Source organism: Chlorocebus sabaeus, chromosome 11, assembly GCF_047675955.1.
Source record: "Chlorocebus sabaeus isolate Y175 chromosome 11, mChlSab1.0.hap1, whole genome shotgun sequence".
Classification (NCBI taxonomy): Eukaryota; Metazoa; Chordata; class Mammalia; order Primates; family Cercopithecidae; genus Chlorocebus; species Chlorocebus sabaeus.
In genome coordinates, this window is record NC_132914.1 from 17910716 (window position 1) to 18054894 (window position 144179).

Consider the following 144179-nt stretch of genomic DNA (forward strand, 5'->3'; position numbering starts at 1 on the left):
ATTCTTTGTTACGTTATTTTTCTTTGTTGTTACATTGTATTTCCTTTATTTTATTTTGTTTCTGTGATAATTTATGCAGCATATATTGTTTCAGTAAATACATGTATACATATAGCTGATTTTATATGCTTAATGTTCTATTTTTAAAATAGTATCTTACTAGTAAAGAGTAATGAAGTTAATATATTTTTACATAATTTATTTTAGAACTCAATTTTTACGGATCACAAGTTTAAGTGTTTACATTTATATAATGGAATACATTTACACTACTATTATTTTATTATTCCTATATGTGATTAATTTTGATTTTAACTATAGGATAAATTTCTTCTCAATTATTGTTTATCATATAATTTCTTTATAGTCAACTCTTTTTTACCACATAATTTTTCTCAGGGTTTTAGTCTTTATTTTTAATTTATTTTCAAATTGACAAGTAAAAATTATATATATTTATAATATAAAACATAATGTTTTGATATATGTATACATTATGGAATGGCTAAATAGAGCTATTTAACATATGCATTACTTCCCAAACATATTCATATGTGTGTATGGTGAGAAAACTTAAAATCTACTGTCCTAGCAATTTTCAAGTATACAATGTATTAGCTGTAGGCACCATGTTGTACAATAGATTTCTTGAACTTATTTCTCCTAATTCAAATTTTGTGTTCTCTAACATCTGATCATCTGACCTCACCCCAAGACTCCGGTAATCACCATTTTATTCTCTGTTTCCATGAGTTGCACTTTTTAAGATTCCGTATATAAGAGAGATCATGTGGTACAGTCATGCGTTGCTTAACGAAGGGCATATGTTCTGAGAAATGTGTTGTTAGGATATTTCATCATTGTGCAAACACTATGGAGTGTACTTCCACAAGCTTAAATTGTAGAGCCTACTGCAGAGTAAGCTGTATGCTGTAGCCTATTGTTCTTAGGCTACAAGTCTGTACACACGTTACTCCACTGAATACTGTAGGCAACTGTAACACAATGGTGAGTTTTCAGGTATCTAAACAGATCTACACATAACAAAGCTACAGGAAAAATAATGTATTATAATCTTATGGGACCCCCACGGTATATTCGGTTGTCATTGACTGAAACACCATCAAGTGGTGCATGACTGTTTGTCTTCCTGTGCCTAGCTTACTCATTTCACTTAACATGATGTCCTCCAGGTTTATCTATGTTGTCACAAATGACAGTATTTCCTTCTTTATTTTTCTCTTACACTGAACAGTGTTCCATTGTATATATATGCCATATTTGCTTCCAAATGTGGGAAGTTTTCTGCTATTATTTCTTTAAATAAACTTCCTGCCCTTTGTCTTTCTCTTCTCTTACCTGAACTATCATTTGAATATTTATGCTTTTGATGCTGTCCTCATTAATCTCATCACTTTTCTTCATACATTTTCATTTCATTCTTTTTTTCTTCTACTAACTGTGTAGTTTCAAATGACCTTTTACTCCATAGATTCTTCCGCTTGATTAATTTTGTTTTTTATATTTTCTATTTGATTTTGTATTTTATGTATTATATGTTTAGTCCTAGAATTTCTTTTTTTTTTTTTTTTTCATTTCTTTATTACATTTTTTCATTTTGGTCTGTTACTGTTTTCCAAATTTCATTGAAAATTCTTTCCATATTTGCTTGAAGGAGACTGAGCTTCCTTGAAAGCATTACTTCAAATTCCTTGTCAGGCAATTTGTTTATGTCAACTGCTTTAACATTAGCTACTTGGAAATTATTGTGTTTTAGTAGTGTTTTTTTTTTTTTATTTTTGAGACAGGCTTTTGCTCTGTTGCCCAGGTTGGAGTGCAGTGAAATGATCGTGGCTCACTGCAGCCTTTACCTTCTGGGCCCAAGCTATCCTCCCACCTCAGCCTCCCAAGTAGCTGGGACCACAGGCACTTGCTACCATACCTGGCTAGTTTTAATTTTTTTTGTGGAGACAGTGTCTCCCTATTTTATCCAGGCTATGTTTACTCGTTTTTTCATGTTTTGTATTGCCTTATGTTGATGCCTGTGCATTTGATGGAGGAGTCTTCTCCTCTAGGCTTTACAAGCTAGTTTTGCTGTAGAAATATGTTTTCCTGCAGGAAAATAGGAGAGCCCTTGCTCTGTGGTACGCAGCAGTTCTGGACCGGGGATGGTGCAGCTGTGTTGTCTCTGTGCAGCTCTGTCAGATGAGGTCAGTGTTGCTGAGAGTTGCAGGTATTCTCAGAAGACAATACTGTGGATGTCTGCAATGGTGAGGAGGGTTGTTAGGATCTTTGGTGACTGTGACTGCTGAGGTCCTCCCAACCGTGTTTCTCCCATCAAGAAAGTTATAGCCCCGGGGATCAATCTTGGCATTGGATTTGACCTGTCTGCCTGTTCACAGTGGCAGTAGCTTGAGTGTCTGATAAGTGACACTGTGACTACCCAACAGGTTTACCTTACCCACTGCCTAGACAGAGCTGATTTATTGAGACAGGGAAATTGCAATAGGGAAAGAGTAATTCATGCAGAGCTGGCTGTGTGGTTGACAGGAGTTTTATTATTACTAATATCAGCCTTCCCAAAGCTTGTAGGTTTGGGGTTTTTCAAAGGCAGTTTTGGGGAAGGGTGACCATCGTCAGGTAACAGGTGCTTGCTGCTGATTGGTTGGGGCAGAGATGAAATCATAGGGGGTCAAAGTTGTCCTCCTTTGGGCTGAATCACTTCTGGCTGGGGTCACAGGAACAGAGTTGGCAGGTCCAGGTGGAGTCATCAGGCCCAAGTAGAGTCATGGGTGTCAAACATGCAAAAACATGCAAAAAAAAAAAAAAAAAAAAAAAGAAGAAGAAGAAAATATATCTCAAAAGTCCAATCTTAGGTTCTACAATAGTGATGTTATTTGCAGGAGCAATTAGGGAAGTTGCATATGGCTGATAATGGTTTATGTCTGCACCTTAACAGGGTTAGGGCTCTCTGCTTGTTCTAGCCCAGCAACCACTCATTAGCTCTACAAAGGTCGTTGAGTTTTGGGGAAAGGCTATTATCATTTAAACTATAAACTAAATGTCTACCAAAGCTAGCCCATTAATAATCAAAAACAGCTAAAGCCATGAGGGCAGCTGGGCTAGATGAGATCTTCCCCATTGTCATTACCTTCTTGCTGATTATAATTTTGCGAAGGTTGTTTCAGCACCTATGTAGCAGCAACTAATGGCATGGTACTGTTGGCACAGGCATCCCCACTATTGCATTTGTCACAGTATGTGAAGTGTGGATGCTTGTGAAGCAGCCAGGAACTGAGAGTAGGAGAACAGATATGTGCAGAGACACAATGACTCGGGTTTGGGCGAAACAACTCTATACGGTGGCTGAGCTGGTTCACAGAGTCTAGGAACATAGAGTGAGAGTTTGGCTATGAGACTTGGAGTGCAAAGGAACTTGCTATGCTGATGGCTCTGGTATTTGAGATGTGAGTATGCCCAGTGCAGTCGCGGATCCGGCATCTTTTCTGAAGTAGTTCAACAAGGGCTGCTTCTTGTAGCTGAGATGTGCAGTCACATATTTCCCTCTGGAGTTTCGCAGTGGGCATGGATGTGGATTACGTAAGTGGCAAAATACGCCAGCGTTTTCTGTGGAGCAAGACACTGGGGACCACTGTGGTTTCTGCCTTGTGGCCAATACCTAGGGGCCTCTGTTTTTCTTCTTTGTTCTTAACCATCTCCTGGCATCTCAGGTATGCTGATTTCACCAGTGATCCTTTTCATTGTGGATATTTAGTTCGTTTGGTTTTTTTTTTTTACTTTTCTGTATTGCTGTAGCTTCTTAAATGGGCCTGGTGGAAACTGTCAGTGCAGCAAAGAAGAATCAGCACTCCGGCAAAAGGCTTTCTCAGTAACGCAAATTTATTTTATTTTTATTTTTATTTTTTTTTTTTTTGAGATGGAGTTTCACTCTTGTCTCCCAGGCTGGAGTGCAATGGCGCGATCTCAGCTCACCACAACCTCCGCCTCCCGGGTTCCAGTGATTCTCCCGCCCCAGCCTCTCGAGTAGCTGGGATTACAGGCATACACCACCACGCCAGGCTATTTTTGTATTTTTAGTAGAGACGGGGTTTCTCCATGTTAGTCAGTCTGGTCTCAACTCCTGACCTCATGTGATCCGCCCACCTAGGCCCCTCAAAGTGCTGGGATTACAGGCGTCAGCCACCGTGCCCGGCGGCAAATTTACTTCTATAGTGGGGTGCGTCTCGCAGATGGAGCAATGGCGAGAGCACACTGGACAAGGGAGAGGAAGGGGTTCTTATCCCTAATGCTGCTAATCCCTACTGCTGTGCCTTTCCCCTATTTGCTAGGGTTGGACCGCACAGTCTAAACTAATTGCGATGGACTGTTTCAAAGAGCGCAGGGGTGCGAGCCAGAGTGATGGGATGAGTCATTTCAGCGGGAAGGATACAGAGGATGCGGTTACAGAGCAGGTGACTAAGGATGACGAAGGACAGAGCAGGTGATAGAGGCTAGCAGGGTGTTGTTTACTGAAACTAGGGACAAGGAGGCGTAAAGAACGTGGAAGTTAAACTTTAAAATGGAGAGCAAAGAACAGGGAAGCTAAACATACTGACACATTTTTTTCTTTGAAGAGGAATTCAGAACTCATTGTATTGAACGATTTTCTCCCTCTTGAGTGTTAGCGGAAGTTAACAGGCTCAAACCTTTGAAGAGGAATTTACTGTATCCTACAGGCCCTTGAGCTTTCTGGAGGATATTTTGGTTTTTGAACAGCTGTCTCTCTTTTTCTGTGGTGAAGACAAAGCCTGGTATCACCTACTCTGCTATCTTGATGATGCCGCCATTTAATCTTTTCTTATGTAAATTTAACCACAGGTTTAAGTATAATCAATAACTTCTGCCAAGCTTTTATTTGTCTTTCCTCATTTTCAGCAACAAGAACTGTAACAAGACAAAAACAACAAAAGTTTTCTTGAGATTTTAATTAAGCTTACCTTGAATCTACAGATTGAAAATGAACAACTTAATGATATTATGTCTTTCAATCTGTAAACACCGTAAATCTCTGCATTTATTTATATCACCCTTACTTTCTTTCAGTATTATTTCATCATTTTTAGTGTGCTAGTCTTACACATATATTTTTAAATTTATCCGTAAATACTTTGTGCTTTTTAATTCAAATTTAGTTATATATACAATTTTGGATTTCAATTTCTATTTGTTTTTTGCTACAATGTAGAAATGTAATGTATGTATGTATGTATGTATGTATGTATTTGAGACAGGGTCTCACTCTGTTACTAGGGGAGAGCGCAGTGGCACAATAACGGCTCACCGCACTCTCGACCTCCTAGACTCATTGATTCTCCCACCTCAGCCTCTCAAGTAGATGGGACTACAGGCATATGCCACCACACTCAGATAATTTTTTGTATTTTTTGTAGAGATGAGGTTTTGTCGTGTTGCCCAGGCTAGTCTTGAACTCCTGGAATCAAGCAATCTGCCTGCCTTGGCCTCCCAAAGTGCTAGGATTACAGGCATGAGCCACCATGCCTGGCTAGATTTTAAAATTGACTTATTTCCTGTGATCTTGCTAAACACAGTTATTTGTACTCATATATTTCTTTTAATCTTTTGTAACTGCCTATTTAGATAATTGTGGTGTGTGCAAATATAGACAGTCGTATTTATTTTACTTTAATCTGTATGCTTTTAGCTTTTTTTTCTTGCCTTATTTGGTAATTGGATATGGTAGAAAAATTCCTTGAAAAACACACCCTATTAAACTCACTCAGAAAGAACTGGAAAACCTAAATAGTTCCCTATCTATTTCAAAAATAAACATATAGTTAAATATTTTGGCTAGGACCTCCAGTACAATGTTGACTAGAAGAAGTGAGAGCCAACATCTTACCTTTCTTTCTGATATTCAAATAATGCATTCAGTCTTTCACTATTAAATATATTAGTGGTAGGTTTATTCCTGATGTCTTTTATCAGAATAAGGGAGTTTCCTCTTTTTCTTGTGCACTGAGAGATTTTCTTATCATGAACAAATATTGAATTTTTTCAAATATCATTTCTGCATCTACCAAGGTAAATTAAAAAAATATGTTCATATGGTGAATTGTATTGATGCATGTTTTAGTTAGTATTCTCCAGAGTAACAGAACTGATAGAAGGTGTACTTAGAGAGACACATGAGAATGGATTTATTAGGGGAAATGTCTCACTCAATTATGAAGTCTGAGTAGTCCCATGATAGCCCATCTGCAAGGTGGAGGATCAGGGAACATACTAGCTTGGCTCAGTCCAAGTCTAATGCCTTAGAACCAAAGAAGCTGTTGGTGCAACTCACAGGCTGAGGTTGAAGGCCTGAGAGTCCGGGGGCCACTGGTGCAAGTCCTAGAGTTCACAGTTCAGAGAACCTAGAATTCTTTCATACAAGGACAAAAGAAGGAGGGTATCGTGGTTCCAGAAAAAAGAAAAAGAACAAGAATTCACCTTTCTCTTTTTCTTCCATTCAGGCTCCCAACTGGGCATCTTATACTCGGTCTACTGACTCACGTTCATCTTCTCCAAGAACACCCTCACAGACACACCTGGAGAAGCTCAATCATTCTAATCAAAATGGAAACCACCTGGAATTCCCTGTCAGCAGAAGAGGAATGGGTTCAGTTCCTACTGAAGCACTGAGAATAAATAACCCTTTACCAGTTACCTGAGTATTCCTTAATTCAGTCAAGTTTCATCCAAAATCAACCATCACAACTTATTTTCAAATGTTGAGCTAGCTTTACATTCTTTAGATTAGGTCCTGCTTGTTCATGATATATTGTACTTTTGTATCAAGCTAGATTTTATTTAAAATACTGTGAAGGTTGTTTGAGCCCATGTTCATTAGGGATATAGTTCTAATTTTTCATTCAATATCTTTGTTTGGTTATGGTACCAAGTTAACATTGACCTCGTAAAATGAGTTGAGTAGCGTTTTCTTCTCTATATTTTGGAAAAGTTTTTGAAGGATTTATACTAGTTCTTTCTTACAGATTTGTTTGAGCTTCCCAGTTAAGCCATCTAGTTTTGTGTGTGTATGTTTGTTTAACACATTTTGACTATTAATTAAATGTTTTAAATACAGAACTATTTGGGTGATGGAGTTATTTTTAAGTGAATTTGGTAGATTGTGTTTCCAAGATTTTGTCTCTTTTATTTAACATAAAACTTATTGGCATAAAATCTTCCATAATATGTTGTTTTTATGTGTTAATGTAATAAATCTGTTGTGATGTTCTATCTTTAATTATTGACATTGGTAGTTTGTGTCTTTTCTCTTCTTCCTGACTATTCTGAAGAGAGATTTATCAAGTTTATGATGTTTTCATAAAGCTAATATTTGTTTTATTAATTTTTCTCCATTAGTTTTTTAAGTTTTCACTAATTTCTGCCCTTTTTTGTTCTTTCCTTTTGCTCATTTAAAACTTAGTTTATTCTTTTTCTAATTTTCTTAAGTTAGAAGCTTTATTGCTTTGAGACCATGCTTATTTTATTTTACTGATATAAATTCTTTTCTAAATGTTAGTTTTACTGCATATTACTTTAAATTATTAAATTTCTTTAAACATTAGTTTCACTGCATATTACAGCTTTGAATTTTAATTTCACTAATGTTATCTAATTTATTTATTATATTTTCCTTGATCCATGGGTTATTTAGAAGAGTATAGTTTAATTTACACATTGGGACTTCACAGTAAAATTAAAAAAAAAAATTTCCAAGTTTCATTTATTTAGGTTCAGGTAATAAAATTGTCATTTAATTCTTTTAAATTCTGTGTGATTTGCTTCTCATCACAGAGTCTATCCTGCTGAATGTTCATGAGCACTTGGGAAGAATGTATATTCGTCTGTTGTTGGTAGAATATGAATATCAACTACAAGTGGATTAAAAATACCAAATTTGTTATGCAATTTCTGATTTTATTTCTGTTTTTATATGAACGATTGAGAGAAGAGTGTTGAAATCTAACTTTCTTCAGTTCAAATAGTTTTGCCATTTTGTATTTTGAAGCTATGATTAGATTCATACATTCATATGTTTCTGTTGTTTGATGAAATAGCTCTTTTATCAGTATGTTATGTCTTCTTTTATTCCTGTGAATATGCCTCATCTACTTTGCCTTATAAGAAATATAGCCACTAGCATTTTTGTAATATAACTAATTTCATTATTTTCTTTTATTCCGATGCATGTGTTTCCACATAAGTATTTTTTTTGTAGGTTTTTCTTTTTTTTGGTAAGCAGTAAATAGTTTGATACTGCTTTTATATTCAATCTGATTATCTCTATTGTATAATTTATATGTTTCATTCATTTGCATTTAATGTAGTTGTTAATATGTTGAAATATCTTGCTTTTGTTATATATTTCTCTCATCTTTTCTTCGCTGACTTTCATTTTTTTCTATTCTTCTGCCTATATTTGGGAAAAATATTTTTTATGATTCTATTGCATCTCTACTATTGGTTCATTTGTCATACCTCATTTATATTTTTATGTGGTTGCTTTAGGATTTACAGTACACATCTTTAAATTATTATAGTCTTTTAAAAATATTATTATGCCACTTCCATATAGTATAAGAACCTTACAACCATTTTATTTAATATTTACCATATTCACTGTTTTTGTTGTTATATATTCTACTGCTTGCTATATTTGTTATAAAACCAATAATCATTGTTAGAATTTTTGCTCTGTACAATTGTCTTTTAAACAGGGAAGAAAGACTTAAATGTGTATTTTATTCATACACTTAGATTTTTAATAGTTCTGATGTTCTTCACTTTGTGTAACCATTTGTTATTATATGCCTTCTTTCTGAAAATCTTTACTGTTTCTTGTGGTGTAGATGTTCTGGTAATTAATTCTTTGAGGTCTTGCTCTTGTCTTAGAACAAAGTTTTTTTGGAATGTATCTTTGCTGGATACAGAATTGTAGGTTGATAGTTTTTTTTTTGCCAATATTTCAAAGATTTTACTGTTGTCTTTTGGGCTACATAGTTTCTGATGAAAAGTTTACTGTAATTCTTATATTTTCCTTTCTGTATGTATTATTATTTTTTAATTTGGACATCTTCAATGTCTTTCCTTGCCTGTAGTTTCTATCAGTTTGACTAAAATGTCCCTTGATGTGTTTTTCTTTATATATATATATATTTATATATATGTGTATATATATTTATATATGTGTGTATATTTATCTAGATATGTGTGTATATATATTTATATATGTGTATATATATTTATATATATTTAAGAAGCTCAGAGAAAATTATGTAAATTTAAGAAGCTCAGAGAAAATTATAATTATATTTATAATTATATATATTTATAAAAATTATAATTATGGTTTGCTATATTTCAGTAATTATGGAAAATTCTCAACTAATGTAGCTTTACCTTTATTTTTGCTTGTTCTTTCTCTACTACTAAGCCTCCAGTTATATGAATGTTAGACCATTTGATATTTCTTTAGCTTTTGAATTTTCTTAATTTTGTTTCTTGCTATTATCTTGTATCTTTAAATTTTTGTTTGTGTAGTTTTAGGGGGTCTTCAAGTTCACCATTACTTTCTTACTGGGTTCATTCTGATGATTAGCCTAAATAAGACATTTGCATCTCTGATATTCTATTTTTATATTTAAAATTTTTAGTATTTTCATTTTATACTATATTATAGTTTTCATATTTTCTGCTGAAATTCTTTATATGTTTGCATGTTGTCCACTTATTCCATTAGATAGTTTCAGTTATTTAAATTAAGTTTCTATGTGGTAGTCTCAGCTTCTGAGCCTTCTCTGAGTTTAATTCCATTGACTGCTTTATCTCTTCACAACTGATTTGGTTTCTTTCACCTGACTTTTTGTGGGTCTTGTAACTTTTTACTAATGCTAAATGTTGCATCAAAAGAGGAAGTAAATATAATTTATACCCAAATGATTTCATAATTTACAACCCAAATTTTTGTCAGCTTGTTATTATGGGGAGTTGAGTCAATGCAGCCATTAGCTAAATTAGATTTTTGTGTTTTTTAACTTTTAGTGCACTAGAGACAAAAAACTGCTCATATGGTGGGCTAATGTTATCTTCTGTATAGTATGAGACTTGAAATACCCACATTTTTTCTTAGGGTTCCTCTTCCACCATCAGATTTTACCAGGTGATTCAAATGTATACCCTAGAATAGAACATTCTTCAACCTTACCTCCTCCCTCACAGAGAGCCTGTTCTTGCCTGCTATTTGGTTTGAGATTTGTCATTGAGAAAACTGAAGGAATTTTCTTGATTTTTGCTTCATTCTCTTAGGCAGATCTTGTTTATCTGTTTTGTGGGTGCAGCCTTTTCAGTTTTTCTGCCCCGTCTCCATAAAAACCTGATTTTTTTTAAAATCATGCTCTTAGGGTAAAGATCTTTTAAAATAGTAAATCTCTTGTCTAACCCCCCAAATGGAAGTCATCTACAATGTATCAGTGCAGGATTCTTGGCTTGAGTGGTTTTCTGTCTTTCGTCTAATGTCAAATGGATTTTGGTTTTATCCCTCCCTAGTGCAGTAGATTTTTGCCTACTACCAGGACTGGCATGATTTTCTGCTTCTCTTCTAGTTGCTTAAGCCTTTTTTTTTTTTTCTTTTTCTTGAGGGTGATCTGGGAAGTTAATAGGGTCTTATTCCTTTGTAAGCCAAAAAGCGGCTCTCTCAGGCCTTCTGCTCTGCCTACATTCTTTCTTGTGACTACCAGTGGAGGCTCCAAAGAGCTGGTAAGCACATTCAGAATTTTCTTGTGCTGGGGTCTCCCGGAGATTCACAATTGCCACTTTAGCATCCATTAGGATTTTTAAAACTTATTAATATTTTGCAGTTCTTAAACTTGTTTTATGACAATATGACTTCCTCCTGAGCTCTGAAAAATGTGAAACTTTTCATTCTGAGGTTCTGCCTCTTCTTAGATGAACATGTTACTACTCTAAATCAGTTTAGCTCTATTCATCTCTTGCCTCAACTCTAATGGAATCAAGAAAAATTATAACTTTGTCGATTATCTGGATTTTTATTATTATTAGGCCAGAATCAATGTTATTTTAGCTTTGTATATCTTTAAAAAAAGAAGAAACTATAATTTACTTAATATTTATTTTCTAAAGTGTTTCCTGAGCACTGCTAATTAAGGTTTTATCTCTTAATGCTGTTTTACTACTAGTGTCTCTGAAATATACTATGTGTTCTTGTTATATACAAACATTTGAATGCTTTAGGTATTTGCATAGCCTTCATGATAAATAGTAGATAAAGTCTTCCCTACTGACACATTTGTTTTCTTTCATGTCCAATTTTTTGCTTTTAAATTGCATTTTTGTATAAAGACTATGTTAGTTCCTTTTTAGTAAGTATTTCTCTTATAAGGTGAAATATTCCTTGGTCATTCATGTTCATGGGAAGAATTAGGGCCAATCTAGGTAGAATTCTGTCCATTCCTAACAAAGTTTCTCATGATGGAAGATCGTACTTGTGTGAGTTACTTTATCCTTTATTTCATCCGAATCTAGCAGAGATCAGGAACTGCTAGGTTGTTCGTGACTTTCAAATTGTTTCCTTTATCTGTAATACCAAATTTAAGAAGTCAATGTGATGTATTACTTAAACCTGCTTTTCCTAATTCTCCATGGAGAACAAAACAGGTACAGTGGAATTTTAAACATCAGCCTGTGCAGCCAGTTCTTACTGTTCAAAACATGGGTTGCTGATTTTTTCCCCTCTTGGTATGTATCATGTAATTCTGAGAAGAATGACTGCAAGCCTTCTCTCCTACCCTATCCCTACACTTTTTATTTCACTTCCATTGAATTTGAAAGTTCTTTATAATGTGTGTTATATACAGAATATATTAGTTTTCTATTACTGTGTAACAAGGTACCACGATCTCAGTAACTTAAAAAAAAAAAAACCAACATAAATTTATTATCTTACAGTTCTGTAGGTCAGAATCCTAGGCACACCTACAGTGAGCTCTTAGCTCAGGCTGTCATCAGGATGAAATCAAGGTACTAGCAGAGACTGTTATCTTGTCTAAGATTCAGGGTCCTCCCAAGCTTACTGGTTATTGGCAGAATTGAGTTCCCTGCAGTTGTAAGACAGGTCCTCCTTTTGTAGGATCTATATATTATCCCTGTCATGTTTCCTTTTCCAAAACATGGTAGTTTTTTTTTCATTTGGGATTCTAGCAGAAGAATGTCTCTGATGTTTTACCTTTTTATAAAAACTCAGCAAGTTGGGTCAAGTCCATTCGGGAAAATTTCTCTTTGGTTAAAGTCAATTGATTAGTAACTAATCATGGACGTGATGGTCTATCATATTCTCATAAGAGAATTAAACAGGGTATATATATCAGGAGGCAAGAATTTTGGTGAATGTCGCAAAAGTCGGCCCGAACCATAGATATTCCCATCTACTATAGAAGATAAAACTTAAGTTTTATTTTCTCATTGATGAATTTATTTGGTATAATTTCTGAGTAAAGAAGAAGATAGCCTTTATTTTAAAACCAGAAATAAGAAGTACCTTTCAAACATGAAGTATATGAAGAATGTTTCCATAAAGTTTACATATAATTGGAGAAAGAATAATAAACAGCCAGAGTTTTGAAAAGAAATAGGTAGAAAATTTAAGGAAGATTTAGAAGAATATGCTAAAAGCCTCAGATGTGAAAGAACTTGGCATTTTTAAGCAACGTCCAGAATTAAATTAGGGAGTGAGTCACTTGCCTTTATTAGGGGAGAGTTCTCCCAAGACACTAAGTAAGTCTATGATAGGAATAAGCTTGGAATGTTCAATGAATGCACATAAGACTGATATTATTGGATCAGAGCTCGCTAGGGGGAAGGGGAGTGATAGGGCAAAAAATTACAGTGGACTATACGGAAATAACCTCTGTATTACGGTTTTCTAGGGAACAGAACCAGTAGAAGATTAGATAGATGACAGCACATTTATTAAGGGAATTGGTTCATATGATTATGGAGGCTGAGAAGTCCAATGCTATCCCATCTGCAAGCTGAAAAGTGAGATAATCTGGTGGCATGGCTCAGTCCAAGTCTGAAGGCTTGAGAAACGGGGCAGCCAGTGGTGTAGCTCTCAGTCTGAGGCCAAAGGCTTGAGAACCTGGGCTGCTGGTGCAAGTCCTAAAGTCCAAAGGCAGGAAAACCTGGAATTCTGGTGTCCAAGGGCAGGAGAAGATGGAGGTCCAAGTTCCAGAAGAGATAGACAAAGAAAGCAAGTCAGGAAGAAAGAATTTGCCTCCTCTGTTTTTTCATTTTATATGTGCCCTCAGCTGATTGGATGGAGCCCATCCATACTGATGGGGGCAGATATTTCTTATTCATTCTATTAAGTCAAATACCAATATCCTTCATAAACAACCTCATAGACAATTCCAGAAATAATGCTTTACAAACTATCTAGGTATCTCTTAATCCAGTCAAGTTGACACGTAAAATTAACCATCACAACCTCATGAAGGATAATGTAACTATCGATTGGAATTTTGAATTTGATCTAAAGGTAATGGTACACAATAAAAAAATTTTAACTGGTTAAAAAAAGCATGATCAAATTAATGTGTTCAGATTATTTGGCTGATCCATGGATAATGGATTGATTAGAAAAAAGGCAAAGGTGAAGATTATTAGAAGATGACTACAGGAGGCTATTTCACAGTCTGAGAGAAAGAAAAGTTATGATAATTAGAACTACGGTAGAAATTGAGTGATGTAGATAAATTTGATGTATGATTAAACTCTTCAGTTTTCTCTATTTTAAAATTGAGTGTTTATTTTTTAATTCTTATGATTTGTTGATCAGCTGCTTTTGTATATTTATATATAATGTTATTGTTGCTATTTTTGTCTGCTTGCTATTTGGCTTCATATTTTGTTCATGGTATTTTTTAATAATGTCAAATCAAGGATTCTTTTATTGGTGTTAATTTTTTATTGTTTAGAAACTGTACCACCACCTGTGCAATCTGTGATATAAATTAAGATATGTCAGAGTACTTAAAGATACTATGACTATATAATATATGACATAATTTACTGTGTATCTAAGTGAAATATAAACAAATAAAAATTATGCTATAGTATTCTGCTCTCATGTGGGTATTTCAGTATAAAAAAAAAAATAAACTTTTGTTTTTCATCCTGGGCTTTTGACTAATACAAAATCTCGCTCGATTGTTTTGGGTTTTCTTTCCTTTCCTTTTGTTCATAAGAATAAAAGTTAAAATAGGGAGGATTAATTTTACTGAATTATGTACAACATACACACATAGTCTCTTTGATTTTAAAATACACGTGTTTGAAAACGTGAACTTTATTGATTAACACTAGATAACAAAATAAAGAAAAATCTCAGTTTATATTACATGGGTGTTTCTGGTACCTTGGGACTCACAAATTAAAGGTTACTATGATCTTCAGCATGGTGACCTTTAGAAAGAACTGAAAAGACTCATCTTTTCATTTAGGGCTTCACTTTGCAAATCCGTAAAGAATGTCCTAAGGTCAGGCTGAGAATCCTCAGCCCAGGAAGGAGGCAAATATATTTCCAATATTAACTGCAGTATTCTTTAAAAATGACAAAATAAGTCTAGGTATTATGAAAGTGACAAATGTGCCTGGATATTTTTCTCTTTTGAAAATTATTAACTTCAGATACTAACATCTGTGGCCATGATAACTAAAAAGATGCTCCTGTCTTCGAGTTCTTTCTTTGAGTTCATTGATAAGAAGACCTCAGTTCTCCTTTAATTGGAGATTATTGAAAGTAACATTTCCAATATCTCTTTCCCACCTCCACTTCACTCTTCTTCCCAACGAAATAGCAACTAATCTACTGATAGAAAGTTTTCCATCCTTCAGAACATTGCATGTACTAGGCATCGTTAGGAGCCTGTCTCTCTCATAGTATCTGTATCAATAACAGGATAAAAGGAATAGTTATCTCTCACATGTATGGAGATGCTGCTTGTTGAAATGACCTCAGGAAAGATTCTGCTGTAGAGTAGAGAGAAAAGTGCTCAATAGTTTGTGTTTGTCCCTCCAGGTTAATTTCTGACCCTTCCCTGTCCTGCTCACTGTCCTAGATCCCATCATGATTCTCATATTCTCTACTTATCTCACTTGGGTTTGGTGATAGGATATTAAAAGAGTGAGGAGAATGAAGTCAGTAATTTATTGTGCTAGTCCCTTCTCTACTTGCTTGTATCCCTATCCTTACACTGAAGTGTACTGTTTCTCTCAAAGTTGCTTAACTTCTGTGACTCTGTTCCTCTGGGTTTTAACAAGTTTCCCTCCTTTTGTCCCTTTGGACATGGGCTGGTAACAGAAGATGCTACTGAGCCTAGGGATACTCTCTTCCTTTATATAATGCCCTTAAACCTACATCTTACACAGCTCTGCTGATAAGTAGTCTTTAAAAAATAAAACCTCCTTTAGTTATGTTTTAAGAATGCCACCTCACACAGGATGGCTGTTATTCCATACAGCTTCCTAGAAGGAAAAATAGGTGTTTGAATCTACCTTCTGTCAGCATTGAGATTCTCTTTAGCTTACCAACATGAGGAGTTTGGATCGTATTTGATGACAAGAGTGTGCCTATTGCTACGTTTCATTTAAGAACAATATTTGCAATGAGGCCTTACCCTCCGGAGGCTGTCATAAAGTTGTAAAGAAAGAGGGAAATGCCTTACAACTTGAGATTCTATTTCCCAACTTTCTCCTCTGCTAACAAGTTCTGCTTATCAAAGCAGGACCAAATAGATAATCTAGGACTAAAAGCCAGAAATGTAAGATTGGATACAAGGCTATACGTGGTAAGAAAACTACTACCTCTTTAATAAAATACAATTCAGATCCTCTCTTTTGGTAAACTAAGAAAACTCTCCACATTAATGAGAAAGCCTGGACCTTTAATCTCCTCATTCTGTTTCCCTAATGACTGGTTTCACCTTCTCACTGCCCTGGACTTGGGGCAAAGGATGGCTCTTCTGCTTAGATCCAAGTTCATACTCTTTCTCCATATTGCTAATGTGCATCTGAGACTAGGCTAGTCTAATTAAGTTCTAGATAGTTTACATTTCTAGGAATACAAAAAATAGCATGTAACTATGTAAATATGACACAAAACATTTATTTCATCTTTAGTTTGGGGTAACTTACAGGCATATTTCTTGACTAATTATGAATATGTCTACACTTAGAAGAGACTTTATTTTAGGATCACTCTCAAGGTTATCTAGAAATTTTAAAATTGATACACTGGAAATTTACTCTAGGACATATTAAGGCATTTCTTATCCCTAGTTTAAGGTCTGTCTTTTGTCCAAATTAGAATCTCACAAACAGAAACCTCTTTCCAGCTTAATTCTGAGGCCATTCCATTCTGAAACACACCAAGCATTCTATCCCCATGAGAGCTTTATCCTTACTGCTTCCTCAGCCCAGACTTTTTGTTAGAAAAGTTGTCTTTGTGACTAACTCCACTTCAAAATATCATTGATCAACTTTTCAATCATCTAATCAAGAAAACTTCCCCTGAGAAAACCTCTCCTTCTGTAAATGAACATTCCCTTCTAGTTGTTCTTGCGTCCCTTCCTCTGCTATTCTTTGCTTTGTATCACTTTCTCTATATCGTTGATTGATTGATTAATTGATTATTTGTTTTCTCCACTAAAATGTATTTCTTCACAAGACAGAGACTCATTTGTATTCTAAAACTAGAGTCTGGTACACAATATATCTTTAATACATATTTGTAGAAGGTAGGGGTAATCCAAAGTTGAGAAACAGGCTGTCATTAGAAAAATGGTAATTTTATAATGGTATCAAAGACTGAGAAGTAGCAGGGTAGGTGTATTAATCAGAATTCTCCAGAGAAACAGAATCAATGTTATGCATGTGTGTGTGGATGTAGATGTGTATTGGCTTACATGATTGCAGAGGCTTGCAAAGTCTAAAATCTCATGGCGTTGGGTGGCAGACTGAAGATTCAGGGAACAATTGCAGTTCCAGTTCAAAGGCAGTCTACTGGAAGAATTCCTTCTCACTTGGGGAAGGTCAGTCTTTGTTCTATTAAGGGCTTCAGGTGACCCGATGGGGCCTCCCCCACATCATGGAGGGTAATCTGTTTTACTCAAAGTCCACTGACTGAAATGTTAATCTAAGCCAAAATACACTTTAACAGGAACATTAAGAATAATGTTTGACCAATTATCTGGGCATGGTGGCCCAGACAAGTTGTCATGTTAGATTTACCACCACAGTAGGCTTGGAGCAATAGCCATGATTATAGCTGAGGTAGATCCAAGAATATGAAATCAAATTAGCTTTTGACACAGGCTTGGCAAAACAAAAGTAGTAGGCAAATGTAATCTTCATAAGCTAAGCTGTAATAACAAAGATACTCTTAAAATATAGTGACTGAGGCTGGGCGCGGTGGCTCACGCCTGTAATCCCAGCACTTTGGGAGGCCGAGACGGGCGGATCGAGATCATCTTGGCTAACACGGTGAAACCCCGTCTCTACTAAAAAATACAAAAACAAAAAACAACAACAACAAAGAAAACTAGCCAGCCGTGGTGGCGGGCGCCTGTAGTCCCAGCTACTCCGGAGGCTGAGGCAAGAGAATGGCGTGAACAGGGAGGCGGAGCTTGCAGGCAGCTGAGATCCGGCCACTGCAATCCAGCCTGGAAGACAGAGCGAGACTCCATCTCAAAAAAAAAAAAAAAAAAAAAAAAAAAAATATATATATATATATATATATATATATGTATATATAGACTGAAATAAAACGAGAGTGTGTCACTCTTTCCCACAACATTTCAGAAAGGTTAAGCAGATTCTGCTCTAAAAGTTCATTCAGGAACCTCAGCTGGCAGGTTGAAGTTGGCACTACTCAAGCTGTTGTCAACATGCAGTTTCTATTTCTGTACTTAAGGTTGCTTATCTGATTCTACTCATCACAATGGGATACAGTTTGGCTCTGTGTCCCCACCTAAAAATCATCGTGAATTATAATCCTCACAGAGGGAGGTGATTGGGTCATGGGGGCAGTTTTCCTCATGCTGTTCTCATGATGTGGGTGAGTTCTCATGAGGTCTGAGGGCTTTATAACTGTTTGACAGTTCCTCCTTCACATGTTCTCTCTCCTGCCACCTTGGGATAAAGGTACTTGCCTCGCCTTCACCTTCTGCCATGACTGTAAGTTTCCTGAGACCTCCCCAGCCATGAGGAACTGTGAGTTAATTAAACTTCTTTTGTTTTTAAATTACCCAGTCTCACGTGGTATCTTTATAGCAGTGTCAAAGCAGATTAATATGCAATAATAAAAGGAAGTTCACCAATGCCATGTTAATTTTTCCAGCCCATGGGAAGGTAGTAGAAGAAAATGTAGGACAGTAAGTTTCATCTTTAAAATAAATGACCTGGAAATTGAACGCATCACTTCCATTCATATCCTTTTTTCCTGAACTTAGTCACTTGACACCTAGCTTGATGGAAGGCTGGGAAACATAGTCTCTAGTTGAGTAGATACGTGCTCAGCTAACACTAAGTGGGGACAAATAATTACTAAGAGGATGAGTGGGAGGAAAATGCATCCTGAAGGATGGTTGGCACTTTCTGCTTTCTGTTCCTTTTGGCCATAAAGGTGCCTATGCTCACTCTTTTCCCATGAAATCACACTCACCAAGGGAGAGTGGTACACGATCAATGCAAGAACAACTTTCCATTTGAGACAGGGAAAAATGGAAGACATGACAGTTACAAAGTGTTATCAATGATGAAATCCTGCTGAACAAAAATTATCCACTTTTACAATGAAATAAATTTATTTATCAGACACTAGTTTTGGTTTTTGGAAAGAGATAATTTTGACCATGACTTTCTGTGACTTCTGATTCAGTCCTTTAGGAAGTTCTTCCTTTTTCTGTGGCCAAACTGAGCATTACAGAACTCTCCAGCTTTTGCAGCCCACTTCTTGCTGGTACAGGCCTAAAAGTTCAAGAATAATTTTAAAGCTCAATCACACGGTTTGGAAATATTAAATGGATGTTTCTTTTATATACCTTTCTTTCTTTCTTTCTTTCTTTCTTTCTTTCTTTCTTTCTTTCTTTCTTTCTTTCTTTCTTTCTTTCTTTCTCTCTCTCTCTCTCTCTCTCTTTCTTTCTTTCTTTCTTTCTTTCTTTCTTTCTTTCTTTCTTTCTTTCTTTCTTTCTCTCTCTGTCTCTCTCTCTCCCTCTCTCCTTCCCTCCCTCCCTCCCTCCCTCCCTCCCTCCCTCCCTCCCTTCCTTCCTTCCTTCCTTCCTTCCTTCCTTCCTTCCTTCCTCTCTCTCTCTCTCTCTCTCTCTTTCTTTTTTTGATAGAGTCTTGCTCTGTTGCCTGGGCTGGAGTGCAATGGTACAATTTCGGCTCACTGCAACCTCTGCTTCCTGGGTTCAAACAATTTTCCTGCCTCAGCCTCCTGAGTAGCTGGGACTACAGGTGCACCCCACCATGCCCAGCTAATTTGTGTATTTTTACTAGAGATGGAGTTTCACCATGTTTTCCAGGCTGGTCCCAAACTCCTGACCTGAAGTGATCCTCCCACCTCGGCCTCCCAAAGTGCTGGAATTACAGATGTGAGCCACCGCGCCCAATTGACAGTAAATTTTTTAAAAAAAACATACTTGCCTTCATATGAATTTAGTTCCAATAATTTTCATGTGCCGCTAACTTTACTGCAGTTATTATTTGGACAGAATTATTTAAGCCTGTATTAAAGACTGAATTCTGTTCTAGCATCCTTGTCTTTCTTCCTTGCTGTAATGGTTACTGTATGAAAAGACAGTAATGGTTACTATCTTTTCATACAGTAACCATTAACCTGATCTTTACCAGTAGGCTAGTTCCCATTTCTCTGCTTGAGAAGTCATCAAGAGAAATGTTAACAAATGTCTGGAGCATTATTTTCTACTGTGTAAGTTATGTAAGCAGATGACTTTCCTAAACCTGCCTACTTTTACTGGACAATCCAATTGAGGCTAAAGACAGATAAAAATCTTCCTTATAGAATTCTAATCTGTTCAATTTCTGGTATGCAAATTTGTCAGTTTTTGGCTGGGCCGTTTCTTATAACACCTTGTCAAATGCATTGAGGAAAAGTCAAAACACTGCAACTTTCTGTTTTTATCTTTAAGCCCAAAAGTTACATGTGATCTACTTTCTTAGTTATTGCAGGTGACAGTTTAAAATATTTGGACATGACATCACAAGGCTCATAGCTTTCAAGTCTGCAATATCTGTTTTCTTACTGTCCCCTGAGCCAATGCTTTATATTTTAGCTTGTTTATAATGGAAGTATATTTTCATTTCCTACTTTGGTATTAGTTATTGGGTAGTCTTACTATTGTAGCAACATGACTCCAAAATACTATGCTTAAATAAATCAGATATTTTATCTCTCTAAAAATAGTCTACAATAGGTAGATGGGATCTGGTTTAGAAGGTCATCTAGGAACCTGGTTTTTCAGGGTGACTATCCTCAATATTTGATTTTCATCTCTCATTTTAAGCTCTAGTGTTTCTTGTTTGCTTGGATGAGGTAATTCCCTAGAAGCTCTTCTGAATTCAACCATCCTTTAATCATTCAACAGTCCTTTAATATGCGCTGAGACTGCACAAATTGATCAGAGCATAAAAAGCACCCTTCTTTCAAGAGCTGACATTTCACTGAAGAAACACATCAGATTAAAACCTCATATCTTGAAACCTTAAAAATAATTTTTTCCCAAAAATAATATTTTTCTTTCCCTTCAACATGACCAGGCACCTATTTCCTTTTCTTTGTGCAATTGCCTCTTTATGTATCCTACAACTTACAAAAAATTTTCAAGTGAGTTAATGTGAACCTGTAAGTTATACTTCTTTCTTTACTTTCACTTACTAATTTCCTTGTTTCATATGAGCTATTCTGATGCCCTTCTCCAAAGAAAATGCTCCAAGTTGTTGTGGGATTCAGTGTGAAGACAGGAGCTCTGTCAGTGATGACATATGACAAAGGAAGCAAGCAATTTCTACTGAAAACCAAACCATGATTGAGTTTGTTTTCTGTGGCTCTCTCTAGCTAGGAAAACTAGCTAGCCATATGCAGAAAACTGAAACTGGACCCCTTCCTTTACACTTTATACAAAAATTAATTCAAGATGGATTAAAGACTTAAATCTGAGAACTAAAACCATATAAGCCCTAGAAGAAAACATAGGTGATGCCATTCAGGGCGTAGGCATGGGCAAAACTTCATGACTAAAACATCAAAAGCAATGGTTAAAAAAAAAAAAAGCCAAAATAGACAAATTAGGATCTAATTTAACTAAAGAGCTTCTGCACCCCAAAAGAAACTATCATCAGAATGAACAGGCAACCAACAGAATGGGAGAAAATGTCTGCGATCTACCCATCTGACAAAGGGCTAATATCCAGAATCTACAAATAACTTAAACAAATTTACAAGTGAAAAAACCAGACAATCTGATCAAAAAGTGGGCAAAGGATATCAGCAGACACATCTCAAAAGAAGACATTTATGTACCCAAGAAACATATGAAAAAAACTCATCATCACTGGTCATTAGAGAAATGCAAATCAAAACTACAATGAGATACTATCTCATGCTACTTACAATGGCCATCAGTAAAAAGTCACAGAACAACAGATGCTGGAGAGGATGTGGAGAAATAGGAACACTTTTACACTGTTGGGGGTGGTATAAATTAGTTCAACCATTGTGACAGATAGTGTGGTGATTCCTCAAGGATCTAGAATTAAAAATATCATTTGACCCCGCAATCCCATTACTGGGTATATACCCAAAGGATTATAAATAATTCTACTATGAGGACACAGGCACATGTAAGTTTATTGCAGCACTGTTCACAATAGCAAAGACTTGGAACCAACCCAAATCAATGATAGACTAAATAGAGAAAATGTGGCACATATACACCATGGAATACTATGCAGCCCTGAAAAAGAATGAGTTCACGTCCTTTGTAGGGTCATGGATAAAGCTGGAAACCATCATTCTCAGCAAACTAACACAGGAACAGAAAACCAAACACCTTGTGTTCTCACAATGAGAACACATGGGCACAGAGAGGGGAAATCTCTGTGTGGGGGCTTGTCAGAGGGTTGGGGGTTTGGGGGGAGGGATAGCATTAGGAGAAATACTTAATGTAGATGACGGGTTGATGAGTGCAGCAAACGACCATGGCACATGTATACCTATGTAACAAACCTGCACATTCTGCACATGTATCCTAGAACTTAAAGTATAATTTTAAAAAAGAGAAGAAAAACACTATAAATATTAGCATTTGAATACCCCTTTGTTCTATTTAAAATTTTAATTAGGTACCTGCATTATAATTGTCTAAAATAAATTTAAAAATAAAAAAAATAAAAATAAGGTTACAATAAAATTTGTAAACAAAACTATGGGTATTTTGTTTAACAAATGAGTCTCTGGATATAAATTTAGAATAAGTAAACAACTACAATATGGTAAACTACTTTAGTTCACACTATAGCATCAGATTTCCATGTTGATGCTACAACACAGCAGTTTACATGACTTACAAATTTTGATAAAATAGAGCTCTTCCATGTTATTTTCATGGGAAATAGCAAATAACTAGATATTTGGCTTATCTACTTGTCATTGTATAGAAAATAAATAGTATAGGGTTTCAAGATTTGAGAAGTATGTCAGCTTTTATGAAGTAATGGTGGAGTCCATAAATTGATGTGGAATAACGAATATGTTCTAAGCATGGTAGTAGCTGCAGGGTATATACAAATAAGTTGGCATTGGAAAAAGAGAAGCATATTTGAAAAGGAAGACATTTAGCTTTGTGTTCCTAATGGACCTCCTTTGGGGAGATGTTCAGCAGACAGTTAGGAATTTAGCATACGGACCGCTGGAGACTGGAGTTATGCATGTATGTAGAGGAAATAAAGTCATGGAATTAGGTGAGTTCTCCCATGGCTAGAATGTAGAGATGCAATTATTCAACACGTTTTTAACACTCTATTATGTGACAGCAAGTGAAGTAAGTGGTAAGGATACGGAGGTAACCAAAGCAGATATGTGCTTGCCCAAGGGGAACTTATACTAGGCTAACAGCAGTAGTCAAAGAATTATACCAATATTTAGATATATCAACTGTGATAAGTTTCATCTAATACATTTGGAGGCTGTGCAGTAGTGCTAAACATAATTGGAGGTTAATGGGAAGTTAAAGGGAACTTCCTTAAGGAAACAACCTTTGCACAAAGACTTGTAGGATGGGAAGGATTAACCGAGCAAAGTGTAGTTCCTCATTAAACATATGAAAATATGAAGTTTTTTCTGTATTTATACATTTGTTAAATGTTTATTTGCTTAGTTTTTTTAAATTTTATTTTTATCAGAGTTATACAGTAGAAAAAGTAAAATACCACTGAAAGACATGCATTGATTCGGTTTGTAACACTGTGGGTGCTTGAGTAAAAGTTTGGGCAACGAAGAGGCAAATCAAAAAGCTTAATAGGAAAATCTAGGGAAATAAGATGTCTATAGGGACTTTGAAAACCTCAAACATGTTCCTAGGATTCTAGAGGGTGATGCACATGTGAACAGTTTTGTGCATGCTGGGAGTTATGTGTATGGTCAGCAAAGAACTGGGACTCTGTGATTTAACTTCTGGGGAATCTTGCACCTTAAGAAGGAAATGAAGGCTAAGGCAGAGTTATAAACCAATGGGCTTGAGAGTCAAAAATGTGCCTCAAAATGCACACAGATTACTTTGCCAAGGACTGGGAGGCTTACTGTTTCCAGGCATTTAAGGAAAACTCTGACTAATTATTATCTGACCACTAAGCTATAAAAGCAGAGACTTCAGTAACTGCATATGACAAAGGATACAAACTTACAAGAAATCACTAAACCAAGAAAGAAGTTTTTTTGTTGTTGCTTTGCTTTTTTTCCTATGTAGTGCATTTTGTCAAATTTATCTAATTTCCTTTATGTTTTCTGTGCTATTTCACATTGAAGGCTTTCTTCAAATGTCTTATGACCTTAGCTAGGCATTCATATTTAAGATTAAGACACTGAAAAGCTGATTTTAAGTTGTGTGTGTGTGTGAGTAAGGCTTGCTGACTGGTAGGAAGGAGAATGTCCAACATTCAGAGAGGATAGAAAACTACAGAGTTGCGAGACTTTTCTGCTGAGACCAGGAGAGAAAGGATCCTGGGAGAAAATGGTACGGAATGGAAAATGTCGCAGAGGGTAAAATGAGAGAATCGAGAAAAGGTCGTTGGATTTGACAAAGAACAGCCTATAGATGGCCGTTAAGAAAGAAATTTCAGGCCGGGCGCGGTGGCTCACGCCTGTAATCCCAGCACTTTGGGAGGCCGAGGCGGGCGGATCACAAGGTCAGGAGATAGAGACCATGGTGAAACCCCGTCTCTACTAAAAATAGAAAAAATTAGCCGGGCGCAGTGGCGGGCGCCTGTAGTCCCAGCTACTCGGGAGACTGAGGCAGGAGAATGGCGTGAACCCGGGAGGCGGAGCTTGCAGTGAACCGAGATTGCGCCACTGCACTCCAGCCTGGGCGACAGAGCGAGACTCCGTCTCAAAAAAAAAAAATAAATAAATAAATAAAAAAAAATAAATAAAAAAAAATAAAGAAATTTCAATAGAATGATAGGGGTGTGAACAGAATGCCAGAGACTCAGTGAGGGAAATTGTGGGTAAAGGCAGTTTTTCAGCAGATCTGATTTTGAAAGGAGAGAATGGGGATGGATCTTAGTTTGAAGGAGAGCCAGTTTTGGTGTGTTTGTTTTAGGCTGTCTCTGTTAAAATTAAGCAAACAAACCCAAATGAAATGAGGCAGTAGTCATTTTTAATTTTTCACTAACCAAAGCTCCTGCCCAGAGATATGCACAAAATGAATTTAAAGATTTTAATTTCATCTCTAACATTTTTTTCTAGTTTTTTGATTGATGTACTGATCTGTGAAGTTATCCAGAGACAGACGGCAGGAAAAAAAGAGGAACATCCAAAGGCCTAAGTAATTCAGTTTGGAACATTAGTCCCTGAAAAATGGTATCCATGGTTTAAGAACTTTAAAAAGGAACATGGCTGTCTTTTCTTAGGAATGAAATTACCTAAAATAAAGTTATACAATGTTGGGTCTACACATTTGAACGTGGTAAAGATATCTTTACTCTCTCCCTCCCTCCTCTCTCCTTTCTTCCTTTTCCTTTTTTCTGTTCTTCCTTTCTTATTCTCTCCCTTTTTATATCTATCTATCTAAATATGCACCTAAATGGTGTGCATCAGTAAATAAATGCATATATACATACATCTATATACCTATACTTATTTTATATATATACACACATACATGTGTATGCATGTGCATGTATCTATATATGCCCATACACACACACACACATATATATATACACACACACACAGATATGTGAGAGGAGGGGACAGACTTTTGTGACAATCATATTTTTAAATTTGTATCCAACTGAAGACTGACAGAATAATAGTAGAAAAGTAAAAGAAGACATACAGAAAAGTATTTTACTGAATATGTCTGCTGAAGATACCATAAAAGTGTCAATCATCCTAATGTTGCAGTTTTGCTTTTTTTGTCATTACTTTAGATTGGAATGCCTATTTGAAATCTAGGATCAGAGCAAAAATGGCAAATCATGAACATTTATCTGAGAGAATGCAAACTTGGTGTCACCCCTTTTTGGTGAATAGAGAAATGATTAGGCTATTTCAGGCTAATTTGTGGTTTCGTAAGAGCACTTAGGACAGTGTGGAACACAATAAATTTGACATTTATTTTACTCTCTCTAGATGGCATTTCTAGATTTATATTAAGATATAATAGTGACCTAGTATAATACCTCAGCAATAATTTATTTGCTGTCAAATCAACATCTTTGTGGAATGTTTTATTATTTATTTTGTCAAAGAAGACCTGAAAGTTGTAAACTCTTAGAGAGTAGGTCTTTTAAGGTCTTTTGTCTTATATGTCTTTGTTTTCTCCTAAATTGTCTAGTACAGGGCAAACTGTTTTGCCCATAAATTTGGATAACAGAAACCTTTTTAGTGGTAGATGAATGAATCAATGGATCAGTGAGTAAATGGAAACATTTTATAATAAAATCCCCAAGATAATATATACAATACACTTTAAAATCTTAAAAAATAAAATTAATAATCAAACTTTCAGAACTTCTTACACAGACATTATTTTTATCTCTTTAATTCACCGATTGATAGAAGATGTTATAAATTTACTAAAAATTATTGTACTAAGGGGCTAACTCACAAAACCAGTTAGAAAAAACATTCATCTTCATTTCTGCCCACCTGTTTGCTTTGAAACAGTCATACAAGGGACAATGCTTTACCTGTCACCTTATCACCTGGACGATTCTCAGAATTCTCAAGAAAAACCTGCAATAGGTTTGGTTTCTGTATTCTAAAGGTACTTATTCCATTCAAATTTTCGAAATAGTTACTAGTTTCTCCTCAATTTACTACAAAACTACACAAGAACAAGAAAACACTTGGTTAATTGACATTCTTTACAGCACTTTGCATTGTTCAAAATAGTTACCCACTCATCTAGTCCATTCATTTGATCTTGCAAAGCTATAGAAGATTTGCAATATCCTACCTTTTTTTTTTTTTTTTTGAGATGGAGTCTCGCTCTGTCACCCAGGCTGAAGTGCAGTGGCGAGATCTCCGCTCACTGCAAGCTCTGCCTCCCAGGTTCACGCCATTCTCCTGCCTCAGCCTCCCAAGTAGCTGGCAGTACTGGTGCCGGCCACCATGCCCGGCTAATTTTGTGTGTGTGTTTTTAGTAGAGATGGGGTTTCATCTGACCCCGTGATCCGCCCGCCTCAGCCTCCCAAAGTGCTGGGATTACAGGTGTGAGCCAGGGCGCCTGCCCCTACAATAGCCTACTTTTTGCAGGAAGCTGTAAAGTAATAAGTTCCCTAACACAGGCTCTTGAACTAGAAGTTTTGGTACCTTTCCTAGCTTGATCTCAAGACCTTCTCACCATAAAATGCAGCACAGAATTTTCATTTTAAATAGGTCCTAAATCTTCACTTTGAGGAGTTTTTGCAAAATGTCATTAATCCACTTGAGATAACCGGGGATACCCTGGGGTGCCCACAAAACTAGGGTTGACATTTGCTCATGTAGGACATTTCTTTTCTAGGTTTTAGGGTTATTTTATTGTATTTTTATGGAGAAAGAGCTAGATTTGGGCAGTTATTTTTCGTAGGGGTGCCACTGGAAATTTTGTTGGAACAACCCATCATTTTGCTAGACAGCTTAAAATGCCCCCACTCACTTTCAAATGCTCCTAATGGATTGAATTTCTTGAGGCTGGAAACTACTTAGCTAGTTTTTCTGATTATAGGGTAATTTTGACAATGAAACCGGGATTGATGGTTTGGATATGTTTGACTGAACTACATTTTAAACAGTTGGTGAGGATTCTGGTGTTGCTTCAAATTCTCTGTTCAACTTTTGTGGTTTAAAAACGCCTTAAGGGTAAAGAACTGTAAAAGTCATAACAAAATTTTAACATATTAAAGTTATTGCTATTACAACTTTATTTCTTTCTCACAATATTAGTGTACAGTAGGGGGTTGCAAACCTGAGTCTAGGTACTGGTTTCATAGGAGATATATTCATTTAATTGATAGAAATAAATACTTTAATAATATTCAAATCCAGAGAGTATGTCAGGAGAAATTCACATAATAGTTTAGAGTACTTGAATGATTCTTAGAAAATGTTGAGGAACACTAGAGGTGGCCCCAAGATGTCTGATATTAAATAAAATAGATACACATTTTTAAAATTATGATTTTTTTCTTTATAAGCCTATTTTGGCTTACAATTTTTTTTATTATTATTAATTCAATGTACCTGTTTGAGTACTTGCATATTATGGGCTTTCTTTTCATCGGAAGTTTTCCATTTTATTTTTCCCTCAGTGAAAGTGAGTCACTCATTGTGTTTTCCTTGTCTTCTACCTCCTTCATCTGTGCCTGTAGACTGTGAGAGCCTGAGTTGACTTTTCTTTCTCTCCTATGAGGACATCACAGTCAATAAATTTAATGTGAACATTTGATGCGTTAATAATTCAAATATGGAATCTAAGGAATGAGATGGTGGAAAGAGAAATAACTAGTGTAACTGAAGCATATGGGATGTTAATGGTGCTGCAGGAGCTACTGTCTAGTTAAGGAAGACAGCAGCCCATGCTGAAAGTTTTGTTTTCCTGATCGGAATGGAAGCTTTGCAAGGACAGAGACTATGTCCTGTAGAATATAAAAAGAGGAAAGTGAAGCTACGGTTTTATAAATACTCTTTTATTATTATTATTATTATTATCATTATTATTATTTTTGAGACTGAGTCTTGCTCTGTCGCCCAGGTTGGAGTGCAGTGGGGCGATCTCGGCTCAGTGCAACCTCCGCCTGCTTGGTTCAAGCAATTCTTCTGCCTCAGCCTCCTGAGTAGCTGGGATTACAGGCATGTGCCACCATGCCCAGCTAATTTTTTTGTATTTTTAGTAGTGACGGGATTTCATCATATAGGCCAGGCTGGTCTCAAACTCCTGACCTCATGATTCTTCTGCTTTGCCCTCCCAAAGTGCTGGGATTACACGTGTGAGCCACTGCACACCTGGCCGATAAATACTCTTTGATTTGATAATTAGTATATTTGCTACAAAGATAAAAGTAGCTTGAAAAAGTAATTAAAAAGTAAAGAACCATCAAAAATTTAAAAATAATTATAAAATAGAAACTAGTATAAGTGTTTTACATTTATCTTGACTGGCTTTTTAAACAATATATAGACCAAAAAAGAAAGTAGAGCTTCCAACTGTGTTGGAACAAATTTGATTTACATTTCTCCTTTAGCGAAGTACAAAATATATAAACTAATATGGGTAGGTTTTCTTGGATGTAAGCCCTCTTTTACTACATTATATGTAATGTTTTTGCACCTGTTTTCAACCGCAATTTTAGCAACAAGGGGTCTAGGGAAGCACTGCTTCATACTTGGCTTACAGCCAAGCCAATAAACAAAAATGTCATTAATCACTGTCACTTGTCAATTCTTCATTTAAGAAATTGTCTTTTTTTTTTTCATTGTTGCTACTGAAAACACAAAGGAGATTGACAAATTTTGTTCTGGAGAACTGAGGCTAAGTTTTCAAAAGAAAAAAAATTTTTTCGGAGGAAAAATGTGGTATTTAGAGGTAGATTACAGCTGCAACTGAGAGTATATCTATGAGTGTAAAACCATGCAATAATGCATGGCCAGTCATCCAAGTGATTGTGCTGAATGGAATTCACATTTAAACAGTGTTATTCTGCAGGTGATTTTTTCTAGATGGTGGTTGAAAGGTCAGATGTGGTGTAGGACAGCCCTGTGTGTGTCCTCCTGCCCATTCCACACACACACTCAATGCAAATGGAACACAGGCCAAGAGCAGAATGTTCATAAGATCTTCACAGTCCCTGCAACAGAGGTTAGAGCAACAGGCCCTGCTTTTCCCTAAACAGACTAGATAAATTAGCATATGCAAATCTCTTAATTTTATGTAGAAAACAAAGCAAAGATCAAGCAAGGAACATTTTCTCCACATTGTCATCTTGTTAATCTGATAGAAGTTGGGTGACTTTAGAAGATAATTAAAAATATTTGTCTATCCCACATATCCTTGTGTAGGATTCAAATAACCTCAAAATTGTTCTGAGCTGTGGTCCAGTAGTGATGAAAGTTAATGAAAATTGAAATGGAAATAAGTATACTGTGTGCAGGCGGTATAATGAAGTGGCTGAGACTGTGGACACTAAAATCAAACCTGTTAGAGTTTGAATTTTGCTCTACCACATAAGAGCTCTGTCACCTTGGACAAGTTACTAAATCTCTGTGTCTTATCTATTACATAATTTCTACCTTGCAACACACACACACATACACACACACACACATCTCATATAGTACAATGTCTGGTCAATAGCTAATATTCTAATAATGGTACATACATAAATACTATACACACACATACACACACACAAACACATACACACACAGAATCTCTTTAAGTATAGGGACCAGAAGATTGGGGTTCAAAATTTTATTCTTCTCTTTCTTAGCTTCTAGTCGTATCAGTTTTTGCAACTGTAAAATGATGATGCTGACACAACACAATTTAGGAACTTTTGTAATAATTAAGTTAAATAATTTATGTGACAGAACTCAGCATAGTATCTGGCACACAGATTTTGCTTGGTCAGTGTTGGTTGAATTTGAATTTGACTGAGAACATAAAAGCAGCTATACCACACGCACAGAAAGCTGCTGAGCACGGTGGGGTACAAAGCTAATATGTTGAAAATAGCTTGACCAGGGATAACTTTGTCCCAGTAATTCCTAATAGAATTTCAGTGGTTGAATACTGTCAAACACTCAGTGCATCATACTTGACATTCTTACTTATCAGTTTGGAATCTGAAAATACTGGTGAGGGCATGACAATGTAGGAGCCAAAGGCTGAAAAGTCTCTAAAAGATCAAGTTCAACTATTTCATTTAGTCTGAGCAAAATATAGTCTTAACATAACTTTTCCAGGATGATACAGTTTTTGTACTTCCTAGGGTACTGGGAACCACACTCATCATGGATCTGGAACCTTTTTTATGGCAATGAGTGACAGTCATGTAGACAGCATTTTGATAGCCAGATGAGCTAATTAAGCACAGATGGAAGAGAAGACCCATGAGGCGTTGGCAGGGATTGATTCACTGAAACTAGATTTTTTATTTTTTAGTAACTACTGATTAACGGAACTATAAAATTCTGTATTTTAAACTGAGATCACAGTATAAATCCATAGAAAGAGAAGACAATTGTACAAAATGCAATTGTAACATTCAAAAGTATTTTGAAAATACAGTTTTACAAACTAAATTTTGTATTTTACACCCATGCTTCCTAAGACAATGCTATGTGTTCATAGTCCTCTGTAAAGCACCTTTATACAATGAGGTATTTGGAATCTAGTTCATTTATCTTTCAAGACAAGAAGGTAGAATTGCTAGTGGGATTTGGATTTGGATTTCTTTCTAGGAAAATTATGTACTTTAATTGTGATCATTAAGCCACCCCTAATAGCTCTTGGCTCTACCATTGCAGAATCTTTTTTTCTTCTATTTTAGCATTTAACTTATCAGCTAAGCTGTGCTGCTACTAGAGGTGGGGAGAATGAACACATTACTGGAGTAACAAGAATAGTTTCTTTAAATATTAAACTCCTTTTTAATGAGGTGTGTACACATGACAATTTATGCCCAAGAAACTGCAATCTACTATATTTTTATAGTATTTATGTTAGAGTGAGATGTTTTCTTTGAGCTCATTTTAATCTCTTTCCAGTATTTCTATTTTGGTGTCAGGATATTGATGTCCATTAACTAGTGAGGTGCATCAGCCATATAAATATGATAGAGATATTCCCAAAGGCAGAACCCTGATTTTTTTTTCAGATGTAAAGATGACAATCAGTTCTTGGGAATAACCAGCTATTAACTACCTGCTGAGTTTATTTGCACATGTCCTTCTCTGTTATATTCAGGCATCTAAAAATTAATTTGGTGCTAGATTACTTTTGTACATATGATTATATTGAATAATGTGAAATTTTGACAAAAAAGAGGGCTCTTCTAAAGCATTATTTTAGATCACTCAGTCTCTAATCTTTTCTAGGGTTCTTTTGCATGTAAAGTGTCTTTTTATTAAGTTATGGAAATTGGAACCCATCTCTCGGTTTCCAAAAACAATTATTATTTTTGTCTGTGTACCAGAGGTGTTTATGCTTTCTCCTTTTTCTATTATAATGCCTTTTCTTATTATATTATTGAATGTTCTGCTCTCTGCCTGAAAATATCTGTTTTTCAGATCTTGCTTTTATTTTTGTATTCTTTCATTTTCTCAGGTGCTTATACTTTAATGAGGTTCCTCTTATTTGTGCTGCCTCAGTCAAAAGACTTTTGCTGCTTACCTCTTTGAGAATGACTCCTTTACTAAAGGTAATATATGGTACATTAACATATGTATTTTGACCTCATCATGAATATCTTTATCTTTCAACTTTTCAAACGTATACATCATTTACAATTTCATATTATAAAACATCTTTTAGAAAGTGCTAAATGTTGGCAAATGCATTGAATGGCAATTGAGAATTTTTTCCATCTGCCCAATCTTGTATTTGGCTAGACTAAGAGGCAAGATCTTTTGTGTTTGACATTTCAGACTATGAAAGCCATTTTTTCTTTTCTTTTTGGTGTGATAATAATAGTGCCTTTGGTAGAAGTAAAGGATGAATATGACTGAAATAATACTTAACTATTGAAACACATTTCTCAATAATTATTCTGCTTTTTGTCTATTTCAGACTCAGATCATTCCATATACTGCTATTACATTAATTATCTTAAAACACTCTTTTGTACACGCTATTCTTCTGGTCGAGTTTTCATTGACTCCATATTGCTTGGGGGAAAAGTATTCAGAATACTTAGCTTGGCATTCAGAAGCCAGCAAAACTAAGCTTTAACTTACTTTTCCAACATTACTCTTTTCCCCTCCCCAAATGATATATGTGTCCACCTTCTGGATTTAGCATTGTGAAAAGCACTGGATCTAGAGAATATCTTGCTTCAAAACCTGCATTAACTTGGGCAAGTTATTGCTCTTTCTATGTCTTAGTCTCCTGAGAGTGAAACTGGAGATAAGAAGAGTATCTATTTCATAGGATTGTTGAGTATTAAATGTATTAATGTATGCAAAGTTTCTAGAACAGAAAAGGCACAAGATAGATGGTCAATCTAAGTTAGCTTAACAAAAATTTTACTATTTGATTTCTTCCCTGAACTATATGCCTCTCATATCCAATTATTATATTTCTACCCACATCTACCCACATCCTACCCAAATGAAAACAATGCAGTTGCATAAGATAGTAATGCTTTTCTCCTATAACTTACAGCAGTTATATATTTGTGTTAGTGTTTTGATTTTTAATACCATACTCTCTTTAATTTCTAGTGCAATATTCAGATATGTATGTTTTGCTTCTGCAATCCTCCCTTATTATCCCAGCATCTACTGGTGTGCTTTGAACAAAATAGATGCTCAACAAATGCCTGCTTTGGATAATAACCATTACAAAACTAGCCAAGAGCACCTATAGTAGAGTTATTATGTAACAAAATGTAATTTGGTCCTATTACTTTCATTATTTCCACTATTTTTCTTTATGGAGTTAAGTATCTTCGGGTTACAGAACAATTGGTAAAACATGATTCTACCTTTGTTTTAAAAGTATATGTATGTATCTGTATACTTTTAGGTAAAGTCAGGAAAGATATATAATAATAATCAGAAAATAATAATTAGCCCCGAGTGGAGTGAAGTGGAAAAGCCAAGGAGTTCAATAGGTAAAAATGTTCACTTCTTATTTTGTAAAATTTAGGTAAAAGAGAGGTAGAATTATGTTTTAATTAAACTTTAATATTCTATATATTTTTAAAAGAAGTAAAAAAGCATGTTGATAAATGTATATTTAGGTGTTTATAAAAATAATAGCTCTATTATAAAACCACAGTATTAAAAGCAACACTTAGGAATTCTTGTTTCAGTTCCAAAATCTAAAGAGCATGAAGCTTGGAAGCCATCATTCTTACATTCACAATAAAAAAAAAAGGGTTGAATAAGCTGATAACTGTTGCAGGAAGTCAGGGAACCTGAACGGAGGGACTGGCTGAAACCTTGGCAGAAGAACATAAATTGTGAAGATTTCATGGACATTTGTTAGTTCCCCAAATTAATACTTTTGCAATTTCTTACACCTGTCTTTACTGTAATCTCTGAACATAAATTGTGAAGACTTCATGGACCCTTATCATTTCCCCTATCAATACTCTTATAATTTTGTATGCCTGTCTTTAATCTCTTAATCCCATCATCTTGGTAGGCTGAGGATATATGTTACCTCAGGACACTGTGATGATTGCGTTAACTGTACAAATTGTTTGTAAAGCATGTGTGTTTGAGCAATATGAAATCTGGGCACCTTGAAAAGAACAGGTTAACAGTGATTTTCAGGGAACAAGGGAGATAACCATAAAGTCTGACTGCCTGTGGGGCTTGGCAGAACAGAGTCATATTTCTCTTCTTTCAGAAAGCGAATAGGAGAAATATCGCTGAATTATTTTCTCAGCTAGGAATAACCCTGGGAAACGAATGCATTCCGGAGGGGATCTCTATAATGGCCGCTCTGGGAGTGTCTGTCTTATGCAGTTGTAGATAAGGGATGAAATACGCCCTGGTCTCCTGCAGTGCCCCCAGACTTGCTAGGATTAGGAAATTCCAGCCTGGCGAATTCTAGTCAGACTGGTTGTCTGCCCTCAAACTCTGTTTCCTGTTAAGATGTTTATCAGCAACAATATGTGCCCAGCAGGACATGGTACCTCGTTAGTAATTCTAATTTCACTCTGGCCTTGTGATCTTGCTGTGCCCCCATTTGCCTTGTGATATTTTATTGCCTTTGAAGCATGTGATCTCTGTGACCCACACCCTATTCGTACACTCCCTCCCCTTTGAAAATCGCTAATAAAAACTTGCTGGTTTTGTGTCTTGGGGGCATCACGGAACCTGCCAACATGTGATGTCACCCCTGCAGACCCGGCTGTAAAATTTCTTTATTTTATACTCTTTCTCTTTATTTCTCAGACCAGCTGACAATTAGGGAAAATAGAAAAGAACCTACATTGAAATATTGGGGACTGGCTCCCCTGTTAGATAATCATTGACTTTTCTTAGATCCTTCAGAGAACTGAGGTCACAGGAGAAGTCACCATCCTAAAAACTAGAGAGATAGACAAATGTTTAGAATCACAGCCAAAATTAGCTTACTAGGAGCAGAAGTCATTGGATTAAGTAACTAGTGAGAAAATACCTACATGTCCCTATTACCAGATGCATCAGTCATCAACAGCTTTCAATAAAAAGTTATAAGGCACACTATGAGTCCAAAAAGACAAAGCAGATTCATATATGATACTGGTTTTGGAATTATTCAATAGAAAATTTAAAATAACTATGATGAATATGTTTAGACTCTAATGTAAAAAGTAGATAGCATGTAAGAAAAATTGATAATGTATGCGGAAAGATAAAATATCTAAAAACAAATCAAAAGTAAATGCTAGAAAAAAATGTAAGAGCATGGAGAGTGTCTTCAATGGGCTCTTTAGTAGACTGGACATGGCCAAAGAAAGAATCACTGAACTTAAAGATACATCAACAGAAACTTTCCAAATTGAATGCAAAGAGAAAAAATAATGAATAAAATGGAATAAAATATTCAAGAATGGTGACACAATTACAAAAGATGTAACATATATGTAGTGGGAATACTAGAAAAAACATAAAGGAGTAGAAGAAATATTTAAAGTCATAATTGGTGAGAATTTTCTAAAATTAATGAGAGACACGAAATCATAGATCCCAGAAGCAAACATTAAACAGGATACATACTAAAAAAAATCTGTACCTATTGATATTGTGTTTAAACTGCAGAAAACCAAAGAAAACAAATAACTTGAATAAAAAGCAACCAGAAACAAAAACTTACCAATAGAGGATCAAGAATAAGACTGTCATGAATCTTCTCTTCAGGAACCATATAGGAAAAAAGACAATGCATTAAATATTTAAATGTTAAAAGAAAAAAAATTGCCAAGCTAGAATTTTGTACACAGTGAAATGATCTTTCAAAAGTAAAGACACACCTATTAGGATAGCTGCTATCAAAAATAAAACAAGCAAAAACCACAAGATAACAAGTGTTGGTAAAAATATGGAGAAACTAAAACCCTTGAACACTGTTTGTGGAGTTGTAAAGTTATACAACTCATATAGAAAACAATATTGAGCTTCCTCAAAAAATTAAAAACAGAAATACTATACGATCTAGTAATCTCAATCCTATGTATATATCCAAAAGAATTAAAAGAAGGAGCTTGGAGAGATATTTGCACATCCATGTTAATAAAAGCACTATTCACAATAAAGATGGAAGCAACTTCAATGTCCATCAAGGAGTAAATGAATAAAAAATGTTTACATTGATTTTGTGTCTAGAAACTTTACTGAAGTTGTTTATCAGTACTGGGAGCTTCTGAGTAGATTATGGGGTTTTTGAGGTATAGAATCATGTCATCTGTAAAGAGAGACAGTTTGACTTCCTCTTTTCCTGTTTGGATGCTTGTTACTTCCTTCTCTTGCCTGATTGATCACACTAGGACTTCCAGTACTATGTTGAATAGGAGTAGTGAGAGTGGGCATACTTGTCTTAGTCTGGTTCTCAAGGTGAATGATTCTAGTTTTTGCCCATTCAGTATGATGTTGGCTGTAGGTTTGTTATAAATGGCTCTTATTATTTTGAGGTATGTTCCTTCAATGCCTAGTTTGTTGAGGGTTTTTAATATGAAGAATGTTGGATTTTATTGAAGGCCTTTGCTGAATTCATTGAGATGATCATGTGGTTTTTGTCTTTAGTTCTGTTAATGAGATGAATCATATTTATTGACATGCATATCTTAAGCAAATCTTGCATCCCAAGGGTAAAGTCTACTTGATTATGGTGTATTAGCTCTTTGATGTGCTTTTGAGTTAGGCTTGCTAGTATTTTGTTGAGTATTTTTGCATCTAGGTTCATCAGGGATATGAAATTTTCTTTTTTGGTATTGTGTTTACTAGATTTTGGTATCAGAAAGATACTGACCTCATAAAATTAATTCGGGAGGAGTCCTTCCTCCTTGATGTTTTGGAAAAATTTCAATAGGATTGTTACCAGCTCTTTTTTTTGTATGAAATCACGTCCTTTGCAGCAACATGGAAGCAGCTGGAGGCCATTTTCCTGAGTGAATTAAAGCAGGATCAGAGAACCAAACACTGAATATTCTGACTTACAAGTGAGAGCTAGACATTGAGTACACATGAACACAAACATAGGAGCAATAGACACTGGGGCCTACTTGAGGCAAGAGGTTAGGAGGAGGGTAAAGTGTTGAAAAACAGTTTATCAGATATTATGCTTACTACCTTGCTGATGAAATCATTTGTACACTAAACACCAAAAACACACAACTTACCATATAACGAACCTGCACACATACTCCCATGAACCTAAAAGTTGAGATTAGAAAAATAAAGTATGTGTACACACTTTGTTTTTTAAATTTCATATATAACACAGACACACACACAATGGAATATTATTCAGCCTTAAAAGTAAAGGCGGAGGTTCCAAGATGGCCAAATAGGAACAGCTCCAGTCTACAGCTACCAGTGTGAGCGACGCAGAAGACAGGTGATTTCTGCATTTCCAACTGAGGTACCAGGTTCATCTCACTGGGGCTTGTTAGACAGTGGGTGCAGCCCATGGAGCCTGAGTCAAAGCAGGGAGGGGCATCGCCTCACCAGGGAAGCACAAAGGGTCGGGGAATTCCCTTTCCTAGCCAAGGGAAGCCATGACAGATGGTACTTGGAAAATTGGGACACTCCCACCCTAATACTGCACTTTTCCAATGGTCTTAGCAAATGGTACACCAGGAGATTATATACCATACCTGGCTTGGAGGGTCGCATGCCCACAGAGCCTCGCTCACTGCTAGCACAGCAGTCTGAGATCGAACTGCAAGGTGGCAGCGAGGCTGTGGGAGGGGTGTCTGCAGTTGCTGAGGCTTGAGTAGGTAAACAAAGCAGCCAGGAAGCTCGAATTAGGTGGACCCCACTGCAGCTCAAGGAGGCCTGCCTGCCTCTGTAGACTCCACCTCTGGGGGCAGGGCATAACTGGACAAAAGGCAGCAGAAACTTCTGCAGACTTAAACGTCCATTTCTGACAGCTTTGAAGAGAGTAGTGGTGCTCCCAGCATGGAGTTTGAGATCTGAGAACGGACAGACTGCCTCCTCAAGTGGGTCCCTGACCCCCAAGTAGTCTAACTGGGAGACACCTCCCACCAGGGGCCGACTGACACTTCATATGGCTGTGTGCTCCTCTGAGATGAAGCTTCCAGAGGAAGGATCAGGCAGCAACATTTTCCGTTCTGCAATATTTGCTGTCCTGCAGCCTCCACTGGTGATACCCAGGTAAATAGGGTCTGGAGTGGACTTCCAGCAAGCTCCAACAGACCTGCAGCTGAGGGTCCTGACTGTTAGAAGGAAAATAAACAAACAGAAAGAACATTCACACCAAAATCCCATCTGTACGTCACCATCATCAAAGACCAAAGGTAAATAAAACCACAAAGATGGGGAGAAACCAGAGCAGAAAAGCTGAAAATTCTAAAAATCAAAGCACCTCTTCTCCTCCAAAGGAACACAGCTCCTCACCAGCAACAGAACAAAGCTGGATGGAGAATGACTTTGACAAGCAAACTAAAGGAGGATGTTTGACCCATCACAAAGAAGCTAAAAATCTTGAAAAAAGATTGGACGAATGGCTAACTAGAATAAACAGCACAGAGAAGAACTTAAATGACCTGATGGAGTGGAAAACCATGGCACAAGAACTGTGTAACACATATACAAGCTTCAGTAGCCGATTTGACAAATGGAAGAAAGGGTATTAGTGATTGAAGATCAAATTAATGAAATGAAGTGAGAAGAGAAGTTTAGAGAAAAAAGAATGAACAGAAATGAACAAAGCCTCCAAGATATATGGTACTATGTGAAAAGACCAAATCTACGGCTGATTGGTGTACCTGAAAGTGATGGGGAGAATGGAACCAAGCTGGAAAACACTCTTCAAGATATTATCCAGGAGAACTTCCCCAACCTAGCAAGGTAAGCCAACATTCAAATTCAGGAAATACAGAGAACACCACAAAGATACTCCTGGAGGAGAGCAACCCCAAGACACATAATTGTCAGATTCACCAAAGTAGAAATGAAGGAAAAATGTTAAGGGTAGCCAGAGAGAAAGATCAGGTTACCCACAAAGGGAAGTCCATCAGACTAACAGCAGATCTCTCAGCAGAAACTCTACAAGCCAGAAGAGAATATTGAACATTCTTAAAGAAAAGAATTTTCAACCCAGAATTTCATATCCAGCCAAACTAAGCTTCATAAATGAAGGAGAAATAAAATTCTTTACAGACAAGCAAATTCTGAGAGATTTTGTCACCACCAAGCCTCCCTTATGAGAGCTCCTGAAGGAAGCACTAAACATGGAAAGGAACAACTGGTACCAGTCACTGCAAAAACATGCCAAATTTTAAGGTCCATCAATGGTAGCAAGAAACCGCATCAACTAACAAACAAAATAACCAGCTAACATCATAATGACACTATAAAATTCACACGTAACAATATTAACCTTAAATGCAAATGGGCTAAATGCTCCAATTAAAAGACACACACTGGAAAATTGGACAAAGAGTCAAGACCCATCAGTGTGCTCTATTCAGGAGACCCATCTCATGTGCAGAGACACACATAGGCTCAAAATAAAGGGATGGAGGAAGACCTACCAGCACATGAAGGAAAAAAAAAAAAAAAGCAAGGATTGCAATCCTAGTATCTGATAAAACAGACTTTAAACCAACAAAGATCAAAAGAGACAAAAAAGGTCATTATGTAATGGCAAAGGGATCAATTCAACAAGAAGAGCCAACTATCTTGAATATATATGCACCCAATACAGAAGCATCCAGATTCATAAAGCAAGCCCTTAGAGACCTACAAAGAGAATTAGACTCCCACATAATAATAATGGGAGAGTTTAAAACCCCACTGTCAACATTAGACAGATCAGTGAGACAGAAAATTAACAAGGATATCCAGGAATTGAACTCAGCTCTGCACTAAGTAGATCTAATAGACATCTACAGAACTCTCCACCCCATATCAACAGAATATACATTCTTCTCAGCACCACATCACACTTATTCCAAAATTGACCACATAGTTGGAAGCACTCCTCAGCAAATGTAAAAGAAGAGAAAATATAACAAACTCTCTCTCAGACCACAGTACAATCAAACTAGGACTCAGGATTAAGAAACTCACTCAAAACTGCTCAATTACAAAGAAACTGAACAACCTGCTCCTGAATGACTACTGGGTACATAATGAAATGAAGGCAGAAATAAAGATGTTCTTTGAAACCAATGAGAACAAAGATACAACATACCAGAATCTCTGGGACACATTTAAAGCAGTGTGTAGAGGGAAATTTATAGCACTAAATGCCCACAAGAGACAGCAGGAAAGATCTAAAATTGATAACCTAAAATCACAATTAAAAGACCTAGAGAAGCAAGAGCAAACACATTCAAAAGCTAGCAGAAGGCAAGAAATAAGTAAGATCAGAGCAGAACTGGAGGAGATAGAGACACAAAAATCCCTTCCAAAAATCAATGAACCCAGAGTTGGTTTTTTGAAAAGATCAACAAAACTGATAGACTGCTAGCAAGACTAATAAAGAAGAAAAGAGAGAAGAATCCAACAGACACAATAAAAAATGATAAAAGGGATATCACCACCGATCCCACAGAAATACAAACTACCATCAGAGAAGGCTATAAACACCTCTACACAAATAAACTAGAAAATCCAGAAGAAACGGGTAAATTCCTGGATATATACACCTCCCTAAGACTAAACCAGGAAGAAGTTGAATCCCTGAATAGACAAATAACAGGCTCTGAAGTTGAGGCAATAATTAATAGCCTATCAACCAAAAAAAAAAAAAAAGTTCAGGACCAGATGGATTCACAGCCAAATGCTACCAGAGGTACAAAAAGGAGCTGGTACCATTCCTTCTGAAACTATTCCCATCAATAGAAAAAGAGGGAATCCTTCCTAACTCATTTTATGAGGCCAACACGATCCTGATAACAAAGTCTGGCAGAGACACACACAAAAAAGAGAATATTAGACCACTATTCCTGATGAACATTGATGTAAAAATCCTCAGTAAAATACTGGCAAACTGAATCCAGTAGCAGATAAAAAAGCTTTTCCACCATGATCAAGTTGGCTTCATCCCTGGGATGCAAGGTTGGTGGTTCAACATACACAAGTCAATACATGTAATTCATCATGTCAGTAGAACCAGAGACAAAAACCGCATGATTATCTCAATAGATGCAGAAAAGGCCTTCGACAAAATTCAACAGCCCTTCATGCTAAAAACTCTCAATAAACTAGGTATTGATGGGACATATCTCAAAATAATAAGAGCTATTTATGACAAACCCACAGCTAATATCATACTGAATGGGCAAAAAGTGGAAGCATTCCCTTTGAAAACTGGCACAGGACAGGGATGCCCTCTCTCACCACTCCTATTCAACATAGTGTTGGAAGTTCTGGTCAGGACAATCAGGCAAGAGAAAGAAATAGATGGTATTCAATTAGGAAAAGAGGAAGTCAAATTGTCCCTGTTTGCAGATGACACGAATGTATATTTAGAAAATGCCACTGTCTCAGTCCAAAATCTCCTTAAGCTGATAAGCAACTTCAGCAAAGTCTCAGGATACAAAATCAATGTGCAAAAATCACAAGCATTCCTATACACCAATAACAGACAGAGAGCCAAATCATGAGTGAACTCCCATTCACAATTGCTTCAAAGATATAAAGTACCTAGGAATCCAACTTACAAGGGATGTGAAGGACCTCTTCAAGGAAAACTACAAATCACTGCTCAATGAAATAAAAGAGGACACAAAAAAATGGAAGAACATTCCATGCTCATGGATAGGGAGAATCAATATCGTGAAAATGGCCATACTGCCCAAAGTACTTTGCCGAAAGTAATTTATAGATTCAATGCCATCTCCATGAAGCTACCAATGATGTTCTTCACAGAATTGGAAAAAAACTACTTTAAAGTTCAAATGGAACCAAAAGAGAGCCTGCATTGCCAAGACAATCCTAACTCAAAAGAACAAAGCTGGAGGTATCATGCTACCTGACTTCAAACTATACTACAAGGCTACAGTAACCAAAACAGCATGGTACTGGTACCAAAACAGATATATAGACCAATGGAACAGAACAGAGTCCTCAGAAATAATACCACACATCTACAGCCATCTGATCTTTGACAAACCTGACAAAAACAATGGATGGGGAAAGGATTCCCTATTTAATAAATGGTGCTTTGAAAACCGGCTAGCCATATATAGAAAGCTGAAACTGGATCCCTTCCTTACACCTTATGCAAAAATTAATTCAAGATGGATTAAAGACTTAAATATTAAACCTAAAACCAAAAAAACCCTAGTAGAAATCCTAGGCAGTACCATTCAGGATCATAGGCATGGGCAAGTACTTCATGACTAAAACACCAAAAACAATGGCAACAAAAGCCAAAATTGACAAATGGGATCTAATTAAACTAAAGAGCTTCTGCACAGCAAAAGAAACTACCATCGGAGTGAACAGGCAACCTACAGAATGGGAGAAAATTTTTACAATCTACCCATCTGACAAAGGGCTAATATTGAGAATCTACAAAGAACTTAAATAAATTTACAAGAAAAAATCAAACGACCCCATCAAAAAGTGGGTGAAGGATATGAACAGACACTTCTTAAAAGAAGACATGTATGCAGCCAACAGACATATTAAAAAATGCTCACCATCACTGGCCATCAGAGAAATGCAAATCAAAACCACAATGAGATACCATCTCACACCAGTTAGAATGGTGATCATTAAAAAGTCAGGAAACAACAGGTGCTGGAGAGAATGTGGAGAAACAGGAGCACTTTTACACTGTTGGTGGGACTGTAAACTAATTCAACCATTGTGGAAGACAGTGTGGCAATTCCTCCAGGATCTAGAACTAGCAATACCATTTGACCCAGCCATCTCATTACTGGGTATATACCCAAAGGATTATAAATCATTCTGCTATAAAGGCACATGTACACATATGTTTATTGTGGCACTATTGACAATAGCAAAGACTTGGATCCAACCCAAATGACCACCAGTGATAGACTGGATTAAGGAAATGTGGCACCTATACACCACGGAATACTATGCAGCCATAAAAAAGGATGAATCCATGTCCTTCATAGGGACATGGATGAAGCTAGAAACCATCATTCTGAGCAAACTGTCACAAGGACAGAAAACCAAATACCACATGTTCTCACTCATAGGTGGGAATTGAACAATGTGAACACCGGGGCACAAGATGGGGAACATCACATACTGGGGCCTGTCGTGGGTAAGGGGAGTGGGGAGGGATATCACTTGGAGATATACCTAATGTAAATGACTAGTTAATGGGTGCAGCACACCAACTTGGCACATGTATCCATATGTAACAAACCTGCACGTTGTGCACATGTAACCTAGAACTTAAAGTATTGTAATACTAAAAAAAAAAAAAAAAAGATCATGTAATAAACCTAATTTTTAAAAATAAAAAATAGCTAGTTCATTTTCACTATTTTATAATATTCCCTTTATATTTCCCTTTGTGTATTTATAAAATAAATACACAAAAATTATAAAACAAAAAATAAAGGCATACTGGCATGTGCTATCATGTGAATGAATGTGACGGATATTGTGTTAACTGAAATTAGTCAGTCACAAAAAGACAAATACTGTATTATTTCACTTTTATAAGGAATCTAAAGTAGTTAAACTCATAGAAACAGAAAGCAGAGTAGTGAATACCAAGGGCTAGGATGGAGGGCAGTGTTTCATGAATAAAGCCTTTGGTTTGCAAAATGAAAAACCTGTGGAAATCTGGCTCACAACAATGTGAATATACTTCATATCACCAAACTGTACACTTAAAAATAGTTAAAATGGATCTTTTCCAGCTGGAACCATGGAGGATAATGAAGAGAAGACAAAGTACGTTTCTGTTGTGGCAGAAATCTTTAAGAAAAAGTGAAGAAATTTTGTAGAGCTGAAGATCAAGTACCTGAGAAAGAAGTTTACCCATAAATGCTTTGAAAGGGATGAAGAAGACATATCTATGAAGAAACTAAACACTACCTTGAGGAATATGAGCAGATGTACACAACTGAGATTTGGATGACTAGGCTGACAAGAAAAGTTGGCAACTTTTACATACCTGCAGAACCCAAATTGCCATTTGTCATCAGGACCAGAAGTATCAATGTTGTGAGACCAAAGGTCCAAAAGGTATTGCAGCTTCTTCCCCTTTGTCAGATCATCAATGCAATCTTTGTTAAGCTCAACAATGCTTCAGTTAACATGCTGAGGATTGTAGAACCTTATAGTGCATTGGGGTACCTGAACAGGAAGTTAGTAAATGAACTAATCAACCGGTGCGGTGATGTCAAAATCAGTAAGAGGCAAATTGCCTTGATAGATATCACTTAGGTTGCTTGAAGTCTTGGTGACTATTGGTATCATTTGCATGGGGCATCTGATTCATGAGATCTATACTCTTGGAAAATGCTTCAAATAAGCCTTCAAATCATCTTCTCCAAGAAGTGGAATAAAAAAAAAAGAATACCCATTTTGTTGAAGGGGGAGATTCTGGCAACAGGGAAGACCAGATCAACAGGTTTATTAGAGGGACAAATTAAAGGGTCTACTATGATAATTCTTATAATCTCTATCTCTTTCTCTTTCTGTCTCTCTCTATATATTTTCTTCTCTTTCTTTCTTTTTTTTTCTTTATGTTTGTATGCATTTTTCCTGCTTTGTTTTCTGAGAACTGAAGTATGTTGGTTGATACCTTTCAGCAGTTTTGGAAAATTCCTTACCATATTTTTTTCAAAACTACTACTATCTCATCTTTCTATCTTCTGTTTATTGTGCTTCAGTTACATAAAGGCTAACTTTTGGCTTTATTCAGATATTCCTTGAGTTATCTTCTGTTTTCCCCATTATTTTTATTTTTACTCTATTTTATTTTATTATAGTAATGGAAACTATTATTTTAATAAGAGAATTAAAATGCTACACTAGATAACATGTACACAAAAGAAGGCAATAATGGAGGAACAGAAGACAAAGAAGGATATTAGGCATACGGAAATTAATTACATGGTAATACAACAGATGTAAATTCTACCTTATCAGTATGACAATAATTTATTTTTGCTATTGTTTTTTAAATTTCAACTTTAGTTTTAGATACAGAGGGTACATGTACAGTTTTTTAAGTGGGAATATTGTGTGACACTGAGGTTTTGGGTACATATCCCATCACTCAGGTAGTGAGCATAGTATCTGATAGGTAGTTTTTCCACCCATATCCCTGCCTCCCTCTCCACTCTAGTAGCATGCAGTGTCTATTGTTGCCATGTCTATATCCATGTCAGCTCATGTTTAGTTTCCACTTATAAGTGAGAACATATGGCATTTGGTTTTCTGTTCCTGCATTCATTTGCTTAGGATTATGGTCTCCAATTGTATCTATGTTGCTGCAAAGGACAAGATTCTTTTTTTATTGCTGCATAATATTCCTTGGTGTCTATGTACCACATTTAAAATCCAATCTAACATTGATGGGCTCCTCAGTTGATTCCATGTCTTTGCTATTGTGAACAGTGCAGTGATGAACATACAGGTGCATGCGTCTTTTTGGTTGAATGATTTATTTTCCTTTGAATAGATACCCAGTAATGGTACTGCTGGGTCAAATTGTAGTTCTGCTCTAAGTTCTTTGAGAAATCTCCAAACTGCTTTCTACAGTGGCTGAACTAAATTACCCTCCCATCAACAATGTCTAAGCATTCCCTTTTCTCCAGAGCCTTAATATCATCTGTTGTTTTTTGACTTTTTGATAATAGTCATTCTGACTGGTGTGAGATGGTATCTCATTGTGATTTTGATTTGCATTTCTCTAATAATTACAAATGATGAACATTTTTTCATTTTTTTTTTTTTTGGCTGCTTATATCTCTTCTTTTGAAAAGTGGCTGCTCATGCCCTTTGCCCATTTTTTTTTAATGGAGTTGTTTTTGTATGTAAATTTGTTTAAGTTATCTATGAATTTTGGATATTAGGCCTTAGATGCATAGTTTGTGAATCTCTTATCCCATTCCACAGGTTTCTATTTACTGCTTCGATAGTTTCTTTGGCTGTGTGGAAGCTCTTTAGTTTAATCTTAGGCTCCACTTGTCAATTTTTGTTGTTGCAATTGCTTTTGGGGAACTTAGCCAAAAATTCTTCACAAAGGTCAGTGATAAGAAAAGTATTTCCTAGGTTGTCTTCCATGATTTTTATAGTTTGAAGTCTTCCATTTAAACATTTGATCCATTTTGAGTTAATTTCTGTATGTGGTGAATGGTAGGAGTCCAGCTTCACTCATCTGCATATGGCTAGCCAATTATCCCAGCACCATTTATCAGATAAGGAGTCTTTTCCCCGTTGCTTGTTTTGTTGGTCTTTTTGAAAATCAGATGAGAATCAGGCTGTATTTCTGAGTTTTACATCCTGTTCCATTGGCCTCTCTCTATCTATATAATATATAATATATATTATTATATATTAATACATATTAATATATTAATTATATTTATATATAATTATATATAATCAATATATAATTATTTATATATTATTACTATATATAATACAATATATATTATATATTAATATATAATATATATTATATATATATTTTAAGAGTTCCATGCTCTTAGGGTTACTGTAACTTTAGTGTTTAGTTTGAAGTTGGGTAGTGTGATGCCTCTGGCTTTATTGTTTTAGCTTAGGAATGCTTTGGCTATAGTGACATCAATAGCATAGAATGTGGTGGCAGGGGAAAGTAAAAATGTAGAGTTTTGTATGCAATTAACATTGTTATCACCTTAAAATAAAATCTATAACAATAAGATATTTAATGTAAGCCCCATAGTAACCACAAAGAAAAAAAAACATAAGTAGAAACCCAAAGGATAAAGAGAAAGGAATCAAAACATGCCACTACAAAAAAGTCAACGAATTATGAAGAAAAACAACAAGAGAGGAAGAAAAAAATGAAGGAACTATAAAACATTCAAAAAACAGTGGGCAAAATGTCAATAGTAAATTTTAACTAATCAGTAATTATTTTAAATGTATATTTGAGTTTAATAACACTGTTCTATATTATCCAAACTGTAATTTAACTAACTTTGAATTTTTTGACATCAGAGTTTGCATTTTTAAATTCTAGAATGTTCATTTGATTCTGTTTTACACATTCCAGTTCTTTGGTGATATTAATCTTTTCATGTATTTGATCCATCAATTCTTTTTTGTTTTCTGTGACATAATAATGATAAATATTTTCTGTTAAGTCCAAAATAGTAAACAACTGTGAATATCCATCTATTTTCTGTTTTTTTACGTTAATTATAAGCTATATTTTCTTGCCATGTTGACTAGTAATTGTTGGCTGTGTGATGGACAGTGTTGAGATAATATTAGTTTTCACCAAAAATATTTTTATTTCTATTCTTTTTGAAAACTAGTAAGAGAATTATCATATGAATTCAAACAAATGGTAGGAGCTTAGGTGTATTAAGATTCACACTTCTTTTTTCAGTCCCTGTCTAGTACATGATTCTTCACATTGTCAGTTTGAATGTATGTTAGTTCTCCATTTTCTCAGCCCCAAAACATTAGGATATCTCAACTTGGATATTCAGATGTTTCAGCCCATTTCCTCAACTATATGGACTTAAAAATATATTAATGTTTGAAAAAAGTAATGAATTTTAACAATTTTTTGATTGCTATAATTTATAAAACTTTAGGAAATTTTACATAGCCACTTAGAAGCTATTACTCTGACACCCTAGCCTCTGGTGGAGAACAGAGTTTAGAAAATATCTAACAGAAAAACAAGTCACGTCTTTGAATTCTCATAAGTTTCCAATGTGTCTCACCAACAACTCATGATGGGTAAAGTTCTGTTGGCTACTCTTTCATCCCACAGATATTTTCTGCCTGAGAAAGTTTGATTTTTAATTCATAACAAGAATTTGCAAATAAGCAAATAAACTGCCTCAGATTATCAACTTACTTCAGAAAGTCCTTTTTTTCTATAAAATTCTTGTTAATCACTGGGCACGGTGGCTCACGCCTGTAACCCCAGCACTTTGGGAGGCCAAAGTGGGCGGATCACAAGGTCAGGAGATCGAGACCATCCTGGCTAAGACAGTGAAACCCCGTCTCTACTAAAAAATACAAAAAAAGAAAAAAAAAAAAAAAAAAAATTAGCCAGGTGTGGTGAAGGGTGCCTGTAGTCCCAGCTACTTGGGAGGCTGAGGCAGGAGAATGGTGTGAACCCAGGAGGTGGAGCTTGCAGTGAGCTGAGATCGCGCCACTGCACTCCAGCCTGGACAACAGAGTGAGACTCCGTCTCAAAAAAAAAAAAAAAAAAAATTCTTGTTAATCTATTTTTTTGTTGCTTCAAGAGCACATGGGTATCTTAAAAATACAATTAATATTTGTAATCCAAGTTTTCCTAGTTGTTGAACTCTAAGCTTTGGCCCATCATGACTTATTGAACACTTTCTCAAAAGCAAGATCCTTTTCTTAAATTTGATGTTAGGCAAAATTCTGGGTATGTTTTTACAGTGAAAGTAGTTGAAAGCCTAATGATTTGTTAGTAGTGTCATTTTGCATCTCATGTTTTGTAAAATGCAATTTTTCAAAATGTCTTTTGTCAAAGAGACATGTTATATAGATGGACAGATAAATAAATAAATGATATTTTGAAAAATATCTAAATATTTTATATGTTTGTGCTCCTTATCATCGATTAAAACTTCCAGAGCCAGTGTTTGAATTTCAGTTTGGTGTGAAAATTTCCTTTAATGTCATGTTAAATTTGCTCCTATAGCCAGTGACAGTATCTTTTTTTTTTTTTTTTTTTTTTTTGGAGAAATCAATGAAGAATTAATTAATACATTTTAAAAATATATTTTAGTAGATAGAATCAGCTTATTGTCTCATTTAATTTATTTATAACAAATATATACATATTTCTATTACTCTGCTGTGTTTTATACTAAAATGATGGATTGAGCATAAAAACTCTCAACCTTCTATAATTTTTGTAATAATTAAAATGCATATTTTGAAACAAGTTTTTATTTGCATGTCTTGGTTTGTTCGGGCTGCTATAGCAAACTCACACAGACAGGGCAGCTTATAAATAACAGAAATTTGTTTCTTACAGTTTTGTAGGCTGGAAGCCCTATTCCAGGATATCAGCACTATTGTGCTCTGGTGAAGTCCTGTTTTCTGGTCAAAGGTGGTCAGCTACTTCCTTTACCCTCAAGTGACAGAAGGAATGAGGGAACTCTCCAGGGTCCATTCATGGGGGCTCCATCATCATGATCTTATCACCTGCCAAAGGCCTCACCTCCTGATACTATCACACTGAGGATGAGGATCTCAGCATATGAATTTTGGGGATACACACAGCGTTCAGTCTATAACAATGTATGAATGAAATTGTAAAACAATAGTTGAGGGAGTAGGTTAGAATACACAGAGGACTTACTGGAGTATGAATTCTGTTATTATGATGTTAAATTAGTATAATGGTAAATAAAAATAGATAACTTGTGTATAGCACTTAAAACATGCCGGAAATGATACAGTGTTTTCCATGTAAATGATGACATTTAATCCTTACAACACTCAAATATGGTAGAGATAATCATTGTGATGTTTTAAATCTGAAGAAAATTTCACCTAACGAGGTTAAATAATTATTGAAAGACTATTAGCAAATGCAGGTAAGATAGTTGAAGTCTCTTATAATTCTTATAAAATTGTTTGTGAAATATATATTTAATTTTTTTCCCTTTTACTTTAGCATGGTTCAGTAATCTGAAGTCTCTGACTATAAGATTATGTTATTTTGATAACCAAGGCTGCATATCTCAGAATACTTTTCAACAGCATGAATTGGTCTGATTTCCCTTTTCTTTGTATATGCAGATGCAATAAAGAATTTAATGAATTTTTTAAAAATAGTATCAATGATTAATATATTAGGTGTCTGGAAATATTGGGCTGGATCAGCAACCAGAGACCATGTACCATGCAGTGCGATTTGTTTTAGAAAAATGATCAAAAACTACTGGACACCTTATAAGTCTAGTTTGGTAGTTGAAACACAATTCTATCTTTGACAAACTATAAAAATAATATTATATGCTATTTTCCATATTTGTTATATAAACATTAGCATATATGAACATATTAGCATATCTAAATACATTAACACATTAACACATTTAAATTCTAGCCATACATATACATTATTTATTTATACTCTTTCAAAACCAAAAGGAAGATAGGTGTTATTATCTCTATTTTACAGAGTCACAATTGACACTTGAAAAAGCTATAAATTAACTACTTTGAGAGAAATTCTTAGGAACATTTCTCCATATAAGTCCAAACCTTACCTCAAGTTGGTTTCAAGAAACAAATCATTGAAGGGATCAAAGAAATCTTGATTAAATGGAACAGAGAAAGAAGTATGTTGGCCACATCTGCTTGTTAGAACTTCAGATCCTAGTCCTTTTATCAGTGTAGCAGAAGAGAGAGTTTATCCAGTGAATCTTATGTTTTAATGGCAGGCCTGAAACCTCATTCAATGTGACTAGTATTTCTTCTAATTTTGAAGGAAAAGCTAAAGAGGCAGAGAAATAAGACAGAGACATCTTCCTACCACAAAATTAGTCTGAGGTTCCCAAACCTCTTTGGAAATCAAGATCACCTCCTGAACCTAATACATACATATAGGATGCATTTGTATAATGCATTTGTATATAAATAAACAGCCAAGATACTTTAAAAGTAAATAAATATATACATAAAAGACCAGCTGCCATCCTGAGCCATAAAGTGGGGTGGAGGTTCAGAGACAGAGGAATAGATCTGGAGAATCATGTTTTAAAAGTTCTCAGGCGATCCTTCTATCCATACAAGTTTAAGAACATTAGCTGATATTTCACAGTGTAATAAATAACTAGCAATAATGTGTTGAGTACGTAAATCATTTATATCAAAATATTATGTCATCTTAGCTTTCATTTCAGAACTGGATGTTGCTTTAACTCCTCTCTATACACCTGTTTCTCTTTCAGTCTCTGTCTTCAAGTACTTCCCTTCCTAATGTTCATCTATTCCTTTTAGGTCTGCTACTGTCAGACTAGTCACTTATGTTATGCTCACTCTTTCTATATAAGATGGTAGTTTTCCAGCAGACTTAAGATGTTGAGAAATCATTAAAAACATTCTCTAGTCAGACACACAGATGCAATAACCAGGCAAAACCTATACGTACAAATCAAGTGTGAGTCTCATGTTAATTAATTCATAGTTTTTGTAGCATTGAATATGTTTTCCTTTTCTCTTCCCTCAGATTTATCTTGCTCAGATGTTGTCCCTCCTAACTTTTGTTATATCAGGATAACTTATTTGCAGGCTTATGAACTCCGTAAAATTCCAAGATAGTTATTTATTTTGAGAGAAGAGAGAGACAGTGAGAGGAAAAAAAGAGACAGAGTAAGTGTATGGCTAGAAAGGGATCTCTTCTATATTTTAAAGTTTTAGTGAATGATATTATTGCAGGGGCAGTAGGAATACATTCTCCTGGTGCCGCATATATATTATTTGATCTGGTAGTAAATGTAAAATAGAGTCTTACATAAACATACATGCAAGCTAACAGTTGAAGGTGGCAAATGAATTATAGAATACAAAACTAGTCCCTAGTAGCTTGACTGTGCTGTGTGTATGAAATTGCACACTATGTGAACAGAGCTTCTTTAAAAGACTTTTCCTGAATAATATTTCTAACAGCGTAAAGAACTGGGACCTTGAAGCGAACCTTTTCATTTTTGAAAGTGCATTTACTACTTTAAGATTCTGTCTGGAATCCTCTGTGCATTTATACGCTGCCTCCTACTTCTTGCCCTGTGTACCTGAGTTCTGACACAGTGAAACATGAGAAACCAGCTTATCCTCCAAAGCTCATTTCTGGCTGCTGATAGGGTACAGGTCAGTGCTAATGTAGACTGCTGAATATTATAACTTTGTTACCTGTGTGCTGTGTACTGAAAATTTCACTCAAGTGAAATGCAATATTTTGGATGAATCCACCAACAAATGTTGATTAAACACTCATGATGAGTTAGCCATAGTAGGATACTAAAGTTGTAGCAGGCAACGACCAATGTCCTCAGGGAATTTAAAGTTTAGTTAGCTGGTAAAATGTGTGAAAAATTATACACTAATAATACTATAAATCATGGTAAAAAGTAAGCTAAAGATTAGAAGGTGACAGCTGCAAAATATACAGCAGACAAATGAGTAGTATTTAGGATATATGACTATTGGCTACATATCAATAAGTAAAAGACAAATAATCCACATCAAAATGCACAAAAGATATGAACAAATATGTTAGTCCTCAGGCAATAATCTGTAGACCTCTGAGTTAGAACACTATTGCAATAATCCTGGTAACACCAGTTATGGTGATAATAGCAAAAGTTACGAGATAAGATTGGATATTTTACATATTTTGAAATCCAAGTCAAAGGAATTTGCTGACAAGTTAGATGTGGAATGAAGAGAAAGAGGTGTCAAAATGACTTACAATTTTTAACCTAAGCAACTGAAGGTAAAGATTGCCACTCACTGAGCTGCAGAACACAAGGGAGGATCGCATTTGAAGAAGTAAATTAGAAATTCACGTTTGAAGAAGTAAATTAAAAATTCAAATTGGGACACGGTAAGCTATCTAAAATCCAAGTGAGAATGCTGAGGGAATAGTTGGGTAAACAAATCTGGAGCTCATGATCTTGGTCTGGGATGGAGATACACTTTTGAGAGTCATCAGTATATAGACAGTATCAAAGCCATGAGACTTGATGAGATTGCAACAGAATGAGCATGAAAAATAAAAGAGAAGAGATCCAAGGACACATCCCTAAGGGACTCCAAGAAGATGAGGATGCAGCAGATGGGGCAGATGAAGAACAGCCTGTAAGTAGGAGTAGAACCGGGAAAGAGTATATTCTGGAAGCCAAGTGAACAAATTGCTTCATGTGGTAGATGATGAACAATTGTGTTAAATGCTTTAGGTAGAGCAAGATGAGGGCTCCTAATAAACCACTGCCTGAACAATTCATGATTTATGACCTTGAAACAGCAGTTTTCTAGGAAGGGATGGAAGAAGGAACGATTGGTATTGGCTGAAGAGCAAAAGAGGAACTTAAATAATATAGATGTGCATTTCTGGGAGTTTTATTTTTAAGAGGGACTTTGAAAAGGAGAATAGATGAGACAATGTGGTTGGGATTAAATTACCTTTTCATTATGGAAGATGCTATCACATGTTTATATGCTGTTGAAATGATCTAGTAGGAAGGAAATAATTAATGGTAAAGAGGGCGAAATTTTTGAAGAGATAATTTTTAGCAAATAGGAGGAATGAGTTAAAAAATATACACATATGCAAAAGTTGATATTAAATAGTAGTGTGATGGTTCACCTGTGGTTACAGGAAATAAGCTGGAGTACAGATGCAGGTAGGTTGATAGGGGTATAGAAGAAATTATAGATGATATATCTTCTGATCGTGCTTATACTATTAGTGAAATAGGAATTAAGGTTATTTTCCAAGAGTGGATTTGTTGGGACAGTTATTGGAGAAAGTATAAAATAGTTTTTAATAAGAGAAATTGAATAATGATAATAGGGACAACACAATATAACAGAAATGTCAAGTAACACCTATAGTTAACGGTCTGAGACCAATTAATAGGTTTTTGTCTTTGGGGTTATGTGCTTCCAAACCACATTTATTTGCTTTCATTCAAAGAACAGTAAAAGAGTTGTAGTAATCCAGGGTTGGGGTTTATCCAGGAGATACGAACAAAGGAGAAAGTGCAAGAAACGTGGGGATATGTGGATATGTTTTAGCAATAGTTGTAATAATAGACCATGAACTACAAAGCACAATTAATGAGATATAAAAGTGGAAGGCTATGGCAGAAAAATGATTAGACAAAATGTTCATAGTTTTTAGATATAAAGAAAGTTGTTGAATTAAGGTTCTAGAGAGGACGTGCTGGACAAATCAGAGATTGTCAGAGAGAAGTGATTACCATTGATGTTATGCGAAGGGGTTTAGTTGCTGGTAATAGAAGAGGTTAGCATCTAATTATGGGAGTGTATGTTTAAAATAGAGGTAGATCAGATCAGATGATCAAAGCAGATAATGTTAAAAAACTAAGAGGCTGTATTTGAAGGACTGTTTTCGAAATTATTAAAGTGACCGAGAATATTGACAGGTGAAATATAAGAGAGAATGTGGAGATAAAACAACGAATAAAAAAGATACATTTTATAGATAATTACGCAAAAGAAGAGTAGAGTTTGACAAAACTACTAACACGGTTTTAAAATTGTTTTCTCCCATTTCGATTTGTAAATAGAGCAGAGATGAGAAATGGTCTGGAGGTAACAATGATAAATACTTGCTGCACTTCCAAGCTTGGTAACTTGAAATGTATGGACAGAGAAGTAGCACGTGAGAGAATTTCCAGGAAACCAGTGTGCTTAGAAAATGGTCAAGTTTCTATTAAAACTGGAGGGTGAAGACAATGCTCAGAAAAGATCAGAATAAAGCGATTGGTACCCCCGTTTTAGGCAGAATAATGGAAGAGTTTTGGGAATTGGTGAAGAGCAAAAGAAAAGATGACACTAGGGATGCATGAAACTTTATAAGGGTGGGATTCTAGGTGATGAGAGATAACAAGAGGTTATCTTCCTTTGGGGACTGAAGTAAACAGAAACAAAAGGCGTAATAGAGTTAATTTAGACAGATTCCACGGCATCTCATGGTGATGAGGCTGTGGGCCATGAAGGAAGAGGGAGGAATGCAAGCCTTGTCTGATGCAGAGCTTTGGCATTGCCTATATCTCCTGTGCACTGGAAGTCTTGGCTGGTGCAATCAGGCAAGATTAAGAAATAAAGAGCATTAAAATAGGAAGAGAGAAAGTCAACCTATCCCTGTTTGCAGATGACACAATCCTATATCTAGAAAACCCCATAGTCTCAACCCAAAAGCTTCTTAAGCAAATAAACAAATTCAGCAAAGTTTCAGGATACAAAATCAGTGTGGAAAATATCACTAGCATTCTTCTACACCAACAACAGTCAAGCCAAGAGCCAAATCAGGAATTAACTTTCATTCAAAATTGCCATAAAGAGAATAAAATACCTATGAATACAACTAACTAGGGAGGTGAAAGATCTCTACAAGGAGAACCGAAAAAACACTGCTCAAACAAATCAGAGATGACACAAACAAATGGAAAACATTCCATGCTCATGGATAGGAAGAATCAACATCATTGAAATGGTTAAACTGCCCAAAGAAATTTATAAATTCAATGTTCTTTCTATTAAACTGTATTTTTCTAAAATTTAAAGTAAAAAAAATTATATACCTGATAAACAACAAATATATCAACAGATTTCACAGGGCAAGAGATTATTTTTCAAACAAATGGTAGAGAATACATTCTACTTTTCTTCATAGAATAGATAGCGATCTGTCTATAGGTGTGGTGTTCTGAGACCATTCCAATATGATAATGTGTTGTTGCTAGAATAATTGACAGTCATTGAAGAGAGGCCATCCCAGGCATAATCTTAAGAGAAAAAGCTAGGTTATATTCTGGGTGCAATCAATGGACTAATGAGAAAAACAAATGACCATAATTGTATCAAGTGGAAGGATGGATCAAGACAGCAGATCAAAATAAGAAAATATCATGGATGCCCAGAAAAGGGCACACTCTGCTTTGAGGAGCAAAGGACAGATGGTCAGTGGAGTAAGAGATGGTGGGACAGCATTCGTGGATAAATTAGTGTTCTTCATAGGGAATCAAGGTAAGGACGAAAATGCAAGATAAAAACAACACACCAAAAATAAAACCTGATTGTGGAACACCAATTTAATTCAAAGAGAATGAGAGAAGTGGCTGATTAATATTAAATTTTGAATTCAGGCACTACCCTTAACTGGCTCACACACGCTCTTGTTGGCCTACACGACATCCAAGTCTAAATACTTTCTTCTTTCCCTCTCTCCTGCAGTTGAGTGTGTCCGCATGGCACTTGTACATAAGAACTAAGGAGAATTTGTTGGGAACTTCTGTAGAAAAATTTACTTTACTTTCCTAATAAGAAGGACTTCTTCTTTTTTTTTTTGAATGATGTTGCCCCTTTCCCCTTCCTGCCTCAAATGCAAATACAATTCATGTCACTGTAGCAGCTCTCTTGCAACTTAAGAAGCTGAACGTATCATAGAGAACCTAGTGCTGATGTCATTGTACAACCTAGACCAGAGCCATTGCTGTGAGAGAAGAATAACCCCCAACTCGTTTAGCACATTACGATGAAGTTTTTGATATTTGCAGCTGAAAGCATGTCTGACATGCTTTTTTTTACAGCCTTGGGAAAGTTATGCAAATACCTGGAATCTCAATTTCTTCCAATTTTCTTGTTGTATACATTGAATGAGATAATAATTTTTTGTGTGTTTTATATTAAGTCCGGTGCTTAATGTAAAAGGTTCTTACTACGTGGTATTCCTTGTCATAGTCATTATTAAAAACAAAGCTGTTAGGCCAGGCGCAGTGGCTCACGCCTGTAATCCCAACACGTTAGGAGGCTGAGACAGGCAGACCATGAGGTCAGGAGAATGAGACCATCCTGGCTAACACGGTGAAACCACGTCTCTACTAAAAATACAAAAATTAGCTGGACGTGGTGGCGGGCGCCTGTAGTCCCAGCTGCTCGGGAGGCTGAGGCAGGAGAATGGAGTGAACCCGGGAGGCGGAGCTTGCAGTGAGCCGAGATCGCGTCACTGCACTCCAGCCTGGGCGACTGAGCGAGACTCTGTCTCAAAAAAAAAAAAAATTTAAAAAAAAAAAAAATCAAAAAAACAAAAACCAAAGCTGTTAAAAAAGACCACTGAGAAGGCACATTTGAGGCTGGCTGAAGAAAATACTCCCTATATTGCTTCTACTTAGGAACAGAGGATTTCCAAAAATCAGCAGCTGGACTAAGCCTAGAGGTAGGGGTTAAGCGGCTTAGCCATCAAGATTAGATGGCTATGGAAACACATAGGCCAGTTAATAATCACTCATATTTTTGACATGTAGTCAATACTACCATATCAGTGGTGCACATGTGTCATGATATATACTGCACAGCATGCGTTACTCTCACCTGCTCTGGATGGACCCCATACTTATACCCAGAAGTGCTGACCCTTGGCCAGTACTATGAAATCTATTAATTATGAAAAATGGTGCTGTATGACCACAGGTTTCTTAGTTGCTCAATTTGCATTAGTCCATCACCATTACTTAGTAATTTTAAATGGATTTCTGGTTTGCAACTTGTGTGGTAGAGCCTCTCCTGGGAAGTGGGTTGCAGGGTACAGGCGTGTGTGGGTATGTGCTTGAGCCACCATAAGCAGGTAGATGTTGTTTTAATGGTTAAGAAATGTCACACAGTTAGAAAAGTAGAATGTGCCTACACCTATGTGAACAGACCAGTTCCCTATAAGAGAACCCCCTGGAAGAAGACAGATGTTGAACTTTCTGATAGTGACGTAGCTACAAGGTAGCAGTTTGAGACCTTGACACAATGTGTTCTGTGCAATTTGACCAGTCGAGGTAGGAAAAAGAAGACTATGCTGTAGCCATGTAGACTGCATTAAAAGTGAGGACCCCCGGAAGGAATGCAGACTTCTCCTGCTCTTGCTATATCGTACCTTTGCCTGTGATAAAGCTGTTCTATGAGCATAAACTATTTGGGATCTGTGAACTCTTTTAACAATTACTTAGGATGATTAATAGGCAATTCACATATATACTCTTTCTTAAAATCTGTTATTTGAAGAATTTGGTCATACTTGCAGTTTAAGTTACTAAAATACAAATAAAATCATCACTTATTTAATCATACCACCAATACATTTTAAAGGTTCACCACATTCTTGCCTTTTTCAGGAGCAAAAGCTACCATGAATTTTGTAGTTTTTAAAAGCTCACTTTTCTCTACAGTTTGCTACATTTATATGCAACCCTAAGAATATCATTTAGATTTGTCTGGTTTTGAACTATGATGAATGAAATCATAAAGTATGACTTTGTTTTCTGATTTGCTGCTTTTTTTCTACTTAATACTATGTATTTGAGATCCATCCATTTTGTGTGCAGCTATCATTTATTCTTTCTAATGTATTATAATGCATTGTAAAAATATACCACAACTTTTCCATTCTCCTGTTGATTGACATTGATTTATTTCTAATTTTGTCATCATAAGCAGTGACATAATTAATATTCTTGTATGCTCCTCATGGTTAGACAGATACAGTTGTTCCTCTAAGTACATGCATAGAAGGGGGATTTCTGAGTTACAGAGTTTGCACATGTTCAACTTGAGTTTGTATCATTAACTAAAGTTGTTGTACCAATTTGAAATCTTAGCATACAATATGATTTTTCCATAAGTGAGGCATTTGTTGACCATTACAATTAATATGTTTAAGTTCTCAAAGAAATAAGTAACATATTGGTAGTGTAATGCATCTTGAATGAGATGTTGAGAACTTCTAGGAAATGATATATTTGAGTACTTCTGGATTTTTATTTAAAGTCACAAATTTATATTCTATAGGAATCAGTAAATTTTTAACTTGAGATATTTTATAATAAATATGAAATTTTTACATTATAATATTCCTCTGCTTCTTGCAAATTAGAAAATCATATATTTTTGTTTTATAATGCATGATAGGAGATTGGAAACTGATGGAATCTTGTCAAAATGTCTACTTTATGCAAACTTTAACGGTATAATAGCCATAATAAGTGTGCTATTTGAGGGTGGCTGGTTACTCTACATAAATTAAATTGTCTTGTATGCAACATCTTATGACTTAAATATGCATTGTTGTTCTTTATTAAAATGGATACCCAAGAACCCACATAGATGCTATGTCTGAACAGTTATGATTTAATAATAAATAACAAATATACTTTCAGAAAAATAAAATAATTAATTCTGGTAGCTCCCAAATGTAAAACTGGGAACTTCATGTGACCTCTCTGACCACCAGTCTCTTCAATAAATTGTTAATCTTTTCATTGTATTACTGCAATGACTAAGGGAAGTAATATATAAGAAAGGTCTTGAAAACCTTCAAAGCTAATACCTAAAACTGTCAGGTACCCAATTCCCTACTTTTATTCTAAGTCGAAGGTTCATTGGTGCAAGCAACAAGGGATGATTGGGATAATTTAGCCAGAAGAAAAAGGTTATTTGAAAAAGGATTGGAAAACCCAGAGTAGAACTGTAAGGGGCCAAAAAGAACCCGAAGGAAAACCAAAAAGCATGGGGGAGAATCCATTTAGTGACAGTCCTACTTTCCTTTCTGTACACTATACTCACACGGCATCTGGTATGCCAAATGACAAGATGGGTACCCAACAGTAGACATTGTTGCAAACACTGCCTACCTCTGCCCCTGGAAAAAGAGATACAGCTTCTGTCATTTCTGTGGGGTCCCCTAATTCTTGCATCACTAGATCCTAAATCAATATCTAGGATGACTTTGGTGACTGACAAATTATAGTTCAAGTGTCTGCCTCATACCCACAAGGAAGGATTTAAAAAGTAAGTATAATATTGGGAATAGCAGCTTAGGATTAGTGGGAGTTACATCAGTGGCTGGGTGGCGAAAGATCATAAATGATACCCATATGTTTTCTTTAACCCCTAAAGAATGCTGTTAAAGATAGAGAAAAGTTAAATGACCTACGTAAAAGTCACAGAATTACCAGAAGGTCAGATAAAAGAATTGAAAGCTGTGTGTGCCTTGACTTCAAAGAATACAACTATCAAACTATACTAAATGGTTTCAATAAGAACTAAGCCTGATACGCCTAATATTTTTCTTTTTTTCCTTAATACCTGGGGACCAAGGAATAAATTGGATCTTTTACAAGTTTACTGATGCCCAGGAATAGTTAATGGTAAAGCTGTTAACGTAAAACAAATACGGTATTTTTTGGTTTAGTATGAGTGAAGGTTTGTACATATTAAACTGTGCACTGTATTATAAATACCACATTACCACATTCCGTCATAAATCAAAAGGGATAAAAACTGTATTATGAAGTGACTGTGCTGTTGGGACGCCAGCACAGATTTGTCCATTTAGGCAGCACTCAAATCTGTCTACATTTCATTGACCTCTTTCCAAATATAAAGTGCTGCATAAATTCTTAATGGTAACAAGTGACCTGAGTTGCTGTTGTCTAATGGTTTTCAGCTTTAAATGTTGATGATGTAAGATCAGTTCATGAGAGACTAGTGCCTACACCATGGAAACCTCTAACACAATCAGTGCTAATTTGCAGTCTAAACAGAAAGGCCAAGGCTTGACTAAAGAGGCTAAATTCGCTTCTTCTTTCTGTGACTATTCCTGCTGGCTTGGTATTACAAGCAAATTTTGAATACAGTCACTTCATACAAATTCATATTTAAGCATGAGATAAAGCAGGACAGATCCAATTTGCATGGAGAAGGCAGTGTTACATGTTGGAATGAGTTAATGGTTAAAAGTCAGAAGACCTAGGTTTGATCAGGACTGTTGCTTTTTTCGTTTTGCAACCTTAGGCAAGTCATTTAACCTTTGGGATCTTCAGTTACTTCTATTGGTAAAACATGAATAATAATACCTATTGCACAAATGTGTAATATCTCAAGAAAATGGAGGAGAAACATGATGGCAAACTACTATTCAGATACAGGTTATTCTCTCTTTTTTTAAAGTGTTACTGTTAACTGTTTCACCACACAATTTGGTAGTCATTGCCTACAAGAATAACGAAAATGTTAGGAAGTTAGCAGAACCTGTATTGACTCAATCAACACAGAATATTGCTTTTTATTGGGGAAATTGCTGTGAGTCTTTTTCTCTATTATTTAGTGGGAACTTATTGTTAACAAACAGTAAATGATAGCAGGGCTGCTACCACTGGAGGGACGGTGATGTCTTTATTATTATGCAGAGTTTTCAAACTGGTTTATGGTTTCAGCATTGCCTAAAACATAGTTTTTCGATTTAGTAGCATATGGTATCATTTTCACCTTACGTTATATCTCAAATCCATTAATTTTCCCTTGGTTCTACTTTTTCTCACTTTCAATACATTTTCTACTCATCTGCTTTTGAAGTTTCTTATAAATAACATCATGTTTCTTTCCTATGTAAAACGGTTTAATGGTTTCTTTTTTTCTTTTCTTTTCTTTTTTTTCTATTTTGAAACGGAATTTTGCTCTTGTCACTCAGGCTGAAGTACAATGGTGCTATCTAGCTATCTCAGCTCACTGCAACCTCTGCCTCCCGGGTTCAAGAGATTCTCCTGCCTCAGTCTCCTGAGTAGCTGGGATTACAGGCGGCTGCCAACACGCCCAGCTAATTTTTGCATTTTTAGTAGAGACGGGGTTTTCATCATGTTGGCCAGGCTGCTCCCGAACTCCTGACCTGCAGAGATCCACTTGCCTCAGCCTCCCAAACAGCTGGGATTACAGGCGTGAGCCACCACACCTGGTCATGGTTTCTTATTGCATTTAAAATAAAGTCCAAACTCCAAATGTACATAATCTGGCCCTGGCTTCCTGCCACAATTGTATCTAATATCATTCTTTTCTCTCTGACTTCAATGATAAAGATTTTCCTCCCATCTTTGATATGGCTTGTTCTTTGCTCCCTTCAAGACTTTTGTTGATACTCGCTCTACTGGAATACCCTTTGCTTTTCTTTGCTCAAGGTTGAGACCTCAAATTTCACCTTAAGTTGAATGTCAAATCTTTGGAGAGACCTTTCGACCATCCTATATAACTCCTTCCCCATTCTAATGTAAAGTATTTATTTTTGAACCTACTTTGTGTCTGCCTTTCCCATTAGAAATATGAGTTGCATGAGGGCAGGGGCCATGTCTGATAATATCTCATGCTCTTAGAAAAAGGCTTGGTATATATTTGCTGCTCAATATTTATTTATAAATGAGTAACAGATGGCTGCCTGACCGGCTAGCTGTCTGGGTGGTCTGGGTGGATGGGGTATTAAAATCTTGTCCCTCCCCCCACAAAATAAAAGCAACTACCTGTCAATTAAAATACTGATATTATTCCTGAGAATCTGCATGTAAATTGGAATTTGATTTTTAAAACTTGATTTCCCATTATAATTGCATAAATTATTTATCATTTCTTTTAACTGATTTTGTAAGTCTCTGTTTTTTGTTTCTCTAAAGTTTAACTTTATTGTTTAATTGACAAATAATTGTATATACTTATGGGGTGAAACGTGATGTTTTGATACATCTATACATTGCGTGATGATCAATAGCATATCCATTGCCTCAAATATTTTCATTTCTTTGTGGTGAGAACATTTAAAAAATCCTCCCTTGTAGCTATTTTGAAACATGCAATACTTTATTATTAACTACAGTCACTAAAACATCTGTTTTTCTGTGGGGGGAGGGCATATCAATTTATTTAACATGCACGTATATATGACAGCATACAGAACGAAAGCTCAAAAATATAGAGGAGATTTTCCATTTTTATGCTTAGGTTCAACAAAGTATGGACAGCTGTGTAGAAACACGATTGCACAAAAAAGGTCTGAACTCATGCTAGTAGCCTGAGTCGGGGAGCCCAGCAGGGCCTGTCTGTCTAGACTCTTCTTGGCCTCTCTGGGCAGCATTCCTTTCTTCTGGGCATGGGGCAGGGCCCTCTCTGGAATGGGAATCTTAATCACCTACAATCAAACAAGCTAGGTCAGATAGCTGCTTTATGGCCAGTTTTTACACAGAAAGGTGAAGGGAAAACTAGAGTAACAGTTTTAGCTTGTATGGCTGGCTTTGGGGAAAAAACATTCTGATTTCTGTAACTTGCATTGGAGAAGAGGGATTCTAGATTCTCTGGCTAGCCTTGGGTGAAGAACGGGACTGAGAGACAGGAAGGCAGAAGAAGGTCAGAGAAAAACTTTTACTTCTGGGGCTATTTCTGAAGCCTTCATTTTGGGGTGCTGTTTTCTGAAATCCACAGAAGAAAGGTGCATTTTTTTTGGCTTTGGGGTTGATGTTAAAGCTGGGCCTGAGCTGCTATAGAAAATGACTCACTGTCCCCAGGTTCCCTAGGGTGGGCCAGAGCCAGACCAGTCCCAAGGGTTTGGAGAGGGCACCATTTCCAAGTTGTTGCTTTTATATTTCACACCACCACAGCATTTCACATTTAGCAATGAGGGGAAGGGACAGCCATAATTTTGATGCTAATGTCAAAGCATTCAAAGGTCTCCAGAGAAAGAAAGACCAGTTGAGTGGGGGTGACAGCATGAAAGGAAGATTTTTTTAAATTCAATTTTATTTTAAGTTCCAGGATACATGTGCAGAATATGCAGGTTTTTTACATAGGTAAACATGTGCCATGGTGGTTTGCGGCACCTATTAACCCATCACCTAGGTATTAAGCCCCATATGCATTAGCTTAAATGCTTACCAAGCATATGTTTTTTAACACTTTAAATTCTCTATCTCTAGACTCTTGATAAAAGAATTAGTAGCATCATGGAATTATGAGGTTTCAAGGACGTTGATCTCATTGGGTATACACATGACCTCTATCTATAGCCTAAAATTATCTCTATAATATGTGAATCGTTCAATTTTGTCATGCACAATTACATTGATAAGGAATTCACTATTTCCTAAGAGTCTGCCTTCCAAAAGATGACAAGATGGCACTTAAAAGAATAAATAACTTGGTGACATTCTTTGAACCACTGGATCTGAAAGCTCTTTAATTTACCTGATAAAGAGGGCAATACATTTGTTTTCATATTTCTGCTAGTATATGTTTGTTTGCTTTTTGTCAATTGCACAGAAGTAGTCCTGACTTATGCCCACATTATATTTAGTATACATTTCAACTTTTTGGATAACATAAAATTATAAAAGACTGGAAATATCCTCCTGCCTCATTTTGGTCTCATTTTGTAGACCAAAGTATGCTAAACTCAGTCAGAAATAAAGCTATTTATACAGAAAATAAAAAATAAAAAAATATTTATTTATTGTTTAAATTATGTAACCAAATATTATCAACTGCTCTCTTATACTCTGAGAGTTAAATTAAAATTCAATATCTTTTAAAACTGCTCTGTATTCTCCAAGATTTTTGCCAATTCTTTAAAATTTATGTTCTTAAGGTCTCCATTCTTTCTGTTAATCTTTTAGTCTCCTTTATCACACCTTACTTGACTCTTTCGTCATTCATGCCTACTCAGACTTGTAACTCTCGTTTTCCATTTTAGTTTCACTCAACCTTCTCACACAAAGTGCATATGCATATCAAGCTTTTAGTCATGTTGGGTGACAGAGAGTGACATGCATTGCACTCAAGATACTATCATTAACACCCGGTCACATAACCAACCAACCAACTTTTCTTTTTTTTTTTTTTTTTTGAGATGGAGTCTCGCTCTGTCGCCCAGGCTGGAGTTCAGTGGCGCGATCTCAGCTCACTGCAAGCTCCGCCTCCCGGGTTCACTCCATTCTCCTGCCTCAGCCTCCCGAGTAGCTGGGACTACAGGTGCCCGCCACCACGCCCGGCTAGTTTTTTGTATTTTTAGTAGAGACGGGGTTTCACCCTGTTAGCCAAGATGGTCTCGATCTCCTGACCTCGTGATCCACCCGTCTCGGCCTCCCAAAGTGCTGAGATTACAAGCTCCAACCAACTTTTGAAACAGCTTATTTGCCCACATGTTGCATTTTAAAAAGAAGTTCAAATAATAGATATGTGGCTCTCTTTTGTTCTACACATATTTGCCTGCCATTTCTCGTACCAAACTAAGAATTTGCAGGAAAATACTTTAGGAGACAAAGTAATCTCTGCTAACCAATAAAAGGAAGAGATGTAATATCAATGCGAGTTCCCCACAAGTGGCCACATGCATAGAGTTACCACTGGGCAAGTCAAATTACATCTGATGGCAAGAGGACCACGAGTCTAGTCAATATTTGAGTCACGCACCAATTCTCTCATAAGCAAGGGCAATACCGGAAAAGGGCACTGATAAAGATGTAAAGCAGAAACTTGTTTTGGGAAAGAGAAACAGTTCATCTGTGTGACAGCATAAAAATCTTATTCAATCTTCCTAGATTCTTTATTCAAAAATCAGACTGCTTTCCAATAAAAAATTTGGCCTGAATAAGTAATATAGGAAATTAAGCAAATCTCTCAATGGGCTGATTTTCAGTGTTGCCACGTCAGGACCAAAATTGAGTTCATTTGGAAACACATAGACATTCTGTTTCAGTAATGTTTTCAGGTGACCTTTGCGAATGCATACCAGAAGGATTGTTCTAGAAGTTACAAACCCACATGGGTCAGATGATAGTATTGTCAGAGATTTGTAGCAACCTTGTGCTGCCAGAGCTACTTCTGTAAGACACACTTCTTATACCTAGAGCAGTACATAATGCCAATACATTTCCTTTTCTAATCTTGAAGGAACAGTAAGATGGTATCTGGAAGATGTTCTGAATTTCATGGAACATGAATCTATGCTAATCCGGGACCTCCCTGGGATTTAGTCACAAAGAATCTTAAATTGTTGCCTCTGAGCTGAATTTGATTTTAATTAAAATACACGTTTTAAAATTTTACAGATGAACTTTAAAATCCCCTGTAAATAGCCACTAAACTATAAACATTGCAGATTGGTGATGAGAAAATGATTTGATAGCATGCGTTTAGAAATCTCCTTTATTTGGCCAGTGGAAAAAAAAAATGAAAGGAATTGCTTCAGCGTTGAACACCATTCCATGATAATAATCATGTAAGAAGAAATTTCCTTTGAGTTTAAAACCAAACAGGTGGAAGCTGTCAGGACACACCAGCAAAGAATCTGAGAAACTAATTCTAGCTCAATCTTTTCTATTAATGCCCCTTTGCCCACACAATCTTATTTCTGCCTGATCCACTGTTGTGTAAGATACTGAACACAGCTGTGGATCAATGAAGTCATTTACAGATCCACCTCGTGGGTAAGATAAATGATGGATTAATCTAAGTTCCCTGGGGTCCTTATTTTTGGAACATATCCTAATGGCAACTGAAATCCCTTACTGGAGTTTTCTCAAATTATTGCCTTCTCTTTTTCTCCTTTCTAAATTTAATGGTTTTTTCTTTTTTTCATGTTGTTGTTGTTAGCACTCTATTATTGCTTCCAAGTTACTCCAATTCTATAAGAGTTATAAACATTGGTTTCTATGCCTAGCTATGGGTCTTTCCAATCACAAAGATAAAAGATGCAGAACTTTATTACACAGGTGCTGAATGCTAAAATTATCCCACAGCAAGTAATTTATCTTTTTCAAAATTATGGGATATGCAACTAAATTCTGGCACTTGATGTCAGTTTATATCCATGCTGAAGAACAAGAGGAAAATAAACAAAGGGCAGACAAATCTGGGAGAAAGGTAATGCTATTTTTTTTTTTCCAGGACCTCAAACTTTGAGATAGTCATAACAAAGCTGCAATTATAATAATGAAGTATGACTAGCAAATGAGTTTTCTTACTTCTTCTCAATCATGATATAATCTCTGAGTCATCATTTTAGTGGTGAGGATGGTGGCACTGAAGGTGGCATTAGAGGATGGTGGCATGTATGATCTTATTTCATGCTGAAGACAATGCTAGGAAATAAATAGTAGCAATGATCCCATTTTGCAGATGAGGAGCTGCGGCTAAGAAAAGGAATTTCTCTAAGATCACACTGCTAATAAAGAATTGAATTGAAGTTTTATTGACTATGGGAGATAACAACTGATAGACCTGGGGAAGTTACACTTGAAAGACATGCAGAATCTACACTCAATCTGTAGTTTTACAAAAGATATTTTCTCACATTTTTTCTGCGTATCAGGATATAGGAAATTGTTTATTATCACAGTAAATTAAGATATCTTGTTTTGTTCCAGAGTCAACTCTCCACCTTCAAGTGAAATACTTGCTTTATTTGGGTTCTCTTTGAATATGTAACATGACCAAAATAGAATGCTATTCTACTTTTGGTATCTGGGTCTCAAATGTGTCTTAGAAGATACGTTATTTGATGTTTGCTTCCGTTACGAAGAACTGAGTCTGATAGGACAATGAAGGTAAGTCTGATAGAACGATGAAGGTAAGTGAGAGAGGTTGCTAGGTGTCATATATGATTTAAAAGGGATAACCAGAACTCAATCTTGAAAATCTGGGATGAATTTTGATAGCATTGGATATCTTGCAAAATGTTAAATATCTATTGAACTGTTCTGGTTTTTTATTTGCTGTAGAGAAGATCATTTTCCCCGAAAAGTCTTCAGAGAAAGCACCTTTCCCCCTCAACAATCTATCTTTAGAAAATCCTTACTCCCTACTATGTGATTTCTCACGCCTTAACAATTTAATGAATTAGCACAAGGCTGTCTCTTTGAGGCTTTCATGGAGACTGACTCAGAACATACAATGCTGTGGAATACACCGAATTATGTTTTAAAAAAAAAAAAAAGTCATCCATTTCTTACATGTAAAGAATCATCTTATATCTACAACCTTTCAATTGTGAGATCATTTTCTCTGCATGCTTAATTTATTCATTAAATAAAATATTAATTTTAGACTAAACCCACCAAAGCATATTCCCCTGTCTGTTCTGAGGGGATAAAAGCAAATGTTCACCTTGTATATCTGGTTATCTGAGAAAAAGTTGCATCTAGTGTCAGTCTCTTTTGGGATTTGGTGATCTTCAATGTAGTATTCATGGGATATGTACCCTATGGTGACCACTTTTTACCTTTGTTATGCTTATGAAGACACCAATTATTTAGAAAACAACCATTTTAATGATTATTCTTTATTGTTATAATTAAATAAATTAGATAACTATTTATAATTAGGTACTCACTGAAATCTCAAGAGAAATTATATTTTTCATGAAGCATTTTTTTTATACGCAAATATGTAGCTTTCTTCAGTGATGAAACAACACAGTTGAGTTCTTTGAATTGGCGACAGTATCAGGCTTTTTGGTGAATTATCACTGTTGTAGTAGGGAGAGTATTTGATTTTCCAAAGTTACATTGTTGGCAGAAAAAGAAAATCATTGCAAATAAGTTTACATTTAAATATGTTTAGCATTTTATGCATTCTGACATATTTAAAAAGTCAATAAAGTACTTATGATTCACTTTATTAGTATTTACTACATATTTTTATGGCTTGTAAAGAATCTTTAAAATCTTAGAAAGACCCAAATTTATTATGATTATTATAGTTATAATCAGTTTTGAATAAGATAAGCCGACTAGATCCAAAACATGGCACTATGGCTAGGAAAAATTACAGAAGTAATACAATTTTTACAACCATGCTATAAAATACCAGCAAAATTACAAGGAAACATTAATTTTGTACTCTGATAATAATAATGTGCTGAATAAAATGGATAATCAAAATTTCTTACACATCTCTGACTGGAAAAAAAAAACTTCCACAAAAATGTTCCCACCTTTCACATCCTACTTAAAGAAAGCAAAGACAAGTTTCATACTAAAAAAAGACCCGAATGACATAAAAAATCCACTTCTTACAAATAAAAAATAGTGTTATGTCTAGGGCTTTTGAATTGTGAGATCATCTTCTCTTTATGCTTCATTTATTCATTAAATTAAGTGTAGTATTAAGTTCAGACTAAACCCAACCAGGCATATTGCCTTGTCTATTTTGAGGAAATAGAAGCAAATGTTTGGCTTGGATATATAGTTAACTGAGAAAAAGTTGCACAATGATTTAGATGCTTTCCAGATTTTCCATTTTCCCTCGATTGGTAGGCCTGACTTTCAGCGATGGTACTGGTACACCTCCAGACCGATAGATAACTTGTTCAGGCACTATTTTGTCAAAGGTGCTCCTCAGTTGGTAAATTTATCCTACACAGTTTGGTTCTATCTTGTTTAGGTACACCATACTAATATTGGAAGATGTTATTATTTGAAACTTTACAAAGAAAACAGAAATACTATTTAAAAATGGATTCATCCACTTTCAAATTTACAGCATTTTATACTGTTATGAGTATTTTGTAGTTAAAAAAATCTGCAGCAATATAAAAAATTTAGTGAAGCATTATTAGTTGTGTATGCACATCCCACATATATACATAGGAAAAGAGTATTAACTTGCACTCTTTGTTAAGAAATTGGCATAAGCTTTGATTTAAAAAATGGGAAAGAGGTCATAAAGATGGTAGGATAGGCGGCCTCAGCCTTCATCCCTCACATGAAGATATATTTAACAACTATTCATGGGAAAAATACCTTCATGAGGTCTTTAGAATTCAGATTAGAGGTTAAAACCCCCAGGTGGGACACAGAAAGGAGAAAAGATTTATTAAAAAGGTAAGAACACCGGTTTCACTTTACCCAAACCATCTCTCCCACAAGCTGACAAAGCACAGTGGAAGAGGGATCCCATTGGCCCACAATTTCTTCCATGGAGAAAAAACAAGTGCAAAGTGAGGATCCAACATACCCCAAATTTAAGAATGGGGCCCAAGGGGGCTACTTCTGTTTTGCTTCACCCAAATCACCACTGGAATTTGCATGGCTAGATTGATTGAAGGTAGAACAACTAAGAAAGGGGGAGGATGTATCTCAACAATCTAGACTGAGATACACAGTCTCTGGCTGTGTATCTCACAGCCAGTCCATAGCCCCTGGTAGCAGGCACACGTACAAACCCCAGCAGCAAGCTTGACTGCATGTCCCCAAATCTTGATTGCCCATGGACCCAGCCAACTGATCTGCCCAGAATCTTTGGCCAGGCTGCTATCGAAGGGCTTTTCCTGGCAAAGCCATCCCCTAAAGATTGAAAGAAATGATTATATCTTTAAATGCACATACCCCAGTGCAAGGATACAAAGATCATGAAGAATAAAAAACTTGACGCTACAGGGAACAAAATAAAGCTCCAGTAAGTAACCCCAAAGAGAGAGAAATCTACAACCTGCCTGACACAGAATTCAAAATATTGTTTCCTAAGCTCAGGAGCTACAAGAGAACACAAATCAACAATTAGACAAAATTAGGAAAGCAATACATGAACAAAATGAGAAGTTTGACAAAGAGATACAAACCATGACAAAAGATACCAACAGGAACTCTGGGCTGAAGAGGATTGAGCTAAATAATTCAATAGGAAGTGTTGATGGCAAATTCGATCAAGCAAAAGAATGAAACAGCCAATTCAAAGACAGATCATTTGATATCATACAGTCAGAAAAACAAAAATAAAAAATAATATAGAGATCCTGTGGTATTCATGGGACACTATCAAGTGAAACAATACAGGTATCATGGGAATCTCAGAAAAAAAGGGGGGACATACAAAATTATTTAAATAAATAATAGCTGAAAACTTCCTACATCTGGAGAGGGAAATGGACATCCGGGTTAAAGAAGCCCACACGACTTATCTGATAAGGTCTATAACAAGACTTATTATAATTAATTGTCAGAAGTTGAAGACAAAAAGAGAATTTTGAAAACAAAATAAAATGAATTTATAATACAAAAGGAGCATCCATAAGACTACCAGCAAATTTTTTAGTAGAAACTTTGCAGGCCAGAGGAAAATGAAATGATATATTCACAGGGCTGAAAGAATAAAACTGCCAAACAAAAATTTTACACTGGGCAAGCGTATCTTTAAAAAATAGAGACATAAAGACTGTCCAGACAGGCAAAATTGAGGGAATTTGTCATTGATAAAACTGCCTCACAAGAGGTGCTAAACAGAGATTTAAAATTGAAGTAAATGGATTTTAAACAGCAATATGAGAGCATACAAAAGTCTAAATCTCATTGGTATAGATGAATATATATATAAAAAAATATTTCAATACTATCATGATGGTATATAACCCATTTTAATCCTGTTATAAAAGTGAAAAGATAGGGGGCGGAGCAAGATGGCCGAATAGGAACAGCTCCAGTCTCCAACTCCCAGCGCCAGCGACACAGAAGACCGGCGATTTCTGCATTTTCAACTGAGGTACTGGGTTCATCTCACTGGGGAGTGCCAGACGATCGGTGCTGGTCAGCTGCTGCAGCCCGACCAGCGAGAGCTGAAGCAGGGCGAGGCATTGCCTCACCTGGAAAGTGCAAGGGGGAAGGGAATCCCTTTTCCTAGCCAGGGGAACTGAGACACACAAAACCTGGAAAATCGGGTAACTCCCACCCCAATACTGCGCTTTAAGCAGACAGGCACACCAGGAGATCATATCCCACACCTGGCCGGGAGTGTCCCACACCCACGGAGCCTCCCTCATTGCTAGCACAGCAGTCTGTGATCTACCGGCAAGGCAGCAGCGAGGCTGGGGGAGGGGCGCCCGCCATTGCTGAGGCTTAAGTAGGTAAACAAAGCTGCTGGGAAGCTCGAACTGGGTGGAGCTCACAGCAGCTCAAGGAAACCTGCCTGTCTCTGTAGACTCCACCTCTGGGGACAGGGCACAGTAAATAATAACAAACGCAGCAGCTCTGCAGACGCAAACGACTCTGTCTGACAGCTTTGAAGAGAGCAGTGGATCTCCCAACACGGAGGTTGAGATCTGAGAAGGGACAGACTCCCTGCTCAAGTGGGTCCCTGACCCCTGAGTAGCCTAACTGGGAGACATCCCCCACTAGGGGCAGTCTGACACCCCACACCTCACAGGGTGGAGTACACCCCTGAGAGGAAGATTCCAAAGCAAGAATCAGACAGGTACACTCGCTGTTCAGAAATATTCTATCTTCTGCAGCCTCTGCTGCTGATACCCAGGCAAACAGGGTCTGGAGTGGACCTCAAGCAATCTCTACAGCTACAACCTACAGCTGAGGATCCTGACTGTTAGAAGGAAAGCTATCAAACAGGAAGGACACCTACACCAAAACCCCATCAGTACATCACCATCATCAAAGACCAGAGGCAGATAAAACCACAAAGATGGGGAAAAAGCAGGGCAGAAAAGCTGGAAATTCAAAAAATAAGAGCGCATCTCCCCCGGCAAAGGAGCGCAGCTCATCGCCAGCAACGGATCAAAGCTGGATGGAGAATGACTTCGACGAGATGAGAGAAGAAGGCTTCAGTCCATCAAATTTCTCAGAGCTAAAGGAGGAATTACGTACCCAGCGCAAAGAAACTAAAAATCTTGAAAAAAAAGTGGAAGAATTGATGGCTAGAGTAATTAATGCAGAGAAGCTCACAAACGAAATGAAAGAGACGAAAACCATGGCACGAGAAATACGTGACAAATGCACAAGCTTCAGTAACCGTCTCGATCAACTGGAAGAAAGAATGTCAGCGATGGAGGATCAAATGAATGAAATGAAGCGAGAAGAGAAACCAAAAGAAAAGAGAAGAAAAAGAAATGAACAAAGCCTGCAAGAAGTATGGGATTATGTAAAAAGACCAAATCTACGTCTGATTGGGGTGCCTGAAAGTGAGGGGGAAAATGGAACCAAGTTGGAAAACACTCTTCAGGATATCATCCAGGAGAACTTCCCCAACCTAGTAGGGCAGGCCAACATTCAAATCCAGGAAATACAGAGAACGCCACAAAGATACTCCTCGAGAAGAGCAACTCCAAGACACATAATTGCCAGATTCACCAAAGTTGAAATGAAGGAAAAAATCTTAAGGGCAGCCAGAGAGAAAGGTCGGGTTACCCACAAAGGGAAGCCCATCAGACTAACAGCAGATCTCTCGGCAGAAACTCTTCAAGCCAGAAGAGAGTGGGGGCCAATATTCAACATTCTTAAAGAAAAGAATTTTCAACCCAGAATTTTATATCCAGCCAAACTAAGTTTCATAAGTGAAGGAGAAATAAAATCCTTTACAGATAAGCAAATGCTTAGAGATTTTGTCACCACTAGGCCTGCCTTACAAGAGACCCTGAAGGAAGCACTAAACATGGAAAGGAACAACCGGTACCAGCCATTGCAAAAACATGCCAAAATGTAAAGACCATCAAGGCTAGGAAGAAACTGCATCAACTAACGAGCAAAATAACCAGTTAATATCATAATGGCAGGATCAAGTTCACACATAACAATCTTAACCTTAAATGTAAATGGACTAAATGCTCCAATTAAAAGACACAGACTGGCAAACTGGATAAAGAGTCAAGACCCATCAGTCTGCTGTATTCAGGAGACCCATCTCACACGCAGAGACATACATAGGCTCAAAATAAAGGGATGGAGGAAGATTTACCAAGCAAATGGAGAACACAAAAAAGCGGGGGTTGCAATACTAGTCTCTGATAAAACAGACTTTAAACCATCAAAGATCAAAAGAGACAAAGAAGGCCATTACATAATGGTAAAGGGATCAATTCAACAGGAAGAGCTAACTATCCTAAATATATATGCACCCAATACAGGAGCACCCAGATTCATAAAGCAAGTCCTTAGAGACTTACAAAGAGACTTAGACTCCCATACAATAATAATGGGAGACTTCAACACTCCACTGTCAACATTAGACAGATCAACGAGACAGAAAGTTAACAAGGATATCCAGGAATTGAACTCATCTCTGCAGCAAGCAGACCTAATAGACATCTATAGAACTCTCCACCCCAAATCAACAGAATATACATTCTTCTCAGCACCACATCGTACTTACTCCAAAATTGACCACGTAATCGGAAGTAAAGCACTCCTCAGCAAATGTGCAAGAAGAGAAATTATAACAAACTGTCTCTCAGACCACAGTGCAATCAAATTAGAACTCAGGACTAAGAAACTCAATCAAAACCGCTCAACTACATGGAAACTGAACAACCTGCTCCTGAATGACTACTGGGTACATAACGAAATGAAGGCAGAAATAAAGATGTTCTTTGAAACCAATGAGAACAAAGATACAACATACCAGAATCTCTGGGACACATTTAAAGCAGTGTGTAGAGGGAAATTTATAGCACTAAATGCCCACAAGAGAAAGCAGGAAAGATCTAAAATTGACACTCTAACATCGCAATTAAAAGAACTAGAGAAGCAAGAGCAAACACATTCGAAAGCTAGCAGAAGGCAAGAAATAACTAAGATCAGAGCAGAACTGAAGGAGATAGAGACACAAAAAACCCTCCAAAAAATCAATGAATCCAGGAGTTGGTTTTTTGAAAAGATCAACAAAATTGACAGACCACTAGCAAGACTAATAAAGAAGAAAAGAGAGAAGAATCAAATCGACACAATTAAAAATGATAAAGGGGATATCACCACCGACCCCACAGAAATACAAACTACCATCAGAGAATACTATAAACACCTCTACGCAAATAAACTGGAAAATCTAGAAGAAATGGATAATTTCCTGGACACTTACACTCTTCCAAGACTAAACCAGGAAGAAGTTGAATCCCTGAATAGACCAATAGTAGGCTCTGAAATTGAGGCAATAATTAATAGCCTACCAACCAAAAAAAGTCCAGGACCAGATGGATTCACAGCTGAATTCTACCAGAGGTACAAGGAGGAGCTGGTACCATTCCTTCTGAAACTATTCCAATCAATAGAAAAAGAGGGAATCCTCCCTAACTCATTTTATGAGGCCAACATCATCCTGATACCAAAGCCTGGCAGAGACACAACAAAAAAAGAGAATTTTAGACCAATATCCCTGATGAACATCGATGCAAAAATCCTCAATAAAATACTGGCAAACCGGATTCAGCAGCACATCAAAAAGCTTATCCACCATGATCAAGTGGGCTTCATCCCTGGGATGCAAGGCTGGTTCAACATTCGCAAATCAATAAACATAATCCAGCATATAAACAGAACCAAAGACAAGAACCACATCATTATCTCAATAGATGCAGAAAAGGCTTTTGACAAAATTCAACAGCCCTTCATGCTAAAAACGCTCAATAAATTCGGTATTGATGGAACGTACCTCAAAATAATAAGAGCTATTTATGACAAACCCACAGCCAATATCATACTGAATGGGCAAAAACTGGAAAAATTCCCTTTGAAATCTGGCACAAGACAGGGATGCCCTCTCTCACCACTCCTATTCAACATAGTGTTGGAAGTTCTGGCTAGGGCAATCAGGCAAGAGAAAGAAATCAAGGGGATTCAGTTAGGAAAAGAAGAAGTCAAATTGTCCCTGTTTGCAGACGACATGATTGTATATTTAGAAAACCCCATTGTCTCAGCCCAAAATCTCCTTAAGCTGATCAGCAACTTCAGCAAAGTCTCAGGATACAAAATTAATGTGCAAAAATCACAAGCATTCTTATACACCAGTGACAGTCAAACAGAGAGCCAAATCAGGAATGAACTTCCATTCACAATTGCTTCAAAGAGAATAAAATACCTAGGAATCCAACTTACAAGGGATGTAAAGGACCTCTTCAAGGAGAACTACAAACCACTGCTCAGTGAAATCAAAGAGGACACAAACAAATGGAAGAACATACCATGCTCATGGATAGGAAGAATCAATATCGTGAAAATGGCCATACTGCCCAAGGTAATTTATAGATTCAATGCCATCCCCATCAAGCTACCAATGAGCTTCTTCACAGAATTGGAAAAAACTGCTTTAAAGTTCATATGGAACCAAAAAAGAGCCCGCATCTCCAAGACAATCCTAAGTCAAAAGAACAAAGCTGGAGGCATCACGCTACCTGACTTCAAACTATACTACAAGGCTACAGTAACCAAAACAGCATGGTACTGGTACCAAAACAGAGATATACACCAATGGAACAGAACAGAGTCCTCAGAAATAATACCACACATCTACAGCCATCTGATCTTTGACAAACCTGAGAGAAACAAGAAATGGGGAAAGGATTCCCTATTTAATAAATGGTGCTGGGAAAAGTGGCTAGCCATAAGTAGAAAGCTGAAACTGGATCCTTTCCTTACTCCTTATACGAAAATTAATTCAAGATGGATTAGAGACTTAAATGTTAGACCTAATACCATAAAAATCCTAGAGGAAAACCTAGGTAGTACCATTCAGGACATAGGCATGGGCAAAGACTTCATGTCTAAAACACCAAAAGCAACGGCAGCAAAAGCCAAAATTGACAAATGGGATCTCATCAAACTAAAGAGCTTCTGCACAGCAAAAGAAACTACCATCAGAGTGAGCAGGCAACCTACAGAATGGGAGAAAATTTTTGCAATCTACTCATCTGACAAAGGGCTAATATCCAGAACCTACAAAGAACTCAAACAAATTTACAAGAAAAAAACAAACAACCCCATCCAAAAGTGGGCAAAGGATATGAACAGACATTTCTCAAAAGAAGACATTCATACAGCCAACAGACACATGAAAAAATGCTCATCATCACTGGCCATCAGAGAAATGCAAATCAAAACCACAATGAGATACCATCTCACACCAGTTAGAATGGCGATCATTAAAAAGTCAGGAAACAACAGGTGCTGGAGAGGATGTGGAGAAATAGGAACACTTTTACACTGTTGGTGGGATTGTAAACTAGTTCAACCATTATGGAAAACAGTATGGCGATTCCTCAAGGATCTAGAACTAGATGTACCATATGACCCAGCCGTCCCATTACTGGGTATATACCCAAAGGATTATAAATTATGCTGCTATAAGGACACATGCACACGTATGTTTATTGCAGCACTATTCACAATAGCAAAGACTTGGAATCAACCCAAATGTCCATCAGTGACAGATTGGATTAAGAAAATGTGGCACATATACACCATGGAATACTATGCAGCCATAAAAAAGGATGAGTTTGTGTCCTTTGTAGGGACATGGATGCAGCTGGAAACCATCATTCTTAGCAAACTATCACAAGAACAGAAAACCAAACACCGCATGTTCTCACTCGTAGGTGGGAACTGAACAATGAGATCACTTGGACTCGGGAAGGGGAACATCACACACCGGGGCCTATCATGGGGAGGGGGGAGGGGGGAGGGATTGCATTGGGAGTTATACCTGATGTAAATGACGAGTTGATGGGTGCAGCACAGCAACATGGCACAAGTATACATATGTAGCAAACCTGCACGTTGTGCACATGTACCCTACAACTTGAAGTTTAATAATAATAAATAAATTAAAAAAAAAAAAAGTGAAAAGATAAAATATTAAAAACAACAATAAGCACCAAAGTGCATTAATGGAAATACAATATAAAAAGGTATAAATTCTGACATTAAAATAGAGCATGTGTGGGGGATATAAAAGTGTAGTTTTCATATGTGGTTGAAGTTAAGTTGGTATTAGCCTAAAATATACTGTCACAACTATAAAAAATCTAATGCAAACTTCATGGCAACTGCAAAAATAAAACCTACAATAAATACAAGAAAAATAAAAGTATATCCCTACAAAAGTAATCAAATCACAAAGAAAAATAGCAAGACAGGAAGAGAGAAATAAAGTAACTATTAAATAGATAAAACCACAAATAAAGTATCAATAATAAGTTATTACCTAACAATAACCAGTTTAAATGTAAATGAATTAATTCATCTGGGAAAAATAGCAGATAGGAGGCAGGACCAAATTGCAGCTTCCATTCAGATGGACAGAGCAGTGTGTGGAGACTGACATTGTGACTTTCGCTCTAAGAACTACCATAGGAACATAGCAGGGAAGCCGAGAGAGTCCACAGACCCTTTAAAGAAAGTGGATTGCTCCTGTAGGCTCCAGGAGACAACTGAAAAACTGTGAGTTCCCAAAGTGTGAAAGGAGGATTGTCAGCCCCTAGTCACAGACTCACATTGGGAAACCTGAAGGTCCAGGTTACAGGAGAAGAACTGACCTTACCTAGAGCTGAGACAAATTTAGTGACCTGAGTGAAATATGGGGGTAGAAGAAGCAGTGGGAAGAGCCTTGTGGGCTCTCTTCGTTCTCAGGAAACCTATTTCTGACTTTGTCTCTCAGAGGTCTTTGGGGAGGGCTGCCAGAGAAAATGGGAAAAGACCATTTTCTTTTGGGAGAAAGAAACTTCTAGCTGAGCTTTGTTACAATTTTGACTGAAAGTGAAGTTTCCTGGACAGAACTCAGGGAAGGGCATGGAAGCGGGAGTGCAGACACAGCATACAAGCAACAGCAGGCAGTGTAAAACCTGAAACCTCTGCTGGCTTTCTCAGTTGGGAGGCAGGGAACCTGGGTCAAGTTCTCAGCCCTGTTCACCCACAGCCTGGAAATAAACTCAGTGCTGTTGTTGGGGGCACGATGAGAGTGAGACTGGTCTTGTGGGCTGTGTGGGAGCTGGGTGAGGCCTACAACTGTTGGCTTTCCTCCACCTCCCTGTGAACTGCATAACACAGCAGAGGCAGCCATAATTCTCCTGGGAACATAACTCAGTTGGCCTGAAAACAACACCTCCATTCCCCACAGCAGCTGCAGCAAGCTCCACCCAAGAAGAATCTGAGCTCAGACATGCCTAACACTGCCCCCACTCGATGGCCTTTCTCTACCCTCCCTGGTAGCCAAAGACAAAGGACATAATCTCTTAGGAGCTGTAGGAGCCTGCCCACCACCTGATCCTCCCTAGGCTCTCTTGAAAGTGTCACCTCCTGGCTGGGGGCCAACCAACAAAAAACTAGCAATAAACAAAACTACAATTAAGAGCCCTCACGGAGTGTATTTCGCTCTCCTGCCACCTCCACTGCAGCTGGTGCTGGTACTCATGGTTGAGAGACCTGAAGATGGTTCACATCACTGGACTCTGTGCAGACACCCCCCCAGTACCTGCAGAAAGCCTGCTAGCTCTACGGGGTGACTAGATCCAGAAGGCAAAAACAATCACTGCAGCTAGGTTCTTAGGAAGTCACATCCTTAGGGGAAAGGGGAGAGTGCTTCATCAAGGGAGCACCGTGTGGGACAAAAGCATCTGAAAAGCTCTCTGTGAGCCCTAGATCTCCCCTCTGACATAATCTACCCCCCAAAAAAGGAATCAGAAAAACAATTCTGGTAATATGACAAAACAAGATTCTTTAACACCCACCAAAATCACACTAGTTCAGAAGCAATGGATTCAAACCAAGAAGTAATCCCTGAATATCTAGAAAAAGAATTCAGATCGATTATTAAGGTAATCAAGGAGGCATCAGAGAAAGGTGATGTTCAACTTAATGAAATAAAAAAAAAAATAAGATGTGAAGGGAAAATCTTCAGTGAAATAGATAGCATAAATAAAAAACAATCACAACTTCTGGAAATGAAGGATAAACTTAGAGAAATGCAAGACACACTGGAAAGTCAGCAATAGAATCAAATAAGCAGAAGAAAAACTTCAGAGTTCAAAGACAAGGTTTGTGAAATAACTCAACCCAACAAAGACAAAGAAAACAGAATTTTTTAAAACATGAACAAAGCCTGTAAGAAGTTTGAGATTATGTTAAATGACCAAACCCAAGAATAATTGGTATTCCTGAGGAAGAAGATAAATCTAAAAGTTTGGAAAACATATTTAAGGGAACAAATGAGGAAAACTTCCCTGTCCTTGCTAGAGAGCTAGACATCCAAATACAAGAAGCTCAAAGACCATCTGGGAAATTTATCACAAAAATATCATCAACTAGGAACACAGTCATCAGGTTATCTAAAGTCAAGATGAAGGAAAGAATTTTAAGATCTGTGAGGCAAAAGCATCAGATAACCTATAAAGGAAAACCTATCAGATTAACAGGAGATTTATCAGCAGAAATCTCACAAGCTAGAAGGGATTGGGACTCTACCTTCAACCTCCTTAAACAAAACAATTATCAGTCTTGGATTTTGTATCCAACAAAAATGAGTTTCATAAATGAAGGAAAAATATAATCTTTTTCAGACAAATGCTGGAAGAAATCACCACTACCAAGCCAGCACTACAAAAACTTCTAAAAGGAGCTCTAAATATTGAAACAAATTCTCAAAATAATAATACAGCAAAAGAGAACCTCCTTAAAGCTCGCAGGACATATAAAACAAAAACACAATTAAAAAACAAACAAGGTATTCAGGCAACAAAGAACATGATAAATACAATAGTACGTCACATCTCAATATGAATATTTAATTTAAAGGCCTAAATGATCCATTTAAAAGATACAGAATGGCAGAATGGATAAGAATTCACCAACCAAGTATCTGCTGGCTTCAGAAGATTCACCTGGCATATAAGGACTCACATAAACTTACGGTATAGAGGTGGAAAAGATATTTCATACAAACAGACACTAAAAGTGAGCCAGAGTAACTATTCTTATATAAGACAAAACAAATTTTAAAGCAACAGTAGTTTGAAAAGGCCAAGAGGAACATTATATAATGACAAAAGGACTTGTCCCAAAGGAAAATATCACAATTCTAAAAATGCATCTAACATGGCAGCCCCAAAATTTATAAAGCAATTACTTCTAGACAGAAGAAATGAGATTAGATGGCAACACAATAATAGTTGTGGACTTCAATACTTCACTGACAGCATTAGACAAGTCATTAACACAGAAAGTTAACAAAGAAACAATGAACTTAAACTGTACCCTAGAACAAATGGACTTAACAGATATTTATAGAACATTCTATCCAACAACTGCAAAATATACATTCTTTTTTTTTTTTTTGAGATGGAGTCTGGCTCTGTCGCACAGGCTGGAGTGCAGTGGCGCAATCTCCGCTCACTGCAAGCTCCACCTCCTGGGTTCACGCCATTCTCCTGCCTCAGTCTCCTGAGTAGCTGAAACACCACTCTGAAGCCACTTCCTGAATGTACCGTGGCTCTTTTTAGCTATGGCTGGAGTGGCTGAGAAGCAGGGCACCAAGTTCCTAGGCTACACACAGCACAGGGACCTAGGCCTGGCCTATGAAACCTTTTTTCCTCCTAGGCCTCTGAGTCTGTGATGGGAGGGGCTGCTGTGAAGACTTCTGACATGCCCTGGAGACATTTTCCCCATTGTCTTCATGATTAACATTCAGCTCCTTGTTACTTATGCAAATTTCTGCAGATGGCTTGAATTTCTCCCAGAAAATAGGTTTTTATTTTCTACTGTATCATCAGACTGCACATTTTTTGAACTTTTATGCTCTGCTTCCGTTTTAAACATAAGTTCCAACTCCAAACCATATCTTTGTGAATACATAAAACCGAATGCTTTTAACAGCGCCCAAGTCACATCTTGAATGCCTTATTGTTTATAAATTTCTTCTGTCAGATGCCTTAAATCATTTTTCTCAAGTTCAAAATTCCACAAATCTCCAGGGCAGGGCCACAATGTCACCAGTCTCTTTGCTAAAGCATAACAAGTCACCTTTGCTCCAGTTTCCGACAAGCTCTCATCTCCATCTGAGACCACCTCAACCTGAGCTTAATTGGCCATATCCTTATCAGAATTTTCATCAAAACCATTCAACAATCCTCTAGGAAATTTCATGCTTCCTGATATCTTCCTGTCTTCTTCTGAGCCCTCCAAACTGTTCCAATGTTTGCCTGTTATGCAGTTCCAAAGTTGCTTCCACATATTCACATATTTTCACAGCAGCACCCTACTCTACTGGTACCAATGTACTGTATTAGTCTGTTCTCATGCTGCTAAAAAAGACATAGCCAAGATTGGATAATTTATGAAAGAAAGAGGTTTAATTGACTCCCATTTTCATATGGCAGGGGAGGCCTAACAGTCATGTTGGAATGTGAATAAGGAGTAAAGTAACCTCTTACATGGCAGCAGGCAAAAGAGATTGTGCAAGGAAATTCCCATTTATAAAACCATCAGATCTCATGAGACTTATTCAGTACTATGAGAACAGTATGGGGGAAACCACACCCATGTTTCAATGATCTCCACCTGACCCTTGCACTTGACATGTGAGAATTACTGCAATTTGAGATGAGATTTCATTGGGTCCACAGCCAAACCATATCAGAAGATATTATAACGGATACCACAGAAATACAAAAGATCATTCAAGGCCACTTTTACCCATATAAACTAGGAAACCTAGAGGAGATGGATAAATTCTTGGAAATATCCAACCATCCTAATTATACCAGGAAGATGTAGAAACTGAAAAGACCAATAAATGGTGAGAAAAAAAATTGCCAACAGAAAAAAGCCCAAGACCAGATGGATTCACAGCTGAATTCAATCAGACATTCAAATAAGAATTGGTACCAATCCTATTGACACTATTTCACAACATGGAGAAAGGGGAAATCCACCCTAAATCATTCTATGAAGCCAGCATCACCCTAATACCAAAACCAGGAAAGGACAGAACAAAAACAAAAACTACGAACAAATATCCTTGATGAATATAGATGCAAAAATCCTTAAAAAAATACTAGTTAACCAAATCCAACAGCATATAAAGAAGATAATCCATGATAATCAAGTGGGTTTCACACCAGGGATGCAGCGACAGTTTAATATATACAAGTCAATAAATGAGTCAATAAATGTGATACACGACATAAACAGAATTAAAAACAAAAATCACATGTTCATATCAAATGACACAGAAAAAGCACTGACAAAATTCAGCATCTCTTTATGATTAAAACTCTCAGCAAAATTGTCATAAAAAGGACATACTTTAATGTAATAAAAGCCATCAGTGAAAAACCCACAGCCAACATTATATTGAATGGGGAAAAGTGTAAAGCATTTTCCCAGAGAACTGGAAGAAGACAAGAATTCTCACTCTCACCACTGCTATTCACCATGGTACTGGAAGTCCTAGCCAGAGCAATCAGACAAGGGAAGGAAATAAAGGGCATCCAAATCAGTGAAGAGGAAGTCAACTTGTTGTTGTTTGCTGATAATATGATCATATACCTAGAAAACCCTAAAAAGTCCTCCAAAGAGCTCAAAAAACTGATAAAGAATTCATCAAAGTTTCAGGATATAAAATCAATGTACAGAAATCAGTAGCACTGCTATACACCAACAGCAACCAAGCTGAGAATCAAATCAAGAACTCAGCTCCTTTCATGATAGATGCAAAAATAATAATAAAATAAAAAACTTGGAATATACCTAACCAAGGAGGTAAAAGACCTTTACAAGGAAACAAGGAAAACTACAAAACACTGCTAAAAGAAATCGTAGATGACAGAAACAAATGGAAACACATTCCACGCTCATGGATGAGTAGGATCAACATCGTGAAAATGACCATACTGCCAAAAGCAATCTACAAATTCAATGCAATTTCCATCAAAATATTACTATCGTTCTTCACAGAACTAGAAAAAACAATCATAAAATTCATATGGAACCAAAAAAGAGCTCACATAGCCAAATCAAGACTAAGCAAAAATAACAAATCTGGAAACATCACATTACCCGACTTCAAACTACACTACAAGGCCATAGTCACCAAAACAGCATGGTATTGGTATAAAAAAAGGCTCATAGATCAATGGAACAGAATAGAGAATCCAAAAATAAACCCAAATACTTTCAGCCAACTGATCTTTGACAAAGCCAACAAAAGCATAAAGTGAAGAAAGGACACCCTATTTAACAAATATTGATGGGATCATTGGCAAGCCACGTGTAAAAGGATGAAACTGGATTTTCATCTCTCACCTTAGACAGAAATCAACTCAAGATGGATCAAGGATTTAAATCTAACACCTGAAACCATAAAAATTCTAAAAGATAATATTGTAAAAACCCTTCTAGACATTGGCTGAGGCAAAGACTTCATGACCAAGGACTGAAAAGCAAATGCAATCAAAACAAAGATAAATAGTTGGGACTTAATTAAACTAAAAAGTTTCTGCACAGCAAAAAATAATAATAATAATAATCAGCAGAATTAACAGACAACCCAAAGAGTGGAAGAAAATCATCACAATCTGTACATCCAACAAATAACTAATATGAAGAAGCTACAAATAACTCAAACAAATCAGCAAGAAAAAAATCCCATCAAAAAGTGAGCTAAGGACATGAACGGACAATTCTTATAAGAAGATACACAAATGGCCAACAAGCATATGAAAAAATGCTTAACATCAGTAATTATCACCAAAATGCAAATATCAAAACCACAATGGAATACTACCTTGTTCCTGCAAGAATGGCCATAATCAAAAAATCAAAAAATAATAGATGTTGGTGTGGATATGGTTTCCAGGGATTAGGGTGAGGAGGGTGGGGAGTGTTGGTCAAATAGTACAAAGCTTTAGTTCTATGAGATGAATAATGTCTAGACGTCTACTGTATATTATAGTGCCTATAGTTAAGAATACTGTACTGTATACTTTAAATTTCACAGAGGGTAATTCTTGTGTTCTTATTACACATAAAATAATAATAAAGAAAAAACTTTTTGAGGTGACACATATGTTTATGACATTCATTGTGGTGATAGTATTATAGATGTAACTTATTTCCAAAGTCACCAAGTTGTATATCTTAAATATGTACATAAATCATACCCGCATAAAGTAACTTAAAAGATAGATAATACTCATGCCATGATTCCACAAAGATCTTTATTTTCTATTCTCCTCGATTCTGTAGTAATGGCAAAAAATGCAATTATGTTTGCACCAACCTAATACTTCTCACCCTAATGCTGATCCACACTCTGTAGGAATATAAAAAGCAAAAGTTACTCCCTATATAAGAAGAGGTCCTATTATTAATACAGAAAATTTTCAGTATCTGCTTGATATTGATCAACGTTGAAATTTACATTTTTCACTCTCTATTTCAATTGATACCTCTATTACATTTGCATATCTATTTATTACTACATAAATCCTTGAAGTTTGTGAAAGATGTGTCTTCCAATGCTGTGCCTCTCAAAAACATTATTTGCTATACATCATCTGGTAATATTTTAAGAGCTTGCATTTTTAACAGGTAAAGGCCAACCCTACTGGACCTGGTATACATTTTGAGTTGCAAGACAATATGTACACTCAGCACAGCTCTCTGCTTCTGCTACTAGAAAATACCTTTCTCGGTGCTACCTGTGGTAAGTGAACAAATGTGTGTGTGTGTGTGTGTGTGTGTGTGTGCATTTGTGTATGTGTGTAAGCATGCAAGTAAGAGAAAATTATAATTTATTCCAGGTTTGACTTCTAAGATAAGTGCTAGCATAAAATGTCTTGCTTTTGTTAATCAATAATTTAGTTATCTATGAATCAACATCTCCCATGGCTGAAGCTGGTCGGGGTGTTACTATTCAGACATGTCTGGCTACACATATACTTTCATTCATTTATTTACTTAATAATTATTATTCTATATTATATGCTAGAAAATACACAGGGCAGCAGCTATAGAGTGGAGCTTGAGACACAATCCCTCCATTTAAAGATCTCACACCTCAATGGAAGAGATGGACTTGCTAAGAAAAATAGTCATATTGAGTTAAATACAATGTACTATATTAGCACAGAGGAAAAGGTAAAAACTGCATTTGTGGGATTCAGGAAGATGCGGCATTGTTCAGAGACCTGAGGAAGAACGCTCAGACAACAGAACATTAAGGATGAGCACTCCTTGCCGAGGCAGTAACACTTGCACAAGCGAAGAAGCATTAAAATGCATGGCATACTCTGAACCACAGGTAGTTCAAGATGATTGTAGGGGAGTGGCAAAAAATAACTAGGCAAAGCATCAAATCAAGAAAGGCCTTTATTCCAAGAAAGATGAATTTTTATCTTACAAGCAATGTGGAAATATTGAATGGTAGAGTATTAGAAAATAAGTTCATTAGCAGTATAAAGTGCCAAGTAACACAAAGACAATTTTTAAGGCATCAAATTAACACAAGAGGGAAGCAATGAATTCCAAACTGAGGTAATATCGACGATAGGGGATGATATTCTAGAGGTAGAAATGACTGAACTTTGTGGCAAATTGGACATTGGACTTGAGACCAAGGAAAGATACGTTTTTCAAATTTCAAGCCTGATTAATAAGGTGGGGGATATAATGGCATTTGCTAAAGTTTTGCATATATACATATGGGAACTATTTTGGAAGTAGTCATAATGAATTCAGTTTCTATCTTGTTGAGTTTGAGAGTTTTGTAGGAAAAACAGACAACTGGGCATCAGTTGGTTGAGAATATGCAGCTTAAATAAAATACATATGAAGTATGGAAGTTGGATCTTTTTCTTGGCCTGAATTACCTCATATCTTCTCTTTGTAATTCAAAAATGCTGCTTTGGTGAATGTCACTGTGAGTATATCTACGATGTCAATGCTCATAAATGTTCTAATTTGCTTTGGAATTTGAAGAGCCCAAAGACCAGAAGATGATAATAGTTCTTTTCAGGATGCTATTCAAAAGCAAGGGTGATTTGCTATTTTAGTGCAGTACACTAATAATTTGAACTATAAGCATTTTCTGATGGCTTGGATGTATGAAGCTATTTTGAATGCTACTAAGAATTAACTACTGTCTTGTGATAAGACAACAGAATTAGGTCTGACATTTTTAAAAAGACACTGTGAAGTATATTGCTCTGATATTTCAGAGCAGATATTTCAGATCAGAGATTTGCATCAGGTTGTGATATCAGAAAGTTTTTGGAGAATATTAACACATGCCATAACTTGATCATACATAAATAGGGAGAATAAGCATGATTTGATCCCAGCTGATAAATGATCAGGTAGAATGGAAGCGCCTATCAAGTCTCCTACCTGACTTTCTTCTGGCATTCAAAAAGGAAGTTGGTTTCTCAGACGGTAAATAATTGGTTTATATGGATATACTATATACACTACTTACAAAAAGGCTTCGGATAAACTGTGACTCTTAAGGTGATTACATTTAAAACTGAAAGAAAATTAAAAATGAGAACAGCTGCAGGTAAGATTGGATATTTTGGGACAAAACAAGTATTCATGCTACTAGTGAGCTGGTATCTCATCTGCAGTCATTACATAAAGCAAAGAGCTATTATAGCTTGTGATTATTTTTATTTACATACATATCAAACTGATGAGATGAGGTTTACATTTGCTCTACTTCTTTGTTTCCATCTGACTATCATTTACTTTCAGGATTAAATAAGAAATTTATTGAGCTGTACCATCAAAAACTTGTTAGTAATTGCTATATAATTACATACATTTTTATATATTTATATATTTATACATAGCTTACCTAAATCTGCAACCAAAGCTTGTAGTAACTTTGTATAACTCTGCACCATTAATTTCTTCAGAGTGACATTCTGATGTGAGCTGAACAGATGGAATTGCAGGATTGTTCTAGCAAATTTATCATAAAAAATGCATCCGACACCTGTGTAATTTGCCTAATCATTTTCCTAATAAGCTCCCACCATTAATTATGCACGATTTCCACAATGCAATCAAGATAAAAGTAAATCTGATGACTTAATACCCTTCAAAATAATTGGTTCACCCAACACAAGGCCTCCTTTGCTTTCCATAGCCATTTTAGTTAATTAGAGAAAGGGTGCACCCTGTTGGAGTCAGCAGAACCGAGGCTGATCGCTTGGTGGGAGGTAGACCTGCTGGTGTTTGGGCAGGAGTCAAGGATATTAACTCGTGAAAGAATAGAAGATAATTTTGCCCCTTCCTCTTATTTTCTTCCCTTCACATTCCCCCTTTCAACTTCCTTGCTTCCCCCCACCCACCCCAGTAGCAAACAGATGCGATTAGTGTTCTTCAGCCATCAGAAAACTGACGCAGGACTCTGCGGGTCTAATGAGAATCAACTTTTCCGAGGCTGCTGTCTTGCAGTGCAGTCCACCTGTCACATCATTAGGTGCAGCATGTGCCTTGAATTCACTTTGCTAAATGAGATTTACAGGCCCCACTGAAACCCATCCTGCAGCCTCCCCGCTTCAATTAGCTAAAGATTAATTGTCTGAGAAAGGGAATGAAAGTTTTACTTCAACTGACCTGAAAAAAAAAAGGTAAAAAAAAAAAAAAAAAAGTATGGTTCAGGTATTCCACATAGGCCCGAGGCAGTGTGGAAAAACGTGATAATTTAAATGTGCTGCAAATTTCCTACACCTCGCCTGGATGAATGAAATTAACTAGCACTAAAAGCTGTCAAATTAAAGGTTGACTTCCAGATATTAGCACCTTAAATGTCACTGAATATTCTTTCTTTTTTTCTTCTCTTTCTTTTTTTTTTTTTTTTTTTTTTTTTTTTTTGGCAAACATTCACGTCAGCACACCTGCACATGCACACAAACATTTTCTTACCACTATTCCTGCTAACTGCTTGTTCGTGCCCAGCCGGGAGTTACTTGCTATAAATCTTTGATGTAACCATGGCTACAGAACAACTGGCAGTTGCAAAATTTCCTCCATGTTAATGTTACACTAATTATATTTGAATGTATTTTAATGGAGAAAAAGATTTGGAGGTGAGAAAAGCTTCTGGAAGAAAGGCAGAATGTGGGATCTCTGCACCCATCTGGCACATGTTTCCTTAGCTTGTCAGACACACTGAGGTCTTGAGTGGAGGTATGTCCCTAGTAGCTAGAATTCCTTAACTTCTAAATCTTAATACAAATTATAAAACTTAAAAACTTTAATGTTACGGAGAATGGCCTAATGTAAGTAGACAATTGATTTTTAGCATTGTGGGGTATGCAAGGATTTATTAGGATTTGGATAGGAAATAGGAAAACTTCTCTTATCAGCTCAAATTGATTTTTAACTAATTAAATAAGAAAAACATTTAGCATTCCTAATATTCAACATAAGGAATGGCACTGGAAACCATATTTGGCTAGTATGTCAGACGCGGTGTAGAGTACATGAGGGAGGAGTGAGTGTACCCCACATTTGGGGGCAGAGGTATCAGGGGCCTTCATTCTTCAGTTCACTTTTCACATATTTCAACTAATCACAGTTTGTTTGTGCCATTTTAAATTTGTGGTTTATAGCACCTAGTTTTAAGTAATAAAATTTCACAAAATACAAGCATGCCTGGAGAAAATCTTTACCAAGACAACATACAAATGAGGTAATACTAAATATGTATGCAAAAGAGAATAATAAAAAAAATGCAGAATGCAGAATGAATATGCCTCTATTTTGAATGTAAGTTCCCTATCTTCTACATTAAGAGATTGAAAGCAAAAACCAGAAGAAAAAAAATGATGTAATAAAAAAACTTGAATAAATTCTTTTATACATAACAGGGAGTCTATTTGAAATATGCATTTGAATCCAATATCAGTAACAGTCAACCTCACCCTAAGAACATATTTTACTATGAGTTCTTAACCAAAAATACCACGAAGCATTAGGATTTGAAAGTCATCTAAAAATACTATTTTATTTGTTTTTTAAACTGCATTATGCTTATGTTTTATAATATGGATATTTTATTAGTACAGTTATACATATATACTACTTGCAAATATAAATACATATATATATGTGTATATATATATAGCAGGCATATGCTGAATTTTTAAGTTTAAATTTAAGTCTTTGCCTAAATATGATACATATCCAAGAAGTTCAGAGAATTCTATTCCAAGATTCCACTCCTTATCTATAAAATTAGACAAGGCTGGAAAACTATATGACTACTTTGAGTTATAATTTTCTCTTGGACTTGAGTATTTTCATGCTTATGAATCTTTGATAGTCAAAGGTTCTCACTGACTTAAAGCTAATAGTTAATCAAACAGGAGGAGACAGCTAGGAAATAGTCCTCAGTGCAAAATTCTCCATATTATCATTTCATGTTGATAGCATTATTTGTTATGTTCTTAAAAAAACTAATTGCAAAAGGATGCTATATACTGGGTGTCTTCTTTTTTTTTTTTTTCTGACAGCAATCTGCATGTTCAGCTAGCCTAGCCATTAGAATTTTGATTTAAAAGAAAGGTATCCTATGCTTTGTGTCCCTTTCTCTTCACCTAAGTACCCGAATTTATGTAAGGATATCCAGTCTGCATCAAACATCTACTATACTCCAAACTTTCTTTTAATAACGATTACCTCATTCAATCTTTACCACAATCCTATGACTTAAGATTTATTACTTTTCTACTTGATGAGCAAAATTAAATTACAGATATTACATAACTTTATGAAGGGCACCTTAGTAAATCCAAGGCTAGGATTCAAACCACTTTTCATAGCTTATGCCACACTTTGGTGTGACAAAACTCACACTTATGGGTTATTGTTTAAAATTGATACCCTGCCTGTTTCCATGGGGATTTGAAATAGCGAAGAAGCAGATGAGTTGTATAAGTTTGGGTTCAATCCAATGTATGTGGGTGGGATTGGTGTTGGGGGAGGCAAAAGTGTTTATGTGTGATCTACCATATAGATAAACTGACATTTAACTAAATTCTGGGTGGCATCATTTCCATGATTAAGATGTAATATCTATAGTTATGAAATTTTATGAGTTTTACCACTGCTTATGTTTGGTTCCAGTTTATGTCTTAAAAATACAAGTCAGCATAAGATACAGGGAACCAATATTGCAGGATACGATCAAAAGCAATATGAGTAAAACTATATAATCTGACAAAAAGACACAAAAGAATTCTGAATATTTCACAGGTGTCAATTCTACTTCATTGAAGAACATATTGAATACGATTCTAATTAAATCCTTAGTAGAGATTACTTGGACCTTGGCAAAATGATTCTAGAGCACATCTGGAAAATTAACTTAATGAGGCAACTATTAGAATCCTGGAAAAAAGTACAAACAAAAGTCGTTGCCTACAAGATAGTAGATCATATAAAACTCTAGTGATAATAAGAAGAGATTATTAATAAAGAATTGACATAAAGATCAAAAGAACAAAATAGGCAGCCCAGAAGCAGAAAACTACATATATAAAAGTGTACAAATATAAACGATATCATCAAAATCTGTTAGGGAATATAAATATGTCAATACATGATGATGTAACAAATAGTTAAATAATTGCAATAATTACACATTCGTACTAGATGTTATATTTGAATAATTAAACTTATTAGACATAAATAAAAGTAGAGTAGATTTTGTCGTAGAGAAAAAATTTTAAGTACCGAAATAACATAAGAAATAACATAGAAAAAAATTAGCTAAATTTTCTGCATATCACCAAATGTAGTAAACGAAACTAAAATCCACAATTGGGTTAGAATTTAAAAAATGTAATCTGCATGATGGAGAAATACTACTGTCATAAATAAAATTGAAAACAAGTAACTGTGAAAGAAAAACTGTTGGGAAAGGATTGAAATGTCAATTTAAAAAAGAACAATTTAAAAAACAGTAAAGGTATAAAAACCATGTTAAATATAAAAGCTACAATATTGAGACATTATTTTTCACTTTCAAAACTATGATTTATGAAAAATATTTATGCCAAAAGACTATCAAGGGCATATAAAATAGATACTTTAAACAATGATCCCAAAGGTAAAACGTATACATTTCAAAAACATTTGGCAACAAAAACCGAGATTTTGAAAAATGCTCATACTCTTTTAATATAGCGAATGGTTTTGCTTCAATCATACTACCCTGATAAACTAACCAGTGCCTCACTACAATACTCAAAAAGAGGAAATAATCTAAGTGTCCTGCAAAAAGAGGAATTGTTAAAAAGTATCCATTTAAAAATGCAATGTTGAAGGATGTATAGTTCAGAAGGGAATGCTCAGAATTCTTATTCTAAGGAACTACATAGCTTCTAAAACAAACTGCAAGGAAGTCTGCAAATGTATGAAATAGGCAAAAATATTTTACATCATAATATAGGGTTAAAGGCTAAGATTTGTAAATATTCTAAGTTTGAAATCTTGTCTTACACTTTAATTATGTGTCTTTGAGTATTTACTTACTCCATTTGTATCCCAGTTTTCTCATCTAAAAGGTGATGATAATAACCTGTACCTTATAGTTTTATGGAACATAAAATAGAATAACTATGTGAATGATATGCTTAGCACAGGACTTGGCACTAAGCAAGTGCACAATAAATGTTATTAGTTATTATTGTCCCTAGATGGTAGTATGGCATTGTGAATATTTTTTTGCCTTTTAAATGTATATGAGATATTTTCATAAAAAAATTTTGACTAGCTCTTTTTTTAAGTTCGACAGAAGAAAATAGGTATCTTCTTAAAAGTCAAGGTAGCAGCATAACCCACAAACAATGTGTATAGGTAAAAATTCTCTCTTTTGTAAGCCCCTCTTCTATTAACTACAAGTCTGTTATCTATGATTACTTAATTTATTCATTCCACAAAAAAAGTGTTTATTACACTGAATGCCAGATAACTAAGTTCTGCAAACATATTAGTGAACAAAACGTATCCCTTTCTTTATGGGGTTTAAAGTCTGTTGGAGAAGACAATAAATAAGTGTAAAATAGGTTGTTATTTTGAATGTAATAGTCTGAGAAAACTTACCTGAAGAAATGACTTTTAAAACTGAAATCTTATCAGGCATTCTGTTAACACTGAACTTGTCAAATCAAGAAAATAAGAAATATCCAACAGTTCAAAGGTCATAATTCTATAAAAAATATATTCAAAGCAGATGTAATGGCATATTCAAAGTATACTGTGAAAATTAAAAGATATCATAAAGATAGTATATTTCTGAGTACATCTGTAGCTTTCATATCCTCAGATTCAACCAACCACAAATCGAAAGTATTTAAAGAAAATTAAAAATAAGTCCATTTTAAAAGTACACACAAAAAGTACAGAATAGTAACTATTTATAGCACATTTACATTGTATTTGGTATTATAAATACTCAAGACATGATTTAAAGTGTAAGGGAGGATATGCATAGGTTATATGGAAATAGTACTCCATATAAGTCCAGTACTCTACTGGACTTGAGCATCTGCTAATTTTGGTGTCCACAGGTGTCCTGCAAGCAATTCTCCATAAATAGATATCAAGGAATAACTGAATGCAGATAAGAAATATTTTAGTTGATTTAAATTTAACTTAAATATAGTTCTGATATATTAATGCAATCAACATTCTAAATTTTACTTCTCTGTTCATGTAATTTTAGGTAGATTAACGTATCACACACATAACAATAGCAATAGCAACAATAATAAATAATATTTATTGAGCACTTAATATGCTAAGCAATACTGGGACAAGAGGTTATTCCAGTATTATCCCTATTTTACAGAAGAAGAAATCAACTTACGTTTTCTTTTTCCAAAACCACCAGTTTATTTGTGATGAAATTGTGATTCAAGCCAGGTCTGTCTGATATCAAAATCAATGTGCATAATCTATAGGCTTTACTGCTTTGGTTTGGATATCCGAATGCATTTGAGAGATTTCTATTTTAACTAAATTTTCCCTAATTATTTTTTAATTAAAAAATTCACACATTAAATCAGTCATTTGAAAAGAAACTTAGTAAATTTGGCTGCAATACAATAATTAACTGGTCCATTGGTTTTAAATATGCATAAGGGTTTGAAATAATTCAACTGTTAGCTCATTCAATCTAAATACAACTTCTAAGAATTTCTTGAGATTCTATTTTTTTTTGAAGGGAGAGAAAGTTGAGAATTTACATGTATTACATTAATACTTATATATTTTGTTGTGTCTATCAGGTCTTGGGTATTTTATAGATATTAAATACATTATATAATAGAGGACGAATAAGCCAATTAAATATATATTAAATGTGTAGGTATCTCTGAATAACTATAATTATGTTATAATGACAATGAATAAAGAATGACTTATATCAACTAAATTCTCACTGTGTGTCAGCAGCTATAGTTTCCATGACTGGCATGCATTTGCTCACTTACTCATAACTCTGTGAAGTAAATAGTATATACCAATGTGCAAAATGAAATGTTAAACAAAATAAAATGCCCAACTCCTCTTACCTGCTTGGCCCAGAATCAGACCTTTTTTTTTTTTTTTTTGAGACAGAGTCTCCCTCTGTCGCCCAGACTGGAGTGCAGTGGCGCAATCTCGGCTCACTGCAAGCTCCGCCTCCCGGGTTCCCGCCATTCTCCTGCCTCAGCCTCCTGAGTAGCTGGGACTACAGGCGCCCGACACCACGCCCGGCTAGTTTTTATATTTTTAGTAGAGACGGGGTTTCACTGTGTTAGCCAGGATGGTCTCAATTAGAATCAGATTTTTAACTCATATCTGCCTAGTAATACTAAAACTTCTAGAATGAAATTACAGCATCCTTATATAAACCAATTTAACTACTTATGTTATACTTACTTCTCTAGTACAAAGGTTTTCGTCCAGAATGTCATGGGCAGCTCTGCTAATTGAAAGGAGGAAAATAACTCCTAGTACACTAGAAATTATACAAATCCCTTAATGATCTGATTTGACTTTGGGCTAAGGGTCAAAATATGAGTATGTGTATGGAAGTGTGGAATGTCTGAGTTGTTCCATTTAGTCATACATCTTTTACAGTAATTAATGTATAACATAACCAACTTTGGTATTTTAAATTAGCATCTGTCACAAATGTTAGAAACCACTTACTGGTTTGTTATAAATTGCTTTACAGAAGGCTAAATATCATGGTAATATTCTGCAGGAATATTTCATGTGAGTCTTGTTTGTAGTTTTTTTTTCTCATTTTGGAAAGCGGTTCAGATAATGTTATTTTCCTTTCATTGAGGTGTATAACTTTACGCCCCCTCCACCTATCCAGTTCTAACTCTGGTCTCTGCAATACATACAAATGTATCTGGTAAACAGATCCGTGATGTGCCAGGGTTTTAGGTCCTATTAATATGTTTTATTTCCAAAAAGTACCATTGATGTCTTCTCTCATGTGCCTGACTTTGCTGTCAGTCAGTTTTACCAAATGGCTAAATCTACAAATGGAGATAGAGATGGATCGAAAAGCCATCAAAATGGGAGCATGGGAATGTAAGGAAACAAAGTACAATGTTGCCTTGATACCTGGGCTTACATCCAGCACTTTGAATTACCAGATGCCACCACCTCCTAGCACTAAAAACACTAAACATAAACAACAACCGTAACATCAATTGGTATAATGACGCATGTATAAAAAATTCTCATGTATTTACCAAAAATAATTTATTCTCCATATGTATACTGCATGTAAAAACAACAACAACAACAACAGATTCCATGTATAGTACTACTACTTTCTGGAATACTCTAATAGAATTTCACATTGAATAAAAGGGTATTCAAATGCTATGCACCGCACAGTATCATTTAGCAAGTTGTCAAAAGTGAAACTTAAGGGGTGGAGAGCTGAGAGATATTTAAGATACCACACATTTATAATAAAGGAATGAGAAACATATTACTTTCTGTGGTATTGAATTTTTTCTCTTTTTGCTTTCTTATCAGGAACATTTCATACACACACACACACACACACACACACACACACACACACACACACACATACATCCTACCTGTTCACTGGTGACTGTGGGATGGGAATACAATTGCAAGTTTCCTCACAGCGGTGAGCTCTCAATCCCAGCTGTGCCTTCAGCGGCATGAGCCAGCATGATTATGCTAAAACACCCCTGGACTCCTTCCTCTTTTGTTTCATTCCACCCTGGGTCTTAAAGCTTAGACATTTGACATGCTTGGGCAGTTTTCTCTCTAATTTCACCCAAGCTGAGTGTGTGGTGAGTTTAATGTGTAGGTGAAGCCTGTAGGTGCAAGTAGCTTCTTCAGTACTTTCCCCCTTTAGCTATCTGAACACTGGATGCATTCCAGGTTGGAGGAAATCTCTTACGGTAAAAAGTTAAACCATATCACAAGAGAGAGAATATTACCAGACCAAACTGATTTAGATCAATATCTATCCAGGCACAGGTTGACTCTGAAACTGTGAATGTAATGCTTCTGGCTTCAACAACATAAAAGATGAAGCTTCTTAGGAAGTAAAATATTCCTCATATGTAGTTACACTAAGTTTAGTTCCTTTTAAAATCATGTGATGAGACTGGTTGATGTTGTGATATTCAGAATGGCTTGCTCATATCTTAATTTCCCATGATCTAATATTAAATCATAGACATATGTATAATGTAGATATATATATTATACAGATAATATGTAATATACATAATATATAATGTGCATAGATAGCGAGAGGTATATATAAGGTGTGTACACACATACACACACACACACATAGCTTAAAATTTTTGTATAACAGCTACCTGGTTCCCAGACTAAAATATGGAACATCAATTTCCAATTTTTTCACCCTAGTGCCCTGTAACTCTTTGCTACTTAGTGAAAATATCTGGAATTATATACATTGTTACTGAAGTAGCAGGTGGTTGAAACATTCTGAATGTGTCTAGCTCATTAAAAGGCATTGAAGAATCCATATAAACAGCATCATATACATATCTTAGACTCACATATATGTCTGCTCTGTTCTGAAAAAGAGAGTACATTGATTTTACGCTTCCTTATTTCTTGGTCATCTCAATTCCTTTGTGGAGTTATTCAACATTGAAAAAAAAATCGACGTGTTATGAGAGAGAGAATTTTGAGAGGATAGAATTTCAAAGCCTACAACGAAACATTTTGGAGGTGGGGAGACGCTGATGGCAATTCACAGTTTTAGATTCTGTGATGTGTGTGTGCATGTGTACGTGTGTGTAAAACTCCACAAGTAACCTGAAATAAATGTATCCTGAAAGAAAACTTGTCAGCACTTTCTTTGTGCAACAGTTCTCTATTTATTGCTAGCTGCACATATAAAGAATGACAATGACATGTATAAATAATTCTCATGTATTTACCTGGAAAACACCTTCACTTCCACTCCTTTCTCTTTCTCCACCCCTTGCATCTTGAGTGCAGTTGAAAAGGATAATTAACTTAGTAATAAAATTGAATAACATGTAATTTATTTTAATCTGGCAATGAAAATGTTATTAGAAACTTACTTTGGACTGAGCGCTATGGCTCACGCCTGTAATCTCAGCAATTTGGGAGGCCAAAGCGGGCAGATTGCTTGAGCCCAGGAGTTTGAGACCTGTGTCGGCGACATGGTGAAACTGTCTTTATGAAAAATACCAAAATAATTACCTGGACATGGCAATGCGTGTCTGTAGTCCCAGCTACTTGGGATCCTGAGGTGGGAGCATTGCTAAGCCCAGGAGGTAGAGGTTGCAGTAAGCTGAATTTGCACCACTACACTGCAGCCTGGGTGATACAGTGAGACCCTTTCTCAAACAAACTAACTAAAAACAAACAAAAATAAACTCACTTTCAATACCCTATAATGATTGACAACATGCTATGATGGGATCACATGTCAGATAAGAATTGTTATGTTTGACCAACAACGAGGAGAATGTTTGGGCCAGGAAGTATCATCATCTGATACTTAAAACCTTTTGTTTTAAAAACTATGATAAAGATTGCCTTAGTTCTTATAAAACTTTTCTCAAGCATCATGAGTAGAAGTTCTGATCTTCCTTTTGGGAACACTAATAGAATAGTGACTGTCACCTTTACATCACTTACATCCTCTCATTAACCAGTTAAGGACTGTCATTCTGTCAGAGCCTCAGCAGTCAACATTGAGTAGGAAGCCTACATGCAGGCATCTAAAGTGGTGTTTTAACTGGTTATGAGAGATAAATGATTCCCTGTCACAGTGCATTTGAAGTAAATTCTCCTTACCCATCATAGCAGTGAAGAATTCACCAACTAAATGTACAATGATTCTGATTGCAGTAATCTGGACACAGGTAGAACTTAAATGAAGAGTAAAGAGGAATAATATTAAGTTATTTCAAAAAGAAGAAAGAAAAGAGCATTAGACAAAGAAAGGAAACCGAGGTCTCAGACTGAGTTCTGCTATTAAGATGTGAGACTTTGAGCAATGACTTTACCCCCTCGACCTTTCATTTTCTCTTTGGTAGATGAGACTGCTGGACTAGAGCAGCAGATCCCAACCTACTTCAAGAAACATCTGTTCTCTAAGCACTAATACATTCTGTAAGAATAAAGATTTACTGGTGAAATATATTTGATGAATAAATGAAATGTGTTCCCTCATGAGCCTGTATCAAAGCACATTTTAACAACTTTAAGTCTGCAAAGTATTTTGTCATAAAACTTTGCTTAGAGAGATACATACACAGAGCTATTTGTTTAGTTTCCTGGAAAACCTTAGTAGAGAGATTTTTGAGTTAAGGTTCTGAGTTAAAAACAAAGGATTTTGACCATTTCAACTATGAATGTTGTGCAAGAGTTTTGTTTTCATTTATGAAGTAATATGCTAATTATTTAAAAATAATTATTTCGAATAATTTAATTTTAGAATGTTTCAATTTTGCTAATACTGATCTTAAAAATCTATTTATTGCCTCTTCTCTTTTAACTTCATAAAGCAGCATCCAATTTCTTAGGGCTTCCAAAAATGACTTATGTCTTTATTTACAATGTGCAAAATATAAGATAAAGAAGAATCAAGACTTAAACAAAGGTATTTAAGTTCATGATGAACTAAAAGTATGAATATGTTTAATCCAGAGCAAGAATTCTTGCTATGAAATCAATGCAAGGATTAATGAGTAAGTGTTAAAGGTTTCATATACTGAATCAAACAGAAAAAAATTTGGTATGTGATTATGTGCATTTTCTCAGAGAAAGGGCCAAGAGATGTCATTAGATAGTCAAAAGGCCTTCAATTAAAAAACAATCCGGTAAAACCAGTAATCAAAGGGCATTCTAGAAATATACAAACATCTCTCCAAATTTTATGAAAAGTTGCACTCACAAAAATTATAATTTTATTAATTGAAGTAAGAGGCTAAAGAAAAAGACAAAAAGCCACTTTGTGGATATTTTATGTCATTAATAACAATCCTCTCTGTGGAACTCTCTTTCTGTCTCTGTCTCTCTCTCCTCCCTGCCCTCAACAACAAAAAATATCTCTTAATAGCTTTGTTCATCATTCCTTTCACTAACACAAGGAATTAACACCAGTTGATTGTATCATGAGAAGCAGCCACAACCCTTGAATGCAGCTATCTAATATTATCACTGTTGAAAAAATATTTCCTTTTAGATCTACTTTTGTTTTCTGTACCATGGGTTAGCAAAACTTTTCTTTAAAGAGACAGATAATAAATATTTTAGGTATTGCAGGCCATGTCTCTGCTGTAACTACATCGAATCTTTCCTCGTAGCACAAAAGTAGCCATACACAATACATAAATGGATGAGGATAGATGTCTTCCCAGATAACTTTATGTACGAAAACAAGTTTGAGTTCATATATGCATAGTTTGCAACCCCCGCTCTAGATCATATAAGATTTCCACTGAGTATAATTGTGAAATATTTAATTATCAATATATGAATCAGTACATTTATAAGCTATGGTTTTCTTTTTCCCCAGTAGCCAATACTCAGACAACTCTGTCATTATCTCTCATATTTGCCATGCTGGTAGGTTTTCTTTTTAAAATCCACATAGGTTTTATTCTTAATTCAATCTGAAGTTTAAAACAAAATATTAAGTTCTAACTTCTTTGCTACGTTTTTCTATTTATACTTGTACTTCTCAGTAGTCTTAGTTTCATTGTGGATTTTCTCCAAGATCCTTTTCTAATTCACAGGTGTTATATTATTTCTTTTCTACTTGTTAATAATTTTCATTTTTATAATAAGATTTTAAATATCCTACAAAAAGTTGATTATCTCTTTTCCTGTATGATATTACTTTCTAACTCCTTAAATTGATTCTGTGTGGAAGAATATCAGCTGTCTTCAATCAGGTTTTTAAGTTTTAACTCCTTTGTTTCCTTTCAGGTGAAATATGTGCTGGTATAAATATGACAACTTATTCTCGGTTATAATTTTATGACTTGAAATAAGAGACAAAAACTAAATTTTATTTTGTGTTTTAAAAAACACCTTTAATGACAAAAGATCTTGGAAGTTCAGCAATTGTAGTTTCTACAGCTTTAAATCTATCTTACTTAAATCCTTTTGGCCTCCAAGTATATAAAATCAACTGAGCCTTTTGCATTGTCATATGCAAATATCCACAGTATAAATCAATGTGCTTCATGATATGTGAAAGTTACAGCTTCTGAGATATCAGAGAATCATGCAGCAAAATAAACTCTTTAATTCTACTGTCATTAAAATATTTAAAATGTTCATTATTTCAGACCTCAACAAATTGGATATTAAGTCAATTGCCACAAATGACTATAGAAATTATTTTGTTTTCCAACTAACTGTATTGATAGATTAAAGAGAAAATTAAATATTTAAATTGATTTCTTACTCAAGGCTAATATTTCCAGTTGTCGTATTTTTCTTTTTATTTGTAAACTTCATCAAAGAATAGTTGATATTAAATGAAACACATCAATTTTAAGAGTACATTTTGATATCTTTATATGTCTGTCTGTAATCATTATCCCAGTTAAGATATAGTACATTTCATCATGCTAAAATATTTCCTCCTGCTCCTTTAGAGTAAATTATAATTTTCATACCTGACACAGCCAACTACTGACCTATTTTTTTCTATTCTAGAACTTCATTTCAATGAAAATATACATCATGCATTTAATTGTACCTGAATGTTTTTATTAAAATCTTATAAAAATTGTGCCTGAATGTTTTTATTAAAAATATAGATCTGAGCCTCATCCAAGTTGTTGGATGTGTCAGTAGATTGTTCCTTTTCATTCCCAAATGTGTTTTTGTATGTAAAGTATTTTCTGTGAATAGAATATAATTTGATCTTGTTTTTTTAAGCAGTCTGGCAATTGTTCTTTTGATTTGTATGTTTAGTCCATTTATATTTAATGTAATTATTGATATTGTATTGCAGTCTACATCTTAGTATTTCTTTTCTGCTTGCCCCATCTATTTTGTTCCTGTTTTTCATCTTCCCTTTTTCCTTTAGGATTACTTGAATACCTTTAGTATCCCTTTATTCCTTTTTATCTTCTCTGATGTTTTTGTTAAGTGACTTTGTTGTACAATATGTTAGTTGTTCCAGTGTTTATAATATATATTTAGACCTTACTACAATCTACTTTCAAATAATACTATGTCACTTACCTATAAAACAGTATATTTCTACACTACTTGTCTTTTGTATCATATAATGTACTTGTATTTCTATTATATAATGTACTCCCACAATGATATATATGCCACTCAAAATGCTGCTTTTACAGTGGTATATACTTTTTGAGTGGTAAAAAGTACTACTTCTTATCAAAACAGACAAGGGTATTTTAGAAAGTTTGGAAAACATAAAAATTGTTTATATTTGTTTATATAATGGACAAATATGATTCTGACTTGTTTTCATCTGATAACATTTTCCTTTATCCCAAAGAAGTTCAAGTAGTGCACGTTGGCTACTGCTATATATTTTAAACTTTTTTTCTGTTGTAAATGGCATTATTTTGCCGTACCTTTTGAAAAATGTATTCACTGTGTACAGAATTCTAGTATGACTAACCAATTTTCAATAGATTAATAATTTTATTTTATTATCTCTGGCTAAATGCTGTCTGATGACTATTCAGTAGTCATTTAATTTTTTTTCCGCTAGATGTAATGTGTCTTTTTCCTTTGACTACTTTTATGATGTTATTTTCTTTGTCAATGGTTTTCTGCAATTTGATTATCATGTATCTTGGTGTAATGCTACTTGGGGTTCATTAAATTTCCTGGATTTCTGGATTAATTTTTAAAAAATCAAATCTGAAAATTTTTTCACGTATTATTTTGTCAAACATTTACCTAACCCACCATCTTTAGGCTACTTGAATTATATATGTGTTAACTTACTTAACTTTGTCCAAAAATCATCAAAACTTTAAATCTTTCCAGTGTTTTATTTTTTGTTCTTATGTTTTAGTTTGGATAATTTCTAATGTCATATTTTCAAATCTACTTATGTCTTACTTGAGAAAAACTAATTTCTCATTAAGTTCATCCGTGTCAGATATATAATCAGGTGTATAAGTTCCATTCAGCTCCTCAACTTTCTATAGTTCTCATTATCACATTATGCTTTTTTTAAGTACTTGTACATATTTATTTAGATCTTTGAAAGTTTTTATGTGCTAATTCAATTATCCTTGTCATTTTTCTATTCTGTTTCTATTGACTAATTTTATTCTGATTCTGTGTCACATTTTTGAGTTTTTGGCCTATTTAGTAATTATTGATTGGCTGCTGGACAGTTTGAACATCATTGGGTGTATGAATACTGTTGCCTTTCTTTAGTGTTTGGTTTTGTTCTGCAAACCATTAAATTACTTGCCAATCGCCTTAATCTTTTTAAAGCTTGTTTTCACACTTTGTTAGTGCCCATTCAGTGTAGTCTTTTATCTCCTCTTAGTTTAGTCCTTATTCTAAGGTATGGCATTTCTGAAGCATCCACTGATTTCCTGGATGTTGGATGAGATGTCTTCGAAACTGTGAGACCTCAAGCATATCTCAGTGGATGTGAACTTAAAAGCTCAGGCACTACTTTGGTTTATAGCTCCTTTATAAGTCTTTACTCCTAGAGTTCTTTGCCTGGCTTCATAGAGTGTCACACTTGGCATATTCATCTTAATATTTAGTCAGAGCTTTAAGTAAGGCCGTTTTAAAATTTCTGGATGTATCTTTCTCTCTGTATCCATCTCCTCTATAGTAACATGCTCTACAAATTCTAATCATCTCAGCCTTTTTAACCTCAGGAAGACTTTCTTGTTCTGTTTGGATTTCCTTTCCCTGCACGTTGTTCTGAAAATGATTCTAGCAAGAAAGTCTGGTAACTGTAGGGTGTATTTGATACTTTTTTGCCCTTCTTTCAGGGATCCCAGGTCTGTTATGTCTGTTGTCCAAAATATGTGACGAATTTATTTTCGTATTGCTTTTCTAATTTCCTAGGGCATTGTTGTTTGTTTGCTTGGTTTTGTGTTAATGGCAAGAGGACTAATTTAATATCAGTTTTTCAACCTTGGCCAGCAGTTCTTATTACTTTTAAATTTTTTTATTAATGTGATATCAACTTTATTTTAACTTTCTTTACTATGAAAATTCTTATGGTTGTTTACTTGGTATAACTGGTGATAGCTTTATATTTTGACACTTTCCAAAGAAGTATGTGACAGAGCTCCTGCATGCCTCTCTCTAGACTCAGTGTTCTTGAGAACAAAGATTGGGGACCACTGTTTCAAAAGCAAAGGTCACTGTGGTCAATTTTCATGCCTTAGGACTAATTAGAATGAATGGAAAGTCTCAAGTAAAAAGTCTTTTAGAAGTTAGTGTCATTTAATTTCTGCTTTTTCTGGAGGTTTCTATTACATATGCAATCTGTTTTCAAAAAAATAGTAAAAATAGAAGAAATTAGCATAGCAATTGCATTAAGATACTTATGAGGGATTAAAAGCTATTGTTCTACTAAGGATGTTAAGATGCCATTGAAATCGTATTTATTCTATTATTTTGTCCAAAGAAGCTTTTGATTCATTTTGGACACCTAACTATCATAAACTTTTATGCTTTCTCTTATATGCTTCCAATTTTCCCCTATGTTGACTTTTCTTTCCCTTAATACTATCTTTCACTTCAATGTACAGGTATCCTTTAAGTCCCTCTGTTATAGTCAGTTACAGAGGTTTGTGACGTTTGCCTAAATGCTTTATCTGAATCAAAAATGCAGCATCAGCAAATAATCTGTGATCTGGTCACTAAAACCTAAGCCATTGAAGGCTAATTTCATTTGCCCCTGGAAATCTGCAATATGTGGAGAAAAACATGTAAAAGGAAGAAAGCAAAGCACGATGCTACACAAAATCACTTTAAAAAAACTTTTACATTTTTATTATACTGTATTAAGATTTATACTGTGATACTGATGAATGCCTATAGTCAGAAAGAACAATTTAAAATGTCATGTATTTCCAAATAAATGTGTTTTAGTCATTAATCTAAGGAGAAGACAGATATAAGCTAGAAATCAGCTCCCTGTTGTCACAGGATCTGAGAAAATTATCATGGAGTTCAAAAGTTCAATAAATATTTTACATCTAAATAAGTCATAGTGAACTGGGCTGAACCATATGTAAGCCACAGGAGTATTCTTTTGTCTCCAAGCCCATCATATGTCTCAAAAATAGGCCTTCTTGGATCTTTTTCTTCATCTCTCACTATGGTCTTGGTATGTATTGCCTTACTATAACCAATAGTCAATAAAAGAGGTTTAGTGTACATTTTTTCTTGTTCAGTACTTATTACTTTTAAAGTGCTATTCCATCCTACATGTGCATATAATCCAAGTAGTTCTGTCAATCACAGTCTCTATTCTCACTTATGGTCAATCAGCTGGGCATGAGTCCCAGTCAGAAATAATCCATAGACTTCCCCCTGGCACGTCCAAACAGAGTTTGTCCCAAGGTTGCTACATGGGCATGGGAAGAGAGAAGTCTCTTGCCCTTTATGCCTGCTAGGATTGGTAAGCTGGCAGCTTGTGAATGAGGCTCACAGTGGTACCTTTCCTGCCATGTGCAGATAATTTATTTGCTGAATTAAAGCAACATGAAGAGGATAGTAGAGCCAAAAGATGGAGAAAATAAACCCCACATTTAATCTCCTGAGTATGGCTATATCTAAGCCAAATCCAGGACTGAACTTTCTAGCATGTAATGATTTCTCTGTTTTATATAAGATATTTTCAATTAGGTGTCTATGAATTGCCACATAAATTACCTACTAACAAAAGCAAAGAGAGACAAAGCTTTAAATTCCACTTACGATTTATAATTCTATAATGGGATTTATGTAGATACATTGACATTCCTATGCTTGATATTTCATAGCATATCTTATTTTTGCATCCTTTAAAGTTGCATTTTTTAGGTGTGTTTATTGTAAGTAACACAAAATTGATTTTTTAAAAGGCAGTCTCATAATCTCTGAATTTTTAAAACTAAATTTACTTCCCTACGTTTGTTTTATTTTCCGACTTATTTGGACTTATTTTAACATCTCATTTGAGGTCTTGTTTATTGCCAAGTAATTTTTATAACTTTTTTTTACTCTTCCTTCATCTTATTATATTGTTAAAAATATTGATTTTCTATACTCCTGTTGCAAAGATTAAGAAATGGGTCCAAGTTCACACAGCCAGAAAACAGTGAAAATGGGATTTGGACCCATGTATACTTGAATCCAGTGTTTGTACTCCTAATGGTGAGATAATATTTCTCCTAGGGAGTAGAAGCACGGTGTTTGCTTAAAACATTTGCCATGGGGATGCAGACTCAAAGATAAACAAAAGCTACAGTATTAACTTGAATTAATTAGATTAGAGAATGATTAGTAAAGCGAAAGTATTACTTTTTTAGTTTTACTTTACTAAACATGTTAAAAGTAAAAGAGAAAAGCGTGTGGGATGACTGAAATAATTCTTGTTTGGGTGACTTGAAGCATGCTGTCCAAGTAATCAGGACAACAAACACAGAGGGAGAGAAAATATTTTGAGCTGGCGGTGCCAGTGTGCCATCCAAACGGAGAAGTTTTTTTGGAAAACTTAAAAACACAGAGGGTTTTTTAGACGTTTGTTAGAAAATATCCAGTTCAGAGACATTGTCTGGGCTAGAATGTAAAAATGCATTATGTCTGAATGACTAGGGAAGTCATGCATTTGAATAGGGGCACGCGAAGGGACATTACAATAAAGTAAAGCCAAATGAGGCCAAAGGGTGGAACTGTAGGTGCATCAGTAGAAGACTGTGTTCTCAAGTTTAAATAAATTAATAGATGCAGAGCACTGGAAACAGCACCTGATATAGATTCTATGACAATGATAATGATGATAAATAATATAAGCTGGACTTTGTCGTAGTTTTTCTAGTTTACAGACACTGCATTAAGTTCAAGTCCAAAACTGGACCTTAGAGAATTCATCCATTATATACTTCACGTGGTAAATCATCTCTGACTCTTATTTTGACCTAAAAAAAATGTGGAGCCTGATACCCCAACTATGTTTTGCTTCCAATGAAAAAGAGAATGAGTACTAGTAAAGCAATGATGAGAACTATTTTCTCTCACAGTGATTTTTCAGCCTCTGCAACAACTACACTAATTTCCGAGGCTGCTAAAATAATCTTAGATAAAGAGTTGGGAGTTTTATATAGTAGCCATATAAATTTCCTTCCGGATAAAGCAAAGTAAGATTTATCTTTTAACTTTTTTTTTTTTTTTTTTTTTTTTAACATTTCTCATCAGGTTTCACTGATATAATTTGGTCATGTTCAACTGTATGTGAAAAACACTTTTTCCTCTTTTCCCAAAACACATCTTCACATAGTGAAGGTAAAATTTGTGTATCCCTGGGGATTTGGGGGAAAAGAGAGGTGGAAGGAGAAGTTGAAAGGCAAAGAGTAAGTTCAAATTGTCAAGCCACATGGTCTGTCTGAATGTTACCCAGGGGATCCCCCTTTCTTACTGTCAGAGCAGAGAAGTCTTGGGAAGCAAGAGAGACAACTCAAAGTGATGGGAAAATCCCAAGCAAAATGGCAAAATGAATGATAATATTTTACCAGTTGTGAAGCAGTTTTATTCCCGAGGGCTTTTTTAGATCAAGCACAGTTCCTTAGCTACATACAGTTCCTGACTGAGATAAGCTTCATAACTATTGAAATAACATTGGAAGGGAATGAGATTTCTGAATTAAGTTTAATTTACATTTTATTTTTAAAGAGTAATACTTACACAATAGTATTTCAAGTCTAAATGCAAAATATGCAGACGTTTCATACTCAGACTCACTCCAGACACTTCCATTTTGTTTCATGTATCTTGTTGCTCAATTCTGATGTATTTTTCTCCTTCTGTTATTTTTGGAAAAATTGATGCTGGAATGAACAAATAACATTTAAGGATCATTTTCAAAGGATACCTCATTCTGTTGCCTTCAATCTGGTCATACATTATCTTATCTGCATGGTATGTTAAATTGATAATAATTAATGTTTTATTAATAGGTCCTTGCAAAATTACTATAATGCCCATTTTTTGCACATTAAAAAAAACTTGCTTAAAGCCAAAGAGTGATAAAATTAGGACTAGGATGATCTAACTTTAAAATTCAGGTTATTAGTTTGTTATAACAGATTCTTCTTGGTTTAAGGATTTTGAGTGTCATGATCACAAGAAATTATTTATAACGTCATTAATTAAATATATCTTTGAGCATGATGCTCTATTAGCTATTTGACACTGGGCACTCTACAGGGAGAGTCTCTATGCTTTACGAATTCATAATATAAGAAAATGTATATGCTGGACTCTTGTATATAGATACAATCTAGTCAGATAACTAGAAAACATTAGAATATGTTTATTGAGATTTTATCATAAATAAATTATGAGTGCATTTTATAGATAACAAATGAATCTTGATTTCTTTGCATTTCATGTTTGTATCTAGTAGTGTGAGGAAAACATTAAAGCTATTTCAACAAGATCAGTCATGAAAACTTTTATGGAGTATGTTATAATTGGTATGATCTTGAACATGCTACATGCCAAGTAGTCTCATCAGGGCAGTAAAGAAGAAACAGTACATAAAGCCACATGAAAAGCAAAATTTGAATCACTAGGATATATATCAATGAAACTTTCCCAGTTTCATTTGTACTGAGATGTCCTAGTAAAGTGACTTTTCTTTCTTTCTTTTACGCATCTACATCTTTAATTTCTCTCTTTCCATGTTTGGATAGTTTGAATGTTAATATTGGCAGAACTTAGAAACAGGGACATAAAAAAATAAGACACTTCTTTGAGATTGTCACTGTTGAATTGGGTCAGGTGCTTTTGACATCTGGATATTATGGGGAGAGACCACTCATAATGGTCCTGACCCAACTTAGTCCATCTGTGTCACCATTTCCAGATAGAAATCTCTCCCTTGGCATCTCGTGGTCCTCAGATAATACTTAAACTTTTGCCTTCATAACTTTAAACCTGATTTTCTTCACATCCTCTGGAATTATCTTTTTTCTATAAATAACAAAATCATTGGAGGGTGAGGTGGCCGAAAGTCATAGACTATCTTAATATAGAACAATAAACGTGACTTATTCCCATAACTATAACCCTCGTAACATTAAAGATCAGTCAAACATGAACAGTTATTTACTTTTCTCTCTCATACATAGAGTTAATTTTACAACATAAGGAAGATGAGTAAAGGTGTGTGCTTGTGGAGGAGGAGAGTAGTCAAGACCGAAATAATAATGTACTTTGTGATATGATTGGGCTTTTTCTCCCAACTCAAATCTCATCTTGAATTGTAATCCCCAGGTGTTTAGGGATAGACCTGATGGGACGTGACTGGATTATAGGGTGTGGTTTCCCCCATGTTGTTCTCGTTATAATGAGTGAATTCCCACAAGATCTGATTGTTTTATAAACGGCAGTTTTTCCTGTGCTGACTCATGCTCTCTCCTGCCGCCTGAAGCAAGAAGGAGGTACTTGCTTCCCCTTCGCCTTCCGCCACGTTTGTGAGTTTCCTGAGGCCTCCCCAGCCATGAGGAACTGTGAGTCAACTAAACCTCTTTCCTTTTTGAATTACCCAGTCTCAGGTATTTCTTTCTGACACTGTGAAAATGGGCTAATACCCTCAATTTCTGTTCCCTATGCATGGACCTAAGGGTTTGCACTATGAACTCATATGCAGTAATTTTATATACTGTATCATCAATGTATTATTTACTAAAAAAAAATTTATTATTTACTAAAACACTTAGGATAAAAAAATTGAGATCAAAGTAGCAGCAGTAATGGTGAGAGAAGATAACTTTGGCAAATGTTGATGAGTACTGATCAGAGAACACTTGATGAAATTGATTTAAAGAATTATGAACTCACATATGGTAGGTAAAATTTTAAAGTTGATTCATTCCATAAGATTCATGTCTCCTGATTATTCAGTGTAACTAACCCTGGTGTAGGTACTGCTTTGAAAGAATTTACAGATGAAATTAAGGTTACCAATCACCTAATTTTAAAATAGTGAGATTGTCTTGTATTTTCTGGGAGTACCCAGGGTATTCACATGAGCCCTTAGAAGCAAAAGTCAGAAGAGTCAGTCAGAGGCTGTAGCAGAAAAGATGAGGCAGAAGGTGGAGTCGGGGTGAATTAAATCAGAAGAACACAACTTGTCACTCCTGACTTTGAGGAAATCTACAAACTAGGGATCAACACAACTTCTCTAGAAGCTGACAACAAACCCAGCTGCCAGCCCACAGAAAAGGTGTTCTTAGTCCTACAACCACATGGAAGTAAATTCTGCCAGCAACCTGAACGAGCCTAGAAATGGATTCTTCCTTAGAGTCTCCAGATAGGAACACAGCCCTGAAAACACCTTTATTTCTGCCTTGTGAAATTCTTTGCAGGGAACACAGTTGAGCTATGTACCTGGACTCCTAATCTACAGAACTGACTGACGGATAATAAAGTTGTGTTATTTTAAACAGCTAAATTGGTGGCAATTTGTTATGTCAGCAACGGAAAACCTAATACACCAGATAGTCCTCTCTCTCAGAAGAAAATCTGTGATAATAGAGGACAGCTGGGTGTAGAATTGGCTCAATCTATTGCAGCTGGTGACCTGAAGCAGCAAAACAAGGCTGCTGTCCCACCGATGCTACAGAGAATCCTAGAGGGCTCAGAAACAATCCCACAGATAACACACAACAGTTTTCTGGTAACTATCTAGAAAGGCAACCACTATTGATATTACTGTAGAAATAGAAATGGCTAGGTTAAGCCTCATATCCAATGCAAGAATACTTTTGCCAACATTGTGAGGTTATTAGTCATCTGGTCCTGGCCCTTTGCTTCAATATATCATACAAAATATTCATACAACAAATTGCTGTGAGGGATGGTATCACATAAAGATAAATAATACAAAAGGCAAAGCAGTGTTTTAGTTATTGAAAAGAGCGTATTGGATACATTAGATTTGAGTGGCAGAGATACCCATGCCTCACTGAGGCTTCATGAAAATATCTGTGACAAAAAGGTAACCAGCTTGAAAGAGAACCTGTTCCATTTTTAGTTTAGATGAAAAAATGAGTTTAGACATCATTTGCTTTGTGTTCTTTTTTAACTTTACTGAGATGCAATTTGCATACTAGGAAATGCAGTCACTTTTTAGGGGGGAAAAAATGGGTTGAGTTTTGACAGTCTATGAACCTATGTAACCACAACTCCAATTAATATATAGAACATTTCATAACCCCCAAACCTTTCCTCATGAGTTGCAGCCAGTCCCTGCCACTTCACATCTCAGTCAAGCATACTGTTTCTCTCACTCTAGATTAGTTATACTTATGAGAACTTTATATAATAGGAGTCAGACAATATTCAGTTTGAGGCCTGAATTTTTGCACTGAGTTAAATCTTTTCTAGATTTTCCTTGTTCTTGTATTTATCAGTTATTTCTTCCTTTTCCATTGTTTTGTTCGTTTTTATTCCTCTGTGTGACTATACTACCTATGGATTAATTAATATTTACACTGTTTCCAATTTTAGGTGATTATGAATAGCTCAACTATGAACACTTGTATATGCAGTCTTTTTTATAAATGTATGTTTTCGTCTTTGAGTCAAATACTAGAGGAATTGCTTAGAATTGCATGATAACCACATATTTAACATTATTAGAAGCCACAAACTATTTTCAATAATTGTTTTACCTTATTACACTCCCACCAGCTACATATGAGTATCACTTGTTCTACATCCTCACCAACAACTGCTATAAATTTTTAAAGTTCAGCCATTCTAGTATGGGTGCAGTGGTACTACATTGTGGTTTTAATTTACGTATTCCTAGCGACTTATAATATTAACCAACTTTTCACATTCTTCTTTTATAAAGTATTTAAATGTTTTGTATATTACTTTTTATGAAGCTATTTGATTTATTATTATTATTGAGGTGTAATTTGTGTAAGTATTATGGATGTAACTTTTTTGACAGATATGTGCATTAAGAATGTTTTCTCTTACTTGCTGGCTTGCTTTTCTATTTTCTTAATGGTGTTTTTTGACACACAGAAGTTTGTAATATTGAAGAAATCCAATTGATTATTATTTTCTTTTTCGGTTAGTGCTTTCTCTGTTCTAGCTAGGAAATGCTTCTTTACCCCCAGTTTCATAGATTTTTCTCTTATGCTATTTTCTATGTTTGTCATTGTTTTAGCTCTTATATTTTGAGCAATCATCCATTTTATCAGTTAATTTTTATGAATGGTATAGTTTTACTGTTTTTTCAATCAGAAATCCAGAATATCCCAGCATCATTTGTTGAAAAGATTATTATTTCTCTACCGAATTTCTGTGGTTTTTTGGTTGAAATACAAAGACCATATCTGTGTCTGATTGTCTGATTATGTCTGGACATTTTATTTTATTCCAGTGATCTCTATATATCCTATGCCAAAAACACACTGTCTTAATTACTGTAGCTTTATATTGAGTTTTGAAATTAGAAAATGTAAGTCCTCTACATATTTTTTTTTCAAGATTAGTTTGGCTAGACTAGATTGTTAGCATTAACATGTAAAATTTAAGAATCAATTTATCAAATTTTCAATAAAAGTCCAAAAGAAATTTTTTTGGGATTTCATTGCATCTATAGATTAACTAACAGGGAATTGATACCTTAAAAATTTTGAGTCCTTCTGTGCATAAACACTGCATATAATTTCAACTATTTAAGCTCTCTTTTATACCTTTCAGCAGTAATTTGTGGTTCTATATGAACCTTGCACATATTTGCTAAATTTATACCTAAGTATTTTATGTTTCTTGATACTATTATGATGATTTTTAAATTTCTTTCATTTTCAAAATGATTTTGCTTGGAAGTAAAATTTATTTGCGTATACTGGCCTTGTGTCATTTGATCTCATTAATTTCACTTATTAATTTCTTATTTTTATTTTTTGGTAGATTTTAGGATTTTCCATGCACACAATCATATTGTCTGAAAATAAAGATGATTTTAATTTTTATACACCTGTAACTCTTTTTATTTCTTATTAACTATATGGACTAGTATGTCCAGTACAATGTTAAATGTAAGTTCATTCATTCTGTAGTGCATTATATTGATGGATTTTTGAATATCAAAACAGCCTTACATTTCTGGGACAAAACTGGTCCCAGATATCTTCCTTGTATGTAATTGTAGTTAGATTTATTAATATTTTATTAAAGCTTATCAGTATTCATGAAATATATTAATATTTTTTTCTGTGATATATTTGTCTAAATTTGGAAATATTCTCTACCCCTGAATGTTCTGAAAGGTTTATGTGAGACTTGAAATATGTCCTTATTAAATAATAAAAAAATTCACTAGTAAAGGAATTTGGTCCTGGAGATTCTGCATTTGTCTGTCTGTCTATCTATCTATCTATCTATCTATCTATCTATCTATCTATGTGTCAGAGAGAGGGAAAGATAGAGAGAGAAAAAACGAAATACATATAGTTTAATGCACACAGGGTAATCTAAGTTTTCTTTACCTTCTTATGTCAGTTCTTTAGTTTATCTCAAAATTTGTAGTATTTCATCTAAATTATTGAATTAATGAACATATTTTTTCATAACTCTGATATTGTCATTTCAATATCTGTAGGTTCTTAGTGATATTCTTTTTTCAATTTCGTTATTAATTTAGTTTTTTCTACTTTTTTTCTTCATTACTCTAGGTAGAGTTTTATGAGTTTTAGTGATCCTTTTAAAGAAAATACTTCTAGTTTCATCAGTGTTTCTGTATATTGTCCTTGTTTTCTATTTTACTGATTTCTAATATGTTTATTTTCTTTGCTTTTACAATTATGAGTTTGTTATTCTAATTTCTTAAGGTGAAAATTTAAATGTTTTAGAACATTCTTCTTTTCTAATATAATAATTTAAAGGTGTAAGTGTTTTCTATAAGCACAGTTCATTTGCTTCTATACATTTTTTTTTTTTTTTGTAGAAAGATATGTTTTCTTTTTTTTTTTTTTTTTAATTTATTTATTATTATTAAACTTCAAGTTGTAGGGTACATGTGCACAACGTGCAGGTTTGCTACATATGTATACTTGTGCCATGTTGGTGTGCTGCACCCATCAACTCGTCATTTACATCAGGTATAACTCCCAATGCAATCCCTCCCCCCTCCCCCCTCCCCATGATAGGCCCCAGTGTGTGATGTTCCCCTTCCCGAGTCCAAGTGATCTCATTGTTCAGTTCCCACCTATGAGTGAGAACATGCGGTGTTTGGTTTTCTGTTCTTGTGATAGTTTGCTAAGAATGATGGTTTCCAGCTGCATCCATGTCCCTACAAAGGACACAAACTCATCCTTTTTTATGGCTGCATAGTATTCCATGGTGTATATGTGCCACATTTTCTTAATCCAATCTGTCACTGATGGACATTTGGGTTGATTCCAAGTCTTTGCTATTGTGAATAGTGCTGCAATAAACATACGTGTGCATGTGTCCTTATAGCAGCATAATTTATAATCCTTTGGGTATATACCCAGTAATGGGATGGCTGGGTCATATGGTACATCTAGTTCTAGATCCTTGAGGAATCGCCATACTGTTTTCCATAATGGTTGAACTAGTTTACACTCCCACCAACAGTGTAAAAGTGTTCCTATTTCTCCACATCCTCTCCAGCACCTGTTGTTTCCTGACTTTTGAATGATCGCCATTCTAACTGGTGTGAGATGGTATCTCATTGTGGTTTTGATTTGCATTTCTCTGATGGCCAGTGATGATGAGCATTTTTTCATGTGTCTGTTGGCTGTATGAATGTCTTCTTTTGAGAAATGTCTGTTCATATCCTTTGCCCACTTTTTGATGGGGTTGTTTGTTTTTTTCTTGTAAATTTGTCTGAGTTCTTTGTAGGTTCTGGATATTAGCCCTTTGTCAGATGAGTAGATTGCAAAAATTTTCTCCCATTCTGTAGGTTGCCTGCTCACTCTGATGGTAGTTTCTTTTGCTGTGCAGAAGCTCTTTAGTTTGATGAGATCCCATTTGTCAATTTTGGCTTTTGCTGCCGTTGCTTTTGGTGTTTTAGACATGAAGTCTTTGCCCATGCCTATGTCCTGAATGGTACTACCTAGGTTTTCCTCTAGGATTTTTATGGTATTAGGTCTAACATTTAAGTCTCTAATCCATCTTGAATTAATTTTCGTATAAGGAGTAAGGAAAGGATCCAGTTTCAGCTTTCTACTTATGGCTAGCCAATTTTCCCAGCACCATTTATTAAATAGGGAATCCTTTCCCCATTTCTTGTTTCTCTCAGGTTTGTCAAAGATCAGATGGCTGTAGATGTGTGGTATTATTTCTGAGGACTCTGTTCTGTTCCATTGGTCTATATCTCTGTTTTGGTACCAGTACCATGCTGTTTTGGTTACTGTAGCCTTGTAGTATAGTTTGAAGTCAGGTAGCATGATGCCTCCAGCTTTGTTCTTTTGACTTAGGATTGTCTTGGAGATGCGGGCTCTTTTTTGGTTCCATATGAACTTTAAAGCAGTTTTTTCCAATTCTGTGAAGAAGCTCATTGGTAGCTTGATGGGGATGGCATTGAATCTATAAATTACCTTGGGCAGTATGGCCATTTTCACGATATTGATTCTTCCTATCCATGAGCATGGTATGTTCTTCCATTTGTTTGTGTCCTCTTTGATTTCACTGAGCAGTGGTTTGTAGTTCTCCTTGAAGAGGTCCTTTACATCCCTTGTAAGTTGGATTCCTAGGTATTTTATTCTCTTTGAAGCAATTGTGAATGGAAGTTCATTCCTGATTTGGCTCTCTGTTTGACTGTCACTGGTGTATAAGAATGCTTGTGATTTTTGCACATTAATTTTGTATCCTGAGACTTTGCTGAAGTTGCTGATCAGCTTAAGGAGGTTTTGGGCTGAGACAATGGGGTTTTCTAAATATACAATCATGTCGTCTGCAAACAGGGACAATTTGACTTCTTCTTTTCCTAACTGAATCCCCTTGATTTCTTTCTCTTGCCTGATTGCCCTAGCCAGAACTTCCAACACTATGTTGAATAGGAGTGGTGAGAGAGGGCATCCCTGTCTTGTGCCAGTTTTCAAAGGGAATTTTTCCAGTTTTTGCCCATTCAGTATGATATTGGCTGTGGGTTTGTCATAAATAGCTCTTATTATTTTGAGGTACGTTCCATCAATACCGAATTTATTGAGCGTTTTTAGCATGAAGGGCTGTTGAATTTTGTCAAAAGCCTTTTCTGCATCTATTGAGATAATGATGTGGTTCTTGTCTTTGGTTCTGTTTATATGCTGGATTATGTTTATTGATTTGCGAATGTTGAACCAGCCTTGCATCCCAGGGATGAAGCCCACTTGATCATGGTGGATAAGCTTTTTGATGTGCTGCTGAATCCGGTTTGCCAGTATTTTATTGAGGATTTTTGCATCGATGTTCATCAGGGATATTGGTCTAAAATTCTCTTTTTTTGTTGTGTCTCTGCCAGGCTTTGGTATCAGGATGATGTTGGCCTCATAAAATGAGTTAGGGAGGATTCCCTCTTTTTCTATTGATTGGAATAGTTTCAGAAGGAATGGTACCAGCTCCTCCTTGTACCTCTGGTAGAATTCAGCTGTGAATCCATCTGGTCCTGGACTTTTTTTGGTTGGTAGGCTATTAATTATTGCCTCAATTTCAGAGCCTACTATTGGTCTATTCAGGGATTCAACTTCTTCCTGGTTTAGTCTTGGAAGAGTGTAAGTGTCCAGGAAATTATCCATTTCTTCTAGATTTTCCAGTTTATTTGCATAGAGGTGTTTATAGTATTCTCTGATGGTAGTTTGTATTTCTGTGGGGTTGGTGGTGATATCCCCTTTATCATTTTTAATTGCGTCGATTTGATTCTTCTCTCTTTTCTTCTTTATTAGTCTTGCTAGTGGTCTGTCAATTTTGTTGATCTTTTCAAAAAACCAACTCCTGGATTCATTGATTTTTTGGAGGGTTTTTTGTGTCTCTATCTCCTTCAGTTCTGCTCTGATCTTAGTTATTTCTTGCCTTCTGCTAGCTTTCGAATGTGTTTGCTCTTGCTTCTCTAGTTCTTTTAATTGCGATGTTAGAGTGTCAATTTTAGATCTTTCCTGCTTTCTCTTGTGGGCATTTAGTGCTATAAATTTCCCTCTACACACTGCTTTAAATGTGTCCCAGAGATTCTGGTATGTTGTATCTTTGTTCTCATTGGTTTCAAAGAACATCTTTATTTCTGCCTTCATTTCGTTATGTACCCAGTAGTCATTCAGGAGCAGGTTGTTCAGTTTCCATGTAGTTGAGCGGTTTTGATTGAGTTTCTTAGTCCTGAGTTCTAATTTGATTGCACTGTGGTCTCAGAGACAGTTTGTTATAATTTCTGTTCTTGTACATTTGCTGAGGAGTGCTTTACTTCCAATTACGTGGTCAATTTTGGAGTAAGTACGATGTGGTGCTGAGAAGAATGTATATTCTGTTGATTTGGGGTGGAGAGTTCTATAGATGTCTATTAGGTCTGCTTGCTGCAGAGATGAGTTCAATTCCTGGATATCCTTGTTAACTTTCTGTCTCGTTGATCTGTCTAATGTTGACAGTGGAGTGTTGAAGTCTCCCATTATTATTGTATGGGAGTCTAAGTCTCTTTGTAAGTCTCTAAGGACTTGCTTTATGAATCTGGGTGCTCCTGTATTGGGTGCATATATATTTAGGATAGTTAGCTCTTCCTGTTGAATTGATCCCTTTACCATTATGTAATGGCCTTCTTTGTCTCTTTTGATCTTTGATGGTTTAAAGTCTGTTTTATCAGAGACTAGTATTGCAACCCCTGCTTTTTTGTGTTCTCCATTTGCTTGGTAAATCTTCCTCCATCCCTTTATTTTGAGCCTATGTATGTCTCTGCATGTGAGATGGGTCTCCTGAATACAGCAGACTGATGGGTCTTGACTCTTTATCCAGTTTGCCAGTCTGTGTCTTTTAATTGGAGCATTTAGTCCATTTACATTTAAGGTTAAGATTGTTATATGTGAACTTGATCCTGCCATTATGATATTAACTGGTTATTTTGCTCGTTAGTTGATGCAGTTTCTTCCTAGCCTTGATGGTCTTTACATTTTGGCATGTTTTTGCAATGGCTGGTACCGGTTGTTCCTTTCCATGTTTAGTGCTTCCTTCAGGGTCTCTTGTAAGGCAGGCCTAGTGGTGACAAAATCTCTAAGCATTTGCTTATCTGTAAAGGATTTTATTTCTCCTTCACTTATGAAACTTAGTTTGGCTGGATATAAAATTCTGGGTTTAAAATTCTTTTCTTTAAGAATGTTGAATATTGGCCCCCACTCTCTTCTGGCTTGAAGAGTTTCTGCCGAGAGATCTGCTGTTAGTCTGATGGGCTTCCCTTTGTGGGTAACCCGACCTTTCTCTCTGGCTGCCCTTAAGATTTTTTCCTTCATTTCAACTTTGGTGAATCTGGCAATTATGTGTCTTGGAGTTGCTCTTCTCGAGGAGTATCTTTGTGGCGTTCTCTGTATTTCCTGGATTTGAATGTTGGCCTGCCCTACTAGGTTGGGGAAGTTCTCCTGGATGATATCCTGAAGAGTGTTTTCCAACTTGGTTCCATTTTCCCCCTCACTTTCAGGCACCCCAATCAGACGTAGATTTGGTCTTTTTACATAATCCCATACTTCTTGCAGGCTTTGTTCATTTCTTTTTCTTCTCTTTTCTTTTGGTTTCTCTTCTCGCTTCATTTCGTTCATTTGATCCTCAATCGCTGATACTCTTTCTTCCAGTTGATCGAGACGGTTACTGAAGCTTGTGCATTTGTCACGTATTTCTCGTGCCATGGTTTTCGTCTCTTTCATTTCGTTTGTGAGCTTCTCTGCATTAATTACTCTAGCCATCAATTCTTCCACTTTTTTTTCAAGATTTTTAGTTTCTTTGCGCTGGGTACGTAATTCCTCCTTTAGCTCTGAGAAATTTGATGGACTGAAGCCTTCTTCTCTCATCTCGTCGAAGTCATTCTCCGTCCAGCTTTGATCCGTTGCTGGCGATGAGCTGCGCTCCTTTGCCGGGGGAGATGCGCTCTTATTTTTTGAATTTCCAGCTTTTCTGCCCTGCTTTTTCCCCATCTTTGTGGTTTTATCTGCCTCTGGTCTTTGATGATGGTGATATACTGATGGGGTTTTGGTGTAGGTGTCCTTCCTGTTTGATAGCTTTCCTTCTAACAGTCAGGATCCTCAGCTGTAGGTTGTAGCTGTAGGAGATTGCTTGAGGTCCACTCCAGACCCTGTTTGCCTGGGTATCAGCAGCAGAGGCTGCAGAAGATAGAATATTTCTGAACAGCGAGTGTACCTGTCTGATTCTTGCTTTGGAATCTTCCTCTCAGGGGTGTACTCCACCCTGTGAGGTGTGGGGTGTCAGACTGCCCCTAGTGGGGGATGTCTCCCAGTTAGGCTACTCAGGGGTCAGGGACCCACTTGAACAGGCAGTCTGTCTCTTCTCAGATCTCAACCTCCGTGTTGGGAGATCCACTGCTCTCTTCAAAGCTGTCAGAGAGAGTTGTTTGCATCTGCAGAGGTTTCTGCTGCTTTTGTTGTTGTTTAGTTGTGCCCTGTCCCCAGAGGTGGAGTCTACAGAGACAGGCAGGTTTCCTTGAGCTGCTGTGAGCTCCACCCAGTTCGAGCTTCCCAGCAGCTTTGTTTACCTACTTAAGCCTCAGCAATGGCGGGCGCCCCTCCCCCAGCCTCGCTGCTGCCTTGCCGGTAGATCACAGACTGCTGTGCTAGCAATGAGGGAGGCTCCGTGGGTGTGGGACACTCCCGGCCAGGTGTGGGATATGATCTCCTGGTGTGCCTGTCTGCTTAAAGCGCAGTATTGGGGTGGGAGTTACCCGATTTTCCAGGTGTTGTGTGTCTCAGTTCCCCTGGCTAGGAAAAGGGATTCCCTTCCCCCTTGCGCTTTCCAGGTGAGGCAATGCCTCGCCCTGCTTCAGCTCTCGCTGGCCGGGCTGCAGCAGCTGACCAGCACCGATTGTCTGGCACTCCCCAGTGAGATGAACCCAGTACCTCAGTTGAAAATGCAGAAATCGCCGGTCTTCTGTGTCGCTGGCGCTGGGAGTTGGAGACTGGAGCTGTTCCTATTCGGCCATCTTGCTCCGCCCCCCAGAAAGCGCTTCTATACATTTTAATGTCTTATATTGAATCGTAATCCCCATGTGTTGGAGGAGGGGCCTGGTGAGAGGTGATTGAATCATGGGGATGGACTTCCCCTTTGTTGTTCTCATGATAGTGAATGAGTTATCACAATACCTGGTTGTTTAAAAGAGTATAGTTCTTCTCCCTTCTCTCTCTGTCTCTGTTTTGCTCCACTGTAGTAAGATATGCTTGCTTTTCCTTCACCTTCTGTAATTCCCTGAGAACTCATAGCCATGCTTCCTTTACAGTCTGATGAACTGTGAGTCAATTAAGCCTCTTTTCTTCAGAAAATACCCAGTCTCAGACAGTTCTTTATAGTGGTATGAGAACAGATTAATAAAATGAACCTGTGTTATTAAGTGCACCTACACTCAATATTGTTTTATCCTCTTAAACAACTGCCTACTTGTCATTATAAAATGGCTCTAAACATCCCTGTTAAGGTCTAGAGTAGACTTACATTATAATTAATTTAGTTTTAATTTTAATGTGTAAACCATGTGACATCTCTACAAAATGTTTGATGTGTTCCATGAGGTCTCTTCACTCTGGTTTGTTAAATTCAAACTTCAACCCCATGAGAGTTCTGGAGGATTTTTATTTTATGACTCTATGAGAGCTGTATTTTCTTTTCTTTTCTTTTTTCTTTTTTGAAATGGAGTCTCCCTCTGTTGCCCAGACTGGAGTGCAGTGGCGTGATCTCGCCTCACTGCAACCTCCACCTCCAGGGGTCAAGTGATTCTTCTACCTCAGCCTCTCAAGTAGCTGGGATTACAGGCACACGCCACCTTGTCTAGCTAAGTTTTTTTTGTATTTTTAGTAGAGATAGGTATCACCATGTTGGCCAGGCTGGTCTTGAACTCCTGACCTCGTGATCCGCCCACCTCATCCTCTCAAAGTGCTAGGATTACAGACAGGAGACACCTTTCCCAGGCCATAGTTGTATTTTCTTAATGTTATTCTTTGCCTGGTCCTCTGAAGTCATTCTACATATGTGCAACAGAACATTCAGCCAAGCATCAAGATGGCCCTTATGCAGATCTTTAAAACTCTCTTTGAGTAGCTTTTCCTTTGTCAGTACTCTGTCTACCAAATCCTGGTTCTCCAAATCTTGCTAATATCTAATTCCAGACTACTCAATTCAGCAAGATTACAAAACCATTTTTGTTTTACTTCTCTGAGGGCCAGGGTCCAGTAATTAACTCCATGCAGAAGGCCAAGGCATCCATATGACTCACCCGTTGTTGTTATTTTCCCTGTATAATGGTTCACAATTTTTTGGTGTTGACTTTCCAATGAAAGGAAAGAGTTGTGTCATAATTTTTTTTTCAGTTTTATAGCTGATTTCAGCTAGATGGCAAGTTCAGCATTTGTTACCTCATTATGGTTGAAAGTGGAGCCTCTAAATATTACCACTCACATTTCCTAGGTTAACATAAATTTATATTCTTATAAATTTTACCCACTAATCTTCATTTTCCTTTCTCACACAAAATATAAAAATTCCATACTTCTCTTATATTACCACAATGTTTACATGTACTAAAACACTAAAGTATGAAATAAATAGTTTTTCCATTGTTTCTGTTCATTACTTCCACCGAGTATTTAGCTCACTCTTTTGTGTTCATCATTATATGCTAACACAGCTCCAGTTTACCTTTGCCTTTTTAGAAAAAAAAAAATAGATATTCTTATTCATTTTGCTCTTACCATTTTCAACTATATCCTCACCTATTCACAGCATTTCTTTGCCCTTTATTTACTAAGGTTGTTAAATTATTTTATTGAACAGTGGCAGATGTCTATTAAAACATGAACAGTAAGGAGAGATACCAAAATGAAATCGACTCACAATTCAAATAATATTTCTCTATCTTTTACATTGTTATAATTATTAGGGTTTATCCATTAATATTTTGTAATATTTCTAAAGTAGACAGTGAATCTTGCCTGAGAGAACATTTTTTTTCTGGAGCAATTCCTTTCTCTAATTACAACATTGCTATAATGAGAAATATCAATGTATAACAAAATTCCTTTTTTAAAAAATTTCATCCAAATGCTATTTTAAAATTGATATTCTTAAAATAATTCTTGATGTGACTAATTATGTCAAGTGTGATTTCTTTAAGTGATGATTTTCTTTAGGAAATTTGTAACAAATTTGAGTATGCAAGTTCTGTCATATAGTAACTTCGTCATTCTTTGGTTATTCACTATAATTCACATTCCCAATTTTCATTGCTTAGAATATATCTTTGAAAGTATTAATATGTTAAAGTAACTTCTCTTTTTAAAAATTTCACTGATTTACATAATGAAACAATTATAATAATGAACATTTGTTAAGAGTTCCTTTATTTATTTTATATTGAGCATGTTACATGTACTATAAGTAACCATTCTCACTATATATTTATTGCTTTCTTTTTCTTTTGATGAATTTAAAACCTTGCATAAGGATATTTTCCCATCCTCTCTCTAGTCATCATACTTGGAGATCAAAAAGTCTACATTATGGACACAACTAACAACTGATTTTAGCTTCTCTATCTCTTCCATTCTAATAATTGCACTTTGAATATTCACCAGCAATTCAGCGTTTTGGATTTCATCGACCTTAAGATCTATAAAATTAAAAAAAAAAAAATTGAACCCTGTGGTAGAATCATGTAAAGAAACTACATGTGTAATTGCAATGTGTAAATTGCAATTTCTCCTTTTCTTTCTCTTTTTCTGTTTATACACATACGCACACACCACATACATATAATATTGCATCTTTTAACACACCACAGTAGTCAAAAGGGTACATTGAAAAATGTTAAGTTTGCTTTTTTTTTTTTTTTTTTTTTTGAGATGGAGTCTCGCTCTGTCACCCAGGCTGGAGTGCAGTGGCCGGATCTCAGCTCACTGCAAGCTCCGCCTCCCAGGTTCACGCCATTCTCCTCGCCCGGCTAGTTTTTTTGTATTTTTTAGTAGAGACGGGGTTTCACCGTGTTAGCCAGGATGGTCTCAATCTCCTGACCTCGTGATCCGCCCTTCTCGGCCATCCAAAGTGCTGGGATTACAGGCTTGAACCACCGCGCCCGGCCAAGTTTGCTTTTTAATGCATTGCTTGGTTATTAATAATGTGAATTTTGACTTGGGAATACCAGAAGGAAATTGAAAGTGTGTGTCTGGAGCATCATGAAAAGGCTGAAACCATATATAACCATTTGGATTGTTCTACTTGCTGGTAAACTTTAAGCTTCCGCATTGAAAAGTTTTCCTTTTTCTTGAAGATACATTTCCTTTGCTGACACCCTAATTGTCATTTTATGTTTCTATAATTAGCTAAGAGATATTAAAATAATGAATACCCGATGGTTGATTATATTTGGCATTACTTTTGTACCACACATGATGCTAATCATATCCGCTACTTCATTTAGTTATACATAGAATTTAGGTTTCTGTAAATCTAAAAATAAGATCACATAAAATAATTGTTTTTTAATTGATTACAGCTAAAATTTTGCATTCATTTAACTGAATCAAACTTTGTACATTTGTACTTTATTTAGATTTAAGTAAATATTTTTTTTTCAAATAACAACTCCTTCATTGAGTACAATGATTTGAATGTGATCTCTCCAAAATTCAGGGGATGTCAATGTGATAGTATACAGAGGTGGAGTCTTTAAGAGCTAATTAGGTCAGAAGGGCTCTTCTTTCATGAATGGGATTAAGGCCTTTACAAAAAGGTTTCATGCAGTATTCACTAGCTTGCTTTTCCAGCTTCTGGCATTTAAGGACACAAAGTTCCTCCCTTCCGGAAGATGCAACAATAAAACGCCATCTTGGAAGCAGAGAGCAGCCCTCACCACACAACAAACCTTTCGGCCTCTTATCTGTACTTCCCAGCCTTCAGAACTGTGAGATATAAATTTCTGTTCTTTGTAAATTACCCAGTCTGTGGTATTCTGCTATAGCAGCATAAATGCACTAAAGACACTAATTGATAGTAAGTGGAAGTGTTACTATAAAAAATACCTAAAAATGTGGGAGCAGCTTTGGAACTGGGTAATGGGCAGAGGCTGGAAGAGTTGGAGGGGCAGGCTAGACAAAGCCAAGATTCCTATAAATGAAGCAATTCCTGTGAGGGCTCAGAAGAGGTGAGCTGTAGAGAAAGCTACATTTTTCTTAGAAATTATATACGTGTTCGTGAACTGAATGTTGGTAGAAATATGGACAATGAAGGCCATTCTGGTGAGGTCTCAGATAGAAATGAGGAACAAGGCATTGGAAACTAGAGGAAAGGCCATCCTTGTTATAAAACGGCAAAGAACTTGGCTGAATTGTGTCCATGTCTTTAGAATTTGGTAGAAGACAGAACTTAAAAGTGGTGAACCAGGATATATGCGCGCACACACACACACAAACACACACAATTACTCTGTACCACATAGATATGTACAATTGTACATATTTATTTGCAATATTTCAATACATATATACAATGTGTAGTGATCAAATCAGAGTAATTAGCATATTCACCACCTCAAACATTTATCATTTTTGTGCATCGGGAACATTCAAAATCCTCTCTTCTAGCTATTTTAAAACCACGATAAATTTTCATTAAGCATATGTGTGCTACAGTGCTGTTGAAGACTCGAAGTTACTCCTTCTGTCTAGCTGTCGTTTTGTATCCATTCACTCACCTCACCTCTCTCTATCCCCCATACCCCCGTGCTTCCCAGCCTCTAATAACCACATTTTAACTCACTAATTCTAAAAGCTTAATTTATGTTTAAGTCTCACAAATGCGTGAGAACACATGGTACTACTTATTTTTCTGTGCCCTAGTTATTTCACTAAATATAATGTCCGCCAGGCTCATCGATGTAGATGCAAATGGCAGAACTTCATTATTTTTAAAGGATAAATAGTATGTCATTATATATATACATATGTAGAAACAAATTTAAAATTATATATTTGAATACAATTTATATATATACACACCTTTTTTTATTATACTTTAAGTTCTAGGGTACATGTGCACAACGTGCAGGTTTGTTACATATATATACATGTGCCATGTTGGTGTGCTGTACCCATTAACTCGTCATTTACATTAGTACATCTCCTAATGCTATCCCTCCCCCCTCCCCGCTCCCCACAATAGGACCCAGTGTGTGATGCTCCCCTTTCTGTGTCCAAGTGATCTCATTGTTCAATTCCCACCTATGAGTGAGAACATGCAGTATTTGGTTTTCTGTTCTTGCGATAGTTTGCTGAGAATGATGGTTTCCAGCTGCATCCATGTCCCTACAAAGGACACGAACTCATCCAGCTGTACAGCATTCCATGGTGTATATGTGCCACATTTTCTTAATCCAGTCTGTCACTGACGGACATTTGGGTTGATTCCAAGTCTTTGCTATTGTGAATAGTGCTGCAATAAACATACGTGTGCATGCGTCTTTATAGCAGCATGACTTATAATCCTTTGGGTATATCCCCAGTAATGGGATGGCTAGGTCACATGGTATTTCTAGTTCTAGATCCTTGAGGAATCACCACACTGTTCTCCACAATGGTTAAACTAGTTTACAGTCCCACCAACCGTGTAAAAGTGTTCCCATTTCTCCACATCCTCTCCAGCACCTGTTGTTTCCTGATTTTTTAATGATTACCATTCTAACTGGACACACCATTTTTAAAATTCAATTGTTAATGGTCATTTAGGTTGACTTCGTATTTCGGCCATAGTGAATAGTGCTGCAATAAACATGGAGTTGCAAATATCTCCTTGGTATACTGAAATCCTTTCCTTCAGATAAATATCCAGTGTTGGGACTGCCAGATGATATGATTGAACCTGAATATTTGGCAGAATAAATCTCTAAGAAGGAAAGTGTTCAGAATGCTGCATTCCTTCTCTTAACTGCTTAGAGTAAAATATGAGAAGAGGAAAATGATTCAAAGGTAGAATTTTTAATTTAAAAGTGAGGCAGAACATTACAATATCTAAATTCTCAGCCAGACCATTTAAAAAATTAAAAAGTATGTATAGGAGAGAGAATCAAGGGCTTGTGTTCAAGCTACCTAACCAACTATTTGATAAGAAGATTACCATGAATACAGAGAAGTCAGGTGCTATTCACAATGGGAGAATGACCCCGAAGGGATTTTAGAGATCTTGGAGGCTACCATATCCATCTGGCCCAGAATACTGGTGCCTCAATGGAAGAATGGTTTTGAGGGAGAGACCTAGGGTGTCTGTGAGACCATGGGGCTCACTGCCTAACACCATCTCAAGTCGCTCCTCACATGCTGGTACAGTGTTCCTTAGCACTCTAGCTGTGGCTAACGTGGGCCCAGGTGCTGCTTGGACTGTGTTCTGGAAGGTACAGCCGTAAATCTTGACGACTCCTACATGATACTAATTCTGTAGGTGCAGAGAGTGAAAAATCTGTGGAGACATGTCTGTCTCTATCTAGATTTCAAGGTTGTTGCAGAGAGCCTCTGGGCCTTGGCAGAGACTTGTGATACGGGTGAGGCTGCCACATAAAGAACCCACTAGGAAAACGTGCAGGAAAACTGGAGTCATGGCCACCTCAAAGAGCCCCAGTATAGACAATGCTTAGTGATGCCATTGGAGGTAGGTCTGGCCCTAAGACACCAGACTTGTAGAACCACCAGCATGCAATGCCAGCCTGGGTGAGTCACATAAACCCAACTCTAAATTCTGAGAATTGTGGCACATGATCTGCACCCAGCAAAGCCATGAGACAGGGCCCCCTGAGGGTTCGGGGACTAACTGCTGCTCCAGAATGTCCAGAAGGTGGAATAGAGAGTCAGGGAGGATTGTTCTTAGGCCTCAAGATTTGGTGTGATTTGCCTAGTTAGGTTTTGGACTTGCTTTGGACCTATTACTCCTTTCTTCTTTCCTGTTGCTTCCTCTTGGAGTGAGAATGTCCATCCTACTCCTGTCCCATTGTTATATTTTGGAAACACACAACTTGTTTGATATCACAGTCTTTTAGTTGGAGGGAAATCTGCCTCAGGATGATTTGTACCTTGAGTCTCACTGATATGATGCTTAGATGAGACTTTGGACTTAAACTTCAAGGTTGATGCTGAAATGAGTTAAGGCCTCTGGGGGCTATTGAGATGGAATGAATGTATTTTGTATGTAAGAAGGACATGAATTTGAGAAGGTCAAGATTAGAGTGCTGTGATTTGAATGTTTCCCCTCCCAAATTCAGGTGTTGCCGATGTGATAGTCTTAAGAGATGGGACCTTTAAGAGGTGATTAGGCCAGGAGGGTTTCTTTGTCCTGAGTGAGATAAAAAACCCTTATAAAAGAGGTCCCACTAAGTGTTTGGCTAGCTTGCCCTTTCACCTTCCGTCATGTGAAGACATACTGTTCCTTCTCTCCAGAGGATGCAGCAACAAAACACCATTTCAGTAGCAAAAGGCAGCACTTCTTAGACACCAAAACTGCTAACAGCTTGCTCATGGACACCCCAGGCTCTAAAACTGTGAGACATTTCTGTTTTTTTATAAATTGCCTCATTTGTGGTATTCTGTTATAGGAGCACAAATGGACTAAGACACTAACGTTTATATTACAAGGCTCAGTCTCCAGATTACTGGGGTTTTTTTGTTTGTTGTTTTTTGTTTTTTCCCTGTTCCTTGAGATTATTCTTAAGGGACTTAGATTCTTCATATCAGGGATCTCCAACCCCTGGGCCATGGACTGGTCCTAGAGGAGGTGAGTGGTGGGCAAGCAATTGAAGCTTCATCTGTGTTTGTAACTGCTCCCCATTGCTTGCATTACCACCCGAGGTTGGCCTCCTGTCACATCAGTGGCTGCGTTAGATCCTCATAGGAGTACGAGCCCTATGTGAACTGCACATGTGAGGGTTGTAGGTTGTGTGTTCCTTATGAGAATCTAATGCCTGATGTTCTGTCACTGTCTTCCATCACAATGGGATCATCATCACAATGAGCTAGTTGTAGGAAAACAAGCTCAGAGCTCCCACTGATTCTACATTATAGTGAGTTGAATAATCATTTCATTATATACTAAAATGTGATAATAAAAGTGCACAATAAATGTTATGCATTTGAATCATCCCCAAACCATCCCTGTCACCCCTGGTCCATGGAAAAATTGTCTCCTATAAATCCAGTCCCAGGTGCCAGAAAGGTTGGGGCTCACTGCTGTATATAACTGGACTTTAACTTTCTATGTTAATTACAAAGCTCTGATATACTTTCTGAGGTACAATCAAATGTATTATCCAAGGTAACATTTATTTCTCTATATAAACTGTTGAATTTTTATTAAAACTATGTATTTATTTATAAATACTTCTCTGTAATAGGATAAAAATGAGTATTTACGTTTCTACTTGAAAGATGTGGATTCCAGAAGTAATGAAATCTTACTGTACTAGACTCTCCTAAGAATGAAGAAGCCAGTAGAAAAAAAGATTTAAAGATGTTTATTTATTATTGTGGAATTAATGCTTCAGTTGCTTTCTGAATAAAACCAATATCTAACTGCAAAATAATCTTAGATGCAGCACTTGCCTGATTGTCTTTTATGTTAATATTCGTTTGTCTTACAAAAACAGTTAAATGGTGGCATTGTTTTCACCTTACATTATAGATTAGTAATCAGGACTAGGCTGGGCGCGGTGGCTCACTCCTGCCAGCACTTTGGGAGGCCGAGGCAGGAGGATCAGGAGGTCAGGAGCTCGAGACGAGCCTGACCAACATGGTGAAACCCCGTCTCTACTAAAAATACAAAAATTAGCTGGGCGTGGTGGTGCGCGCCTGTAATCCCAGCTACTCTGGAGGCTGAGGCAGGAGAATCGCTCAAACCCGGGAGGCAGAGGTTGCAGTGAGCCAAGATCCCCCACTGCATGCCAGCCTGGGTGGCAGAGACTCCATCTCAAAAAAAAATAATAATAATAATCAGGACCAAGAATCCTATACAGATGAAATAGGCGATGGCAACCCCTTATTAAAGATTATGAACAACCATCTCTACCAGTGGAAATTATCTAGTTGTCTAAAGTAGAGGATAATTACCTACATCATTTTTATTTCTACAAGCCCTGGAAAACATTTTGATATGAGTTAAAAATATATTTTGCTTGAGCCATACAAGTTTCTTCTTGATCCAAATGGTTTGGTTATGGTAGATGTAGAGTAAAACTCTTTCTTAGCTCATTTATGAGTAAATATTGTAGTGATCCAAAAGATTACTCCCCTATTCTTCGGTGGTGCCTGCAGTTCCTTTGACCAGTAGAAAAGACCTTTTTAATTTCCAAGTTAAGCAGAAGTTTAAAGGGTCTTATCACTGATTTAAATGTACATTAAAACATATCACAATCCCCTTGATTGGTATTTATGGTGGAATTTTAGAGAGAACAAAGTCAATAAGCGAACACTGACTGTTTACAAAAGGGAAAAAACTGGGCTGAAGCAAACTATACTCAATTCAAATGTTTGCCCATAATTAACTCTGCAAGGTATCTATATCAAACTCTTACTAATTTAAGTTCGAGTAGATCAATAAAGCAGCATTTTTCTCTCAGTTTTTTCTGTGCTGAGTTTGCATGCAGTGACACAAACGTTAGTGGCATGGCTGGTAACTAGTCATATCCCTGGGAGTTGAGTGCAGAGAGCCAAGAGGAGACTAGACACCATGAAGGTTACTGTTTTTTTTTCTTTCCAGGTAAGTGTCTCTGGGAGCTCATCCCTGGGGCTTTCCTTAGACAGCTGCTCCTCTTAACTCCCTCTCATCCCTCCTCTAGCACAGGATGGCAGCCATGCATTAATGGCTAAATGCTGGGAACACCATGGTGCATGATGGTATTCAGAAATCCTTATCCTCACATGCTTTTGCTGTGCAGTTCATTTTTTAACAAAGGACTAGAAACGAAAGTGTGGATGTTAGTGAAAGAGAAGAGCAGGGGGTGAAAACCCACTCTGTAGCAAATGAATTACATTCAAAGTCAATTTTTAACTAATTCTTCCTGTGGCTATTAAAAGAGCTAATGTTACATGGAGTCACAAACCCGTCCCCAGAAAATGAGTATCAGTGAGAGATCCACTTCTTGGCATAAAGCATCCTCCTTAGAGAAAATCATTCTTGAAGTCCATATATTAAGTGAATTCTCACTATTCTAAGGTAGGTTTTAAAAATATAACAGAAAAGAAAGAAAAACTATTGGATTTATCCACCTTAAAGAGACCATAAATTGACCTCCTGCTGATGACAGAGTACTCAGTTAGGTAGGAAAAAAAGCAACAATAAAAAAACAACAAAGAAACCCTTCGTAGCCAACAATAGAGATTGCTTCAGTTCAATTTCTTCTGTTATACAGGATCTGACTTAACGTTTTAGTGCCATAATACATTTATTAGAATAAAATTCAGGAACATTATTGAATAACTGAAAATAAACTCTAGCATCCATGGCCACAAAACATATTTTATAACTTCTTTTTTCTAATGGCTCTAATATAAGCTTTTCTGTTCCCTCCTTCCCTCTTCCCTTCCTTCCTTCCTTCCTTCCTTCCTTCCTTCCTTCCTTCCTTCCTTCCTTCCTTCCTTCCTTCCTTCCCTCCTTCCCTCCTTCCCTCCTTCCCTCCTTCCCTCCTTCCCTCCTTCCTTTCTCTTTCTTTCTTTCCTTTTTCTTTACGAAACGCCTTCCCTCAAGCTGTGGAATGTATTAGGGAATGCTAAATGTTTTTCCTTAAAGAGCTTTTTACTAATGGTTTCATTTATTAGCCTTTACCTTTAACATAAGGTCTTACACCCTTAATTGTATTGCAGTATATAGTAACAACCTCTACTTTAATTGCACCAGAAAGGAAAGTCTTACAAAAGTGCCTTTATTTCCACAGTTATCTCGTCTGTGTAATAACTGCTATGTAGAAACTTCTCGGAGGTGACCTCTTCAAGATACGCACATCTTGCCATCACCAATCCATAGGAGAGTTTGAAATGGGCTGTGAGAACTTGCAACATTTTACTCAGTGTCTTGGGAGACACCATTTTCCTGACCCCTTAAATTTACTGTCTTTATAGACAACTTGCTCTGGGAAAGGGGGACTTCAGAGTTAACTCAGCAGCTTTGGCAAATGAATGTTCCATGAGAGTATTACTGCAGACCCCAAGAGGGGACATTAGTCTAGCTCTTCATTAGCAGGGGTGAGAAAAAGCTGTCCTCTGTGTTCCTGGATAGGCAGACTTATTCTGATAGGAGTTTCTCTCTGGAATTCAATTCTCTGAAATTCTTAGTGCTCCCAAAGTCAGACTTGTCTTTAATGGAAATGGGATAAGGTGAATCTGAAAATGTCAAGTGCAGAGTTTTATTTTTCAAGGAGACCATGGGTTTACAAATTGGAAGAAAATAACAATTCCTTTAACAGAAATAAAGTGCAATTGTAAAAGTCCAACACATTGCAATTTGACAATGTGCACTAACTGATAATGCCACCCAATTGACTCATTTACCAATTTAAGGTTATTTTGTAATCTCCCTGTGAGCTTCTCAACATAATAGAAGAACTCCGTAAGAAAGTGTGTGCGTGTATTGCCCAAAACAGCAAATAACTTGCTGCAATGCTTAAGAAAATACAGCCAACAACTCCTTTCCTTACCCTTTATATAACAATGATATTTGTATGCCAGTAATTGTTTTTTTCAAATGTGAATGTTGGTACAATGTGTGGGTGAACAGAATGCAATGGAAATTTCAAAATCATATAAATAAAGTTAAGGAAAATAATTGGGAACAAAGGAAAAATATGGATGAAATTTGAATACGGTGACTGTGAAATCTGAGTAGAAAAATATTCTCAATATTTGATGATAAAAGTATTGAAAAGACACAACCGAATTTACTTATCTGTCTATTCCTAAGTTCAAAGTTTATAGCCACTGAAGCCATTCTAAAATAATTTTGTCTTTTTCTACCACTACAAAAGTATGCTGACAATAATAAATGATACATGTAGAATGGCTTTCTTCATTAAACTTTCAAGCTCCTTACATTTTATAATTTTTTAATATTTAATTTTTGGATATAGCCTTTTTTATTTCAAGTTTTATTTCAAATATGGGGGAAGATGTGCAGGTCTATTACATAGGTATATTGTACCCAGGTAGCTGGCATCCAACCTAACCGGTAGTTTTTCAACCCACGCCGCCCGCCAACCTCCATCCAATGGTCTGCCGTGTCTGTTGTTCCCATGGTTATGTGCGTGTGTGTTCAGTGTTCAGCTCCCATTTGTAAGTGAGAACATGTGATATTTGGCTTTCTCTTCTTGCATTAGTTCACTTAGGACATATTCTAAATGCACTAACTAGAGAAAAATTTTGATGGGAACTGCTGTCTATACTTACAGTGACTGTCGTAATGAATGTGAAACTTTGTCATATCATGTGATTTTTTAAAGCACTCATAAGAGCAGACTAACGAATAAATCACAGTATTTTTTTAAATATCCAATAAGGATCTCAATCAGAAAAAAACAATTGCAACGCACTTACTCATCACTGTGCTGTGCTTGGTGCTTTAAAAAGAGATTTATTGAACTCTAGGAACTTAAAAAATCAAGTGATTAATTGTAATATTGGTTTGGTAATTTTTAAGCTGCTCATTTTTTTAGAGCTTTATAGAACATATAGCTTGTGGCTTGAAAAAAATCTGTAAGAATAATGAGACGTAGCACTCTTGACTCTGTTTGAACAATTTTAAGAGTGGAAAATTCTTTACAACATGAGAGAGACTGATCCATTTATGAGGAGGTGTGATGGGAAGCCTCTCTTGATCTAAGCAATGGGTGGAATTTTATTTTCTAAAGCAATCACGACCACTTTACCATGCCTTATCCACTTTTACAGTATTTGAATCCATTTCTTTAATTTAGTCTCCTATATTTCCAAAGCTCTCATGGATTTTAATAAATCTATTTTTACATTGTCTCTTGTATTCTGGTAGGAATTAATTATCAGATCTTATACCCTATTAGTTTCTGTAAGCTGAGAACTTGCCATTTGATCCTTTTTCATCATGTAATCTATCAGTACTTCCAGATATCTCCTATGCTTTTCTTTTTTGACTCTACTTGTGTTCTCCTCCCCTACCTTCTTAATACCTTAAAGTTATTTGGCCCTAGACATGTTTCTACCTTCTTAATACCTTAAAGTTATTTGGCCCTAGACATGTTTTTTTTGGCGGGGGCTTTTGGAGTTCATTGGATTGGAATCTCTGTATGTCTTTCTTCTTTCCTTCTTGGTTTCAACTTCATCTCTACACACTATTTTTGGTTTGTCTTTCCATAGTCTTCCACCCATATCCATAGTCTCAGGACAGCCCCCCTCACCCAATTACATGCCAACCTGGTTCAAGGAATCTGAGTCAGAGCTCAAACATTGTAGCTTTCTCAGAGAGATTTATGCATATTTAGTCCATGAGTTTCATATCCCAGGCACTTAATTTTGTCTGTCTCTGGATCTGAATAGAATAATGGCCTAGGTATGCCACAGGTCTAGCATATCTAGGTCACTATTCTGTTCAGGTGCAGAGACTAGGACAAAAGATTTTATGCCTGTGGTAAATTATGGCAAATTCAAGAAAAATGGAGAGGGCTTCCTGCTTAGCTGGTGTGTGTATCTCTTCTGATTTCCCATTGAGAGTCTTCTTAGACTCCCACTCTGGCTTCTCACAAAAGATTTCCCGTTAAAATGGTTCAATTTTGGCCGGGTACAGTGGCTCATGCCTGTAATCCCAGCACTTTGGGAGGCTAAGGCAGGCGGATCGCGAGGTCAGGAGATTGAGCCCATCTGGGCCAACATGGTAAAACCCCATCTCTATTAAAAATACAAAAATTAGCTGGACATGGTGGCATGTGCCTGTAATCCCAGCTACTCAGGAGGCTGAGGCAGGAAGAAGAATCACTTGAACCCAGGAGGTGGAGGTTGCAGTGAGTGAAGATTGCACCACTGCACTCCAGCTTGGCAACAGAGCAAGACTCCATCTAAAAAAAAAAAAAAAAAAGTTCAATTTCAGGTTTCTGCAAAGTTCCTGTGTTAAAAAAAGTGCTCCTTAGGGGCAGGAGAACTAATTTAGAGTAGGGTTCAAAGTGGCAAGAATGCTCAAGTCCCTGGTATCACTAGCTGCTAGACCTAGGAAAATTCACCAATGTTGATCTTCCTTCTCTCCTATGTGATTATATAGTATGATGTAATAAATTAAGCTTCTAGGAAACCAGTTTGGGCCAACTTCCTGAATGGACAATGCCTCTTCTTTAAGTAGGCCAGGCTGTTGCTTGATTATTGGAACATTCATCCCATCCACATTGAGATCTTTTTCTGTGACCCTTATCAATGTGAGATGAATACACACACTATACTCAGGATATGAAAGAGGGTAGTGTTTTTTGGGCCATACAGGAACAACAATAGAATGACTGAGGTCTATATTTTTGCTTTGAGAAGTCTTCAAAGGTATCTTACATAATAAACATATGTGTCCCTGGAATTTCTAGCTTTCTAGCTTTTCTGAGCTCATGACCTAGCCCCAAATACAGGATACTGAGAATCTTATATCTCTTGGGATTTATATTACTTACATTCATTAGATGAATCATTCACTGTAATAAGGACACCTAATGGTTTCTACTCTTTCACTCACTAAATGGAACTGTGTTTGGTGGGATCTTACTCTCAGATTGAAGTTATTAGAGACAGCATAATTGGTGGCTTTGAGGATCAAATCATAGTATATTGGATGTAAATACCTAATCCAAGACTGAATTCATATGGAAGAGCACTGCTAGTGGATAGTTTCAGTTGGAGGTAGAGGTTATACTCATGGAACTCATTCCATCCCACTGTATACAGTGGAGCAAATGAGACCCATGACATGTAATTCCTCATGGAGCATGACCTTTCCTACCTGGAAGTACACTAATTCTGATCTCATTCCCCTCCATAGTTATCAGTTCAGGATGAAACTTTTTAGGCAGCTATAACACTGTGGGTTTATATTGAGCGTGGGGAAACTAAACCACCGAGTACTCCTATACATAATTTTCTGTTTCTCCAGATCTTCCTACGTCATTTGCTTATCCAGTAGTTTTTTCTTTAAAGTAAAAATTTTACAATTTACATTGGTTTAAGAAGAGATAATTGGAACCAGAATTCAGTCACCTATGACCAATCCTTTCCAGCTGCCTTCTGTTAAACGTTCTTTTACCATGGTCATTTCCCTTTCACATTTAATCTGTACTCTTACTTACATATTTTGTTTGTATTTTATATGCTTTGAATTTGTGTCCCTGCCCAAATTTCATGTGCAACTATAATCCTCATTGTTGGAGGATGGACGTGGTAGGAGGTGATTGGATCAAGGGGATGGATTTCCCTCTTGCTGTTTACATGATAGTGAGTTTTCACAAGATCTGGTTGTTTAAAAGTATGTAGCACCTCCCCCTTCTCTCTCTTTCTCTTGATCCTGCTACGTAAGATGTGCCTGTTTCCCCTTTACCTTCTGCCATGACTGTGATGGAAATGGTGGACCATCAGCAGAGGGTGCCATCTCACTGGTTGCAGCAGGGAGGTGTGGCTGGGACCACATGCTCCATGGAACTGGTGGGAGCCCTGCCCTCCCGGGCACAGCTGTTGCTGCCCAAACCATGGTTGCATACCCAAGCCTCCTGCTCCATGGAGCAGGTGGGAGCCCTGTGATCCCCCAACCCCTCCCTCTGTGCAGCTGCAGCCATCCAAACCATGGCTACAGGCCCAGGCATCCCTGCACTCTTGGGGGCCCAGGAAGGCCCCTTGCCCTCTCAGGCTCAGAAATGCCTGCTCCCACTGCCTGGCTTCTCCTTGCTGTTGGTGTGTGCTCCAATCTTGCAGCAAAGTTGAGGCTGCACCCAGGCACTGTCATGGCCCAGCTGGGTGTGAACACGCTTAGGGCAGTGCTGACATGCAAGCCCCCTGCTGCTTTGGTCCCCTCTGGAGGTTGGGTTCTGACAAGCATGAGAAAGAAGTCAAGGGGTTGCTGAGAGCAGCTTGGCATCAGCCTGAAGATGCCCCTTGGCAAGAACAGCCTAGGCACCATGAAGAGAAGCAGGAGGCAGACAGGCTCCTGGGTGGAAGGGGGCAGGTCCCTGGTGAGACCCAACCTTCAGACCAGGGAGGGCCTGAAGTCTGGGGGCTGGGCTGCCAATCCCATGGACAGGAGTGGGAACTTGTGGTGCCTTTTCTGGGCCTGCCTATGGACCAACTGGTGTGTACTTCCTCCTCTCTGAGGCCTATAAAAGTCCCGGGCTCAGCCATAGCTGAGCAGATACTGGGATGACCAGCTACAGAGGGGCTACCTGCTCCAGGGCCTCCTCTCTGCTGACACTCAAGCAGTGGAGCTACCCACTCCAGGGCCTCCTCTCTGCTGAGTGCTGGGAAGTTGACAAGATAACCTACTTGAGGAGAGGAGCTTCCCACTCCAGGGCCTCTTCTCTGCTAGGAGCTGAACACTCACTGGGACATCCTGGCTATGGAAAAGAGCTGCCCCCTGCAGGAGATTGAGCTGTTCTATTGCTCAATAAAGCTCCTCTTCATCTTTCTCATCCTCCACCTGTCTGTGTACCTCATTCTTCCTGGTGACAGGACAAGAACTTGGGACCCATCTTATGGTGGGGCTAAAGGAGCTGTAACACAAACAGGACTGAAACATGCCCCTTGCTAGCCACGTTGCAGGTGAAGAAAAGAGCTGCGGACCTGATGGTCCTCTAAGCCAGGGCTGTGACTCCCTCTTTGGGGTCTTGCAGTTCCTAGTGTCTCCAAGCTTCCAGCTACACTGCATTCCCTGTTGCCAGTTGCGGGAGCTGCATGTTGTGTGCCTGGTCCAGACACAGCCTCACCGAGAGCTGGCATCCATGCTGGCACCTGGAGCTGTCAACCCCTTGGCAGCAGGTGGCATGTCTGACTGCACAGTGGCTGGACCCCACACTCGCGGTCACACCCCTTGCCACTCTACACCTGACTCCAGTCTCCCTTGGAGGCATGAGATCAGGTATGGTAGCATGCACTGAACACAGCCTGCCAGGCTGAGTTGGCAGAATGAGCCCAGTGGGCCTGACCAAAACTCAGGCAAAGGTGCCACTGACCACAGATTTCAGGCAAGAAAAGCAACACCCCAAAAATCCTGCAACAATTGTAAGCTTCCTGAGGCCTCCTCAGCCATGCTTCCTGTATAGCCTGTGGAAATGTGGGCCAATTAAACCTCTTTTCTTTATAAATTACTCAGTTTTGGGTACTTCTTTATAGCAGTGTGAGAATGGACTAAGACAGTATCCAAGTTTCAGACTTACATGAATGATATTTCTTAGTACTTGAGATTGATTAGAGAAGAAATCCTCATTTGTTTCTCGTGTCATTCAGTAGATAAACATGAGGTTTTTCTGGCATGATGCTGTCCTGTTCTAGTCAATGTGGATTTTGATGTATGGTGTTAAAACCATTTCTGCAGGTTCCTGCTTTCAGATGGCCAAAGGATGAAGGCAAACAGTGCAGCAAAAGTTGCTTTACCTTACATTTCTTCAAGCACTTATTTATCTAGTATCAGCATTCCCAACAAAATAATCCAGTAGTTGCACTGTGGCACCTTACAGATAGACACTTTTATCAAAGAAAACATGACTACAATATTTCTGACTATCCATCTTGGTGAAATAAGGAGGAAAAAAATTGAACAACTGTCAGTGAGAACCACCAATAAGCAAAATTATCCCTTGAAAAGGCTATAATGCTCAGTCATGAGACTTTGAGGTCAGAGTTACCTTAAACATTTGCTTAATTTGATCACTTTCCCATATGTCCTCAGGCAGAATAGTTTCAGGAAATGACAATAAAGTATTTCTCCAAGATATTTTACTTAAAATATATTCAAGATGACAAGAATTGTATAGAATTCTCACTGACAATTACTAGCATACGGATGATTCCTTGTGAAAAGGTAATAGACTTTAAGTATACCATAACTACTTTTAAAACTGCTAGCACCTCACGAGAAAACTTTGGAGAGTTTATTCAGAAAATTCTATTTGGCTTACATTCTGTTGCTCTTCTTTTTCTTTTTATTGATAGAGACAATGATATAATTATGAATTATTCCAAAGGTTTCATACATGTTTTGTAACTGTGTCTTCTTTATAACTATCAAATTTGCTCAATTCTATACAATCATAGAATCAAGTTTCTTTCCTTACCTCCTATTGCAATCACTTTCTCCGTAACAATGGAAATTCAATAATGTTTTGTGTTATATTTTTATAATTTCACTTACAATTATGTTTTTCTTTTTTATGTGCTTTCTTTATGTCATATTTTTCTTATGACTGTCAATATCTGTCTAGGCAGAAATTATATAGATCATCAATAGTTAACAAAGTATCTGACACATAGTTGGTGCTTTTTAATAAATGTTTGTGGATATAATTGTTTTGGATTATATTTTGAATAGTCTTTATTTGTAACATTCTCATAATAAGATTTGTATTGACCCTTACTTCCTACTTCTCACTCTTTAAATTTTATTTTTATAGGATTTGAATATTTAGGCATTGCTATTCCATCACTGTTATGGATTATTCATTCCCTGGATAATGTTTAAGAGCTGAGACATTGTTGTTCATTTCTCAAAAAGTAACATAGTCTTTCTTTGAAGGCATTGTGGCATAGGTCCTGGGCAATTTTCCAAGCCACTTGGCTAAATATTTTTAAGTTTTTGATCTATGAAAAAGTTATATAGTAAACATCATAATTAATTTTATGCAATCACTAGAATCAACTTAACCATCTTCTTAACCCCCACCGTCTTTATTAGCTTTCATTTTACTGAAGAAAGGAAAACAACCTTTAGCAAATATTCTCAAGTTTTGGTCATAGACGTAGCTTTTCATGAAAACCAAGTAAAGGGACTGATGTTTCTTTTTTACACTCTGCCTGATTTCCATTGGACCTATAACTAATTTCTTTTATGACTTGGGCATATGGACCAGTTCTATTTTCATGGATTCATTAAGTTGTCAAAAACTAAGGGCAATGACTTGACAAATCATCTTCAGGAGAAGGTGAGTTTAAGAAAAACATATTTGCTTTCATAGCTTCACAGTTAAAATAAAGAAGGAGAAATTCATAGTTTATGGCCTGTTGTAGTGGTAAATGAGTTTTTGAAAGCTATTATTCAAACTGTACTTTTTTCTGTATGGTACAGATTTAAATACTAAAACCCAATTCTCTCATATTTCTAATTTCAACTCTCTGGGAATAGCAGTTGCAAGCACCATGTTCTAATATACAACTACTCACTCTACCTACACAATGCCAAACATTTAATCTTATCTTTGGAATACATTAGTCTCTAAAATATCTGCCATCTATTTTTTAGAGTTTCAGGCTCTTGAAGATTACATAATTACAAAATTGTTCATTTATTTGTGCAAACTTTCTTGAGCCCCTTCCATGTCTAAAGCACTTTACTCAAGGTAAGGAACATTAAAATACAGATGGAGCTTCACCTAACAGCTCTCGAAGAACACATATCCTCATAGGAGAGCTCCCTTTTGTAGTGGATACAATAATAATAATAATTTATATAATAGCAATTATTTTATTCTATGTGTGTGTATGTCCTCATGAACTCAGCTAGAGGAACTTTAATGTTATTTGTTTAAATGTGGTTATAATGAAATCCCATTCTACCAACACGGTGGCAACTTTGCGGCAGTTTGGGCTGGGACTTCCTCCTCCTTTTCCAGAATTCAGCTCTTTTCTGAGAGGACTTGTGTAGTAGCAGAGTAATAATGATGAGGAGTGGGAGTAGGGAGGCTCTTTAATCGTCATGTGTCTCTGCTTCAGAAAACCTACAATGTATACCTTTAAAACAACTATTCCAGCCAGCAATAGTAGATCACATTTAGAAACGGTTCACAATCTTCTCATCCGAAGCAGTCGCTTTCTTATTTTCCTGCTTTGAGAAAGGCATCTTCTCACCTAATAGCACATAATGCTAAAGATGTAGATGTTACCAATTTACATTTGATTTTATTATGCTCAAAACTATCTATCTATTCTGATTTAAGTACTGGAGATTTGCATCTAGAATAATCATCATCATTAGTAGTAATAGTAATAATGGAAGTCAAAGTCATGAAAAATTAGGTCACATTGTTGAATCCCATTGACGTGATGGGTGCTTTGCCCACCTTGTCTCTGTGTTAACACGTCAAGCTTCCTGTTATCTCTAGAGAGAATGTTGCCAACACTGCTTTCTAACCTTGAGGGATTAGCGCATTTTGCTGCACTCCTGTCTACTCACCCCTCACGTTTCTGAATTAATAATTTATTAATAAGCCTTCTTGACTTCTTCAAGTCTAAAATAAGTTCCCCCATTGTTCTATATGCACTTTTACATATGGAACATGTATTTTGGATTAAAATTCTGTGTCATCCCAACTAGATAGTAAATTCTTGGAAAGGACACACTTTATCTATTTGTTATGTTTTATTTTTTTCTTCTTACCAAATTATTGACACGTAGCCTGGGATAATGGAAATGACAGCGTAGACATATTTTTCCACTTCCAAAGACAGGTGTACCTTTTTCTACCAATTACAGGTTAAATTTTAATAAAATTTAGTTGTCATCAATATTATATGGAGCTAATGAATGAGTCACACCTGAGGTCCCTCTGACCATTTGAAGGATCTAGTTCAACTGATCCTCGCTATGACTTGGTCACGTGTGAAAAACAGATTGTTCAAAGTGAGGAGAACTGATACATATGTCACTGAGGAAGAGGATTTGGAAGCTCAGCAGCAATGCAAGTGAAACCGCAGCTGCCTGCCCAAAAACCATTACAAATCACACAAAAGCTACACAAGGATGTCAGCCTCCTGACTATATCAAGTCATGAGAGCAGTCACAAGGCATCCCTAACCAAGCAGAGCACCAATGTATGGAGATTAAATACTGTGCTTAGGAGGACTGCCCATCCCCTTCCCTCGGTCGTATTAAGGTGCACCCACTTCCCCATAGGCACATCTTCTGCAGCTGATACTATCTGTTACTATTTTAAAAATAAATTATATCTGCATATCTTTAAATTTGGACCACCTTTCAGGTAGTGTCTGAAATATGTTAGGTCAACTCAAGGGCCTGAAAACAGGCCTTATTTTACACAATGCCACTCAAAGTTCTGAAAATTTATCTTTGGCTTTACTTATTTCCTTCAGTTCCCTTTATTTATTTATTTATTTATTTTTTGAGATGGGGTCTTGCTCTGTCACCCAGGCTGGAGTGCAGTCGTGCGATCTCAGTTCACTGCAAACTCTGCCTCCCAGGTTCAAGTCATTCTCCTGCCTCAGCCTCCCGAGTAGCTACAACTACAGGCACCCACCACCACGCCCGGCTAATTTTTTTTTTTTTTTTTTTTTTTTTAAGTAGAGACACGGTTTCACTGTGTTAAACAGGATGGTTTAGATCTCCTGACCTCGTGATCTGCCTGCCTCAGCCTCCCAAAGTGCTGGGTTTACAGGTGCGAGCCACCATGCCTGGCCCCTTCAGTTACCTTCTGTCCACATAGTTCTATAGAGAATTCTGCAATAAAAGTGGTCATAGGCCTCAGAAGTACCTGTCTGAATTTTCCCTCCTCCTCCTTGCCCTACCTAAGTATTAGCTTTCTTCTGAAAACCATAATTTCTTTATGATCTTATGTATGGATGTTATTCATTTTTTCACACATTAGAATTATAAGGTTAATGGAATCAAGTACAATGCAGTTTCCAGATGATTTTTCAACATATTTCTTTTTAAAACAAAGATACACACAAAACTGGTTTGATATTTGTCTTAGTCAGCTTGGGCTACGATAATAACATACCATAGGCTGGGTAGTTTAAACAACAGACATTATTTCTCACAGTTCTGGAGACTGAAAGGCCAAGGTCGAGATATGGTCAGGTTCAGTTCTTGGTGAGGGTCCTGTTCCTGGCTTGCAGATGGCCAGCTTCTCCCTGTGTCTTCATGTGGTAAAGAGAGGATGCTCTGGTGTCTCTTTCTCTCATAAGGACACTAATCCCATCATGGGGGCTTTATCCTCATGACCTAATCACTCCCCAAAGCCCCATTTACTAGGGCTTCAACATACAAATTTTGGAGGGACATAGACATTCAATGCATAACAATATTCATGCTCCTTTTACTAGATCTCATGCTTGCTACGCACTTTCTAGATTCTCCACTTAAAGGCAGTTGGTCTGCTGGAACCATTTTTCTCTTCACCATCTTTCGTAATTATCTCATATGATTCTGATATCATGATCAGAAGCCTGATATAAATGACCTGATCATAGCTGTCATTTTAAATTTCAAAACAATGAAATTTTACTGCTAGTTAACTATCTGAAGAAAATGGCATCTAATGATTAGCAATGCCCAGCTGCCGTATATTTTTAAATAACCTAGAAGTTAAACCATTGCTGTTCACTTAGAATCCAAAGTCCTATGGTGAAAAGTTATTCCTTTAAAGAGAATATGTTAGCACCTGCATGGTGTCAGCATTTCAAAACGGAAATGTATCTGGTTTTATGACTCTGTAGCTTAGAATATTAAGAACAACTTCCAACAAACTAAATTTTTTTATATACTTCATCTTCAGATGATCCAAGATACCTTGTTGGCAATAGATCCATTATCAACTCCTGCTTTAAAAATTTAGATTTTACCCTTTGGGAGGCCGAGACGGGCGGATCACGAGGTCAGGAGATCAAGACCATCCTGGCGAACACGGTGAAACCTCGTCTCTACTAAAAAATACAAAAAACTAGCCGGGTGAGGTGGCGGCACCTGTAGTCCCAGCTACTCGGGAGGCTGAGGCAGGAGAATGGCGTAAACCCAGGAGGCGGAGCTTGCAGTGAGCTGAGATCCGGCCACTGCACTCCAGCCTGGGCGACAGAGCGAGACTCCATCTCAAAAAATAAAAATAAATAAATAAATAAATACATTTAGATTTTACCAAGGTAGATACGTATACTATATAAAAATTGATAGAAATAAACACTAAAGAGAGAAAGGGAGATAGGAAATATCAGGGGTAGGGGAAAGTTGAAGTTGTAGATAGGTTGGCCAGGAAAGGTTTCACTGAAAAGATATAGTTTGGCAAAAACCTAAAGGAAATGAGAGTTCACCATGTAGATATCTGGTGGAAAAGCGTTCTAGGCAAAGGCACAGCCAGAGGAGATCCCAGAGGCCTGAGGACGTCAGGATATTGAGGAGCGGCTGGCGGGGGGCAGTGTGGGGAGTGAGGTGGACTAGGAGGAGATGAGGCCAGACGGTAACAGCAGGCCAGATCATATGAGGCCTTTCAGGTTATGGTTAAGGAACTGGCTTTTTTTTTTTTTTTCCTGAAAGTGAAAAAGAAATTAAAGGCCGCGGTGATACTTTGCATATTTGGGGAACAGGGTCTATACTTGAGCGGCAAGAATGGGACAGAAAAGAAAGGCAGAGAGGTAGGAGCGACTAACTGAGATTGCATATCCCTATTTCTGTGCAGGTCTCCACTAAGGTTAACATGAATTTCTTATACTTTGGCCTCGTGAGTTTCAGTAGAATAACCAATAGTCCAGGAAGGCTTCCATCCTACACCTCGGTCAGCTTTGCTGCTGTGTGTCTGGTAGACTGACGGCACACCTGACGGTGTCATGCTGTGTTAGGGGTGGAATTGCCTGTAAAGTGCTGCAATGAAATTCATTCAATGCTCTTAAAAATATAGGCTTTCCACGTAGCATGGCTAACTGAAAAATAAATGAGCAGGGCTAATCTTTTTTTATTTATTTAGATAGAGTCTCACTCTGTCGCCAGACTGGAGTGAGTGCAGTGGCACGGCACGATCTTGGCCCACTGCAACCTCTGACTCCCTGGTTCAAGCGCTTCTCCTGCCCCAGCCTCCCAAGTAGCTGGGATTACAGGCCCATGCCACCACGGCCGGGTAATTTTGTATTTTTAGTTGAGACAGGATTTCTCTATGTTGGTCAGGCTGGTCTCGAACTCCCAACTTCAGGTGATCTGCCCACCTCAGTCTCCCAAACTGCTGGGATTACAGGTGTGAGCCAGCAGGCCTGGCCAGAAAAGATAATTTTTGTGTTTTTAGCAGAGATGGGTTTCACCATGTTGGCCAGGATGATCTCAATCTCCTGGTCTTGTGATCAGTACACCCAACTTGGCCTCTTAAAGTGCTGGGATTACAGGCGTGAGCCACCACGCCCGGCCGAGCAGTACTCTCTTTAATAATCATTTCTTGCAAAATAAAAATACACACACACACACACACACACACACACACACACAGTTATTTAATTATTTAACCATACTATGAACTCTATTAAAAATCTAGACCG